Source organism: Nannobrachium achirus (genome assembly GCF_963921795.1).
Source record: "Nannobrachium achirus genome assembly, chromosome: 1".
Lineage (NCBI taxonomy): Eukaryota > Metazoa > Chordata > Actinopteri > Myctophiformes > Myctophidae > Nannobrachium > Nannobrachium achirus.
The window spans coordinates 28,291,034-28,435,212 of NC_137810.1; the positions used below are offsets into that span (position 1 = coordinate 28,291,034).

The following is a 144,179-nucleotide window of genomic DNA, read 5'->3' on the forward strand; positions in this document are numbered from 1 at the left end:
TGTGTGCCTGGCCTGGCCTGGCCTGAAAACAGCGCCCCTCCCTTAACATGTGTGGTCAAAAAAGGTACTACACCACAGGCCTCAGGCTACATACAGACCCACCCACCCACCCACCCACATACAAACATACCTACACACACGGCCACGCTATGGAGACGGTGTGACCACCGCTCAAAAATGTGTCTAAAACAAAACAACTAATGAAAAACTAAAACAGCAAAATCTGTGCATTTATGTGTTCAAAAGCTGTATTCTGTGGATACATCCAATATCCAATTAAAATCTCAGCCTCCGTCTATCTCCTTTGCCAAACAGAAAAATAGAAATAACAATCTTTTTAAATACTCAAATGTATACCCATCATGATTTAAGGTTTAATATTAATTGAAATACTGTATGCTGTTTGATATGTATGAGACTGAAGGCTTCAACATAATTTCACATACTGTATTGGGCAATTGTGTTCATGCTTTAAATCATTAAGGCCTGGTAATGAGGATGTAAACCATATGATAATTTCCATTTCAGTGGTGATGTATTGGGTAATTTGTTGGGAGATAATTTGCATGAGAAGTGGGGTGGCTATTGCGGGCGGTAGAGAGGTCGCTTTAGGAAATAGAGGGTCCCAGGTTCGGGCTCGGCTATGTGACTAGGTGTCCTTGAGCAAGACGCTTAAACCCCAAACTATCTATGATAGTCTTGATCTAAGACTTGTTTGATAATACCACAATTACTTGTGGAATGCATCAGGTCCGGCCCTTACACATACACTATTTTTATTATTAGTGGCCAAGCCCGAAGGCCTGGAGCCACTATTGGAATTGGTATTATTCTTCTGCCACTTTTCGCAACCGTGCAGTCACTTTTTACGAAACTTGGCATTATGGTAGCGGGTAATGCAAACTTTGAACAGGTATAGCTCATGCCCTGTTTGACCTACAGCCATGAAACCTTAATATACATATGCATCTCCGACTGCCGAACAACTTTGCCACTTTGACTTTTGACCTCTGACCTTTAGATCTCCCACCATTTTGAATTATATGAAAAACAGTTCAAATCTATCTCCTCCTGGGATTTTAGCGCAATGTGCATGAAACCTTTTATACATGAACTTTGGACCAATATCTAAAGGTGTATTTCAGCAGATGTTTTAAAAAGATATATCTATATATATTTTTATATAAGCCAATGAATATTGCAGTTTTATATAAATTATTTTTCTGCCCCTAACACATACATGCAAAATCACATTTTCATGACACTTTGCAATAGTGTAGAGGGTTAATCCAAATATCACTGAAAACAATCTTACTCCAATTGGCCACAGGGGGGCACTATAGCAAGCGTTTGGAAATTCAAACTAGGGCATAAGTCATGCCTGGTTTGGCCTGAAGCCATGCAACTTGCTTACACATGCCTTGACTCAAGAGGCATTGTCTGTCAGGCTAAAATGTTTGGGAACCAATGATCTAAAGTTGTGTTCATGTGTCCTTGTGTCATGTGTTATTCATTGTTCGTTCATGTGTCATGTCTTATTTTTGATTTAGGTTAATAACAGCTTCTTTTAACAGTAAAATCAATTTGGCCCGTACTGTGCTTTTGCCCAAGTAATCTTTTAATAGAGTGTCTGGTTTAAAATAAATTGACTTTTGTCATCTTGAGAAGCACTCTCTGGCTGCCCACTTTATTTGCAGATATGAACGTGTGGTGTAATTCAGTGTGGTTATCTTAGACCTTTTAATTAGTTATTTGGGTGAAAATCCCAAATTGGTGTATAGCCAGATTATCTGGTCGGAACACTCTGCCATGGTTAACATGTACTATTTGAAGGAGGTACTCAAACATACCTGACATCCTGACATCCTCCCTGCATAGTAACACTTCAGCTGGATAGTAATCGGCTGCAACAATTAAGGTAATCTTTGCTTTTACATCTGAAACATTTAGTTAAATGTAGCTTTATTTACTTTATTAATCATAAATGTGGTTAAAAATTCTTTATTTAAAAAAAAGCTAATTGGTACTTTTTGGGCACCTTTGATTAAATTAGAATGCATTCATCTCTAAAGGGACACAAGATTCCCATGGCATATTAAGTAAAGCTGAAGTATTTCTTTTTGTATTTTCCAAACCTATTCAATGGCCGGCCGTGTGTGTGTGTGTGTGTGTGTGTGTGTGTGTGTGTGTGTGTGTGTGTGTGTGTGTGTGTGTGTGTGTGTGTGTGTGTGTGTGTGTGTGTGTGTGTGTGTGTGTGTGCTATAGGTGCAGATGGAAATGGTTGTGTAAACCTTTATTATTGTGGCACCTATTTAGATGATTAAAAACAACATTTTATCTGGGGATAGACATTCATACTCCATTTTTAATAGAGATGTAAACAAGCTCTTCTTTCATTGTTAAATTATCTACTATGTAGAGAAACTGTATTGTTTAAGGCACGTGATAACATTTTAGTCTAAAGAGAACAGTTGAGACAGTGAAAACGAAGCATTCAAAGGGGAATGGAAAATCCCTATCCTACCTGCTTTCATGAATGCAAAGCCACATCCTACAATGCCAAAAATCTAAAACTAAGTGCACCATCTTTATGATTTTCAATGCCCTCCCTCACTAAAATGCCTATGGGAACTGGGAGGTAATGTAAAAAAAATCATAAAAATGGTGCACTTGGTAACCAGTTTTATATTTTTGGCATGATGTTAGGTATGGGCAAGAGGTTTTCAAAAACCATCGCAAACAAGTTGGGCTGCATTTTAGATTTGACTCTGCCGACTATTCAGCACAGCAGGCTGATGTAAAAATGTCTCCAGACATCAATCAATCACAGTGGATGAGTTTAGGAGACAATTTATACATGTTAACATCAAAACATTTCAGGGTCCGGACGGCATCAGCTGCAAGGTCCTGAGATCATGTGCTGACTCACTTGCTTCTCCTTTTCAGAATAAAAAACACCTGTCCTTTTTTCTGGTGGTGACGCATGCTGCCCTCCTAATACGTGAGCAGGCAGGTGTTTTTTTCGATAAATGTTATTTTTTCTTTCTTATTTTTTTCTATAATTTTATCCCATGATTTTGCAACCCATTTTTCACCTAGTGCCAATTATCTAATGTAATCCTGGGCGCTACACTCCCTCTTCCAACCTGGGGAGACAACGGACTGACCTCATGCTTCCTTCTATGCATGAGTAGTCCAAGCCACTTCTTTTCACCTGAGAGATTCCCCGGTTGGACAAACACGTTATTCCAGCCAGTTCCTTTCCTTTTTATTTATTTTAATATTTTTTATTGTATTATTATTTTTCCCCCCCAAAAAAATGATTACAAATAAATGAAAAATGTTATTGAAAAAATAGGAAACACGACCTGCTCACATATTAGGAGGGCATCAGGAGTCATCAGAAAAAAGAACAGGTGCATGTTTTCATTGAATCTATGCATGGTTAAAATAAGTGGGTTTGTAAATGAATATGAAATATCTAAATACTGAATCGAGCGACTTAAAATCTGTCCCGGGCGCTCACAAAAGCCTGATTAGACAATAAAATGACCAACATCTTTTTTGAAAGTGAAATATCCCTTTAAATCCCATTCATAGGCATTTTAAGCTCCCGTCATGGACACCATCCTGAAAATTATGCCTTTCCAGAAGTATTTCTTTCCTACATTCTTTGTTATTTAGCATATCCAACAGTAACATAATCCATTGAAAAATCGAGATATCGCTTGTATCAATTATTTGTGGTTTCAACCATATACTGGCCTATCTGATTCATTGCAAACAACCTGCACAACCTTTACCAATTCCTCCCCAGCTATATCAGAAAGTTGTTTGACATCCAAGAATGTATAGCAGTGAGACAGTCCAACAGTGGACTGGGTGGTGTGAGTGAGGTTAGGTCTAATGGGTCAATAGACAGATACATTTGAGTGTCATCAGCATAGAAATGGAAATAAATGTTGAAATTGTCTAGCTAAAACTGCAGAAGAAGAGCGGAAGAAGAGCCCCACAGTCAACAATGTGCAAAACTACGATATCCATGAATTGCGTAGTCAACTCATCCACAGATGAGAGGATGGCTGCTGTGAAGCCTGGTAGGTTCTGCAGAAATTCTGCATGGTCAGTGGTGTAATCATGGGCCGAAAGCATCTGGGGCCTCTCGGAGTAGGTACCTCAGGTGCTAGGGGAAGTTTAAAAAGAATGGCGGGATGGTGAGGCTGAGGCCAATAGACCGTTTGTCAGCCTTCTGATTGGTCCCTGAGACTCCCTGACAGGCCAACCAGAAAAAAACATTCACTTTTCGCTACCGGGGGTGGAGTTATGCAGTGGGAGAATCTCTCTTCAGTCTTCACCGCGGTGCCGTGATGCGGAGCACGGCCAGCGTGCAGTACGGCGCTGCGCGGTCGTAGCGATTTCGATCATTAGAATAAGCTTCAACAGACTAGTTCACATGAACCTTATCAATGCAACTAAGAGTTTCGATTGAGTACATAATTATATTTTAAATGGGCAGAATTACGACAGCCAGCCTATTATGCAGTGGAATTATAGACTGGCTGTCAGATTCCTACCCAAGATGCACTGCGCTTTTTCTCTCTATTTCTGTCCTCTGCCTGTTCCAGAGGATTAAACTAATTAACATATATTTTCGTGGGAAAACTTTTGTTTTGCAATGTAACTACTGTACTTTTTTCTTCCCTTTGTATTAATATCACGTAGATGTGTTTCTTTTGGTACTTTAAATAGCTATAATGAGGCTATGAAAAATCTTTTTCCACTTCCATTATAAAAGAATCTGCCCTGTTTTTTTCGTCCCACCTAGTAACAAGAGCAAAATGGGAAGGGATTTGACATAGGGTCCATTAAGTCTCTTCCTGTCAACAAACACTTTACTGTGTTTTTGTTGTTGATGTTTTGTATTCTGTACCTTGTGTTTACAGGCTGACTGGTTGCTATGGCGAATACAGTAGTTACCCAACAGCCGGTTGCCATTGCAGAACCTGTGGAGACGGCCTGGAACACTAATCTCATGAGCTGCTGTGATGATATGAATTCTTGTCAGTATCAATATCCATGTCAGCATATCATCTTTATTAGCTGTAATTATACTGGGGGCACGCCAGTTTTTTTTTTTTTTTTTTTTTATATATACTTACTGTACCTTGGGGATGTAATGCGGTAGGCAGTTACATCACCCCTGGGACACCATGTAGATTCTCCATAGACCTCAGTTTATCTGTATATTTTCTAGGTAGGAATGTCTAAGACATGTTTGTTTTTCAGGTTGTTATGGGTTCTGGTGCTGTCCTTGCATGGCCTGCGACACCTCAAGAAGATTTGGACAGCCTTATTGTCTCCCCTTACTAGACATATGCAGCCCTCCCATACTCAGCACAGCATTTTTTGGGTTCCCTCTTTTTGCGCATCCTGCTGCATTGTCTCTTCGGGTTGCCATGCGATACAAATACAGAATCAAGGTCTGCTGTTGCTGTATATGTCATATAACATATAAATATAAATATATCAATATCACATAAAACTATTTTTGTTCTAATATCATGATTTTCAATACTGCTAAATGCTAAAAACAGAGTTACAAGTTGACAACAGTAATGGTTTAAAGACTAAAATAAGAACTAATACATGAATGAATCAATACAAGAAATATTAAAACAAGTTAAGAGTTAAGCTAAAATAATCTGTTTTTCCCATAGGGTTCTATCTGCGACGACAATGTGGTCTCCTGCTTCTGCATGTGGTGCGTCTGGTGTCAGATAGACCGCGAGCTAAAACTGCGGAAGAAGAGCCCCACAGTCAACAATGTGCAAACTACGAATACAGTCATCCAAAATGCCCAAACGTCACAGGTCAATGTGGTTAGACAAGCGAGCTATGTCATGATGTTAGCTAGTGAGCCAGCACCAGCTTATACATCCCAAACCCCAGGTTATGTGTCCCAAGCCCCAGGTTATGTCTCCCCACCCCCGGCCCCTTCTGGGTCTATATCTAGAGGTGGAAAGAGTACTGAAAAATCCTACTCAAAGTAAGAGTATTGTTATTTCTTGAAATACACAAAGTAAGAGTAAAAGTACTAGTCCAGGAAATTACTCAAAAGTAAGGGTGCCCTCACACCAAAATACCTATGAGAGTGGAATCTGCATTCCGCCAATGCATTTCAATGAGAGTGAAGCGGTTTCATGCCAGCAGAGGATTTCTGCAAAAAACGCTCCCTTATCATTGAAATGCATTGGCGGAACGCGGATTCCACTCTCATAGGTATTTTGGTGTGAGGGCACCCTAAGAGTAAAAAGTAGCCTACCGTATTTTCCGGACTATAAGGCGCACTTAAAAGCCTTTAATTTTCTCAAAAAACTACAGTGTGCCTTATAGTCCAGTGCGCCTTATATATGGATCATTCATTGACATTGACATTCCCTTTAGCACAGCTCCATCTGTTGGATGCATAACACAATGGTAGCGTCTATTATGTGCGCCTTATAGTCCGGTGCGCCTTATATATGAAAACAGTTCGAAAATAGACCATTCATTGACAGTGCGCCTTATAGTCCGGTGCGCCTTATAGTCCGGAAAATACTGTATTTAAAAAACTACTCTTTGAATAAATTACATCATGAGAACCTGTAAGCAGATATCTCTACCATCTGGGGAAGGCACATCATGCACACATTGTTCACTTCCCTGTGTTTGTCTTTCTCCTTCTTTGTCAGATATGCTAGCTAGCTCCACCTTACTTATTTACTGAATTTAAATTACTCTTACTATTGTCCAAATGAAAAGTAACGAAGTACAAGTATTTACTATTTACATTACTCAAAAAGTAAGAGTAAAAGTAGAGTGTTTAAAATTACTTTAAAAGTACAGATCCTAAAAAAAACTACTTGAGTAATTACTCGAGTACTTTTACTTAAGTATTTTACACATCTATATATATCACAAGTTGTGATGCAGGTCCTCTAATGATAAACAAATACTTATCTTTGTAACGTTAGCTGGGAGCTGTCTTTCGCTTTAAATTTGTAGGGCCTGGTAATGGGTAGTCTGGGATCACTTCACTTTTCGGGCTTGTAACCGGTCTGGAGTGGAAACCACAAAACGTCATGTTGTAGTACTCAAAGGACTACAATTTGGCCGGAATCAGTTTTAACCCAAAATAATTCCCCTGCACTCAAGGACATACTTTTAGGGCCTACCTAATAAAGTCCTTGATGCGGAGTAGTTTTGCTTTTGAAAAATGTGTTTGGTATATGCATCTTTTAGTCCAACTCGTAGCGACTGGAAAGACTACACTAGGCTACTCGAGCATTTTAATAGAGATTGGGGAAACAAACGGAGGGAACCAAATAAAAGAGACGCCGCTTCTTCTTAGCGGCCTGTTGTGAACGAACACCAAAGCCTGGTGGGCGAGGTTAGGTAATGGGGATGAAAACCATGGGTGCGTTCGGAAACCCGCACCGAGTGTGTGCTCGGTGTAATGAGTGCAGTGGGCGTGGCGTTGGAGAGTGCGTTCAGTGTGGCTTATTTACGAACGACCAGTTTTAACAGGCAGCTGTGTGCTTTTTCACTCTGAACTCTGAAGGTACACTTTCTGCTGAGTATGCTAACGTAACGTTGCTATCAGGAGATGTAGGTCTAATTCACAACAATGGCACACCTACTGTTAATTTACATGTTGTTGATGTGTGTGAAACTATCAAGCCAAAACGACCAAATTAAGCTGCAAGGGCTGCATTTTGCGGTTATTTCCTCCATTGTTCACAGCTGAGAAGCATTCGAGACACGGCCATGAAAACCAACCAATCAGAACACCGCACCACACCACCACACCGCCAAACCCCATCTTCTGAGTAGGGTCGCTCAGTGCGTGCACTCAACACACCGGTGCGCCGCGCACTGGATTTCCGAACGACAACGCACCAAGTGCACCGAATAAACGTACGACAACATGGCACACCAGTGCGTTGAGTGCGCATTTCCGAACGCACCTCATATGATAATTTCCATTTCGGTGGTGATATATTTTAGCCTCGTACCCGCCCTCTTCCGGAAACCAACGGAAGTTGGTCGTTTACTAGGCTAGATATATTTGGTCATTTGGGAGATATTTTGCATGAGAAGTGGACACTTCAGCAATGTGTATTCTTTAAATGTTACAGTCATCCAAAATGCCCACAACAACATCAAATGCCATGAGTAATGAGGCCCATTCAAAACTCAAACTGCGTGACGAATGATGAGCCGTATTGTAAAATGGGAGATGCCTTTTTATTTAAATTAGTAAAGCCAGGTAATGAGAATGAATGGACATCTTTAAATATTTTTCCTTGGGCTTACCACACAAACTACTAATTAAATTAAGTAATTACCTTTGACGTGACCATGACCAAAAAGTACCTTACTGATCAAATATTAACAAGCGGTTCAAACAGTGCATTTCATATCACTGTACAATGAGGAAAGGAAAGGAGTGGGGTAAAGCTATAATAAAATCTAACTGTCCATCTAGAAAAGGATCATTGTTCTATATCCTGTTGTTTTTTTCACTTCCAAAATCTGTGCATTTATGTGTTCAAAAGCTGTATTCTGTGGACATAATTATCCAATATATTATTAAAATCTTTGTCGCCACCAACTTATAGTTGCAACAAAGCATGTCTTTCTCTAATTAGCCTCTGTACACATGCAGGCTTTTATTTTCATTCACGTTCGGCTCAGTCTCTAACTCTTCGTCTCCTTTGCCAAACAGAAAAATAGAAATAGCAATCTTTTAAAATACTCAAATGTATAGCCATGATTTAAGACAAAAGGTTAAAATGAATTGAAATATGCTGTGTGATATTTACAAGACTGAAAGCTTCAATACAATTTCACATACTGGGAAGTTGTGTTCATGATGAGCTGGGGTGGCACTCCAGGCAAAGTCACTGACATTTTAGGCCGGGGGGACACATTTAAAGCTTGCCTCTAGCTTTAAAGGCAAGCTAGAGGCAAGCTAGAGGCAGTCTTTTACAGGGAATGAATTGGACGCTGCTGCTCCTCCCCCCTCCTCCCCTAAGGGCAAGCAGGGCAGGTGTTTTAAATGTGTGTCCCTGGCCTAAGGGTTCATTCTCTGGGGAGCATTAATGCACTCTGCAACATTCATAGCAATCTGGCCATTTGTTTGGCCAAAGGATGGCGCTAGAGAAGTCATTAGGGGTCATCCTTTGGAGAGCATGAATGTGCACAGCAAATTCGATGGCAATCCAGTTAGTTGTTTTTGAGAGGTCTTGTTTGGCACTAAACGGCACACTTTCACAGTTATGATTTAATTTCTCTCTACAGATGAGAACCTACATGAAAAAACAAAAGAAAATTGATCAGAGGACTCAGAATATTTAGTCAACAACAAAGAATGAGGATGGAGTCATTGGAGTGAAGGTGCATTCCTCCTTTAGGGAGACATCCAATTCAAACAATGAGTACTGTACTTTTTACAAGTACCTTAGGTATAAAATGAACAACCCCCACGTGACTCAACTGGTAAGAGCACATACCGGTACCACACAAATAAGGCAAGAGTCCTTCTCACATTCGGCTTGATTATAAAATCTACCTATGAAACATTTTGTTCCTTCTTGTACCAAGCCTGTTAGCTCTCATATTCTAATTTCTTTGACTCGATAAAGCAATCTGCAGTTGTGTTTCCATGAAAGCAGGGGTCAACATGTTCATACATGGACAAACCATGGCAAGACTTGTATTTGTCCGTGGCACTCTTTATTCCCCTTCTTTTTTTTTAAGTAAAATATTGCCTATGCCTTTTTCATTATAATGTAAAACAGATTCTAAATATTCACAATCAAGTCTTAAAAAAGTTTTTTTGAATAATCTTGGTGAAAATGTTGGGATGACATGCTCATTATGTTGTAGATTTGTATGTCGTACCCATACACGATTGCATCATGTGATGTGATGCAATGTGGGCAACATGACAACAAGATTCCCTGAAAATGTGTGAATCTTTGTGGGATAGTATTTTTAGTTTTTATGACAATGGATATGAAGTGTGTCAGTCAATGAAACAATTAAAGTCAACAGTATGTGAGTGACCACAGTGAAAAATGGTGCAGGAAAAGAGCAAAAACAGATGGCATGTCATCACCTTTGCATCAAACTATTGTGACACTACATTCCTTTCAATCCTGTAATGCCCTTTATCACTCATCATGTACTGTAATCTATTTTTACTCTCAAGTAATTTCCCATGGTTTCATCGGCATACCCGACTTTCTCGTCAACATAGACTATACATTACCTGTTCACTTTAATCGAAACCAAAACTACAAAAGTTGACAAACAAAAAACTAGTTTAGCTGGTAGAACTTAATATTTTCCTGTCCTCAAGTATGGCCCCTTTTCTCCTGCAATGTAAGCAAGCTCACAACATTTATTTATTAATTTATTTTACATTTGTATCCCACAATTTCGTAACCAATTTTTCACCCAGTGCATGCCAATTGCCTAAACTGTAATCCTGGGTGCTACCTTCCCTTTGCCAACCTGGGGAGGGCCCTAAACTGAGCTCATGTTTGTACAGTGCATGAGGAGTGAGCTGGCCGCTTCTTATCACCTGACAGGGGGGAGTTTCTCCCGTAGGACGTTGCACGCGGAAGGAACACGTTATTCCAACCATTTACTTTCCCCTCCATCTAGCGCCCCGGCTGGCCAGGGGGAGGCCAGGATTACTGCATGTTTTTTTAGGGTATCTACCCTATATGGACACAGAAGAGCCCTTCCACCGACCCCTCCGAGGGTATGGACGCTGACGACGCGGAGGAGAGAACACGCCCCCAGCGCCCACATCATCCCCAGCAGGAATCGAACCCAGGACCTTCTAACTGTGAGGGAACAGCTCTACCAACTGTGCCATGTCCCCCCACACATTTATTTATTTGGCTCGTTATAAAAGGTGTTGAGCAGTACACTATATGGCACACTATATGGCATGTCAGGAGTCTATTATTAGGAGTCTAGTATACAGTATACATTTAGCTAGGATTATGTGATTCTGGTAATATTACTGATCACTTGTTTAGAATGTATGGCAAAAATAAAATATTGATGGAAATGTCCACCACAAGTTTGCATGGTGATGACCCCTGCATTAAAGCAGTAAAGGCACACAGGGTCCGATTATAAAAAAAAAAAAAAAAATATATATATATATATATATATATATATATATATATATATATATATATATATATATAATGAATGAATATATGTAGCTATATTTTTGCCTACCCCTTCCCTAAACTTCTTTGCCTTTTTTTTTTTTTTACTATTTTTAAAAACATTTTAAAATAGTTAAACTAGCCGATCTAAAGTGACATGTTGTGAGCTTGTAGATCAGATATTTGAAGTAGAAATGTTTTGCAAAATAGTAAAAAAAGAAAGAAAAAAAAAGGCAAAGGCAAAGAGGTTTAAGGGTATGGACGAAAGAGCCCATTATGTCTCTATGACCTCATGCACACCGGATCCGAATGTGTCCAGATTCTGACAATATTGTCTGTTTTTACGCGCGGATCGAATCGGACCCTGTGTGCAAAGGCCTTAACAGTGATTCATTTAAACATTAGCAGAAACAATACTTTATTATACGTTCACATTGAGGTCCTTTTTCCTGAACTTGACATTGACAACATAAAAGACAACATTTCGTATTTTCTTGAATTTTCAAGGGGTTAGCATTGATGCCAAATTATTGTGTTGATCAAGTTAATTCCCAAATGGACAGCTCCAAATCATAACCTTGGAACCTCAGACTTCAATGCAATCTGTAAACTTCTGGTTTGCGGTTTGTCACTACAGTATACGCCATAGATGTGTGCATAGAAGACCTGGCCCCATGAAGTGAACGGGTGTGACGCGACTCTCCGTAGGGAGAAGGCTCTGAGTAAAGCCATTCCTATCTAGATTGCAAGTTACTGACATAATATTACTGCATTATTAATTTGTTTGTGACTGCAGGATATGCGCTTATAAATCAATAAATACCATAAACAATCAAATTCATAAATGGCATTTATTTGGTAGTGGGTAGATAGTAGTAATAAAGTTTGTAAGTCATTTTGTATGACATGACATGATAATGTTATTACCACTTACTAACTCAAAATAATGACACTTGTCTTCAATTTTATAAAATGTATCCACCACAACAATTATTTTCATGCATATGAAGCCAGCTTTAGCCTTCAGCGGTGTGGTTAGGGGAATTGAAGGTCTGAAGTACCATTGAGCTGAGGGAACAGTGCCTAATTTGGATGGGGGGGGGGGGGGGGGGGGAGAGAGAGAGAGAATCATTTTGATTTCATATTCTGATCAGGTTTGGCAGCTTGCTTTATTGCTGGTGTCATGTACTAGCCTGGGGTTCGAGACTGCACAACACCACCCCCAACGAAGTGTGTGAAAGAGGCTGGCACCGCCAGGCTAGTCAAGTACAGTACTTAAGGGAACTTACTCTATTCATTGTCTCCCCTTAAACTGGGTGGTAATCTGCTGCAAGGACATCTGGTAAGAGCAACATATTTGGTTTTACAAATCAGACATTCAGCTAACTTTATTCGCTTTCTGGATGAGAAATACTGGTTAATTCAATTTGTATATTTTTTTAGTAAAAAGGAAGCTTCTTTTGCCTTCTCACTTAAAATTACAATGTATTTATCTCTGTTTCAAATGTTTTTATTTTTTTATTTGAGCAAATTAATACCTTCAACCTTCTTTAAAAAAAAAGATTTTTCACACGAAATCAAAAACAAATGAAGATGTATCACATGGAGAATAATTAAATACAATATGAATTTCTGTTAATTCTATCTTTTATAAACGTCTCTGAAAGTCCTTCCCACCCTACCCTACTCCACCGTCAGTGATACCTTACCATCCAATAGCTTATGTTACTGATGCGAGGTATTCTATGAGAGGCGACCATACTTATCAAAATATGAAAGTTTGTCCAATGCATTTATCTACAAAGGTAAACTAGATTTGCATGCCTTGTTAATTTTGTTGACTAAGACTAATATTAAAATGGTGTTATTCAAAAGACTAAGACTAAACTCTTTGCTGTCAAAATTAACACTGACATAAGACTAAAAGACTAAGATTTTGATATTTAGTCAACTAAGACTAGACTAAAAATAAACAATTTCAGAAGACTAAGACTAAAACTAATTGTGTGTTATTCAAAAGACTAAGACTAAATCAGAATTTGCTGTCAAAATGAACACTGTTTACATGGCATAATGATTTAAACCATAATATGAATTGCCATTAAATAAATGCATACTACACCAGACTGGTCTCGGTCTCAAGATCAAAACTAAATTAATCTGTGAAATCCCAAGTTAATTTAGTTCAAGAACATCGAGAGTTTGTCCATAGTTAACAGCTTTAAGAGTCTAGAGATGTATAATGCAAGTTGACATTTTTGTTTAACAAAATAGCCATCTTTTTAAATATTCAAATGTACTGCATAGCCATGATTTAAGACAAAAGGTTTAAGATTAATTGAAATATGCTGTTTGATATTTATGAAACTGAAGGCAATTTCACATACTGTACAGGGAAGCTTCATGATGAGCTGGGGTGGCTCCAGGAAAGGTGACTGAAATTGTAAGAGTTCATTCTCTGGGGAGTGTGCACTCAACATTCCTAGCAATCTGCTCATTTTGTTTGGCCAAAGGATGGCGCTAGAAGAGTCATTAGGGGTCATCCTCTGGGGAGCATGTATGTGCACAGCAAATTTTAATGGCAATCCAGTTAGTTGTTTTTGAGAGGTCTTGTTTGGGACTAAACAAAGTTTCAAAGTTTGTATTTAATTTCTCTCTACAGATGACAAGGAAGTAAAACTACATGAAAAAGAACAAAAAATGTATTAGAGGACTCAGAATACTTAGTCAACAACAAAGAATGAGGGTGGAGTGAAGGCACATTCCTCATGGGGATATCCAATTCAAACAACAGATGGCTCATGAGTACTGTACCAAGCCTGTTTGCTCTCACATCCTTATTTCTTTGACACATTAAAGCAATCTCCAGTTGTTTTTCCATGAAAGCGTGTTTGTATGATTAGGTACCACGTGGAAGCATGCATTGGAAGGTAACTGGTTGTATGAGGGCCAAGGAAGAAATGCCACCCTGCATTTTTCAAATCAGCCTCATGGTGGCACTATAACTCCTGGATGAGTGAGAACTTTCTCAAGCTAAATGTAATGAGGACAAGACAGAGTGAGCGGAGTAATATAATCAATAATAAGTAGACTTGGCAACCTGCATGGCTAAAGAAAGTAACACTTCTGTAAAGAACTTGGGGGTGATCATTGATGCTGAACTGAATTTTAATACACACATTAATCATGTTATGAAGACTGCCTTCTTTCACCTTAGAAATATTGCGCAAATTAGAGATTATTTGTCATTTGATGATGCAAAACATTTGATCCACGCTTTCGTTTTCTCTCGGCTTGACTACTACTGCCAAAGAAAACAACTGACAGACTACAGCTTGTTCAAAATGCGGAAGCCAGAGTTTTAACTAAAACTAAGTTGAGAGAACATATTACTCCAGTTTTAGCGTCGCTACACTGGCTCCCAGTCAGGGATATAGATTAACCCCCGCGAGGGCCCCTGGCCGAAAAATCAATCATTAATCCAGCCCTGCTCCCAGTTGTTTTTAGGATTGATTTAAAATGTATTTTACTTGTTTATAAAGCTCTCAATGGTTTGGCACCTTCGTACCTATGACTGCTTGCCTATATACGTTCCAAACCACCCCCTCAGGTCTTCTAGTGCAGACCTGCTCGATTTGCCTAAAATGGCTTACTGATGTTTTAAATGTTTTTTTTTGTGTTTTAAGTTTTTACTTTTCGTTTTTGCTTTATTGTAATAATGTGTACTTTTTCTGTTAAGCACTTGTGCTTCATTTCTGCTCTGTAAAGTGATTTGAGCTGCATTTCATGTCATGAAAGGTGCTATACAAATACAGTTTTATTATTATTACCCTTATTACCCTTATTATTATTATATTATTACAGGCTGATTCACGTGGCCTATAGCTCTTTCATAGCACCAAAATTCCTTCGATCATTATATTATGGAACTCCACAAATAAGCCACGCACATTTCCACCTGACAAGTTTTTCGCCATGTTGCCTATTCTTTGCTACTTCTCCTACAGATTTTGTCCAAACCTCACCCAAATTGGTAAACAAAATATCTCTTTAGTCATGTCTTGAAGATGTATCTTCATGTCACATTTACATTTTTGGAATTCTATTCTGTTTGACTACGATTGTCTTTGGTGGAGATTTTGATGGAGATTTTGCACAACAGGCTACAAGCACCACTGGAACCAGTGGCGGGCAGACAGATTTTTGCAAAAAATGTTTTTGTTAAAGGTTCTACACCATGCATTTTAAAACAATTTATATATTATTTATGTCCCAAAAATGACATGACATGATAATGTTATTACCACTTACTAACTCAAAATAATGACACTTGTCATCAATTTTATAAAATGTATCCACCACAACTGTAGAAAAGTCACCAATTCTCCCTCTGGCATATCACTGACTTGGCTCCACCCATCTGATCTCTCCTGCACTGATTCCCACACCTGCACCCACTCACAGCCCAATCAGTCCTGCCTATATAACTGCCTCAGTCATTTCTTAGCAGCAGCAGCAACAACACCAACTCCCTCAAGAACTCTGGCCTGGTGGCACCCCAAACTCTGTTATGCGTCACTTGAGTGAGTTGTACCTAAATGCATGTTTGCCTTTATTGTTGGATGTGATGATGTGTAAACCTTACGTGTAAACCTTATTTGCCTAGAAAGAAGCTGTGCATTACCAACTAATGCACAGCAAATGTTTGAGTGCACACCACCCTGCAGTGTGAATTGTTGATTGGTGCCTTAATGTAATTCTTTATCTATAATTGTATAATGTATTGGTAAGAATTGTAATTATGAATTGTATTGTTGAATCGAATGTAATATTGTGTATTTATCTGTTTTCTAGAATAAAAACCATAACACATGGAAATCAGCTCCTCCGCTTGTACTCTCTAACCGGAGTGGTCATGGTGATGCCAACAATCCGCAACCAGTCGGTCCTGGTCTACACCCTACTTTACATGGTCCTTCGACACCGGAAAAGGGCATTGCCATGGCCGAAGAGCAGGAGATCCTGGATTACATGCTGGAGAGCACCTACAGGATACAGCACCTACTGAAGTATGAGGCCTCCAGCTCCTCCCCCAAGTCTCCTCCTCCTAGGGCAGCCAGGCCTCATGCTCCTCCCTCAGTCTCCTCCTGATGCAGCCGGGCTCTCTGTCTCCTCCTCCGCCTTCTGCAGCCAAGTCTCCTCCGCCTTCTGCAGCCAAGTCTCCTCCTCCTTCTGCAGCCAAGTCTCCTCCTCCTTCTGCAGCCAAGTCTTCTCCTCCTTCTGCAGCCAAGTCTCCTCCTCCTTCTGCAGCCAAGTCTCCTCCTCCTTCTGCAGCCAAGTCTCCTCCTCAGTCTGCAGCCAAGTCTCCTCCTCCGTCTGCAGCCAAGTCTCCTCCTCCTTCTGCAGCCAAGTCTCCTCCTCCTTCTGCAGCCAAGTCTCCTCCTCCTTCTGCAGCCAAGTCTCCTCCTCCTTCTGCAGCCAAGTCTCCTCTCCTCCGTCTGCAGCCAAGTCTCCTCCTCCGTCTGCAGCCAAGTCTCCTCCTCCGTCTGCAGCCAAGTCTCCTCCTCCTTCTGCAGCCAAGTCTCCTCCTCCTTCTGCAGCCAAGTCTCCTCCTCCTTCTGCAGCCAAGTCTCCTCCTCCTTCTGCAGCCAAGTCTCCTCCTCCTTCTGCAGCCAAGTCTCCTCCTCCGTCTGCAGCCAAGTCTCCTCCTCCTTCTGCAGCCAAGTCTCCTCCTCCGTCTGCAGCCAAGTCTCCACCTCCGTCTGCAGCCAAGTCCCCAGCCTCCCTACCTGCCGGCCCCCCAGCAGCAGTCCTACCTGCCGGCCCCCCAGCAACAGCCCTCCAGCAGCAGCCCCCACAGCCACCACCTGAGCCTCCCCCAGCACTTGGGCCCCCTTGTCTGCCACCACCTGAGCCCCCCCAGTTCTTCATGGGGCGGCCCTACAGCCAGGGTGACTTTTTGTTAGTTTAAATACTGCCGTATTTGGGGCGGCTGTAGAAAAGTCACCAATTCTCCCTCTGGCATATCACTGACTTGGCTCCACCCATCTGATCTCTCCTGCACTGATTCCCACACCTGCACCCACTCACAGCCCAATCAGTCCTGCCTATATAACTGCCTCAGTCATTTCTTAGCAGCAGCAGCAACAACACCAACTCCCTCAAGAACTCTGGCCTGGTGGCACCCCAAACTCTGTTATGCGTCACTTGAGTGAGTTGTACCTAAATGCATGTTTGCCTTTATTGTTGGATGTGATGATGTGTAAACCTTATGTGTAAACCTTATTTGCCTAGAAAGAAGCTGTGCATTACCAACTAATGCACAGCAAATGTTTGAGTGCACACCACCCTGCAGTGTGAATTGTTGATTGGTGCCTTAATGTAATTCTTTATCTATAATTGTATAATGTATTGGTAAGAATTGTAATTATGAATTGTATTGTTGAATCGAATGTAATATTGTGTATTTATCTGTTTTCTAGAATAAAAACCATAACACATGGAAATCAGCTCCTCCGCTTGTACTCTCTAACCGGAGTGGTCATGGTGATGCCAACAATCCGCAACCAGTCGGTCCTGGTCTACACCCTACTTTACAACAACGATTATTTTCATGCATATGAAGCCAGCTTTAGCCTTCAGCGGTGTGGTTAGGGGGATTGAAGGTCTGAAGTACCATTGAGCTGAGGGAACAGTGCCTAATTTGGATGGGAGGGGGGGGAGAGAGAGAGAGAGAGAGAGAATCATTTTGATTTCATATTCTGATCAGGTTTGGCAGCTTGCTTTATTGCTGGTGTCATGTACTAGCCTGGGGTTTGAGACTGCACAACACCACCCCCAACGAAGTGTGTGAAAGAGGCTGGCACCGCCAGGCTAGTCAAGTACAGTACAGTACCTAAGGGAACTTACTCTATTCATTGTCTCCCCTTAAACTGGGTGGTAATCTGCTGCAAGGGCATCTGGTAAGAGCAACATATTTGGTTTTACAAATCAGACTTTCAGCTAACTTTATTCGCTTTTTGGATGAGAAATACTGGTTTAGTTCAATTTGTATGTTTTTTAGTAAAAAGGAAGCTTCTTTTGCCTTCTCACTTAAAATTACAATGTATTTATCTCTGTTTCAAATGTTTTTTTTTATTTGAGCAAATTACATGAAGTCAAAAATATACAAAAGTATACACAAAAGTATGAATACCTTCAACCTTCTTTAAAAAAAAAGTTTTTTCACACACAATCAAAAACAAATGAAGATGTATCACATGAAGAATAATTAAATACAATATGAATTTCTGTTAATTCTATCTTTTATAAACGTCTCTGAAAGTCCTTCCCACCCTACCCTACTCCACCGTCAGTGATACCTTACCATCCAATAGCTTATGTTACTGATGCGAGGTATTCTATGAGAGGCGACCATACTTATCAAAATATGAAAGTTTGTCCAATGCATTTATCTACAAAGGTAAACTAGATTTGCATGCCTTGTTAATTTTGTTGACTAAGACTAATATTAAAATGGTGTTATTCAAAAGACTAAGACTAAACTCTTTGCTGTCAAAATTAACACTGACATAAGACTAAAAGACTAAGATTTTGATATTTAGTCAACTAAGACTAGACTAAAAATAAACAATTTCAGAAGACTAAGACTAAAACTAATTGTGTGTTATTCAAAAGACTAAGACTAAATCAGAATTTGCTGTCAAAATGAACACTGTTTACATGGCATAATGATTTAAACCATAATATGAATTGCCATTAAATAAATGCATACTACACCAGACTGGTCTCGGTCTCAAGATCAAAACTAAATTAATCTGTGAAATCCCAAGTTAATTTAGTTCAAGAACATCGAGAGTTTGTCCATAGTTAACAGCTTTAAGAGTCTAGAGATGTATAATGCAAGTTGACATTTTTGTTTAACAAAATAGCCATCTTTTTAAATATTCAAATGTACTGCATAGCCATGATTTAAGACAAAAGGTTTAAGATTAATTGAAATATGCTGTTTGATATTTATGAAACTGAAGGCAATTTCACATACTGTACAGGGAAGCTTCATGATGAGCTGGGGTGGCTCCAGGAAAGGTGACTGAAATTGTAAGAGTTCATTCTCTGGGGAGTGTGCACTCAACATTCCTAGCAATCTGCTCATTTTGTTTGGCCAAAGGATGGCGCTAGAAGAGTCATTAGGGGTCATCCTCTGGGGAGCATGTATGTGCACAGCAAATTTTAATGGCAATCCAGTTAGTTGTTTTTGAGAGGTCTTGTTTGGGACTAAACAAAGTTTCAAAGTTTGTATTTAATTTCTCTCTACAGATGACAAGGAAGTAAAACTACATGAAAAAGAACAAAAAATGTATTAGAGGACTCAGAATACTTAGTCAACAACAAAGAATGAGGGTGGAGTGAAGGCACATTCCTCATGGGGATATCCAATTCAAACAACAGATGGCTCATGAGTACTGTACCAAGCCTGTTTGCTCTCACATCCTTATTTCTTTGACACATTAAAGCAATCTCCAGTTGTTTTTCCATGAAAGCGTGTTTGTATGATTAGGTACCACGTGGAAGCATGCATTGGAAGGTAACTGGTTGTATGAGGGCCAAGGAAGAAATGCCACCCTGCATTTTTCAAATCAGCCTCATGGTGGCACTATAACTCCTGGATGAGTGAGAACTTTCTCAAGCTAAATGTAATGAGGACAAGACAGAGTGAGCGGAGTAATATAATCAATAATAAGTAGACTTGGCAACCTGCATGGCTAAAGAAAGTAACACTTCTGTAAAGAACTTGGGGGTGATCATTGATGCTGAACTGAATTTTAATACACACATTAATCATGTTATGAAGACTGCCTTCTTTCACCTTAGAAATATTGCGCAAATTAGAGATTATTTGTCATTTGATGATGCAAAACATTTGATCCACGCTTTCGTTTTCTCTCGGCTTGACTACTACTGCCAAAGAAAACAACTGACAGACTACAGCTTGTTCAAAATGCGGAAGCCAGAGTTTTAACTAAAACTAAGATGAGAGAACATATTACTCCAGTTTTAGCGTCGCTACACTGGCTCCCAGTCAGGGATATAGATTAACCCCCGCGAGGGCCCCTGGCCGAAAAATCAATCATTAATCCAGCCCTGCTCCCAGTTGTTTTTAGGATTGATTTAAAATGTATTTTACTTGTTTATAAAGCTCTCAATGGTTTGGCACCTTCGTACCTATGACTGCTTGCCTATATACGTTCCAAACCACCCCCTCAGGTCTTCTAGTGCAGACCTGCTCGATTTGCCTAAAATGGCTTACTGATGTTTTAAATGGTTTTTTTTGTGTTTTAAGTTTTTACTTTTCGTTTTTGCTTTATTGTAATAATGTGTACTTTTTCTGTTAATCACTTGTGCTTCATTTCTGCTCTGTAAAGTGATTTGAGCTGCATTTCATGTCATGAAAGGTGCTATACAAATACAGTTTTATTATTATTACCCTTATTACCCTTATTATTATTATATTATTACAGGCTGATTCACGTGGCCTATAGCTCTTTCATAGCACCACAATTCCTTCGATCATTATATTATGGAACTCCACAAATAAGCCACGCACATTTCCACCTGACAAGTTTTTCGCCATGTTGCCTATTCTTTGCTACTTCTACAGATTTTGTCCAAACCTCACCCAAATTGGTAAACAAAATATCTCTTTAGTCATGTCTTGAAGATGTATCTTCATGTCACATTTACATTTTTGGAATTCTATTCTGTTTGACTACGATTGTCTTTGGTGGAGATTTTGATGGAGATTTTGCACAACAGGCTACAAGCACCACTGGAACCAGTGGCGGGCAGACAGATTTTTGCAAAAAATGTTTTTGTTAAAGGTTCTACACCATGCATTTTAAAACAATTTATATATTATTTATGTCCCAAAAAGGTTTTTAAAAGGTTTGAGGCTAAATTACCGCTCCTGAATACAGAGCCCCTGTCATTTCTGCCAGGCTTTCAGAGCATTTCCAGCTGCAGTACCACCTTGTCCTGAGTGGGAGGACTGCCCTCCTGCTCAAGCCTGCCCACCCACCTCCCCAACCCTCTCCCAGCTCCTCCGCACCTTCTGCGCAGGCCTGTCCACCCCTACCCAACCCCCACTCAGCACAGCACATCAGCAAGATGTCACGCTAGGGAGAAAATCTGACAGTCTGTTCTGAGACCTGCTTACAGATCCGCCCATAAACTGAATGTTCAGCGAAATAGGACTTTGTGAGGAAGAAAGAAGGTGCTGGTGGTACACAAAAAAAAGAAAAAAGAAAAAAACATAAAAATAGGATTAACATGGTGTAGTGTAGTCACTTAAAGTACTATAGCCCCATATAGAACCTCACCCGTCGCTGCGTCCTGTTGTGCTCCGAGATGAGGTCCTAGAAAGGTGGCCACCGGAATCTTGCGACAGCCTCCACATCACAGTTGGAAAACACACAAAACGAAATTTTGTCCAAAAAGTAACGGCAGTTCCGAGCTCCCAGGTTGTGAAAACCTAACAGCGGTACATAAAACTTGAACCGCGGCATGAAACAACCCCTTAAAATCGCTAGTTTTGTCAGCCGGTAATGTTTACAAGCCTGGAAGTTGCAGCCGGAATGGCAGCATTAGCGCCCTCTCTGGTCGAACGTAGCCCCAACCGTCGCTGCATTCGAACAGACATTCGACCAGAGAGGGCGCTAATGCTGCCATTCCGGCTGCAACTTCCAGGCTTGTAAACATTACCGGCTGACAAAACTAGCGATTTTAAGGGGTTGTTTCATGCCGCGGTTCAAGTTTTATGTACCGCTGTTAGGTTTTCACAACCTGGGAGCTCGGAACTGCCGTTACTTTTTGGACAAAATTTCGTTTTGTGTGTTTTCCAACTGTGATGTGGAGGCTGTCGCAAGATTCCGGTGGTCACCTTTCTAGGACCTCATCTCGGAGCACAACAGGACGCAGCGACGGGTGAGGTTCTATATGGGGCTAAAAGTACTACAGATTTTGCCTAAACCTCACACAAATCGGTATACATTAACTCTGTAGTCAATTTTAAATACATTTTCTATTCAAAGTTTTATTGTCATGAGCAAACATATGTTTACATTCCCAAAGCAAGAGTCAAAATATAATACATACTGTTGAAATGGGGAACGTATATACAGTCATGTGATCAAGAGTCAAGACGTAGGTGATTTGTCACATTTCTGATATTCCATTCAGATTGGCTATAATTGACTCCAAAGTTTGTGGGGGTAGCCGTTTTGCACGACATGCTACACATCATGAATGGAGTGCCCGATTGCTAGGATATTTAGCACGCACATTGCCACTAAGCCAGGGAAGAACCTCCATCCCACATTTTTTCAACAGCCCACTGCACGTTTTGACCTATAACTCTTCAACTGTAGGTCTTACAAACAACATATGTTTTTCCCTGGATTCATGTTGCCTCTTATACGTCCCATTTTTGTGCCAGATTACAGTCAGTTTCTGCCATAGTGTGTTTCTTCAAAACACACTTTTTGCTGCTACTACAGATTTTGTTCAAAACTCACACAAATCGGTTACTCGTTGTCTCTTGGGTCATGTGATCAAGATGTATAAGTTCGATTTTTCAGATCCCAATCCAAGTGGCTATGACTAAAGTTTGCAGGCCCTGGGTCAGCAACCTGGCCTGGTGGAGACCTGTGCTCCAAGGAGTACTATTTTCTAGTTGTATTCTGTACTTTGTTTGCAGGTTGACTGGTTGCTATGGCGTATGCAGAACCTACAGAGACGGGCTGGTACTCTGGTCTCTTTGACTGCTGGAAAGATATGTATTCTTGTCAGTATCAATATACATATGAGCATTTCATATTTATTTTCAGTAATTATATTTTTAAAATATTCTGGGGACAGGCCATTGAAACGTATTGTACATTGTTGTTTTAGATTTTATTTAGAAATTAATTTCAATGAACATAATATATCTACCTCTCTTCATCGTGTGTGTTATATGAATGCCTAACTCTAATGTCTAGGTTTGTGTGTGTTTTTCAGGTTGTACTGGGTTCTGGTGCTGTCCTTGCCATGCCTGCGACACTACAGCAAAATTTGGACAACATCATTGTCTCCCCTTATTAGACATGTGCAGCATAACAGCACTCTGTGGGATTCCTCTGTGTATTCCTCCTGCTGCTTTGTCTCTTCGAGTTGCCATTCGACACAAATACAGAATCAAGGTCTGGTGCATTATATGTAATCTAAAATATATCATTATCTCGTGTAAAAAAATCCCATTTGTGATCTAATATCATGATAGATAGCTAAAAACTGAAACAATTTTGTTATGATTGAATGTTGCGTTCATGATATTTTTAAAGAAATGGCAGACAAATGGCATGGAGTATCAAAACACTGTTTGACTGACAATCATTGTTCCATGACTCACAAGACACAAGTGTGTGTGTGCGCGTGTGTGCGTGCGTGCGTGCGTGCGTGCGTGCGTGCGTGCGTGCGCGCGCGTGCGTGCGTGCGCGTGCGTGTGTGCGCGCGTGCGTGTGTGTGACTGATATGATTCCAGAGAGAGTGTACTGATTTGCGATATTACAACTTGTTTTTTTTACAGCAAGGGTTCATATTTTAGATTATAATTAGTGGATTATAATTAAATTATAATTATTTCAGTGGATGGGGGCATGCGTACAAGTGTCTAAATATGACTTTTTAGACACAATAAGGGCCGATGCATAGCCCTACTCCACTTTTAGAGACAAATTTATTTCGGATCGGGGAGTCACAAAATCTTGACAGCACCGAACAGCCTAATTAATGACGGTACCCGCCCCCCGAACCTCTGAATGACATATGTCATTTTGCAGTTTAGACAGAACCGAACCAAAATAAATAATCTCTAAAAGTGTTGTATGCATCGGCCCAAAGATGGTGTTTTCTTTATTAGTATTTGCAGTATCACTAGCATCCATAAGTCACATCTGCCCATGAAAGACTGCGGTGCATCTTGGGAATGGGCTTATTGTGTATTATTTAACCACTTGTAAGCATGCCCCCACTAGGGATGTCCCGATACCACTTTTTTGCTGACCGAGTACAAGTACGAGTACTTCATTTTGAGTTCTCGCCGATACCGAGTACCGATACGAGTACAATTATTAATACAAAATGTATTTAAATTACGTTTTTTTGTATTATTTTTTGTATTTTTTATCAGATGTTCCTCACTTTCTGGCTGTATATAACACATTAAATTGCATTGCTTTCCCAGAACATGGCACAACTGCCACACATTTCCCTTTTTTTTCAGGTTTAGCCCATGGAAATTCCTGTACTGTGCATGATCTTATTCTAGATCTGCTATGCTCAAACATTTTGTATTTTTACTTTTGATACTTTAAGAGAGAGAGAGAAAAGCGAAGTGACGGAACACACAGGGTACTCGGGCGCTTTGTGAGCAGTATCGGACGAGTACTGATACCGCAAAATAGGCCGGTATCGGGGCGAGTACCGATACCACGAGTACCGATACCGCATCCCTAGCCCCCACCCACTGAAATCAAAATCACTAAAACGATAGAAAGCAGTAAATGAAAGCTTTTTAACACTCATCTTTTATTTTCTCTAATTACAATCTAATATATGAACCCTTGTTGTAAAGAAACAAAGTTGTCCGTTAAGTTTTGACAAAATCTGTAACAGTAGTAGCAAAAAGTGTAAAGAAAACACTAAATGGTGGAAATAACTTGTGGAAAAGGGCGTGGCCTATACCGGGACTAGTTGCACCATGATCTCAGGGATCAGGGAAAGCTTTTTATATTATGATAATATATTATTCAAGAGCTACAGGCAAAAATGTGAAGCGACGCGTTATAGCACCAGCATGAGGCTAATTTGAATATTCTAGGGAGGGGTTCTACCTTGGCCTACTGGGAGCGTGCATGCACATTTCTTTCTTTTGGTTCAGCTGTGCCCAGACACACACACACACAGATGCAAAGGGGCGAAAACATAATCCCCTTCCCTGGTATCATGTTGATTTATATATCTACAATGAAATTACAGATTATTTAAGGACTAAAATATTCTGTTGTTCCCATATAGGGTTCTCTCTGCAACGACATTGTAAGCTCTTACTGCTGCATGTGCTGCTCCTGGTGTCAGATGTACCGTGAGATACAACATCGCAAGAAAAGCCTCACTGTCACCACTGTCACCGACGGCACAAGCAATGTGCAATCTCCAAATATTAATATTAGCATCCAAAATAACCCGACAGTGACCACTTCACAAGTCCATGGGCAAGATAGGCCTAGCTATGGCATTGGGCAAGATAGGCCTAGCTATGGCATTGGGCAAGATAGGCCTAGCTATGGCATTGGTCAAGATAGGCCTAGCTTTGTTATGTCAGCTAGTCAGCCGTCTCAAGCACTAAGTTATGCAGACCTACCCCCAGCCTACGGTACAGACGAGGCACAGCCGCGAACGCGTGTCTCTTTGGCCGACAAGCATCAATATTCAAAATAGGAGATGAGAGATGGGCATAAATGATGAGCTTAAATTATCTATCTATCTATCTATCTATCTATCTATCTATCTATCTATCTACGTATCTATCTATCTACCTACATGAGCATGTAGTCAGATAGATCGGATGAATGCAACATCGGAGTAATGCGTGTCGGAACAATAACACGGTATGGGTGCATCAATAGACAGAGACACCAAAACACAAACCAAACATCTCTTTTACCATAGTAGGCTAATGTAGGCAATGAGCAAACCTAGGTTTCATCAGAAACCTAACCTTCATTAGACCTTGTACCAGTGAACTGTACCGTCATGAAACTATACCTTTTTCTATGCAAACTTCTAATAAAGTCTTCAATCAAACAATCAATCAAAACAAGCCACCCAGGATGGAAAAATAACATTGGTCTCTCCATTTACATAATGGGAGTCGGACGAACGCAACGTCGGGGTAATGCATGTTGGAACAATAACGCGCACCCGTGTCAGGTGTAGCTCGTTGTCTACAATTAGCCTACTAAAAATACGCTCATGTTTTGTTTTGGAAGTTCGATCAGTGAATATTTCCAACTCAAACGCTAATAAAAAGCAGAATGAAACTGGATTGCAACTGGGTCTGAGTAGTAGACGCACACACAATGTTGCATTCATACTCCGTTTGACTCTCCCCAGGTGAAAAGAAGCGGCTTGGACTCCTCATGCATAGAAGGAAGCATGAGGTCAGTCCGTTGTCTCCCCAGGTTGGCAGAGGGAGTGTAGCGCCCAGGATTACATTTGACAATGGACACCGGGTGAAAAAAAGTGGTTACAAAAATCATGGGATAATCTTCCATCATCTTCCATCATCTAAAAATAGCCTATACTCACATTTCAGAAACCATACCTCATTTGATCAGAGTTGATGGGAAAAAAAAGTCTGGGATGAAATTAAGAAAATATGCTTATGCACTCTCTGTATATTTTGTTAAAGAATCAGAGTAGGCTAGAATATTGGCTGCATTGTATGTGTTTGTGTCAATAAACATGTTGAACCTTGAACATTGAAAGGGTGCTGTAGCTTTTTGGATAAACATAAATGGTTTAAGACAAACAGACCTTTACATCAATGATTTGTTTGGCAAAAAAAGGTCAACAAATCATACTGCACATGGACTTGAAAGACCTCAGTAACCGCAGTCAACTTTGCAATTATCATAGTGTACTCATAGGCCTACTGTATAGAAGTAACAATATAGAAATCTTGAATCTTGAATATGTTTTTATGGGTGCAAAATTCTGTCTAAGTATGAACCTATTTAGTCTGCCAATATTATATATCTTTAAAAGTGTTTTATTGTTTGTTTTTTTTACCATACGAGCAACAAGACATGTAAGATGAGCAATAAAATGTATAAACATATTTGAAAAATGGGTCTTGTTTAACAATATATCACACAAGAGTTTTTCCCCCCTTTTAAAACTATCATAATAATAATAATAATGATAATAGTAAGTAGGGGGAGAACATTTAAATACATAAAATAGATGAATAAAATGGGAGAGTGAAGTAAGGGGAAGGGAAGGAGGGGAGATGGGACCCTGCTGTCTTGCCTAGCGCTCCTAGGCCTCCTAATCATGATGGCAAACATTATTTGTTAAAGTGAAAATTGCAGACCAAAGCAGTCCAGGTTTTTGAGATCCCTCTCCTCTATGAACCCCTTCCTTGTGTGGTGAAACATTCCACTCCATCAGCCAATAGAAACTGCTGACTTCATCATGTCATGTGTCAAAGTAATGTCCCTTTCCTGAGGGATCATTGTCCTTCTACAATCCACTGTGCATTCTAGTTCTTATTGATGAAGAACAAAATGCATTTGATTACGCAAAGCTGTCTCCTTTTCATATGGGTGCATCTGCAATTAATGGATGCTGAAGGTAAGACCATTCTCATTTATAGAGCATAATATTATATATATGAAGGGTTCTTTTTTCTTAATAAACATAAAAATGAAGTCAAATTGGCACAAAAGTCTTGTTCAAATTGACACAACTGATCCGGCAGACTCCTATTCGCTTGTAAATCAGTGGGTTGCAAATTACTATGGCTCTGTGAAAGAATATTATGACTAATACAGCTTTATCTGTTGATTGTGTCAAATGGAAAATGTGTCATGTTATTCTTCTGTAGAAATGTTATTGTGATATAAATGCCCACTTGACCATGGTCTTCATTGCTGAAAAATGGGAGAATATGCAGATTCAAGTCATCATGGCAATGTCAATACACTAAAATAATAATTATGTAAGCAATTTACCCCGAGTGAGAGGACATTATGCTCTGATAATGTCCTGTGTTAGGGTGTTATCGGACGAGGCGAAGCCGAGTCCGATAACACCCTAAAGGCCCATTCCCACTGGGCCAGATAAAAGATATCTGGAGATATTTCTCCAGATATTTTTCCATGCAAAGTGGATGGTAGATACAGATAAAAAAAAAGTCTACCACAGATATTTGCCACAGATACTTTTATCTGTGGCAAATATTTTTTTTATCTGTGTCTACCATCCACTTTGCATGGAAAAATATCTGGAGAAATATCTCCAGATATCTGTTATCTGGCCCAGTGGGAATGGGCCTTAACACAGGACATTATCAGAGCATAATGTCCGACCCCGAGTGGTAAATAGCTTTTCTACCACTTTTTCCCTTATACATGAAAGAAAACACATAGTTGTAACTTGCAAGGATCTTAAGTTACAATCATTATTGCCTATAAAACTTCCGCGAGACAGCAGATAGTTCCACCAACAACATCTTCTACTCACCAACAGATGGCGCCAACTCCATACTAATCCATGCGTCTAGCTTACAGCTAAGCTAACGTCAGTTAGAAGTACCGTTCCGGCCGTAAATAGAGGCTGTTCGCTTCCAGAAAGGCATAGGTTCAGAGAAAAGGGGCTTTAAAGTTGGCGGATTGCATTGGATCCAAATAAATCGGCGACTATAGCATGCACGTTAGTGAACATAGGACCGTTGCCACGGTCATTTGTTGGTTGGGGGAAAGGTGTTCCGACTACCTCCTGAAGTCCCCGGATGTACACTGAGGCTCATTGATCTCGGACAAGTCCTCACACAACTTTGCGGCAGTAGTTCTCTCATAACCTCCGGAATTTAGCCAATCAGAATCCAGTATTTGAACACGTGACTCGAAAAAGTGGTAGAAACATTATTACACCTTCTAAGCCAAGGGGAGCCCCTTAATGTTAAAACCGTACTATATCGCACATCCCCCCAGGGACTCTCAGCCACGTCGTACATTCCCGGACTTTGTCTTTAAAACCGGAATAAAAGCTTTTGATCCGAAAATCGGCGATCGTCTAACCTTCCCTAGTCACCACTCGTGCACTGATAGCTCATGCAGACCGTGCATGAAGCAGAGGTGACGTCAGCGCCTCTCCTTCTCCAAGGCACCTTCCACCCATCCGTTTACTGTCTACACACTCGATGTTGTGCCCTGCCCTTTCCCCCTCTCTTTCCCACTGATTGTGAATTGACTGTCTCCTCCCAGGCTACTCAGCTGCCTGCGTTTTGTGATTATTGACTCCTCTATTTAATGCACCTGTGCGAGTTGCACCTCGCTTGTTCATTGCCACTGTTTGGCTGTGTCACGTTAACCTGTTGTTCTATAGTTTTTGATCCCGCTCTTCTTATACGCTCTCCTGGCTCCTTGGGTCTGGCTCCTACCGTTTATGTTTCCTATTCAGCCCTGTGTGGTGTACCTCAGTTGTTAATCCTGCGACCTCTAAAGTGAGTTCCGTGATGTTGTTTTACCCTGTCTATCTACAGTAAAGTTTAAGTTTGTACTCAACCTCACTCTCTCCGCATCATGATTCCACTTTCCTGGTTTTCTGGGCTCCATGCTTAACAGAATGAACAAGCCAGATGAGGATAGTGCGGAGTGCAGTGCGAGGTTGGGCGTCTTTGTGACACACGGAAAGTTTCTCGCGGACGTTTTGGCCAATCTAAGTTTTATTGAAGAACGTTTGGCAGTTTCGCGGTGGGGCCCTACAGAGGACATAGCTGTCCAGACCGGTGAGTCTGGGGCGGCTGATGCTGCAGAGGGGCGTGTCGACCTTCTCCTATCCGAGGAAGACTCGCTTAAAAAGACCTCTCTCCGTGCCTGGGCCTCCGATTCCTCCGTTCACAAGACTGTCATCTCCCGTGACGTTAGAAGCGTCACTCCGCTGGGTCTTGGGGAGTTACAGTTCCACGGCGTCCTTCCCGTTCAGAGAAGATGGTTCCTTCCGGCGTTGAATCCTCCTCCACCACTCCTCCGTCGTCCGAGGATGGACGATCCCCAGCGCGGCGTGTGTGGAGGCGTCAGACCCCGGTTCCATCCCGTTCCAGCCGTTTCCTACCAGATGAATTCCACAGCGAGCCAACATGGGAGCCACGGCCTGGCGAGAGGCGCCAGCCATTTGAAGAGCTTGAGCGCAGAATGAGTGAGTGTGTGTGCGTGTGCGTTGTCTCCGTTTTTGGACTTCTGTACGAGTGTTGTTCCTGTCCTGCCGTTCTTCAGATCCCCCCCCTCCCCACCCCCGGTCAGCTGTGACGAGGTGCGTTAGAGGCCAGGTTGGCGTTCGCCTGGGAGGAGCCCGGGACCCTCTACGTTGGAGGGTCTGCTGTGTTTGCTGTTCCTGCTGCTGCTTCTCTACACTCAAGACTCGCTGTTGTTCCGGTTCGTCTCCCTGGTGGGCCTCGTGTTTTGGTCTCCGGTCCCTCGGGGGCTCTTGTTCCGGTCCCACCCCGCCGTGTGTGGGGGCTGTCCCGTTCTGTCGGAACCCCCGACCCTCCGGTGGTGGTCCACCGGTGCAGTTCCTGTCCCCTTGTTCCTGACTGGTTGACTTGAGTGCTCTCCAGGTTTTCCCTTCTGCCCTCTATGTTCTTCCCTTCTACCCGGAAGACGCCCCTGCCCCCGCCCCCGCCCCCGCCCTGAAGACTTTTTCCCCTTTTCGTTTTGCTGACATCTCCCCTCCCTGTTCCACGCTGGGACGCCTGGTAGTCGTCCCTTGGGAGGGGGGTACTGTTGTGCCCTGCCCTTTCCCCCTCTCTTTCCCACTGATTGTGAATTGACTGTCTCCTCCCAGGCTACTCAGCTGCCTGCGTTTTGTGATTATTGACTCCTCTATTTAATGCACCTGTGCGAGTTGCACCTCGCTTGTTCATTGCCACTGTTTGGCTGTGTCACGTTAACCTGTTGTTCTATAGTTTTTGATCCCGCTCTTCTTATACGCTCTCCTGGCTCCTTGGGTCTGGCTCCTACCGTTTATGTTTCCTATTCAGCCCTGTGTGGTGTACCTCAGTTGTTAATCCTGCGACCTCTAAAGTGAGTTCCGTGATGTTGTTTTACCCTGTCTATCTACAGTAAAGTTTAAGTTTGTACTCAACCTCACTCTCTCCGCATCATGATTCCACTTTCCTGGTTTTCTGGGCTCCATGCTTAACACTCGAGCTCCTCCTGCAGCCATGCTTGGGGCTATGCTAGCGAAACTTTTCAGTTCTGTTCTTCAGTCACACATGGACTATTTGCGGGGACATTTACATGAAAGGATCGCGCACGCGAAACGCACGGGGACATCGACGATCGGCCAAAACCCCCATTCTATCCCAACGGAAATCGAGAAAATCATGGTGAGTTACTGGCCTGGGGGGAAAAAAAAAAGAAAAAACAGCGGCGCTGTTCAAGATGGAGGGGCTGCGGGGTCATGTTTATAAACATAATATTATGTCTCAGATCACAATACAATAATAGAAATGTCACGGCTAATCTACCAACCACCATTCTATTTCGGACGTCAAGGTGTTATTACATAATGATTTATCATAATTGTATTTATTTTTAGGTAAAAATTTACTACGTTTTTAGGCTACTTCAGGTAGAGTAAAATGGGTAACTGAAAAAGTGTTACACCCTGCCCTTAAAGGACCTACACCATGAATTTTCACTTTTTCTATTTTAAAACCTTTTTTTGGGGTCCCACTGGCACCTTCTATCCTCACAAAGTCCTATTTCTGACCGTTGTGTCTTTCTCTGGTTTTGGGCAGACAGAGATGAAAAGCTTTCCACGGGTTCTCAGAACAGTGCTGTTCTGAGAGTTGATCCGTGTGACGTCACACGGATCACTGTCCCCGGCTAGAAAGAGCTTAAACACACCGCCTCTTCTATCACTGTCCCCGGCTAGAAAGAGCTCCACACCCCGCCTCTCCTCTCTCTATCCACGGCTACACGCCGCCTCTTCTATCGCTGTCCCCGGCTATAGAGAGCTGGCCACCCCGCCTCTCCCTTCACTATCTCCGGCTAGAAAGAGCTCCACACCCCGCCTCTCCTCTCTCTATCCACGGCTACACGGGGCCGCTGCTGCCCGCTGCGCTGCAGATGAAAACGCTCCAAGCCTCCAACCAGGAGGAAGAGGATTTGACAGTAGGCTTATATCATACAACATAGGCCTACAGTAGGCTATAATCAGAGCTGGAACATTATCCTATTTTTGTATTGGCCCAATATTACATTATTTGTTGTCGACAACGTTGGAGAGGAGAGGAGGGGAGGGGGAGGGGGAGGGTGGAAAAACCCCACTAGATGCGCCACTGAGCAAACAAAGGCCGTTTTGGTATTGCAGCTGCAGGGCCTAATAATAGCACAGCTATAAGAAACAAGAGGAATGGTCAGGGTGTGTGTTGGGGGTTAAGACCTGTCTAAGACTCAATTTTGAGCATATATTTATACAAAAAATATAGTTTTAAAAGCATGGTGTAGGCCCTTTAACCTTCATTAGTAATGGTAGATAGATGGAATATCTTGTAAAAGACGTTCATGAAGTGATTGGACAATTGAACTGGAAGACAATGGTGAAGCCATCGACAACGGACAGCAGGAAGAAACCGAGACAGAGTGAGTGTATATAGTCGGGGGATATCTTCAGAAATAGTGTCATATCCTGGAATAAATTCCTTACAAAAAAATGTCTTCACCAATGTGTTTGTAAAGGTGTCTAATAACACATCCCACAAAGACTGAAATTCAGTTTCCCTAGGACAATCCTTGACAGCTGCTGAAAGTTGGGGTCCCATTAACTTAACTATACAGGATAAAACACGCCAAAATAAATAAGCTTTAAGTAGTATGTGAGGGGTCAAACTAGGGGTTTTTCATGATTCTGAACAAACCCCTATTTTGACCCCTCACATACTACTTGTCTTAAAGCATATTTATTTTGATGGGTTTTATCCTGTAGTTAAGTTAATGGGACCCCAACTTTCAGCAGCTGTCACGGATTCTCCTAGGGAAACTGAATTTCAGTCTTTGTGAGATGTGTAACTAGAAACCTTTACAAACACATTGGTGAAGAAAGTTTTTGGTAAGGAATTTATTCCAGGACTTTTTAAGATATCCCCCGACTAATACTGGAACAGATGGATACAGGACCAGCAATTGCGACCGAAGGTCGCAGTATACCATGAGAAATGTCGTAGCTTGTCCGTCAGTACAGGAAGTGAGCTGGTCCGTCTTTCAGTCAGTACAGGAAGTGATGTCACGTGACATCACCTCATCAAAAATCTAACCCTGGATATTCATACTGTCACTTTGACATCACAGGTGATATCACAGTGACAGTCCATATATGGGTATCCCTTTTATGCCCATATATGAAGATCCCTGATGTCATATATGGAGATTCCTATATATTATCAATATTAGGGACATATCTGGGAATGCCCATATTTGGTAATGCCCATATATGGGCATGTTTTGACATAATATTGTTGACTATCATGCAGGGGTCTCCATATGAGTTACTGGTCCCATATACATCACTGGCCAGATGGCCAAGAATTGGCGCAGTCGCATGTCACCCTGAGGTGTCTTACTAGCTTATTTTTGTTTACTGGTTAAAAGAAACATGGCCTGAGTTTGTTTTTGTAAGAAACTATTGTGAAAAAGAAAATGGTCATTTCAAGGGGAGGAATATAGTAACACATTAGAAAGAATATGTGGTTGCAAAGTGGCCATTGGTTAAATAGAGTAATGTGATCACTAGTATGACTTTGGAGGGATTACATTCTTGTATTTGCTGAATGCTCTGGATTTATTTGTCTGCACTTTAACCTAAATTATTCCAAAGCACTGCTGGGTCTCTGACCCGAGTTGCACCTGATTTGGCATGCATGTCTGTGGGTGAGACAGCCTCACAGTCATTAGATTATGTGTTGTTCAACCTCTGGGATACACTGGATGAACTCTACTATGGACAGGTACAATCTGGCCATACATCTATTAGGTTGAAATGTATGAGAGTTATTCCTTCTTGATGGAATCTTCCTCTTCCAGAGGAATGCAAAGTAAACGAAGAAGGTTTGTGGATTAAAGCATATTTTTCAACTTATTTCAGCTGATTGAACTGTATTGGAGGTTGACAGATAATGATTAATTACCTTGTGTTTACAACCCCTCCCCCCCACTTTACAGAGTCTGATGTTGTCAGGTTGGTAGGAGGAACCAGCCACTGTATGGGTATAGTGGAGATGAATCACATGGAAGAGTGGATGGAAGAGTGGAAGCCAGTGGCTGGTTGGGACAACTGGAACCTGAAGGCATCGATTGTGGTGTGTAGACAGCTGAACTGTGGCTCTGTTGCTTCAACAAAAATGAGTTCTGGTCCAGATCAACCTGTATGGTGGACAAAATCTTCCTGTGTTGGATCTGAGTCTTCAGTGGGGGAGTGCGTGAAAACTATGCAAGGTGTTGGTTCCCGAAACAGAGTGGAGGTGGTCTGTTCAGGTAACGCAAACAATGACTTAAACAATGGCCGGGATTCCCAAAGCGATTTTAGCCCTTCGTAGCTCACGCATGGTCGTAGAGACCAAGCCCTGACCGTCATGTTTCCGGGTTTACATAGGATCGGGCAGAGCGACTTATTTAGCCCCTACAATCTACACCAACATTCAAATTTAACAAACAAAGTGCTTAATAAAGTCTCACACCTGTCTCAATACGTACAGCATTCTATAATTACCCGTATCCTCTGTGTTCTTTAACTCTTTCTCAGCCACGGGGAGCCACTTAATATTAAAAACGGATTAAACCGTACTTCTTTAGTACTTAAATTAGCCGGACCGGAATTTACCATACTAGGTCATTAAAAACGAAATAAGTGATAATGATCACAAAAAAAATGTAAAAAACGATCAGCAGCTCTTCTCAGTCTCTTCTTCGACTGATCTAAAAGGATCATTCTCTCAACCCTTTGAACCGGAAGTACTTCTGGTAGCTTTTCAGACTCTATAGCCAGAGTCCCGTTCACTTTCATTGTAGGAGGAGGCTGTCCGTGATGTTTTCGATCAGAAAAAAGTTGACATGGGCGCTGCATACGGAGTGGATTACATTCGCTTACTTTGATGTGCACGGATCGTGCACGCGAAGCGCACAAGGGGGAAGATGCCTCCGCCAAAATCCCCACTATATGCCAATGCAGAGCTAAGCCAATTCGCTGGTGAGTAAACAACGGCCGATGATGATGCGGTAAAAAGAATGACGTTACGTTGGATCTCGCTGATGGTCTTATAAAATGAATGCCGTCTCAGATCATAATACAATAATAGAAATTTCCGGCTAGTCCACCGACAGCCATTCTGGGCAGGCTGTGAAAGTGTTAATAAGAAGCCTTTTTATCCGATCGTCCGATCGATCCATAGATCGGTTGGTGCGCATGGGGAACACCAGGAAATACAAGGAAACACAAAACGATGGGATAAAAAGGCTTCTTATTAACACCCATGGAGCCAAACTCGTTCAGTAACGAGATAAAGTTGTCTCGTTGAGAAACAAGACAAGGGGTTAACTGTGCAGTGTGCAGCTGCGCGCATGTTGTGTTCCCTGTGAAAGACCCTGGTCCATACTTCATAACGTGGCTCGCACAGAAACAAAATGGAGTGTCTAGGCTGCATACACTTCCATTCTATGCTGAAACATAAAAAGGGCTTTATCTCTGAATAAGGTGCAAAGAACGCCAGGGAAGCAGAGATCTGATTGTTTTCACGGCGACACTTTGTCTTTTACCTGAGCAGGTGAGTCCAACAGTCTTGTCAGGTGAGCAGGTGTCTCTAGCCTGTGGGGCTCCTTCAGTCCTCCAGGGGGCGCTCTATGGAGAAGCCAAGGCACCGGTAGGGACCAAAGAGTTCCAGTGTGAAGGCAGTGAGTCTGCTCTCCTGGACTGTGGGACCTCAGACTCAATTAGAGACACCTGCTCACCTGACAAGACTGTTGGACTCACCTGCTCAGGTAAAAGACAAACTATACTTTTAGTTTGGATTTGTATCAAATAAGAATGGGAGCAATATTTCTTGTTACTGGTTACTTTCTTTTCTTTAGAGCCTGATAATGTCAGGTTGGTAGGAGGAACCAGTCACTGTGCTGGTACACTGGAGATGAAACACCAGGGAAAGTGGAAGCCAGTGACTTCTCGGGTGGACTGGAGCCTGAAGTCAGCAGCTGCAGTCTGTAGGCAGTTGGACTGTGGCTCTGCTATTTCAACAGAACTGAGCTATGTTTCCAGAAGAAAATCTATATGGTTGCTTAAAACATCCTGTGTTGGGTCTGAGTCTTCACTCAGAGAGTGTGGAACAGAGGAGACGCATTATGGTGAAGGCAGAATTGGGGTGGTATGTTCAGGTAACACAAACAATGACTTCAACAATAACAGTAATCTTCACAGTGTTTTTTAATCTATGTATCTACTAGAGATGTTACCGATCAATCGGCAATGGATCGGATCGGGACGATCAAAGCGTGATCGGCGATAATCGGTGGTTTAGATCAAAAGGTAAATTCACCGATCCGATCGGTGCATCCGATCAACCAGCCGTTCAGTATGCCCACTTGAGCCAAACTCGTTCAGTAACGAGATAAAGTTGTCTCGTTGAGAAACAAGACAAGGGGTTAACTGTGCAGTGTGCAGCTGCGCGCATGTTGTGTTCCCTGTGAAAGACCCTGGTCCATACTTCATAACGTGGCTCGCACAGAAACAAAATGGAGTGTCTAGGCTGCATACACTTCCATTCTATGCTGAAACATAAAAAGGGCTTTATCTCTGAATAAGGTGCAAAGAACGCCAGGGAAGCAGAGATCTGATTGTTTTCACGGCGACACTTTACCGTGATGGTCGGCCCCGGTTTGGATTTTAGTTTCGCGAGCGTTTGTAAACAAATGGATTATCTTCCTCAATCGTCAGCGGACACTCACGTGTACACGCACAAAGCTTCCGAGGCTCTTCAAAATAAAGCGTAAATGAACGGCGGCATCAGCAACAACTAGAAATGTTAGAAACCTTGGCTTCCGTTGTGTTAAAGAAGACGGAGGATATGGGTAATTATAGAATGCCGTACCGTATTTAGACAGGTGTGAGACTTTTGCACTTTGTGAAATCTGAATGTTGTAGTTGTAGACAGGATAACTATACAGTCTCTTATTTCATCCATATATACGTAGCTTTCTAGCTATTCTATCTGTCTGATCTGTGCGATTCTCTGTACAATGGTTACAGTATATATTTTCTGTAGGCTCTGTGTGTGTGTGTGTGTGTGTGTGTGTGTGTGTGTGTGTGTGTGTGTGTGTGTGTGTGTGTGTGTGTGTGTGTGTGTGTGTGATGACTGAGTAAGTGGTGTCTGTTCTTATAGTAAATTGAAATATGAAGAGAACACATTTAAACTCCCCCCCCCCCCCCCCCCCCACACACACACACACACACACAACACACACACACACACACACACACACACACTCCTCTCCCTCTCTGTTCAGAATCTGTGAGGTTGGTGAATGGGGCTAGTTTGTGTTCAGGCAGAGTGGAGATCATGGATCAACTGTCATGGGTCTCAGTGTGTGAAGGTGACTTTGACCAGCAGGATGCAGAGGTAGTCTGTAGGGAGCTTGGCTGTGGGGCTCCTTCAGTCCTCCAGGGGGCGCTCTATGGAGAAGCCAAGGCACCGGTAGGGACCAAAGAGTTCCAGTGTGAAGGCAGTGAGTCTGCTCTCCTGGACTGTGGGACCTCAGACTCAATTAGAGACACCTGCTCACCTGACAAGACTGTTGGACTCACCTGCTCAGGTAAAAGACAAACTATACTTTTAGTTTGGATTTGTATCAAATAAGAATGGGAGCAATATTTCTTGTTACTGGTTACTTTCTTTTCTTTAGAGCCTGATAATGTCAGGTTGGTAGGAGGAACCAGTCACTGTGCTGGTACACTGGAGATGAAACACCAGGGAAAGTGGAAGCCAGTGACTTCTCGGGTGGACTGGAGCCTGAAGTCAGCAGCTGCAGTCTGTAGGCAGTTGGACTGTGGCTCTGCTATTTCAACAGAACTGAGCTATGTTTCCAGAAGAAAATCTATATGGTTGCTTAAAACATCCTGTGTTGGGTCTGAGTCTTCACTCAGAGAGTGTGGAACAGAGGAGACGCATTATGGTGAAGGCAGAATTGGGGTGGTATGTTCAGGTAACACAAACAATGACTTCAACAATAACAGTAATCTTCACAGTGTTTTTTAATCTATGTATCTACTAGAGATGTTACCGATCAATCGGCAATGGATCGGATCGGGACGATCAAAGCGTGATCGGCGATAATCGGTGGTTTAGATCAAAAGGTAAATTCACCGATCCGATCGGTGCATCCGATCAACCAGCCGTTCAGTATGCCCACTTGAGGCCATTTTGGGGTATTGATTTCCACAGTGCTGAAGGAATAATTAGTTACTGCTATGATAATAAATACATAGTAATGCTGGTAAATAACTATAAGGCAAATATATAAATGAATTCATGAGTGAATTAATTAATTAAAGTTAAAACATTAACATTTAGAAAATATAAATAATATATAAATAATAACTTGATCGGATCGGTGATTGATCGGTATCGGATGATCAAACTTTTGTGATCGGTGCTCGGTGATCGGTTCCAAAAAACCTGATCGCACCATCCCTAGTATCTAGTCTTTATGTTTGTCTTACTTTCTTTCTGTATGTTGGATTCAGTCTTTCTGCTCTACAAACAGGATGCGTCTCCCTATATTTTTATATTCTCTGTAGTCTGTCACTGAATTATGTGTATTTCTCTCTCTTCAGAGTCTGTGAGGTTGGTGAATGGGAATAGTTGGTGTTCAGGCAGAGTGGAGGTGAAGTCATCTAATCAGTCATGGGTCTCAGTGTGTGAAGGTGATTTTGACCAGCAGGATGCAGAGGTGGTCTGTAAGGAACTTGGATGTGGGGCTCCTTCAGTCCTCCAGGGGGCACTCTATGGAGCCGTGAAGGCTCCAATGTCGACTAAAGAGTTCCGGTGTGAAGGAAGTGAGACTTCTCTCCGGAACTGTGAATCTTCAGACTCAACTAGAAACAACTGTTCACCTGACAAGACTATTGGACTCACCTGCTCAGGTAAAAGATAGTCTACACTTTTGATTTGGTTTATTGTCTCCACCAGCCGAAGGCTTGGGGGAGAGTATGTTTTCGCCCCTGTCCGTGCGTGCGTGCGTGCGTGCGTGCGTGCGTGCGTCCGTGCGTGCGTCCGTCCGTCCGTCCGTCCGTCCGTCCGTCCGTCCCGTCCGTCCGTCCGTCCGTCCGTGTGTCCGTGAGTCTTGTTACCAGCTAATCTCCGGCGCCGTTGGCCCGGTCGCTGCCAAACTGAGCTCACACTCTCCCTGGATGCCAATTCAGAACCTCTGCCCCACATTTTTCACATGGGCCTGTTCTAGCGCCACCAGGAGGCCAATTTGTGCAAAACTACCTTTTGGCCAGTACTCCTACAGATTTTGTCCAAAAATCACGCACATCTGTCGACAGTATCTCTACAGTCATGAGATCGACATGGATCTGTCTGATTGTCCATATTCCATCCTGATTGGCTGAGATTGGCTTTCAAAGTTTGTAAGATTGGTCAGTTTTGAACAAAATGCCTCAAATCACAAACACAGCGTGCAATTTTTGTGAAATTGTGCACGCACATTCCCACTAGGCAGAGGAAGAAATGCCACTTCAAACTTTTCAAATCAGCCTCATGGTGGCGCTATAACAGGCCGCCTGGCCTGGTGGAGACCTGTGCTCGGAAGAGCACTGCTTCTAGTTATTTTAATGAAGTAATATTATTTGTACTGCTTACTCTCTTGTCTCCCTACAGAGCCTGATGTCAGGTTGGTGGGCGGAAAGTGTGCTGGTAGACTAGAGATAAAACATGAGGGAGAGTGGAGACCAGTGGAGGCTTCATACAGTTGGAACCAGAACTCCTCAGCTGTAGCGTGTAGACAGCTGGGCTGTGGTTCTGCTCTTTCAACAGAAGAGATTAGTGATTCTAAAATTCAAACGTGGAGGACTTCATCTTCCTGTGTTGGATCCGAGTCTTCATTGAGGGATTGTATAACAAAGAGTTCGGATATTTCTGCAGTCAGACTGGACTTGATCTGTTCAGGTAACATCAACAATGAATTCAACAAAGACAGTAATGTTTACTGTTTACTTAATGAGGATGATTTATTTATGCTCTCTCTCTCTCTCTCTCTCTCTCTCTCTCTCTCTCTCTCTCTCTCTCTCTCTCTCTCTCTCTCTCTCTCTCTCTCTCTCTCTCCTCTCTCTCCTCTCTCTCTCTCTCTCTCTCTCTCTCTCTCTCTCTCTCTCTCTCTCTCTCCAGAGTCTGTGAGGTTGGTGAATGGGTCAAGTTTATGTTCAGGTAGAATGGAGGTGAAATCGAATCAGCTGTGGGTCCCGGTGTGTGAAGATGCCTTTGACGAGCAGGATGCAGACGTGGTCTGCAGGGAGCTTGACTGTGGGGCTCGTTCAGTCCTCCAAGGGGTTCACAGTGGAGAAGTGAAGGCTCCAATGTGGACCAAAGAATTACAGTGTGAAGGCAATGAAACCGTTCTCCTGAATTGTGCAACGTCTAGCTCAACCAAAACCACCTGCTCAACAGACAAGACTGTTGGACTCACCTGCAGAGGTAAAAGACAAACTACACTTTTGGATTGGATTATTGTTTTGTAATGAAATTAATATTAATACTTTTGTTTACTACGGTACTTATTATCTTGACTCTGTACAGAGCCTGATGATTTAAGATTGGTGGGAGGAACCAATAACTGTAATGGAACACTGGAGATGAAACACAAGCTGGAGTGGAGACCAGTGCATGCATATGAATGGACCCAGATGCTATCAGCTGTAGTATGCAGACAGCTGGACTGTGGATCCGCTATTTCAGCAGAAAATAATTATGGCGGCACATCTCAAAGTGTAACGAGGCTTAACTCTTACTGCGTCGGTTCTGAGTCTTCATTGAGGGAGTGTGTAAGAAAGGAGGATGTCACTTCCTCTGGAAGAGTGGAGTTGATCTGTTCAGGTAACACAATGATAATAATAATAATAATAATAATAATATCTCAAATTTATATAGCGCTTTTCTAAGTACCCAAAGACGCTTAACTAGTTCACAGCCAAATCGCCAAACGTCGCCATTTTGAGGAGGGTGAGGCAGCCAGATCGCCCAACGTCGCCTTGGGGATCATTTTCTGATCATTTTGGTATTTCTTTGACATTTTTTGAGCTATAAATGACCTTTCTAGCTTAATTTTAGTCTAAAGTTACATATTCGAAGGAAGTGACATCATCGATGACGTAACCCGGAAGTCGTTCGGCCATAACATAGAATGGGCCTTTTTACAGCATTGAATGTTGACGTTTTTCTTATCAAACTTTACCATTTTTAGACCGATTTTCATTCGGAAAAAAATGGCTGGACTGACAGATTGGTCACTCAAGAGCAAAAACGAGTGTAAATGGCGTGCGCACGACGTTCGGATCGTGTTTTATAGCTCCCGTTCGGCGGACCGGGAGACATAATGGCCGCCAATGGGCGCCGCCATTATGGGTCTACTGCTGTCCACTCGCTAGTCCAGACTCTAGGAGATTATCGTTGGGCACACTCTAGTGGATAGTACTAGTACTACATTCAACAACAATATGATCCCTGTTGGGTTAGATTAAAGCTAACTTGGAAATTAATAAAATTCCTGGCAGTATAGGCGCACAATCCTATTGTAAATGGCTGGGAGAGAGTAATACTAACGTAACTGCCATCTTTACAGTCTGATCTACAGTATCTAGTATCTACCATTTATTTCTGTCTAAACTGCTGCCTGTGCGACCCTCTCTGTTTTTCTGCTGTAAACAGGGAAATAGGATGCTTAGAGGACCACAATGGAAATGAGCTCTAAAACTTTATTGTTCGACAGATGTGTATCAATAAATCCAGTTTTGTCAATAAGGATGTAAATCAAACAACAAGCTCTATATTCTCTGTAGTCAGTATCAGTGTATGAATATTATGTACTGAATATTTTCTCTGCATTTATCCATCCTAACCATCAGAGGGGGCTGCCCGTTAGTCCCACGGCCCATTGTTCAGACACCTGTTTCGAATGATTTCAGTGCATTGAATGAGAAATTATCAAGTGTTTTCAAGTGTTTGAATGGTCTGGTATCTCGGATACTCAATTCTGGGTATCCCGGTATCTCACAGTGGATGGTTGATCAAAACAATGAAACAGTGGCTTGATTAGTAGTGAAATGTCGACATCTAGTGGTCAACCTCAGAGGTACACAATAACAAAACCTGAGCTGAATTCCAGCATCGAACTAGAAGCCATGGATTCTCTGTTCCCCGGTGTAACGCTCCACGCCACAGACCCCGACGGAGCGGCGCGATATTGAGCGCCGATGACAGTCCCTCACTATCCACGTCTACCCCACTGCACGTCTCCAGCACTATCCACGTCAAAGATAAATGCACAAAAAAGGAGTCACATCATCCGTTCATTAGCTCAGTCAGTAGAGCACGAATGCAACAAACCCACGGCTTGGGTTCGATTCCCGTGAGCGGAATATAATATTCGAGGCGACAGATATCGGTGCATGCGTACATCAAAGTGCACGGAAACAGGATACCCCGTGGATACTCCGTGGATACCCCGTGGATACCCCGTGCATTCAAACGTCTGATAAATGGTGAAAAAGTCCGATTGAATGCGAAGAGAGCAGTCGAAGCTGGTGGTTCAGAAGCCCCGACAGTTAGTTTAGTCTAGTGTGACGTTAGTATTATGGTCAGAGAGGGTTAGGTTTGGTTATAAAATGCATGCCTACCAGTAAGACTCCCTAATCGGGAGATAAGCAACCGTTGGTCGCTTATCTCCACAAATAGGCCAAAAGTTTGTTTTACCAATTATTACACTCTATGTGAACATTTACATCAACAAATCCCAAGTACTATGCAGAACGACCCATTTCAAGTTTTTAATGTACAACAATATTTAGAAAATAGATCTACAAGCTCACAATGCTACGCATTGTCCTCGTCCCTTATATTCCCATAGGTTATATGGAGATCTCAGTGTTTGTCAGTCCTTGTTCATGTATGCCCATATATGGACATCTCTATATCTACTGTAACAGTCCTTGTCCCTTTATGCCCATAGATGGAGATCTCTTAACTGTAAGTCCTTGTCCCTTTTATGCCCATATATGGATATTCCTGATGTCATCAGTATATGAACATATATGGGCTTTCTGATATGCCCATATATGGAGATCTCTTAACTGTAAGCCCTTGTCCCTTTTATGCCCATATATGCATATCCCTGATGTCATCCGTATATGCCCATATATGGGCTTTCTAATATGCCCATATATGGAGATCTCTGTATCTCCATATATGGGTATAAAAGGATACTTCAGGTCTGACATCAGGTTTGTTTATATTGGGTTGCTAGGTTTGACATCACAAACTCCATGGGCCATCTGACCTAGAAATCTATATTTGGGCATAGATGACTCATCGTGACCTCATCATGATTTCAATCGCTATAAAAGGAATCTCAGTGACATACACTCTCCACAGATAAAGCAGTCAACCAGCCTACCAGTCAACCCATTCTTTGATTACTTTGTACAACTAGATTAACTTTTCAATGGCATCCCCACTGGAATTGACCGAAATGTACGACAGACAATGCCGGTCTTATATAGGGGTCATTTGTGTACGGTGTGATATACTGATGTCAGCAGTGTGATGTCATACTGATGCGGAGAGATGGCCATATATGGAGATACGATGACATCACAGAGTCCACAGCTGATGATGTGGCGTGATGTCATACAATACACAAACAAGCCCTATATAAAGGGGCAATTCTCACCAGGGAAGAGAGCATTCCCCACTAGCTGAGTATCTTAAGATGGTTGGATGTGATAAGCTATAAGCTTAGTTGATCCTGGCGATAAGAGATCTCTGTATCTCCATATATGGGTATAAAAGGATACTTCAGGTCTGACATCAGGTTTGTTTATATTGGGTTGCTAGGTTTGACATCACAAACTCCATGGGCCATCTGACCTAGAAATCTATATTTGGGCATAGATGACTCATCGTGACCTCATCATGATTTCGATCGCTATAAAAGGACTCTCAGTGACATACACTCTCCACAGATAAAGCAGTCAACCAGCCTACCAGTCAACCCATTCTTTGATTACTTTGTACAACTAGATTAACTTTTCAATGGCATCCCCACTGGAATTGACCGAAATGTACGACAGACAATGCCGGTCTTATATAGGGGTCATTTGTGTACGGTGTGATGTCATACTGATGTCAGCAGTGTGATGTCATACTGATGCGGAGATATGAGCAGGGCAAAGGTGTGACGTGTGACGTGTGACGTGTGACTCAGGGACGGACGGCCGGTGGAGGTTTTGATACTAAACTGCGACCTTACGGTCGCAATTAATACAGCGGGCGTTAATGGCCTGCTTGGACAGCCTATCACACATGCACTGGTATTAGCTTAAATCATTAATAGCAAGCTGACCTTTTTCCTGAAAGCTTTAATTATGGGGAAGGGTATGAGTGAAAGTGTGTCTCCTGGTAGCATCAGTAACAGTCAGCATCCAGCCCAGTTTGTACTATAATTAAATCCTAGGCCTAGTGGGTGAATGCTTGTGCTATCTACTGTCTATTGCTCAGTTTATTGCATTTGCCACACTCTAGCCTAGAGCAGTCGTTCCCAAACTTTTTAGCTCAAACACAAAAGAGTAATTACCGGTAGACGTTTTCCCCGTGAAAATAGCAGATCTACAAGCTCTACAATCAGCTCTATGTAATTGAAGTAAAATTACTATTTTGCCACTTTTGTCTCTATAGAGCAAGATGTCAGGTTGGTGGGAGGAACCAGTAAGTGTACTGGTGCATTGGAGATGAAACACAAGGGAGAGTGGAGACCAGTGACTGGTTTGTATGAATGGAGCCTGAAGCCATCAGCTGTAGTGTGTAGACAGCTGAACTGTGGCTCTGCTATTTCAGCATTACTGAGTTATGGTCTAGCCACATCTAAACCTGTATGGAGGGTTACCTCTGTGTGTGCTGGTTCTGAGTCTTCATTGAGGGAATGTGTAAGAAAGGAGGATGATACTTCCTCTGGCAGAGTGGAGTTGATCTGTTCAGGTAACACAATGACTTCAACAATATAACATCATATTTACATATTCATTTATGTCTTATTTCATCTATTCATCATTGCATCTATCAAAACTGATTCTGTCTCTTTTTTTCAGCTCAGTAAAGAAGGAAACATGAGGCCTCTTAAAGGACCACGATCGAAATAAGCTCTCAAGCTTCTCATCCTTTTTGAAAAATACATACAAATATGTACATGCATATTTATCAATAAAGATGTCAATCAGTTCAATCAAGCAATCCTGTCTATTGTCTGAAGTAAGTATAAGTGTACGAGTATGTATGCTATGTGTGCGTAAGTGTCTGCATATATATTGTAGCGGTTTTACACAGCGAGCTGGAATAAAACCGCCGTCTCCAGCTCGGCAGGCCGGCAGACAACCCACTGCACCAGGCCCCTTCCCCTTCCTTTGGCGGAGTAAATTACAGCCAGGTCTTTGTAGGGTCGCTTCATGGCTCACGCCTTCACTTCAGAGGAGTGTGTGTGTGTGTGTGTGTGTGTGTGTGTGTGTGTGTGTGTGTGTGTGTGTGTGTGTGTGTGTGTGTGTGTGTGTGTGTGTGTGAGAATGTAATGCAAATTATAAAGTGCTTTCGTTAAAAGCGTTATATAAGTGCGCCATTTTATGTTTCCATTTGTGTATAATTCATGGGTTGCATTTGTAGTCCTAAATGGCCATGTTGAGGACCAACATAGATGTTTCAATTTGTCTGATTGGCATAGAACTAATGTTCTACGCCAATCAGAACACCTGCGTTGGTCCTCAACATGGCCGGTGTAGGACTACAAATGCAACCCATGAATAACTGGCCAAAATGATAACTATAACTATATACTAACTAAATAAAGGTGATAACTATATTTATTTGCAATGACACTTCCCTGCATGGGGAGAATTGGACTGACAAAATAGAAAATGTCCCCCCCACAGCATAACAGCCTCCAGACACCCTCATTGAAGGGAGTAATGCACAGTGCTTTTTGCAGCATCTTACCTGCTATGGCATTTGCTTATACAGTATATACATATTGCCACATATATGCATAATGGGTCAGTGCAAGTTCAGATGTCTATTGGCTAAGTGGTGCTGTCTCAGAAGCGGGATGTTTTACTCTTAATGCTTCAGTTATCTCCTGCCTGATGGGAGGCATTTGAGTTCAACATAAAGCCAGTCCAACGTTGTGCCAAATGACATTGCAGGAGTCAAATTGGATTTGATTACAGGTTTTACCTCTTGCACAGTTGTGCAATGGCTGGTAGGTGAGGGCTTACAATTAAATTACCTCAGCTACACAAATATAGAATGCAATCGCACAGTTGCACACCAGCACAATAAATTCACTAAGTAATGGAAGAAGCCTAGAATGACTAAAATGCCTCTTGCACAGTTGCGCAACTGGCTAGTAGGCTGAGGGCTAACAGTTAAATTTAGTTTCCGTTTTAAAAGGACTCCTCTCAGCGGGACTGGAGAAACAAGCTCCAAGCACCCCAGGTCCCCCATCCAGCAGGACCTTCCAACTTCCTTCGCTTTAGCAACAAACGTCTTCCTGTACCGCTTTAGTGCTCAGTTTTAGCTTTCTGGCTTGGAGTCTTGGCCGCCCAGAGGGCTCCCATGCCTTAAGAGCTTCAGTGATATGGCGAGACTTTGGCAACTTCCCCTTGGTGGGCTCCCCGGTGTTCCGTAGCCTAGTAAACTGACTCCTCCCATCTTCTGAATGAAGGCAGGAAGAGATTGGTTTACGAGGCTAGGTGTTCCGGGGTTGCCCGCACTGTTCGAGGAGAGGTTGCCCACTGAGGGGGGTCCTCGCACGGCTGATTTGTGAACGCGGCGTCCCGTTTCGGCGGAGCCTTCACCCCGGCCCGGGGACCGTCGGGGAACCTTAGGCCACACTCTTACCCGCAAAGGGAAAATCAGAAATTGTCCTCCGTTGGTTAGAAGTTGATCTTTCAAAATGTGCTTCGTTGACTCATGTTGAAACCCCCCCACGCCAACAACCCAAATAAAGACGAGGTCCAGGACCCGGGTTTACCAAGGCACATGTCTAAAATATGGTGGATGCACATTCTCTCTCTTTCACACACAACTCCAGTCGCAGCCAATAAGAAGAAGAAGAAGAAGAAGCCAGCCAGTCAGCATCCCAAGCACACATCCAGCGAAGGTAAAGGAAATATTAGGGCTTGTCACAATTATATTCTATACGAACGAACGAACGAACGAACGTTGTCCACTACGGAGGCGGCCGCGGGAAGATGCGGGTTGAGAGCCTTGCGAGAATCGTCAATTCAGACGTCATAATTGTGACAGCCCTAAATGGGGGTCCTACCTAGAGCTGTGTTCAGAGGAAACCCCCGGCGGGCACCACGGTCAACGGGCACGAGGCCACCGAAGACCAGACCGTCGGCACGGAGGAATCCTCCCCTCCTCCCACGCAGACCAATCCACGTTGGAGAGAGATCTCCAGATCTCCATCTCTAAGGGCATCCTCGGGTAGTGTAGTGGATACATCTTATTCGCTCTGTAGTGGCACATCCTCCTCGTTCTGGCGGCTCTGTAAAGAGTGGATCTCTGCTTTGTACAGATGTGATTCCAGTCGTACCTTTGAACTTTGACACTTGAGCGGCTGATGGGAGTGTCAACCACGTGCCAGTTCTTCCGGCATTTAGGTCTGTCTCATTGGTTAGTGTCTATCACTGCGTTTAGGTCTGTCCCATTGGTCAGTGTCTATCACTGTGTTTAGGTCTGTCCCATTGGTCAGTGTCTATCACTGTGTTTAGGTCTGTCAAATTGGTCAGTGTCTATCACTGTGTTTAGGTCTGTCCCATTGGTCAGTGTCTATCACTGTGTTTAGGTCTGCCAAATTGGTCAGTGTCTATCACTGTGTTTAGGTCTGTCCCATTGGTCAGTGTCTATCACTGCGTTTAGGTCTGTCCCATTGGTTTGTGCATATCACTGGTGGGTGACAGTTGAGCAGAGCTGAACCCTAAACCTGAACCCTTGTGCACATGGACCCCGCAACGGCACAATGATGCTCCAGTCGTCGTCCTAACGCCACTTCCGGGTTATCTCTACCGCACGCAGCAAGCAGTGACATCTCTGCGGCAGAGTTCAGTTCCTTACAGATTACTTCTTCTTGTCAACTTCATGTTCTGTAGAGACAAAAAAAAAGAAAGAAGAACTAAATGTTTGATTCGTGTTGGCTTTTGTTGTTATCATCATCATCATCATCATCATAACCTGGTGGTCACTGACAGGGCTATGTCACCATTATCACATTTTACCATTAATTGTCCCAAATAATTTTGATTAACGATTTAAATTGTTTGTTTGGCAAGGGATATAGGAAGATTTTGGCTGGCCTTTTAGGCTTCTTAAACAAAAGTTGCACAGTGCAGATTATGATTAATTGAATGCCGTATTACCTAGCTTTTCAAAATTTTGGTGGAAGTGACTGATCTACAAGGGTAGAGTTGATGGTCTCAATTTTATTGTTTGAAAATGCACATTTTTTTCAACATTGATTGACAGTTTTATGCAAAAATAATTGCGATTATCTAAAATAATTGTGATTATCTTATTAGGGGATTATGTAAACTGTGACAGGCCTGGTCACAAAGCCAAACGAACCCAGCTAACTGGAAGAGGTGGGTACCTGGGAAAGGTGGGCACTTTAATGTGTAAGTGGGCATCACTTCAGTGTGTAGGGGGCATCACTTCAAAGTGTAGTGGGCATCACTTCAATGTGTAGTGGGCATTTTCCCCCCCAAAGTAATTACGAAATTTAAAGTATGTACATGATTTAAACATTTAACTACCAGTAAGACTCCCTAATCGGGAGATAAGCGACCGTAGGTCACTTATCTCCACAAATAGAGCAAAAATGTGTTTTTCCAAAATCTTCCTGATCCATGTTGATGACATGAGTGTAGACATAGTGTGTAGTGATTTTCGTGATTTTAGGGCAAAATCTGAATCGGCCTCATGGTGGCGCTAGAGGGCCATGTGAGAAATGAGGGGTGGGGTCTCCGCGCCGCCAAGGCGGACGAATAGTTACCGGCCCCAGCTCTCCCGGTCGCTCCTAGCCCGAGTTACGGCATTTTATGTGAGCTGCAGTGGCAGGGGGTCCTCCACTGGGGGTGCCACCACTTTTGCATCCGTTCTGGAGCACCAGGAGTGGGTGGTCCCCGGGAATGCCCCGTGAGCAGCCCCGTTGGGGTGGTCATTTGGTAATTTTTGCACATGTGCTCATTTTTTACACTTGGGGGTCCCCGAGGGAGCTGGGGGTCCCTGGAGCTCCGGGGGTCCTTGGAGGTTGTAGTTTGGCAGGTAAGGAGTGTGTGTGCAAAATCTGGCATGGATCGGGCAACGGTTGCGGAGATATGAGCAGGGCAAAAGTGTGACGTGTGACGTGTGTGACGGACGGACGGACGGACGGACGGACAGACGGACACCTCGAGCAGCTTTCTGTAGTAAGTGCGACCTACGGTCGCAATTATTTTACACTTTGGCTGTTCAAAAACAGCAGATATACCAGTAAGACACCCTAAGGACGAGAAGCGCACATGGGCGTTTGCGCGCATCCGCCTAGGTGACAGCAGTGGCAGCACTGGCACTTGGCATGGAATCAACTTTAAAAAATGCACAGACCTGGTTGGTTGTTTAAAGGGATATTCCACGTTCAACACCCTGGACAGATTTTAATTTGCTTGATTCAATATTTAGATATTTGATATTCATTTTATCAGACACATCCAGGGCCCATATCTATACAAACCCATTGTAACTTCAAAATATATTTTAACCATGATTTTATCGTTATCGAAAAAGTTATTGAAAAAAAACATGGCCATATCCCTTTAAGTTGGACAAAATGTGGCCATATTTTCCCAAATATGGAGATGACTGAATTCTGACATCATAGATGTTTGACATCATGAAATGACTCAGAGAGGGATCCTACAAAACCTCAAAAACCTTTTTTTCTATTCATTACTCACACCATGGAGACTTGAGTTCAGTAATATATATACAGTATATATATTTTTTTGCAATTTTATTAAGAACATTAGTGAGGACCTATTAAACTCATTGCATGCCAGGCCCGATAGTCCCGAGATTATTTTAATGTCTTTCCCTGCCAGGCCGGATAGTCCCGAGAATTTCCGCCATTTTGAAAAAAAAAAAAAAAAAAAATTCAAAAATTTTTTTTTTTCAAAAATGTTTTTGGACCCCAAAAAATGTAGTAGGCATGATAGAAATCGCGAAATTGCATGTTTAACCCCCATAGCAACCCCATCTATCAAACATGGCAGCCATCTTTGTTTACATTTTAGGAAAACATAATGGCTTGTATCTCATGAATGCCTGAACGGATTTCCATTCGGATTTTTTTGTTTGAAAGCTGTGAGCAATGTGGACACATGTGGTGCATTATCTAGGCATGGGTGTGCATGATCCGTGCACTATGAATTACATGGAAGTCTATGGAGACCAGAGGCACCATAGAGTACGAAGGTATTGTTAAATGGCGGGGAATGTGTTAAATGAAGATTGGAGAAGTAATCCTTGAAGACCATTTTACAACTTCCTAATTTGTTTAGCATTTTGGAGGGAAACAAATAGCCAATTTAACAAAGAGGTGCTCACTATTCCTGTATCAAACACACTATTTTCAGGTTATCTCTACAATGCTTCAGACACACCAGTTCTAGTTTTGCTCCAGTTTCAGAAAAGAAACACATCAACTAAAGACAACGGTTCTCAAACGTTTTCAAATCAAGGACCCCCGAATTAATGCAACTGACCAATTAAGGACCCTCAATCTGAAAATATTGTGGTCCAGGGACCCACATGCAAGATATGTGTTTAAAAGGAAGCTCTCAAACATATTCTAAAATGTTCAAGCTTTGAAAATTGGCAGATCTACAAGCTCACAATATGTCGCATTACGATGCGTTGTGAGCTTGTAGATCTAGGATATTCTCAAATAGCCTATGTACTTCACTGTAGGGTTTAAGGTGGTTAAAGTGATTTGGATACCATGTCAACTCATTTTGCTGGGTACCCCCTGGCCCTGGGGACCCCCTGGAACCACAGTTTGAGAACCACTTTGGCCGTGTTCCACACTGGCAGCACAATGGAGAGAAGCAGCTGCGGACGCAAAGGCCCGGCCGTGGACGCGGCCGCGGCCATGGACGCGAACGCGAAAATCAGCGGCTCTTGCTGGGTTCACTGCCAAACTGTGCACACACACTCCCTGGATGCCAATTCAGAATCTCTGCCCCAATGTTTTCACATGGGCCTGTTCTAGCGCCACCAGGAGGCCAATAACCTTTGGCCAGTACTCCAACAGATTTTGTCAAAAAATCCCACAAATCAGTAGACAGTATCTCTAAAGTCATGTGATCAAAATGGATCTGTCCGATTTTTCATATTCCATCCTGATTGGCTAAAACTGGCTTCCAAAGTTTGCAGGATTGGTCTGTTTTGAATATAATGCCTGAAATCATAAACGCAGTGTCCGATTTTGGTGAAATTGTGCATGCACATTTCCAATAGGCAGAGGAATAAATGCCACTTAAAAAATCAAATCAGCCTCATGGTGGCGCTATAAAAGGCGGATTCGTGTTTTACCCATAACTCCACTGATCAGTGTACAACTTTGTCAGCCTGGTTTCCAGCCTGTTTGTTCTCCGTTCGGCGATTTGTTTTCTCTCCGCACTACAGTCTGGGGGGGATTTATTTGACTCATATTTCAAGAACAAGTTGTGACGTAAGCGTCGTCGTTGCTGATTGGATGTTGTTCCAGCGAATCAGAGTAGGGTAGCTACGTCATCAGCCAGCCAATACAGACTGGTGTATTTGTCCCGCCCCACACCACAGACCAATCGGAAGCCGTGGTGTTGTTCCAACGAATCTGAGCTGCGTCATCATCCAGCCAATACATGGTGTGTTTGACAGACATCACCAAAGACCATTCGGAAGCCACGGCTGTGTGAATTCCGCTTCTATGTCCCACCTCCCCTTGGAGATAGGAGGCTCTCCAGACTGTAGTGCAGAGAGAGAAAACAAATCGCCGAGCGGAGCACAAACAGTCTGGAAACCAGGCTACAACTTTGTATGTGCACTCCTTAGAGGCCAAACACTTTTTTTCCTATATTATTCCTTGAAATTTATCAAAAAATCATGCAAATCAGTACACAGTATCTCTATAGTCATGTGATCAAGACGGATCGGTCCGATATTTCATATTCCTTCCTAATTGGCTAACATTGGCTTCCAAAGTTTGCAGGATTGGTCCATTTTGAACAAAATGACTTAAATCATGAATGCAGCTTGTGATTACAGAGAAATTCTGCATGCCCGTTCCCACTAGGTCAAGGAACAAATGTCACTCTTTTCACATTGGCCTGTTACAGCGCCACCAGCAGGTTGACTTTTGCCAAACAATTTTTTTGAACAAAATGCCTCAAATCATGCATGCAGCGTCACATTGTGTTAAAGGCCAAAGTATACATGGCACCCTTTTCACATTTAGCGCCACCAGGACCTACCTGACCTGGTGGAGACCTGTGCTCAGAAGAGCACTGCTTCTAGTTAATCCTATTTTCCATATTCTTTTACTGTAAGTAGGCTATGTATCCCTTTTTTTCTAACCCCTGGTTTAGAACTCTTGCTCTATCTATAATCAAATGTGTCTTATTGTTCATTAATGGCTCATTAATGGAATCAAGAACGGACTCAAGAACTTCTATAACCTTTTGAAGTGTTTTGAAGTGTATAACCTAAAATTAGTGACTCAACTCCAACAACAAACACTGGAAATTCAATTTGAAAAGATGTTTGATACATTTCAGGAAACCTTCGAAGAAATGGAAAGCGGAATTCTGCATAATGAGTACTTTTGCTTTTGGTACTTGGTACTTTAAGTATATATCGTTTTACTAACGTTTTGAATACAGGACCTTTACTTTGAATATTTTTTACACAATGCAATACAAAAATGTAAAAAGTAAAAGTCCTGATTTCAAAAGTTTTAATGAAAAATGTCATGGTCGTGACCTTTCGTGCCCTTTCTGTTGAATGAATAAAACTAACACCACCCTGGCTCAGGGCATCGTGTGTCATATTATTTTGCACAAGCAAACAAAGTCTATGGCACACAAATCTTCTAATTAATAACTATAAAATATTATTATAGTCATTATTTTCTTGTGTTTGTCATTATGATGTGACATTACACACACACCCTTGGGCTCGGGTTGGGTTGTTTAATAGCCAAGAATAAATTAGGCTAATTGGAAGAAGTATTAAATGTTTATCCTGCTGTGTTTGGCGGGCCCCTGTAGTAACTCTGAGGACCCTCTAGGGGTCCTGGACCCCCCCCGTGGAAGACCCCTTGTATTAGCTACAAAATTATTTTTGTTCTCAGAATCCAGCTACAAAAAGCTTTATGCTTCAATTCTGATTCAATTTGACATTGTTCTGGAGCAAGAGCAGAGCGAGTACTGAGATAGGCACATGGTTCAGTCTGGGGGGTCCCAGGTGAGGAAAGACCACAACCAAAAGTCAGAAAGGTTATTATTTTTTAACTAACTAACTGGCTGGCGTACTGTTCTGGGAGGTCCCAAAATAGATGAACCACCCAGAAAGGGGCTGGGGTCCAGAACATTTGACACCCATCATTTTCTCATAGTTTAGACTCTATAGAACCAACATCGTACCGCACTAATAGACATAACAATTTCAGCAGCCTGCAGGAAGCCTTTTTTTCTTCACATTCAGTGAGTTTGCGCTCATTTCATCTCACCTCTCCATTTTAACCTGTTGATAGACCTGTCATAATTGTTATATACGGAATATCATTGTATGTTTTTATTATGTGAATTTTCAATTGATGGATAACTCTGAAAAATGCACACGGCCTGACCATTTAACATGGCAGTCGATAGGCTACGGTGTTAAGTCTCCAGATGGGTGTTTTTGACAGTTTCAAGTGGGCCCTGATCCAGAAAAGAAAAGTTTGAGAACCACTGTCTTATGAGAATGACATGCAAATGTTCTTCTGTCTAGCAGATCCAATGCCATACAACTACTGACAGACCGTTTTTTTTTCTTCTTCTTCTTTTTTACATTCTCATAGAAAATGAGATGCAGCAGTGCAAAATGCGGAAGCTGCAGATGAGCCAGGTAATTATTTTCACAAGATGTCATTTTATGTATTGTGATATCAAGCCATTTCACGGGGTAGCTCACCTCTGAAATTACTCTTTATCTATCATTTATCATTTACTCACACGCCTTGAATTCATGGAGGTTTTAGTTTTTTCTGTAGTAGTTTTTCTTCACTTAGTCTACTGATCTGATGTACCAATATTTGATGAATTGATGTAAATAGGAGACCAAACTCAACAAGAGGAAAACTATATTTAAAGCGTATGCTTCTGGCCTGGGCCACTTATGTCACCCGCTATTTAACTCCCCATTTCCTGTCAACCAACTGTATCCCCCTGTTTCTGCAGGAATTTACTGTATAATTATGTGTGGGACACATAGGGACACCAGCTGACAAACAAGCTCACGTCGCGTCGCAGATGCAACCGTTGTGAGCTTGACAAGAGTAGAGGATACAGATTTGACCCATGCGCGCAGCACCTTAAAAAGGCAAATCACCAACACTGGTGGTGGACAAAGTACTCAACTCCAGTATTTGAGTCAAAGTGTAGATACAGTACTACCGGTCAAATATTACTAATTTTAAAGTGAAAGTCAGTGAAATGTGTACTTGAGTTAAAGTACTGGAGTACTCAAGTGCAAAGGGCCTTTTTTTCCATTGCATTTCTGTATTTGAAGACACTTAAAAAAAAAAAAAAAAAAAAAAAGAATCAAAGATGTTCCAAGGGTAGTCCAATATACAGTACTAAGAAATGGTAGCCCAAGGGCATTCTAATGATATACAGCAACGATATAGCCTTTATTAATCTACACTGTAAACGTACCCTTCAAATCTCTGCTTCTTCTTCTTATGCTGCTGTAGCTGCTGTAAAAGCAGCAGACCTCCCTGAGGCTGGAGAGGATATGGCAGAGACCCAAGAGCATGAGGGAGAGGATGATATGGCAGAGGCCCAAGGGGATGCGGGAGAGGATCCAGTCTCTTTCAGTTGTTTGATGTCCAAATACGGTTGTGGTAAATAATGGTTTAGGTGAGGACAGAAAGTCAACAAGCCTTATTGTTAGACTGAAACTTATTATTATTATTATTTAGCTCTGTTTCTGTATTAATGTGTTCATGCTCTCCTTCCACAGCTCCAGAGGGAAGTCATTGACTCATCATTGTCATCATTTACTCAAGACAATTTGGTTGATTGAGGCCTATTTGTGACCCTCAAATAAAAGTCATAGCATTCAACTTGTAGCCTGTCTCCTTTTTTGTGCTGAAAATAATAAATAATAGCTAACTTCAATCAGTAGTGTAAAGTACATTTACTTAAGTAATGTACTTAAAGGAGTAGTTCACCACTTTTCAACCTGTCTTCATATAATAGGTCCTCACTAATGTTCATGATAAAATATCACAATTTTTTTCTACTCAGTCCAAGTCTCCTAGGAGAGCTGTGGTAAGTTCAGAATCCATCGTCTTGTGACATCATCATTTTCCAAAAAAAGAAATTAATCAATATTTTTGAAAAAAATATTTCGATTTTTATTATCGCGAGAACAATGGCCTCCACTTTAAAATTGCAACTTTTCAGGAATAGAAAGCCTGCAGTTTCTATAAGCTGGATTGGCAATCGATGATGTCAGAAGACGATGGGTTTCTGACCTGCCCACAGCCCTCCTCTGAGGAAAAAAAAAAGAAAAAAGCTATTTTTGAGTGAGGACCAATTATATAAACATAGGTTGAAAAGTGGAGGAGTGCCCCTTTAAAGTACAATTTTGAGGTATTTGTACTTGAGTATTTCCAATTTCCAATACTTTTACTTCTACTCGACTACATCTCAGATCCAAATATTGTACTTTTAATCCACTACATTTATTTGAAAACTTTAGTTAGTGGATACTTTGCAGATATAAATTATAATATTATAAAACATACATAAACCACTTTAGCCCTATTTTATACCTAGGCTATTTTAAAATAGCCGATCTACAAGCAAAGGGTTTGAAACTAATCGGAGTTATAGGTAAAACCACAAATCGGCCTGTTATAGCGCCACCATGAGGCTGATTTAAAAAAGAAATAAGTGGCATTTCTTCCTCAGCCTAATGGGAATGTGTGTGTGCGATTTCATGATAATTGCACTTTGCGTTTGTGATTTGAGGCATTTTGTTCAAAACGGCTCAATCCTACAAACTTTAGAAGACAATCTTAGCCAATCAGGATGGAATATGCTAAATCAGACAGATCCATGTCGATCACATGACTGTCGAGATACTGCCTACCGATTTGTAGGATTTTTGGACAAAATCTGTAAGAGTAGTGTACAGAAATGCGTTTTGCAAACATCGGCCTCATGGTGGCGCTAGAACAGGCCCATTTAAAGAATGTGGGTCAGATCTGATTTGGCATCCAGGAGTGTGTGCGCTCATTTTGCCAGCGACCGGGCCAACGGCGACTGAGATTAGGCGGTAACAAACTGCGAGGACACACGGACACACCGATGGATGGACGGACGCACTAACGCATGCACGGAGGGGAAAACATACTCTCCCCATGCCTTCGGCTGGTGGAGACAACAATCTGACAAAAGCCAGTCTCAAATATACTATGGCAAGGTGGGAGAAACAGTGAAAGGTTGTAGGCTAGGTTAGGTTGGTTAGTTGTCCTCCTACAATAGATCCCATACTAGCTACATCTGGTTACCCCTCAATACAGATTCATTACATTACACAAAATATAGCAAAATGACTCAAATACAACTAGAAGCAGTGTTTTGTGTTTTGCCTGACACTTTCAGAGAAGTCTTCGTTGATATAAAAGTTTGTGCCCTTCAGTTTTTTTGCACGTTTGAAGATTTCTTATTTGTCCTTGAATCTGAGTAGTTTTGCCAATATTGATCTTGGCCGCCTTGTAGGATCATATTTACCGAAGCGATGAGCTCTCTCAATTTCGATGAGTTTGGGGTCAATTTTAAGATGATCGGTGAACAGTTTTTGAACTTTGGTCTCTGCGTCAGACCAAGATTCTGCTTTCACATCAGGAATGCCATCAATAATCACATTGCTTCTCCTAGATTGGTTTTTGAGGACACATCATTTGTGGAGGTTTGAGAAGCTGACAGCCTTTCAGATATGGTTTTCCCAACCTCCAAGCATTTTGCATTACTGATTTTCAAGCCATCCAGCTCAGCCTGAGAAAACTGGAGGCTGGCCTTTAAATTATCAACATTCCTGGACATGTTGGCAACATCCCTCACCAAATTATCAACACAAGAGATTGTGGAGTCCACAAAAACTTGTAGACATGTCCTAAAACTCCTTTCTTGCTGCTCATTAAGTCTTTATTATTAAGTAGGATGTTGTTCGAGTAATTCATAAACCATTGATTTGGTAATGACATTTCACAGACACTGACCTAGTGGTATTTGCAGCTACTCCTGGGGTCCAGGTGGTGCTAGCTGTTACTGCTGCTGGTGGCTCAGCCTGGTGGAGCTAGCTGCTGCTGGTGGTGGCTCAGCCTGGTGGAGCTAGCTACTGCTGGTGGTGGCTCAGCCATGGTGGAGCTAGCTGCTACTGCTGCTGGTGGCTCAGCCTGGTGGAGCTAGCTGCTGCTGGTGGTGGCTCAGCCTGGTGGAGCTAGCTACTGCTGGTGGTGGCTCGGCCATGGTGGAGCTAGCTGCTGCTGGTGGTGGTGGCTCAGCCTGGTGGAGCTAGCTGCTGCTGGTGGTGGCTCAGCCTGGTGGAGCTAGCTACTGCTGGTGGTGGCTCAGCCATGGTGGAGCTAGCTGCTGCTGGTGGTGGTGGCTCAGCCTGGTGGAGCTATAGCTACTGCTGGTGGTGACCCAGCCTGGTTGGGCTAGGTGCTGCAGCTGGTGCTAGCTGCTGTTCCTCTCCAAACACAGCAGAGACGTTGTAGGCCGAGGAAGCACAGATTCACCAAATATCATGAACAGTTAAAACCATCCAGAACTTTTGGTTGCATTCCAGCTTAGATTATCACAGGATTGATAAGTAGCACTTTGATTTAAAATCGTATAATTTTATAAAATAGAATTATAGATAAAAATCGAACCTCTGTTCGAAGTGGAGCTGTGTGTGTGTGTGTGTGTGTGTGTGTGTGTGTGTGTGTGTGTGTGTGTGTGTGCAACAGCGCCCCTCCCTTAACATGTGTGGTCAGAAAAGGTTACTGCAGGCTACAGACAGACACGCAGACACGGAGACAGACAGACAGACCCACACACACGGCCACGTATAGGGAGCTTGTGTTCCACACAGCTCCAAAAAAGGTGTTCAGGTCAGGAGACCAAACACATGCTGCTGCCAAACAAGAAACAGGAGGTCCTCAGACTGAAGTATTGTGATTCAGACTGAAGTGTTGTGAAGACCTTTACTCAAATACTCAAACTTACGGTACATACAATGTATCATTGAAGGAGTTACAGGTAATGAACAATAAGATAAATATATACAAAACGTTAAAACCTTTAGTCAGGAAAAAAGGTGAAGGTCGGGCGCGTCCCGTAATGCAAAAGCATGTTAAGGCAAAGTACCTATAAGGCAAAATGTACTAAACCTCCTTTTGTTATGGTGAAATGTGAGCTCACCTGCATCGTGTTTCATGATCCCATTCATGCGTTTATCGTGCGCTTGCCCAGCATTCACCACGGCTTCGTAACTCGCATGGCGCTCCGCTTCGCGCCGCTTGCAATGTCGTGGACAATAACTGTGACATATAACCATTGTATTGCTCAAAATTCTTTATTCATTTCACCATAACAAAAGGAGGCTACTCTGTTGCATTTTTCCTTAACGGGACGGCAGAAGGAGATTTGCATGTTGCCCTATCACTACGGTAGGAGACCCAGGCAGTACATTTGCCCAGTTTGCCTTATCGGCGTTTGCCTTATCGGCGTTTGCCTTAGCGGGATTTCCCCGTTTGGTCCCGGATAGAGATTATCTCTCAGTTCTTACAGTACGTTGTTCCTTGGGGTCATATTAGCCAAAAACAGATATATTATATATATATTCTCTCCTTAATGAAGTGCAAACATATCAGGTCCTAGACTATCTGACAATACTTTTCAATGGGAATGGAGTGTACAATGGATCTACAAGCTCACAGTTTCTTTACCCTTAGCCTACAGTAAATGTCCCAAAGCTATTAAGAAATAGCGACACACAGCCCACATGGGGAAGATCTTGATGTCGGACTTTTTTGTTTGACAGGATTTATGTTGGTTGAAATCAGGTGATATTCTAGGCCAGATAATTATCATAACTAGTTAGATATGTCCCAGAATATAACCTTATATGCTCATATTTCAATTAACATTACAAACAATAACAATAATCCTGTCAAACAAAATGTGGCACTGATTGGTCCAGGTCCTGACGTGCTTGCTGGGATACCACAGGATTAGGCCTATTGGTCTAATTATGCACCAAACTGGGATTAATCTCACAACAAGCACTGACAGGGTCCTGGGTCGCATTCTAAAGACTTGCGCAGTTTTAAGAGTTTTTTTTTTTTTTTCAGGCATTTTCAACCTCTCCCTCTCCCAGTGGTGGTTCCCGCAGGCTTCAAAATGTCCACCATTGTGCCCCTTCCCAAGGATTCCAAGGTAGCATTCCTGAACTAGAAAATATTGTTCCTTCGAAACAATTGTGGGCTCGCTTTAAGTCAAAAAACAATGGTATAATATAGCTGCAAGCAGCAATAAAGTGGACAAGCCAGGAAAAAGTAGGAAAGGAAAAAAGCAGCGGAAAAAGCTGCGGAAATAGCAGGAAAAGCGAGAAAAGAAATCAAAGAAAAACTAGAAGCAGTGTTCTTCCGAGAACAGGTCTCCAGCAGGTCAGGTAGGTTTTTTTGGCCTCCTTGTGGCGCTATAATAGGCCAATGTATATAATATATATATATATTTTTTTTGCACTTCATAGGCAGGCATGTTAGATAAAGGTCCTTAAATTGTGTGTAGAATCCCAGGATAAAAACGGGTTTAAGCTTTCACAAACTGCTCAAAATAATATAGCGCCCCCCTTTGGACAATTGGTGTAAGATTGGTTTCAGTGATATTTAGATTAACCCTCTACAGTATTTCATCATGAAAATGTGACTTTGCATGTATGTTTTAGAGGCAGAAGAATAATTTGCATAAAACTGCAATATTCATTGAATTAGTAAAAAAAGAATGTTTCAATTTAAAAAAGAAATCCGTTCAGACAGATCTTTAGAAATCAACTATGGTCAATTTTCAGGAAATGAAAAAACAAACTTGTTTTTAAAACAACACAATACATCAAAATTGGAATATTGTGACATATATTGTCAGATACTTGCACGTGTCACTATATTAACAGAAAGAAAGAAAGAAAGAAAGAAAGAAAGAAAGAAAGAAAGAAAGAAAGAAAGAAAAAGGCTGCTCTGTGTACCATGCAGAGGTGAGAGGTGGAGTTTGAACAGCTTGAGGATCAAATGGAGTTCAGTTGGGAGGTTTAGTCAGAAAGTAGGGCTATCACGATTATGACATTTTACATGACGATTAATTGTCACTCAAATAATTGCGATTAACGATTTAATTGTGTTTTTGACACATGGTAGATATGACACATAACCTAAATATACAAAGAAATGATGACATATTTGACAACTTCATAAAGAACATAGTGGAAATAGCCGATCTACAATGCGATGTTATGCGTTGTGAGCTTGTAGATCTGCTATTTCGACTATTTTTTAACATGGAAACGATTGACAAATAATCGTGATTATGTCAAATAATTGCGATTAAATGATTATGTAATAATTGTGACAGCCTTAGTCAGAAGCACTTCTTAATATTTTTCATTGGTTCAATATTTGTAAACCCCACACACAGACATACAGTACTATGGCGCTTACTTGTTATCTGTGATGCTTATGGTGCTTAGTCATTTTGCTGTATTTTGTTATTATTTTTTTAAGCCACCGCAAAATCAAGTATTTTGGATTGCAACAATCACAATACAGTGTGAAATACTGGCGGGACGGCTGAGAGTCATGCTATTCTGCATCAGATGACACCTCGCCAATCAACTTGCATTAATCTCTCACCACATTGATTGGCAGCCTATCTAAGAGGCTTCACACTCACATTTACTGTATGTGTAATGTTATAGAGGGTATGCCCATGCTTAAGGGGATATTTCACTTAAAAAAAAAAAACGTTTGGTAATTTGATCGTCTAATGAGGCTTTTATGAACACCCTGAACAGTTTTTAATTTGCTTGATTCTATATATTTAGATATTTGATGTAAATGTTACCAAGCCCTCCAGGCCCAGGGCCTCTCCCCACACACACCCATTGTAACTTCAAACTTCATTTTAACCATGATAGATTCATTAAAAACACCATTATTTTTTCTGGTGACTCATAATACCCTACTAATACGTGAGCAGTCCGTGTTTTTTCGATAACTTCTTTCATTTATTTTTAATAATTATTTTTTGTATTTCATTTTTTCCATTTTCCCAAATAATTATTAAAAATAAATGAAAAAATGTATGGATAAAACACTGCCTGCTCACGTATTAGGAGGGCATATGAAAAAATAATGGGTGTTTTTAATGAATCTATCATGGTTAAAATGGAGTTTGAAGTTACAATGGGTGTGTGGGGAGAAAAGCCCATAAGGTGTTTCCCTGTTGAAAGTGGAATATCCCTTTAAAGTAAATGACATATCGAGTGGCAAATTGAGTGGCAAAGTGAGTTTAACATCGTTTAACATTTTTTAATGCAATCAGATTCTGTTTGGATGTATGGGCTGTCAAGGCCAGAAAGTATTTTTTTGTCGCTCAGTAGGCGTTCCCGCATAACTTCCAGGTATGATGATGATGTCATGGGCATAGCCTGTAACAGTATCTGCAAAACCTCCTGGGCTGGTTTCACTCTATCACGATTATGAATGGTCGGCTCAGTTAGTCCCTGTGGGCAATTAGGCTATGCAATGATCCCTGCAGTTTTTACCATGTGCTGGGTGTAGATCTCGTCCTCTGGCAATTCTTCACTTTGTTCTCTCTATGTTTAAAAACAACTTACTTTGACCAAAGTGAGTATTGGAGGATTAGAGGTACAGTAGAAGGCCTGTGTGATCTAAGTCAACCGAACTTGTTGTAGCCTTTCTGTAGTTATTTACTCTCTTTGGAGGTACATGCTTGGTAAACAACAGTACATATAACTCACATTCAAAAGACAAAGGGATGTCACGTGCTTGGCTATATACACTCAATACGCTTCTTGGAATAGTCTTATAAAGGCCAGTCCACGCCAATGCAACTTCTTGCTACAAAACCGGTTTAAGGCCAATCCACACCAATGCATCTCTTTACAACTGCCATTTGGGATAAGGGTTGCAAGGAGGTGCATCGTGAATCATTGCTGTGGACTGGCCTTTTAACACTCAATGAACATTGAGGTTCAGGTTTGGCAGCATATTTCTGACAAGTAGTCTACTGTAGAACAACACACATTCTCAGAGGTCTACTCACTTCATTTTCTCCCTCCTGTTGGATGAGACTGCTGCAAGGTAATCAACATAATATATTGTAATAATTTTAGTTTAAAAAAGGGGAAAAAGAAAGAATGAAAGAAATTCTAAAAGCTTCAGCTTGTAACTTTAGGTACATATAAACACTATTCATCCTTTAAGGGAAACTGCATTTCCATGGCATGGCTATAGAATTATTGTATAGTACATGTATACTATAAGTCACCATTAAATATTCTCTTTCAGCGTGATACATCATTTGTTTTCCTTGCTGTTTGACCTGTGCTTTATTTCTTATTTGCATGAGTTATAATTCATTTGAAATGGAGATTTGTCTTGTGTACACACATATGTGATTTAGCTTTCCAAAAATATATATCAATACGTCATGGTCAGGTTCTGGAAAGATTTTGTTGATATCTATCTGCTGAAATCTGCATCTGTATCATAAGTTTGCAACATTATGAAAATGGCCATAAGATGTTACAGACAGAAAGTGAGGCTCAAAGGGGTTCTACAGCGCGCCTCAGCCTACACGGCTAGTCTGGTGCATCACAGGAGCAGGGACAGATATATGCAGTAGAGAGAGAGACACTGGAGCAGCTCAGACGATTTTGGCCTTTTTATTATTCAGGTGCCAGTACAACAGGATTGACTAACGTTTCGATGCTAGTGCATCTTCGTCAGAGTCATGAATTGCAGCAAACAAAGAGGAGCATTTAAAGAGACAGGAGAGGGTGGCTCTCTCAATGGCTATTGGTTCTCAGGTATCAGGTGCTGCATGTCAGTCTCAGGCAATACTGATTAGATAAACAAATACATAAGAGTAAAAATAAGAAAACAGTGCATGTACAGTCAACAATAGGGGCCAACAGTGTTGGGCCAATAAAAACATTTACAATATATGAATGCATAGCACAAACAGAGTATAGGGAAGAGAGCCTCAGGGACCGTCTATAAGAAGCAGGATAAGTTCAGTTCTTCGTTTAGGCCATTGGGCTCTAATGTGTCAAGGTTATTAATCCACATTGCTTCTCTGCATAGAAGTTTTTTTTATTACATCACCTCCTCGTTGTGGGGCTGCAATTTTCTCAATGCCCCAGAACTTGAGGGAGGCTGGGGAGCCATGGTTGGCTTGTATATAGTGCCTAGCTATTGCATAATCCAAATTCTTTGTGCGAATGGCCGTTTTATGTTCACCGATTCTTATTTTAAGTGGTCTCTTTGTTTGGCCAATGTAGGCAAGGCCACAGGGGCATTTGAGCATATAGACCACATGGGTGGAATTACAGTTAATGAAAGAAGATATTTTGAATTTTTTTACCAGTACGTGGATGAGTAAAGAATTTAGTATTGGTCGAATTGGAACACTGGGCACAATTGCCACATTTGTGGAAACCTAAAGGCGGTTTGGGGAGCCAGGACGGGGGGGAAGGTGCATTCATGTCCGAGTGGACAAGACGGTCCCTGAGGCTTCTGGAGCGTCTGAAAGAGAAGAGAGGAGGGTCAGCACATATATTTGCCAGTTTGGGATCACTCTTCAAAATATGCCAGTGTTTGAGAAATACATTTTTTATAAGCCCTGCTGCTGGTGTGTACTGTGTAGAAAAACAGAGTCTATTGGGGGCCTGTTTAGGCTTTTTTGTGAGTAAAGACATCCTGTCTGTGTCAAGAGCTCTATTGTAAGCTGCAGAAAGTGAGGCTCTTAAGCCTCTTCCTGTTCATAAACTTGCCACAAAAAGTTTGGAAATCTAACTTTGGTCCATTATATCTCCTCTTTAATATCGTTGATTTCTCACCTTTACAACGAAGTACAGCTTGTAAGCATCGGGCATTCGAGGCATGAGCTACACAGCCAAACGTGTGGGTTGCGCTGACCCAAAATTTGCCAACATTCGGTCCATTATATCCCCCCTTTAATTGTGCCAAATGGTATTGTGTTTGATATCATTGTTATCGTTGATTCGTCACCTTTACAATGAGGTACAGTTTGTAAGGATCTGGCATTCGTGGAATGAGAAACACAGCCAAACGTGTGGGTAGCGCTCCTCCAAAAATTGTCAAAATGGCCTGGCAGGCCTGCAATACTGTTCTTTTGGTCTTCACCTTTGTTACTTGGGGCATTGAATGATTGCACTCTCTCACAGTAATAAGGAAAAGAAAAAACAACACATATTGGCAATTTTTACACTTTATTAATGTTAAGCTCAGTGTCAGGGAAGCCCAAAACGAGAGTAAATGGCAGCAGAACAGTATATTGCAAGCCATTTTGGCAAAATTCTGGTCGGCGCTACCCACACGTTTGGCTGTATAGCTCATGCCTCGAATGCCCGATGCTTACAAGCTGTACTTCGTTGTAAAGGTGACAAATCAACGATAAAAATGATATAAAACACAATACCATTTGGGTTTATTAAAGGTGAGATATAATCGACCAAAGTTAGATTTCCGAACTTTTTGTGGCAAGTTTATATTCAAGCATTTGGCCTACATTAGACAACGCTTCACTGTTTTTCTGCTGTATTCTGTCATTAATCAATTTTGTTTGCAGGTTGACTATTTGCAAAATGGCAGAACATACAGGGAACTGGAACACTACTCTCTTCGACTGCTGTTCTGATATGAAGGCTTGTCAGTAATAATTCTAATATCACTATCAGCACTTTATATTTATTAGAAGTAATTCTTGTATTTCTTTCAAATATTCTGACACAGGCCTGTCAAACAGTATATAAGAATGTCTAAAGAGATCTTTGTGTGTTTTTCAGGTTGTTATGGATATTGGTGCTGTCCTTGCATGGCCTGCGACACCACAGGACAATTCGGACAAGGTTCTCGTTGTCTCCCCTTACTAGACATATGCAGCCCTGCTGCAATGTCAAGCATTGGGATTCCTCTTTTTGTGCCTCCAGCTGCATTGTCTCTTCGGGTTGCCATTCGACAAAAATATGGAATCAAGGTCTGGTGTTATGTAACCCTGTTACTCTGTTGTATTGATAATAATAATAATAATGATAATAATAATAACCATATGGAACTGAGTTTGAGGCGTTATGTATTGAATTGATTATATCAACAACACAATACATTATAGAATAATCAAACAAACAGCTAAAATAACCTGTTGTTCCCATAGGGTTCTTTCTGCAAAGACATCGTGGCTTCCTGCTTCTGTGTGGTGTGCTCTTGGTGTCAGATGAACCGGGAACTAAAAATCCGCAAGAAGAACCCCACAGTCATCCAGACTGCCCCAATGAGGTCAATGTAACAGTGGTGCTTTATGGATACCTGACTAGACTGTATATGGGATACATACATCGCTTCATCGGCTTACTTACTTATCTGATTGATTTACAACTCATACAACATTAAATGACAGACAAAGCACAGTACTATGCCAAAAATATCATAAGACAGTCGGAAAACACAATACTATAAATATTACACCTGCATGACATGCTTTTTGTGGGTGATGGTGGTGGGGAGGGGATATGTGCTTATAAATGTTTAAAAAAGTGAATAATTAAAGCTGCCCCGGAAATGGTTTACATTTTAAGCTTTGGAAATGCATTACAATGAAAACATAATGTATGCAAGTACATGTGTGAATACCCTTTTTTGAGAAGGGCACAGTAGGGAGTGTGATTGTTGATTTAAGCAGTGACGCCTGTCCTTGAATGACACTGTGCACTGGGTGTGACTAAACATAAGTATAACTACTGTTAACTACTGTTAACATAACTACTGTTCTCTGCACCCTGTTATTTGTGTGATTTTAACTACTCTGAATATGCATGGCATGGAGTGCCAGGGAAATAAAGTGAATGGGAAAATCCTGCTCATCTGTTCCTTCCCTGCTACATACCAATACACTATCTTAATTTGAGCTATATTCCATGGGTAGGGCTTTCTGAGAAACTAAAGTAACATTTCCAAATTAACAGCTAAATCAAGGTCTCAAACATGCCTCAACACTAATTCATGAAATGAATGGGTAAATCGAGCGGGATCTTTATACTAAATCATGTAAGCCCTAGAAATATTTGATATTTTAAAACCATTTTAAACTACGTAAGATTGATAAAATAACTGGCAAAGATGTTCAATAATAATGAACCTTGTTATACACAATTAACACATTTATGCAACATTCAGCAACAGATTCAAATGCACATTTATTTTTATGAGGATTTGGCTTAGTTGGAAATTGGACAGATTGGTCATGAAAAGAAAGGACATAGGAGCAGTATGCACAAATCTACTGCTAGGGTCTAAAAACACATAGGATAATATGACTTATTTCAAACACCCTATGAGCCACAATGCTATCGAAGATCCTCAGGTAGGATTACGAAGTCGACTTTAAAGAACAGCCTTTGATGCCCAGCCATACATGACTGAAGGTACTTGCTGCATGGACAAAAGTGTAATCTTTGTGTTCACTAACCGTGTTATCTATGTCAGTGTTATCTTTAAAACCCTTCAGGAAACACATTTTCCAATCAAGTATGTACATTGTACAGTATACAATGTTTTGCTAACCACTTTATTCTAATTATATGTATCCATTATTTTGCGTCCATGTTATTAATTCATGTCTTGGGCTTTATTGCTCATTTTAAAGGCTTTAATTAATCAAATTATTATTACAACTAGAAAGTGTGGTTGCACTGACGCGAATCGCAAGTAATCCTCTGGGAAATAAATGTGTACTGTTTCTGTTGAATTCCGTCGTACTATTTATATTACATGTTGTGATTGTAATTCATGGGTTTATACCAGAAAGTTCTGTTCTTGATGAATTCTGTCTTGCCATTAAATTCCATAGTGTGATGTCAGGTGTTAAGCTTTTTTTTATATTGTGATCTCAAGCGAAGCATGACCAATCGTGTCTGACTGGACATTACTGTATATTGTCCAAGATATCCAGCCTTACAACCTGGATAACATCATCAGTCAGAAATGTACAAAACACAGGTTCACTTTGCTGGCAAAAAAAATAATAATCTCGGACAGAAAAAAGAAAAAGAAAAAAGAAAGTGTGTTGCCTATAGAAACCACACTAAACTAGTGATGGGTTGTTCGTGAGTGATTCTTTCAAAGAACTATTTCATTGCTGTAAACGAAATCGCTCACTGAAATTAACAGTTTTGCGAACAAACTATTTTGTGCAATACAAATAAAGGTTTTGCCTATATTCATTAGAATTGTGACATTACTTACCATGCATGATGAATACTGTACGTTTGCAATTATACATTTTACTTTATTTTGAGACAATTCAGTTGGAAAGGTCATTGAAATAAAATAATTTAAAGGATATGTGCAGACTGTAACACAATGAGTAATCCCAGGATGACACCAAACAAGTTTTTCCTCTTGTCTGAGGAATGCAATGTAGTTACAATCTCTTTACGGTCTGTCCTGTTAAAAACTGTTTGCAGAATGATGACCCTTTCACCAGTACAATGAAGCTGGGCGTGCCCGCCTTGACAAAACACCTGTCAGAAGACAGAAAGGAGAAGTCATAACTTTGAGTTTAGTTTTGATGTCAGCCCACTCCATGTAGCAGGACAGCTGACATGTATTCACACATCTAAGTTCAGTCTGGTTTTACTTCATAGCCACATGACCAAGATCGGGGGATTGTACCCAGCATAGCATGTAAGATGACTGAGGCGGCATTCACACAGGCACGTTTTATTGCGATTAAAACTAATCCTGTAGCATATTGTCGGAAAATACACATCGTTTGGGCATGTGTGAAGACGTATCCGTATTCTTTTGCGAATCAAAGAAACAAATGCAAATCCCCCAAGAAACGGTGGTTTCGATTCAGCAAACGCTTCACTGTTGGTGTTAATCCATCCGTCTCAAATACAGGCAATGAAACATTGTGGTATATAGAGCCATGTGCAGGTTAAATCCATAGTTATATATGACTATATATGACTGACCATTAGCCTAAGGCCCATGCTGGCCGCCCCCTCCTCTCATTGATTTAATTTCTGAACACCGCTCCCTCGATCGCGCATAGTGTATTATTTGTGAGGAGTTGCTCACAGTCAGATAAAAGGAAAGTGCCACTGGAGTCACTATTATCCTATATAGGCTATAGGCCTAATATAATATAGGCCGATTTGTGGGTCTCTTGCCCTTGCTCGCTCTCTCTCTCTCCCTCTCCGTGCCAAATCATGTCAAAATGGAGACGCTTTACGCGTGGAGCGCAGAGAGAGAGGGAGCCAGGGAGGCAAGACGAGGGGCAGAGAGAGAGAGAGAGAGACGTTGACGTTCTCTTCGTAGATATTCATATCTTGCTCAAGTATTTGCTTTCTTTTTTTGATCGCCCGTTTCTGACCGCAGATAATTTGGCGGGGGTCCTACGGTTACATTGTGAGTTGAACTTGAAGAATTAATAAACACAGGGAGATGGAGGAGGCATTATTATGCAGCTTGGATACATACATGTCCCGTGGACAGACGTGGACTAAGCGATTCCTTGTTTTGGATGACAAAGTGCAGTGTGAGCGCAAACGTATCAATTAAATATGCAAGAATGTGGCAACTTCACCCCTCCCATTCGCACGACTAAACCGAATTATATTATGAGAATCTGGCCTCGATGACAAAGTCAAACAGCACATCAGCAACACATACCTTTTGTGCTGCAGTGCACTCAAAAGTGACATCTCTGGGTCAACTTGGTACAACGTCTGCTTCTCAAAGTCTTCAAAGAAAAGCTAAGGAGTGGCAAGAAATAAAACACTTAACTGGGAACCAAAACCTACTGTTGTTTTTTAAGATAGCCTTTGCATTTCAAATTACATCTTATACATTATTCTTTATCAATAACTTACAATTAAAGCCAGCTAATTTGCAGAACAGACTGGAAGACTAGAAATGTTCAGCTTGGGTTTCATGTTTAAATTATTATGGATCCTAAATAGTGGACTACTAGACAATTAAATTAGTACCTTTTTACAGTACGCACAATTGTGTGTTAATTAGTATGTAACAATGTTGTTCATAAAAATAAATGCCCAAAAGACTTGGAACCTGCTCTCTGCTGTATCTGTAATGTAGTTGACCAATTACAGTTTTGATATGTACATCTCAATTGAAAGATTCAAACCTCTAGGCTTTGTGGGAGATATTTCTGGTCTGTGTCCCAAGGCGGAAGTTCCTCTCCAAACATAACTGACAGGTGATCTAAGAAACTAATAGAAGAGCAGATTATTAGATTCTGAGGTACTTAAGCATTCATTTTCATAGATCATTGCAATTCAATTTGCCTGGAAAGCAAAATCATAATCAATTCATCCGTTGAGTTATTTTGTCAACTCCACAGCTGCACCACAAATAAATACATAAATAACTGTCTGCCTTGCAATTATTTACAGTAAACTGCGACAAAAGCCTATTGTATTCCAATGACCACTAAACACTAGACAGTCAGCTAAATCCTGGCGGAAGCAAAAGAAGCATACCAAGAGCTTTCACAGAAGGCAGAGACGAAGTCACTCTGTTGGTGTTCTGGGTAGAGGAAAAGCACAGGCCAGTGCAGGACGCCCTGCTCATCTAGGAACACCTTTACGCCTGTGGCCTCCTGGGAGCTGAGGCCATCCAGGGTCAGCTCTGCAATGGCCCCAGAGGCGCCCCTGTCCTCATCGTCATGATGTTGATGCTTGGCAGCCAGGAGCAGCTTGATACCCCGCTTCTACATAAATAAATAAAAAGTCCCATAATGACAGTAAAAGGTGCTGTGAAGATTTTATTTCAAGGTACATTAAAACAGATCTGAGAAAGTACCAGGGTCAAAGTCTCACTCAGCAGCATTATTCAGACTTCGGTGGGGGTATGCTTTCTCAGTGTGTGATACAAAATGTGCTGTCTCCTCTGTCTTTTCAACAAGACAGGTTTACATTCCGAGCCAAGAGTGTGTTTAAGCCTCAGTGTGCCCAAACTAAATAAATTAATCTTGTTCCAATTAGGGCAAAGGACTCCACCGATCAACAAAAGAAAATTTAAAGGGCATTAATGATTTGCATTTCTTCTATTAACATTGGTTAATAACAGAGATTCTCAGGTTCTCACCTTTATAGCATTCAGTAGATCCTCTTTCTTACTCTGATCCTTCTTTTCTTTCAATTTGGCCTTCCTGGCGTCTCTCTCTACCGCTCTCTGAAAAACAAAGTTGGCTTCAGTTCATTGATTTAAATACCCCAATAAGATTTACGAACTGGGTTCTCCATTGTGATCTTTATAGTACCATGGTAAACCGAAATCAGGCACATAACTTGTGATAAGCTGCGACCAGCTCTTCGTTTGAACTTAAGAGTTTTGGATGGACAGACCGCTTATACTAGCATGGGCACAAAAAATTAATTAAATGAAAAACTAGAGACCATCTTGTGATGGGATCACATGACACCAATAGTGATCTACAGGGTCACAACGTATAGCGATGTAACACGTGAACTTGTCTAGGGGCTATTCTATTTTTGCTATGTTTGAGCATCACTGCTGTACGACAAACTATAAAATAGTAATTTTGCATTGATTCAATGATTATATTTAAATTGTTCGATACTGAGTACCGATCTGTGTACCACCGTGTAAAAATAGAAGGAAAAAAAAAGATCTAGGACAGTGGTTCTCAACATAGGGTCCATCAAACCTTCTAGATATCTAGAAACGCTCGGGTAGGCATCGCTGAGCACTAGAATCGTGGTCGGATCTTCTCGCAGTACTTTTCACCCACAGCAAGTGAAATCTCGATGAGCTAAGCCCGATCTTGCGTCAGATCGGGGGATTAGTCGGCAAATGCCAAAAAAGGTCGGCGACTGCATAATCGGGCCAAATATCGTGCTGTGTGTGTAGTTGCCTTTACGGGCCTGTAACACTGGGACAACCATTCGTGCACTGTCAAGAATTATGGGGGTCCTTGAAATGTAAACGTTTGAGAGCCTAGGAATAAATACAAATTTAAAAAAGATTATGTAGTATGGGAATGACAAAGACTGGCATACTCACCAATACCAGCAGTTTAAGCAGTATCGGCGGCTTTTCCGATACCGATATCGGTATGGGAATAACTCTACTGTAAACCTATGGGGTGATGCATTACCGCCGGCAATACCTTCTGTTTGTCCGCCGCTGTTCTTATCTCCTGCAGCATCTTGTCAGTGGGATGGGCCTCCAGTCCAGCATCACACCACTGGATGGCCACTGCAAAGTTCCGTAGAGCCATGCAACACTGGGCACCTGTGAGCAGAATATGATCAATACTTATGGGAGCGCTTCACCCACTTTCAACCTTATCTGCATATAATTGGTCCTCGCTAATGCTCATTATAAGACTGCACCATTCTGTCTACTGGGTCTCAGATGAGTGCTGTTACGTGGAGTTTATGTACAATTCAGTAAACGGACTACCAACTGCCTTTCTCTTCCTGGAAAGCATGCTGAAATAGAAGCCATTTTCTTTTTTAAGTCTGAAATCTTGTTACCCATACTACCTACAGATTATGTGACTGGGAAACAGCAGGTTTCTGATCTGTCCACAGCCCGCCCCTCCTCTGAGACACAGAGCAAGAAGACAGAGCATTAGTTAGAACCAATTAAGATTGAAACTGGGCGAACTGTTCCTTTAACGAGAACACTTTTTACAATTAATAACTAAGAATTATGTTTTCTTGTCATATCTATACTATAATTTTGCGAATGTCTGAGTGAGTGTCTGTCTGTCTGTCTGTCTGTCTGTCTGTCTGTCTGTCTGAAACAGCGTTTCTCCTCAGTGGCTGGAGCAATTGATCTGAAATCGCATCACCATTAGCATATGAACACACCTGACATAACTGTGAAGCCTGTTTGTCACTTTCACAAATCGTATGCTGTATATTAGCATTTTTATGGTGTATCTACTATCTATTCTGCATCTAGCATGAGGCACATCTATTCTGCATCTAGCATGAGGCAAAATGTTTAACCAGCTCTCTGTGTGTGTGTGTGTGTGTGTGTGTGTGTGTGTGTGTGTGTGTGTGTGTGTGTGTGTGTGTGTGTGTGTGTGTGTGTGTGTGCAGGCAGGCGGGTGTGGTGTGGTGTGCAGGCGGGTGGGCGGGCGGGCTGGGGGGGGGACAGTATCTCTGTAGCCATTAAACGAAACGGGTTTCTTACATTGATGCTCCTACATCATGCAAGCACCAGTTAAAGTTACTTTCCATCCCTCATATACTGTGTGCACAGTGCACATCCCATAACCCACACACTGCACATAATTTTGGAGCTCATATCTTTGAACGGGTAAGGGCTAGTAGATACAAATGGGTAATGAGCATTTCGTAATTAATTATTCCACTCTGAACAATGCTTTCACAAACCTCTGATTAACGCTTTGAGGTGATTTGGTTTGATCCTCTTTGCACAGGTTGCATCATTCAGAGAAGAGCGCATATTACCTGTAGGGCAAAATATGAATGGCAAATAGGTAAGATAGATTATCACAAATACATGTATTACATTTTTAGATACCTGATGTAGAGTGATGCACATAATGCCTTGTAGCTTTATAACAGTGTTTTTCAACCTTTTTCATAACAAGGTCCATTATTTATTCAGCATTTGAGCCATGGGGCACCATTTGATGAGATTCAGCCTCTCAGACCCCAAACTTATAATATTTTGTTTTCGTTGGATAAGATTTTGTCCACAGTTCCATGGACTATTGATGTGGTACCATAGGGGAGATATCATAACAGGCAAATGTTGATCAAAATAACAATTCTTTGACATTCTCTAATTGTGTAGACGTCTTGTGAATTTAGTCATGCAGATTTTAAACAACAATTTTAACTCTTGAAAGCAGTTTCATTTTAAACTCTCAAAAGTTAAAGATCTGTAAGGGTCCACTTGTTTACCAACTCTCCATCATTTAGCTAGGGACCACCTGGGACCCCGAACTACTGCTTTATATGGAGAGATTCAAGTAGGATAAATGCCCTACCTATATGAAAGTGTGCTGCAGCCCTGTTGGTGAGAAGGACAGTGTTGATGTCTTGGTCGGCACAGTTCTTCTTCAAACCTGCTGTGTATGCCACTATTGCCTTTTGGTAGTTCTTCTCTTTGAAATATGTATTCCCTTCATCCTTGAGACTTGCTGCATGCTCTGAGGAAATGTGTAACGCAAAAAGAACATTTGAAGAAATAGTAAAATGTAAAATATGACTATAAATCACTTACACAAGCATTCAAGTTTTCCATTTTGTCCATGCATGTAGCTTTGTTCACATTACAAGTGTTTAAAGGTTTAAATGCTTTTGGAGATCCATCATCCATCATACCTTCTGGAGATCTATCCTCATCATGGATGAGAGACTGAAGACAGGCCAGGTCGGGGTTTGTTAGGGGATCAATCTCTCCAGGGGCTGTTTTCATGAACATGGGCACTTTATCAAACTCCTGGAAAAATACGAAGTTGCAGTTGAAGTGCCTTAAACATTCAACTTAAGACAAGCAATAGGCGGCAGTATAATGTTGAGTTAGATTCTGGGTTTTTAAAACGTTACCTCTTCCCAGTTGCTTTCACTGAAAGCATTTTTATATTTTTCCTTCTGGAATTTCTCCATGAATTCGTCCATGTCATCATCGCTGCTTTCGCCATGCAGTGCCGACGATGCCATTTTCGACCAATACCAGTTGTTGACTTGTCTTTATAATCAAAATATTTTCTTTCAGATAAAGTTGTCTTACGCCGCTTAGCAACAATAATATAGCACTGAAATCTAGCTTATGGAACAACCCTGCGAACTCCTTGTTTACATCACGATTTACATCATACAGTTAGGTTATTGCATGTGAATCTAACTGTACTGCGTTGAAATGCAGCCGTGTGGAAACAGAGTGCGGATACAATAGTTCCCCCTCAGCATGACCGGGATCTAGTAGCTAGAGCATTGGTTCTCAGAGTTGGGTCCGGGGAGGCCCCAGGGGTCCTTGAGGGAGTTCCAGGGTGTCCCCAGCCAAATGATAGTTGTAGGTAAATTAACAGTGATTTAATATACTGTAAATTGGGGTCCCACCGTCTCAGAGATAATGCATGTCAAACTGGGGGTCCTTGAAATTAAAATGGTTGAGAATCACTGCTAGAGCTTTAAATCATCTTCTCCTATATGGGGGGTCCCTGAGTCCCTGGCATATCTCTTCAAATGGGGGTCTGCGGGCTAATAGTGTCAATTTGGGGGTCCTTGACACAACAAAGTTAGAGAACCACTGATCTAGAACTTATAAAATAGAACCTCGGTTTGTTTACGTACATCCTTTCCTGACCATCACACGTATTATTAAAAAATAACTGTTGTGCATTGTAGAGTACAACTGGTGACATGTTGACATATGGCACACACGCACGCGCGCGCGCGCACACACACACACACACACACACACACACACACACACACACACACACACACACACACACACACACACACACACACACACACACACACACACACACACACACACACACACACACACACACACACACACACACACACACACACACACACACACACACACACACACACACACACACACACACACACACACACACACACACACACACACACACACGCACACACACACACACACAAAAGAAGCTCACTGAGGTAATTTATTATTTGCAATTTTGCAAAGGTTCACAAACACTCAGACCTGGGAGTCAATGAGGATCGACCTGTAGTGAACAGAAGTTCAGTCAGCCACAGCTTTGTGTCATTGACACATAAGGAGGATGAGTCTCATCTTGGTTGGCTGGTAATAGTCATGTCAAACTTTCATCATAAATAACATTTCTTTATATACTGTACCAGTCCCTAAAATGTAGGCAGGCCAGTGGTACAACTGGTAGTTTGTTGAACTACAAGTAGAGGGAGCCAAAGTCAGACACATTTCAGTCATGTGTGGCAAGCCTGAAGCTCCAATGAGAAAACTAAATCTAGATTAGAACAGCCAAATTAGCTAAATGTTAATGAAAACCGTTTCACAAATGAAGAAAGAAAGAAGATGGGTCATAACAGAGAAACGTCACGTAACATGGTCCTACCATGCATCGTACTATTCCAACACATTCGAATCGTCAGGCACACTGATTCAACTCAATTAAATACAAGTCAATGAGAGCCGGCTGTAGGCCTACTAAATAAACAATAGTTTTTAATGATTGCAACCTGTCATAAAACTGGGAAAGAATAATATGAATAGAAATAGAATAGATAGAATAATAGAATAGAAAATATCTCAAACATGTCCCGATGCATTGTTTGCTCTCAAATAATGGTAAATGTCTTACATTTACTGTATGTAAGGATGTACTCATTCCCAGCCAAATATGATTTTATCATCTTTTTTAGGTAGTCCCAGTCAGCCAGATCATATTTCATCATATTTTATCACATTCTGTTAACACCTGTGCAGAGGGATTAATTCAACAGGTACAGATATTTGACTGCATAGGTGTTAACAGAATGTGATGGAATATGGTCAAAAAGATGATGAAAGATGATCTGGCTGTCTGGGAGTACCAGGAAATTAGAATTGGCTGGGAATGAGTTAACTGGTTGACCACACGTCAAATTGAACAAACATTGATCAGATGCAGCCAAGAAGGAACAAAATTAAATAGAACACTAGTTCTCAACGTTGGTTCCGGGGACCACCAGGGGTTCCAAATTGCTCATTTGGTTCCACTTGAAGACCCAGAGTTAAATGAACACTCACCTAGTATATGACAATAACCATGATATTCCTACTCTGGTCCCATCAAAAAAAAAGTCAGTAGGAATTGTTATGAATAAAGCATATTGAACATGGTGAATGTGGTTCTATGACATGAAAACGTTTTTCCAACCTTCCTGTCTCTCCTCAATGTCTCAATACAACTTTACCTACAGTACATGGCTTTGGTCTTTTCCCAGTTCCCACCACCACCACTCACTAAATAATTAAACCCTTGGGACAAACACACAACACAAAAATAAAGCATTTATTCACTTGTGTCCCCACTTTTATTTATATAGTTTCCACTCTACCTAGAAGGTCTAGCAGTCCATCTATGCTCAGAAACATTGTTTCACCAGTTTGCTGACAAATCACCTCAAACCTGGGCATTTCCTCCAGGGCGCTCTGCCCCACCACAATGACATATGGGTAGCCCAGCCGCTTGGCATCCTTCAGCCTCTTACCAATTGTTATCTGGGTGCGGTCGTCAAAAACCACCTCACCCCTTAAACTGGGCAGAGTTCCTCCCAAAGTGTGCACCAGATCTTCTGCTAAACTCGTTGCCTGATCCGCCTTACTGCCCTTCTTGGGGGGCATAACACAAACCTGGTAAGGGGCTAAAAGTCCTGGCCAGCGGAGTTCCTCTTCTGTTGACATCACCTCGATGGCTGCAGCGAGAATGCGGGTAACTCCAAGACCAAAGCATCCCATTTCAGTGATGGCAGGCTTGCTTTGGGAACTGTTAAAGTAGGCATTGAATATATGAGAGTATTTTGTGCCCAAGTAAAAGGTGTGGCCCACCTCTATACCCTTGGACTCCACCAATGTGCCAGTCTGGCACTGTGGGCAGTCAGTCCTGCCTGGTGACAACGTTTCTACATTGGCAGAAAAGGAGCATGTCCCACAGACTAACAGTCTGTCCTCGCCGATGTCTGCTGGCAACTGGAACTCATGGGAAAGTGTACCCCCGATATTCCCCGTATCTGCCTGCACCTGGACACAGCGTAGCCCCAGGCGTGAGAAGAGCTGGGTGTAGGCCTGGCACACTGACTCATAGGTCTGGTAGGCAGCTCCTTCACTGACGTCAAATGAATACATGTCCTTCATGTAAAACTCTCTCCCTCGAAGCAGACCAAACCTCGGCTTTGGCTCGTCTCTAAATTTGCGGGTGATCTGCATTAAAAAAGAGAAAAGAAAAGAAAAACAAGTTAAATCATTAACCTATAATAAACATATGCCTCTGTATTATTATACAGTATACAATATATATCTTTATTTTTATTTACTTTATCTTGGCATTGTAAAGCACTTTGTAACATGTAAAGCACTTTGTAACATTGTTTTCAAAAAGCGCTTTATACATAACGTTTATTATAACAGCAGCGAATCCTCAATACGCATTATATTGCCAACTAGAACATTTTCAAATTGTGAAATTGCAAGTGTGCTTGCCCTGTGTTTCAAATCATATTTGAGTTTTGGGAAGTGAATTTCCATTAGGGGCTATGTTTGTTTACCAGTAAGTAAATGCATCTTGTGAATTGTAATCCCCATATATGAGTATAAGGGGGTACCCTAGCAGGGCATCTATAAACTCTAACAGGGCCTGACAGGGCATCATCTGGGAATGTTCATACTGTATATGGACATTTTATTTATTGTATCCTTTAATATATATATATACATATACATATATGGACTTAACACTTATGTTGCAATGATTTTTTCTCTTCAATGTCTCGCGTTGCCATGGTTACCATAGACTTTCCATGTAATTGTGCAATTGTGTAAAAAGTGCACGCCCATGCCTAGATGATGCACCACGTGTGTAGATGCTGTTCACAGCTTTCAAACAAAAAAATCCGCTTGGAAATCCGTTCAGGCATTCATGATTTATCAGCCATTATGTTTTCTTCAGATGTAAACAAACATGGCTGCCATGTTTGAAAGAATGAGTTGGTATGGGGGTTAAACATGCAATTTCGCGATCGCGATCATGCCTAATACATTTCTGGAGGTCCAAAAAAAAAATTTGAAAAAAAAACTTTTTGAAAAAAAGTTTTTTTTTTTTTTTCAAAAACGGCATTAACTCGGGAAACTCGGGGTTGGCACAGCGGTAGTACCAATACAAACACGGGAAACTCGGGGTTGGCACCATATGTGTTAATATTAACCTTTTCAGGGGGAATGCCCATATATGGACATATATGGTCTCATGTGGTCTATGATGTCACTCATCTCCATATTTGGGAAAAGTTAATATTAACCACTGACTTTAATTAAAGTCAGTGGGGAAAATTAATTCACAAATAAATTAATATCAAATAAACAATACAACTTTTCTCTTAGACAAATGCAAATTGCAAATTCCTGATGAAGCTGGTCGATTTGACATATGGCGCGAGTGTGTGGCGCGAAAAATGTGGGAGGAGTAGGCAACCACACTAATTACCAGTAAGACTCCCTAATCGGGAGATAAGCGACCGTAGGTCACTTATCTCCACAAATAGGGCAAAAATGTGTTTTGCCAAAATCTTCCTGATCCATGTTGATGACATGAGTGTAGACATACTGTGTATTGATTTTCGTGATTTTAGGGCAAAATCTGTAGGAGCAGTGTCCAAAAATGTGTTTTTAAAAATCGGCCTCATGGTGGCGCTAGAAGAGGGCCATGTGAGAAATGAGGGGTGGGGTCTCCGCGCCGGCAAGGCGGACGAATAGGTACCGGCCCCGGCTGTCCCGGTCGCTCCTAGCCGGAGTTACGGCATTTTATGTGAGCTGCAGTGTAGGGGGTCCTCCACTGGGGGCGCCACCACTTTTGCATGCGTTCTGGAGCACCAGGAGTGGGTGGTCCCCGGGAATTCCCCGTGAGCAGCCCCGTTGGGGTGGTCATTTGGTCAGTTTAGCACATTTGGTCATTTTTTACATCTGGGGGTCCCCCAGGGACCTGGGGGTCCCTGGAGCTCCGGGGGTCCTTGGAGGTTGTAGTTTGGCAGGTAAGGAACGTGTGTGCAAAATTTGGCATGGATCGGGGCAACGGTTGCGGAGATATGAGCAGGGCAAGAGTGTGACGTGTGAGGTGTGACAGACAGACTGACAGACAGACTGACTTACACTTTGTGCAGGGTTTGATAGTAAATGCGACCTACGGTCGCAAAATAAAAGCATAAGGTAAAACATTCAATCTAGCTGCAGATCTCTGAAATGTTTAACACAGATTTATCTGTAAAGAAATATTTGACCCTTTCACTTAATCTCCCCCATAACCCATCCCTGATGAAAAGGTTTCAGCATACCTGGTAGAGTAGCAGTGGGAGCTGCTTGTAAGACAGAGTGCTCTGGTGAGCTATCAGCGTTGTCACTGCCTCCTCATGTGTGGGGCCAAGGCAGTAGTCAGCTTCATGGCGATCTTTCAGGCGGAACAGCTCCTTCCCCATCAGGTCCCAGCGTTCACTGGCTTTCCACAACTTGGCCGAACACAGGCTGGGCATGTCTATCTTCTGGCCACCGATGCCTTGCATCTCCTGGTCGATAAGCCTCACCTGTGGTTTGAAGACATTGTAAAAGTAAGTATAAAACATAGGGATGCTCCGATCGATTGGTGGCCGATTTAAATTAGCCGATTTATTCAATTAATGACGCGATCGGCAATCGGCAGACATCCAACTGCAGGCATCCTTTTGTTAGGTATATTAGTTTAAATATGTTTGAATTCATGTTTCTATAATTTGAAATAATTCAACTGTATGGCATGCTAATGTTTTGTATTTGACATTGTATTTTATTACTACATAATAGTTAATAATTCTGCACAATAAAAATATGTTTAACTAACATAATAACTGATCTCAATACGTAATTAATCAATAATCATCTATAAGAGGTTAAATATTTTCCTTTGAAAATAAATCGGTATCAGTATCGGCAGATCATGAAAAAATAAATCGGTGATCGGAAATGGCCTCCAAAAACGTAATCGGAGCATCCATAATAAAACAGTATTTAAAAGTATTTCTATCAAACTACGTTGATTTAGTGGCACACACACAATCTTGGACACTGAAATCTTGCAGTCACTGAAATACTGCAATTTCTTTTAAGGGGGCTCCAGTCCAAGTACTACAAACCAAAAAGTATACACAGGTTGTACACAGGGTTAAGTGTTTAACAGCTTTACACAGACAGGCATACGTACCAATTTCTCCATGGAGCGGACAGTGGCTGGGAGATAATAGTAGCACCCTGGGCTGGAGGGGTGGATGAGCCCAGCCTGCTGCATCAGCCTCTGGCTCTTACAGGTCATCTCTGTAGGAGAACGGCCGTCCTGCACCATGTCCTTCAGGTTGGAGGGCTGGTAGAGCCGGGAAACCAGGAGTGGGGGGGTATTTGGTTTGGACTGAGTGAGGGTACTAGGCTTTGTGGCATCATGTCCAGAACAGCTGGAATGAGTTCTGAACAGGACTCTGGGCAGGAACCGTGGGAGTTTATGAAAAGCCTGATTTATTAGGACCTCCATGGTAGATTCAGATAATTCCTATAAAGACAGAAGGGGAACAAAACATAGGGGAAAAAGTCAACATTTGCAAAAATGCAGTGCACCACCTGCTAAAGAGGACCTAAAGTTGTTTTGGCAAATGGTCCAGAACCGAACATCAACAAATCTTTATATCTGTCTGTCCGTTTTAAGCCAATATGGAGATCCTTGGTGACATCAATATGATGTGTTAGTACTAACGTCACAGACAGCCTTAAAATACTATGGATAGTGCCTTTTATGCCATATGGTCATATATATCATCAATATGACATAATTATGACATATGATGTCAGAAGTACTGATGTCATAGACTGGCTTCAAAGTATGGATAGTGACATGTATGCCATATGGTCATATATCGATATCATCACAGGGTTTCCTGCAGGAAAAAGTCTTGACCAGGGGGGGATCTTATCGCGCGTGCGCCGAAATTTTTTGATAATTAATTAATTAATTTGAGTAATTAATTTCACTTAATTTTTTATATTAATTCTTATTTTTGCCCTATAAAAACACATGAATGTGCCCATGATGACGGAAAACACAACTACATGCTATCATTCACATTTATTCAACATTGAATAACTACATTTTTCACAGGACAGTGTAACTTGTTTTTTTCCCCCAGGTTAATCAACCAGCACTCGTGCCATATACATAGAAGTCTACAGCACAGTAAAAAAAAAAGAAACATTGGTGTAAAGTAACTAAGTAGATTTACTTAAGTACTGTACTTATACTGTACAAAGGAGATTTTCAGGTATTTGCACTTTACTTGAGTATTTCCTGCATTCAGGAGATACCAGCCCTTATGTTTTCTTCAAATGTAAACAAACATGGCTGCCATGTTTGAAAGATAGGGTTGGTATGGGGGTTAAACATGCAATTTCGCGATCGCGATCATGCCTAGTACATTGTTGGAGGTCCAAAAAGTTTTTTTGAGAAAAAAAAAAAAAATTGAAAAAAAAAAAAGTTTTTTTTTTTTTTTTTTTTTTTTTTTTAATACCCTTGGGGGGGCGGGGGGGTTTTCAGGCCGGGCGGGGCGCCTGGCCTGTAAAGTGCTGCAGGAAACCCTGCATCAATATATTATATGATGTCAGAAGTACTGACGGCATAGACTGGTCTCCAAGTAGTTATAAGAGGAACAGAAGCAGCCGAGGAACATGCGTTCAGTTGCAATTGTTATTGTTGACTTCAAGGTCAGCATAGTTCTGTCAGACAAAACAGTGGGGTTTCATAATGCATACCATGCTTTTGATTGATTGAAGACTATTAGAAGTTTGTATAGGAAAAGATGCCGTTTCATGACAGTACAGTTCACTGGTACAAGGTCAACTAAAAGGAGATCCCAGTAAGCTTTTCGGCTTATTTACACAGGAAACCTTTATCTCATATAACATTGAATGACAGACGGATAGAACACAGTACTATGCAAGTTACTATTATAGCCCCGTTTGGAACCTCGCCCTCAGCTAACATGTTACCCATATAACTGCATGTTACATGCATGCAGCACTGAAACATGACTGTCAAGTGTCATTTGAACCCAACCCTTTCATAATGCTCGATTGTCACCGTCACCACGTTTGTTTGGGATAGAAATTAAGCAAAACTCACCTTTTACCCCGCCAAAAAGATGTTCAATTCATTAGAGCAGTACAGAATAAAGTATCAATAAAGTGTACATTCATACTTTCTTTGCTGTGTACAAAATTGATCTGCCATGTTGTCATTTTCCTTCGTTACTCACATCCTCACAGAGAGCTCTCTATTGGACTCTACACCGCCATCTATAGGCCCGGAGTTTCGTTGCATGAAGGATTAAGAGATGCCAAAAATGTTCAAGACGCTCAAAATGTTTCCTCCTGCTGCTGCAGAATGAAACCAGGCACATGTGCCAATCGTATATCAAAGCAGTTTAAGTAATTTAAGTAAAAGTAGTAAAGTAAAAGTCCTGTAATCAAAATGTACTTGAGGAAAATTACAAAAGTATTTGTATCAAAACTTAAAAGCTGCAAAGTAAAATTACTCAATTAGGCTACTTAATTATGCACAAATATGTCCCATTTCAAGACAAGTTTACACATCTTTTGAAAATAGCAGATCAACAATTACGCTTGCCACGTGCATTGTGAGCTTGTAGATATAGCTGCTATTTTCAAAAAGTCCCAAAATGTTTGTAATATTTTAGGGTTGAAGTGGTTAATGTATCATAATCAAAATCTACAAAGTTTTCAAATACATTTAGTGGAGTAAAGGTATATAGCCTAGCTAATGTTTGGATCCGAGATATAGTGAAGTACAAGTATTCGAAATTGGAAATACTCAAGTAAAGTACAAATACCTCAACATTTTACTTAATTTTACAGTACTTGAGTAAAAGTACTTAGTTAGGACGGAGGGAGAGGGGGGGAACCGAACCTGTTCCGTTCGGTTCCTAGTTCCACCCAAGGAAGATCAAAGAAGGAACGGACACCAACGTCATTTTCGTCATTTCAGGCTCCATGGGACGCCGCCATGACACTTTGGCCACCCAAAATTAACATTAGCGTCTATGAGCACTTCGTCACTTCCGCCACCCAAAAGTGGCCACCCGGCGTGCCAACTTCCGGGTGTTGTCTGTTCCTTGTAGATATTCCTTGGTTCCACCAACAGGGGCGCTGACGCTCCACCCATGTGGTGTGTTGCTATGGCAACCAACCACCACATAATAAACTAATGTCAAATAACTACAGACGTGTTTTCTGCACCACAGCAAGACCATAATTATGTCTGTCACTTCATCAAAACTGAAGAAACCTACCTTGAAGGCTATGCCGTAAGTTCACTTTGTGACTATTTAAAGAAGCCAATTGAGTGACAGACATACTGTGGGGTTGCTAGTTCTTATGCACATTTCTTGTATTTTTCTCACACTGTGTAGGTCTTCCAGGATAATGAATGGCTCAATATCTGGGATGCGCAGAGTCAACCGCAGTACTGCCCACAAAAGCTTCAGTTTGGCTGTTGACAGCAAAGTTATGGATAAAATGCAAATACCCAGGCAAAAAATCCAGGTATTATAATTAAAACAAATTATAACTTTATTATTATTGTTTTTATTATTACTATTATTATTACCCTTAGTTATTAGTAGTAGTAGTAGTAGTAGTAGTAGTAGTAGTAGTAGTAGGCTAATAGTAGTAGTAGTAGTAGTAGTAGTAGTAGTAGTAGTAGTTAGTAGTAGTAGTAGTAGTAGTAGTAGTAGTGGTGGTGGAATGTGTCTGACATTAACACACTATTGACACATCCTATAGTATTGGTATTTTAAACCAGCTCAGTGATCTTGCAGGTCTTGGATGAACAGGGCAAAGACGTCACTCCCCAGTCCCTCTTCCATCCGGAGCCGGGGGTCCCGCAGGCCAAACTCAGCAGGGTCTTTGCCAACGACACTTCTGCTGGCACTGCATCAGACTTTCTCTACCAGACCATAACCAATGCAAGCTTCTCTGGGCCTACCAGGTATTAGCCACGTAAACCCTATTATTCTCTGTAAAACGGACCGAAGTTACTTCGACCACCCTTTTTCTGTCTACATGAAATCTTCACCAAAAACAGCTTAAGCTTGTATAGATCTGCTATTTTTGGTGAATGTTGGTGAATGTTCCCCCCCAAAATAAGAATGCTGGGGCTCAAGTGGTTAGATGGTGGTGGTGTGGTGGCGGTGGTGTGTGTGTGTGTGTGTGTGTGTGTGTGTGTGTGTGTGTGTGTGTGTGTGTGTGTGTGTGTGTGTGTGTGTGTGTGTGTGTGTGTGTGTGTGTGTGTGTGTTATCCCAAAAATAGCCAATATAAGCTATTTTCTGAAAATGTTGGGTTATGTAGTTTGCAACTTTGCAATGTTTTCCAGGTCCATTTTTGGTAGCAGTGTAGTGTCCAGATCGAGCCTATCTACGATGGAGTCAATGACTGAGGAGATTGAAGACCCATCTTATAAAAGAGACACATCCATAAGCCTCACAGGTTCATGTACTTCCTGTTTTGTTTATAATGTTGCCTTCTGTTTTGCCTTAGGATCTGTCTATCTATCCTACCTTTTCCTCAGCTGCTTTCCCACCTGATCATGACCAAATAATACATTTTGAACAGATTGATACATTTATAAAGTATTCTGTACTGTATTATAGCATATCATTCTGCAAGATAGGGGTCATCGCCATGCTGGTTTGTGGTGGACATTTTGGTAAAGATTATATTTTTGCCACGGACATACAAAATGAGTTGGCAATAATATTACTAGAAAAACAAATAACTAGTCTTAAATAACCTAACTGGTCTGTAACTCTGAGAGCGTTCAAATGGAATCAAAAGGACCCTTAGGGGTCCATTTGGTTCCATTTGTACACTCTCAGTGTTAAGGGGATCCTTGAAAATAAAACATTTGAGAACCATAATAGTGCTCTAGTACGAGTGGACTCCCAATATGCCATAGTGCAAATAAGTGTCATACAAATTGTGAAGAAAAGCTGGAGACTTGACATTCGGTAATTGGGTCTTGTGATCAAAATAAGAACATTATAATGGTGTGTAAAAAAAAACGTGTCTTGTTTGATTGTGAAGTGTTTGATGTGAAGTGAGCACCACTCACTTTGCACAGGTGCTATTTTTACTCTATGAGCAACTGAAAGCCTACCGAATCTTGCCAATAACATTCAAGAGGGTTTAACTACATGTATAGCATTTTGTTCTGCCTCACGCTAAGGAAACGGGCTCCTGCCCTATGGGCCTCATGGCATTGGCTAGGCTTACTTAGTATAACATTTTGTTAGGTGAACAAATACAGAGTAGTTTCTACAACGTAGAAATTAACTGACAGACACTGTGGTTACTTAAGATCCATTGCTATGACAACTGTTTTGGACAGATGTACAGGTGAGAAGAGAGGAGGTGAAGGAGCATTTGAGAGAAGAAATGCTGGATGTGGTTGTTGATTGCTACATCTCGGAGACAGACACCATTTCACACCTGGACATGTCTGATGTCATCGTGTCAGAGGATGCTGATGATGCAGAAGCGATAAAGTGTGTAAACTCTCGGTTTTCTGAACTATAGTTAGAACTACTGATGTAACATAATGTAACATAACTTTCTATTGTTGTTGTTACTTCTAACAAGCTGTTCTCCCACTGTCTTAAGAGAGAGAAGCAAACTCTATGTTGAGCTTTGCAAGAACAGGATAGGCAACGATACATACGTTGAACGTGGAATGCAAACATTCAACGGGGCACCTAAAAGCAAAGAGGTCCAGACTGACAACGTTTCTAAGGCGGATGCAGGTTTGTCCAGATCATTCTCCTCTCTGCACACTTTGTCATGACTGAATTTCACATTTTCAGGGGTAAACAGACAAAGGGGATATGGGTTTAAAGGTCACTGTGCAATCACGGATGAGGACAGTTCAATGTTAATCATTTTTAATAAAACCCCAGTGGTTATTAAAAAAAATTACCCAAATGCATATTCACCCTCTCAGACTTAAACTAACAGTGAGGGCTTTATTGTATAACAGTACAATTCTGTATAGTCTCGCGTGGCCAGCCTCATCCCCACTTCCGTTTCGTCTTCGTCGCACAAATGTATCCTAATATAAATTAAAATGAATAGGAATACAAAAATAAAATGTAAATTTTAAAATATATTTTTGTGAATGGAAATGCCAGCTTCCATTACTTGGATTTTGGGAGGTGTAGTTCCAGACTCTATATAGCATTCACAGATTGTGGAATAGTTATCTGGCTACGCAAGACTAAATTCTGTACAACATTTACTGTATGTTGGGTCATCGAGAATAGAAACCATTAGCCAAAGCAATTCTGTATGTAAACCATTTATTGTAATTCTTTTGTCACACCATGTCCACAGCCACCAGCGCTACTCTTTGGGAAATGTATGACACTTTCTGTGGGGATGAGCAGGGTGAAGCAGGCCTGACCTCTGACCCAGACAAGGCTGTTCCACAGGCCATCATGGATGCCAGCAGAGGCCCAGAAAAGACCATGTCAGTTGTCAGCACTGCCAGTTTAGGTAACAGTATAATACAAGTTTATACATTTTCCCATGTAATGATTCAGCATCATTAACTTAGATAACACAGGCTTGTTGAAAAGTAATTCAATGCATTGACATAATTAAACATCTACAGTATAGTGGTGATTTCTGCCTTCTGTTCGACTAAATGTCGAATTAATTGCATGGGGGGGGGGAAATACCTCCACTCTAAGAACCTTAATGCTTCTGTTTGTGTTCTACAACCAGGGTAGAATAACACTTTACACTGGAAAACAATACCAATATTAAAGTTCAAATCAGTTTTCTTCAATCTTCTAGTATGGCCAAGTTTGCATTGATGTACATATCTCTCCAGCCACTGGTTCTAGTTCCCGGACAGAGATGGAGACTTCTGTGGCACATGCGGCCGATGAGTCAAACCCAGAACTGATATTGCAGTCAGAGAGGTTCCAGCAGAGCTTGTTAGTAATGGAGAGGACCATCCTAGAAAATATTTTCCAGTCCAAGCTGGCTGCCTACAGACAGCTACCCATACTGGAAGGTACAGAAAGATAATGCATCGCCAGATTCGCCACATGCAATGTTTTATTTTTTCCCATCCCAATACCTATTCTCAAGAATGTTGGAAAACCAAAAATGTCTGACTCTTTCAATGTAACTAATGTTGATACTGATATTGAGTATTGATTACATTATTGATTGTTGTTATAGACCCTGACAGTGTGGTGAAGGCCAAGGGAGCAGGGCAGATAGAGGAGGATGGGGAGAGCCCTCTGACTCCAGCCCTGGAGCGTCTCTGGACCTTCAGCTGTGAACTCACCGTGGGACGAAATGTGAGCAGTATGGCTTGGAACAAGAAAAACCCGGTAATCACGTCGCCTGTTACCCAGAGGATTAATTGGGAGTTGTCCTTACAAACGTCCTTGAGACATCCTGCATGTCTTTCCAGTGTGTTGCATGTTGAGAGCTCACGCTGGATTCTGTGGTTGTCTACCGTGATAGCAGTAAGCTGTAACGTCTCCCTATGTTTTTGTGCTTACTGTCTAAGGATCTTCTGGCAGTGGGCTACGGTCAGTTTGACTTCAAAGAACAGAAATCAGGCCTAGTCTGCTGTTGGTCTCTCAAAAATCCCACGGTAGGTTATGGGCCCTTTGTTTCTATTACCTATGTTTCTCCATCTTATGTTTCAATGTGTCATAATGACAGTTGAAAAACTAAAATAGGAAATCAGCCGATAGGGTACAGATTAAAAAGGAGCGATCACACCACATCCAAGAGCCAGTCAATTGTGCTGTGGTTCATGTTGACCTTAGAACAGCTTAAAAATACCAGCCAAAGATTCCATCTACAGTATGGCCAGTATGCATCCCTCCCACTAGATGTTATTAATTTATTGTAGACAAACAACAAATGTCCCATTGGATAGTTCATATTGTGTCTGTGTTGCAGTGGCCTGAGCGTATCTTTCACTGTGAAAGTGGTGTGACAGCTCTGGACTTCTCAGCTAGTAATGCCAGCCAGCTAGCTGTGGGGATGCATGATGGCAGCATAGCTTCCTACAATGTCCAGAGTCAAGAGAAGACACCTATCATTGACAGCAGGTGAGGTTGTTGCTTCTAGATATTGACATTTGTAACACAGTGTTGAAAAAATGTATCACTTGTTGACAGCAGGTGGGGCTATTGTTTCATTTATTGTCAGCAGGTGGCAATATACCTTCACAATCAGGCAAGATTAACTAATGTGCCAAATCAATAGGTCTGATTGTTGAAACCTAAAACATGTTAGAACAATGTTACCCACAGATTTGCTATTTTTTGTATTGTTTTTGTATTATTAATTTGATTTCCCTCCTCTTAAATGTATTGACTTAATGTTTCATACTGTACAAGCCCTAGGTAGCATTTACTATGAAAACCTGCAGCTCATGTGCGTCAGTCAGTCACGCCTCATGTCACGCTCCATTTTATGCCCATATATGGAGATCCCTGATGTCGTCAATATGAAGCCCATATCTGGGAATGCACATACTGTATATGGACATAAAAGGGCAGACCACACGAGACTGACACAATATATGGTTGCTGTGATGCGAGTCACACTTGAAAATTAATTCTGTCCTTGTCCCTTTTATGCCCATACTGTATATGGAGATCCCTGATGTCATCAATATTAAGCCCATATCTGGGAATGCCCATATATGGACATATTGTGTCAGACTCATGATAACCAGTGTTGTTGTCATGACACAAGTCACAATTGCAAATTAATTCCGTCCTTGTCCCTTTAATGCCCATAATATGGAGATTCCTGATGTCATCAATATTAAGCCCATATCTGGGAATGCCCATATGGACCTATTGTGTTAGTCTCTGTTGTTTCAGCGTAACCTCGCCCTTTAGGGCGAAGTCGCTTCTTGCCCTTTAGGGCAAAGTCGCTTCTCACCCTTAGGGCGTCTTACTGGTATAATATAAGTATAATGTATATAATAAGTACTGCTGATGCTTGCCAGCACAGAACTAAAACACCTTTGCACTTTGATTTATGATATGTAATGCATATTGAGAAAAGCATATTTCCCCATCTACAAGTCAAACACTTCAAAATGCATTACACAGAATATAACATGTATATGGCCAAGCACATTCTGGGTTGTGTCTTTGACATACTGAAAACAGGATGCTTATTGTGTGGAAGGGGAAAAAGGAAAATGTATTATGCCGGAAATAAGTGAATGGCCAGCAAACACATTTAATGACCCTGTGGGAAACGTTTTGTTTTTCCACCTCACCCCACAGATTTGTTGTTTCTGGTTAATTAGGTGGAATCAAAAAGGAATAACGCACGTCCACTGCAAAAAAAAAGAAAAAAAAACATTTCCATCCAATGCTCTAGCTTTTCCAGGGTGATGAACTGTTTTCTGTCCTTCACTGACTGCCGTTTAGGTTTCCCTCTTCAGGGGATATATATAGTGCAATATGCAGACATTGTTAGCTTAAAATCATAATGACAAAACACTCCAAAAAACTGAAATGGGGGATTATGAATCCTCCGCTTCTCTTGTTTTGCATACTACAGTGGAGGAAAAAGTGAAAATAATAACAAAAACCACACATTTTCATTCTGAAGAAATGTCACGTAGACTCAACATTGACATGATTAAATAAATACCTACTCTTTTGGTGTGTGTGTATGCGTGTAGTGAGTGTGCTGATAAGCACAGCAGTCCAGTGTGGCAGGTCAAGTGGATTGAACAGGAGACAGGCTTATCAGGGGATGAAAAGGGAGAAGCTCTCATCTCTGTGTCTGCTGATGGCAGGATCAGCACCTGGTTCATGCACAAAGGTCTCAGCTGCATAGGTATTGTATGAACGAAAATAAAGCGTTTTTCAGAAAGATTATGGTTGCACGGCAGTGATTCGGTTGTAGGCACGAGTGCCGAGGATACTGTATTTCACAGATCACAGCCATGCTAAAATACAGTATAACGTTGTACACTAAGGGCCCTATCTTGCGTTACCCCTTATGCCTAAACCTTTTGGGATTCTAATTTACTATTTTGAAAAACATTTTAAAATAGTGAAAATAGCTGATCTACATGGACACATTCTGAGCTTGTAGATCGGCTATTCGAACAATTTCAAAATGTTTAGCAAAATAGTAAAAAATTCCAAAAAGGTTTAGGCATAAGGGGTAAGGGAGCGCACAAGATTGGGCCCGTAGTGAACAATCCTGAGTGATGATGATTATTGTTGATGATTTTGACGCTTATTCCACCATATACTGTTGTTCCGTGAGGATTCCACCAACCAGAATGCAACACAATAATAAGCAACATATTATGAGATAACACATAACATAAGCAACATGTCAGCCCTGAATGAGTGCCAATGCCGTTTGTCCAATCAGGTTATGTAACCAGAACTCACCATGTACTGTATGTAAATCAGCGATGCCCAACCTGTTAGTCAGGGCCCACTAGTGGGATATTCAATAATTGGCTAAATAACTACGATTTTAATGATAATATGATTAATATTTAACATTTACATCTTGGCATTTGTTTTTTAAAACCTAGAAAATCGGGTTTTCACTGTGATACCGATAAATAGGAACTTAAATGATCAAGCCGCAACACAATCGATTGATTGATCATTAAAATAAACATGCTCTGAAAATGCACTCAGGGTTGGCCAAGAACAGTGACCAGATTTTGAAGTGGGCCCTGATCCAGAAAAGGTTGGGAACCGCTGATCTAACTGTATCCTTTTAGTATCATGTACGGTATCACCTCTAACAGTTACTTGTGTTCTCCTCTGCTATAGACCTGATGAAGCTGAAGAGAACACATGATGACAAGTCTAAGAAACAGCCCAAAGACAAGGACAAAAAAACATTGATTTCAAGACTCACCCCAGGCCTCTGTTTCGATTTCCATCCAGCGGTACATTTTCTACTGAAAAATAAAAAGATATAGTCTACTTATCAAACATGGATATTTTCACATTCCACTTTCATGGATACAGTGTCCTCAGAAATAGTTTACATTAATGATACATTAATCGATTGAAGCCAATTGTGTGATTCCTGACCTGCATAAATCCTCATCAATTTGCTGTACAAGCATCACACAACTTGCACTGTTCCTCCAGGAATCCAACATCTACCTGGCTGGTACAGAGGACGGCCAGATCCACAAGTGTTCATGTTCCTACCATGAGCAGGTTCTGGAGACCTACAGAGGACACAAGGTACAATATAATCCATTGTTGTCCTTACAGTAGAACAGTGTTGATTTAACTCTGAATGTACAGTAAAATTGAGATTTACACATTCAGAGTTAAATCAACGCTATAGTAGGTACATGAATACTGAGAGTACTAATTAAGTTCTCTGTGTTCACTTATTCCAGGTTTTTGATTAGACCATATTCAGTAAATGCTAATACTTTGTGTTTAAAAAAAGCCATTTATGTTTCTCTGCATCAATGAACCACATCAAATCTGAGTTTTGAAATATCTTAAATCATTTGTGATGCAGCTCATAAAATAAGGGACAAGTGAAACTCATTTTCAATTCCCTTGATATCACAATTTACAAACCCAGTCTTTGTCTGCAGTATATAGCCCCCAGTAACAGCCAATCTTGCATGGAACATAGTTTTTATTATTATTTTATCTACCTTTATATACAGTATCTTGGCTGCCAGAACCATTACCCCCTGTGGTATCAATAAAGTGCAGGCTAATCGAATCCGATAGACCAAGTACGCTGTACATGTATACATGTAGGTCGATGGGTTTTAGGAACAATAAAACAATAAAATAGCTTGTAATACAATCCCAATCCCTCCACTGTAGGCTACGTGTGTGTAAAAAAAAAACAATAGGACGTTGCAGGACACATTCTGACAGCAGACTATGCTAGAAAGCAGACATACAACTTAATTGACTGAGTACTACATCAAAATGTAAAAAGGCAATTTGTGACTTTCCCAGCAACCACTTTGCTGACATTTTGATTAATAATGGAACCTTTAATACAAAACAGTTTCCAATAAATGTGGTATAACTTATTATACAATCCTTGCCTTTCCCTTATTACTGGCAGTTTTAGGCAGCTTCTGTAGAGATTTATCACCATTAATTGTCAGTGCTGTGGGTTTTGCATGCTGACTAAGTTTAATTTGTTTTAAGATCGCATGCACCCTTATGGAAGTTTATTTATTTTTTAAATAGAATAATTGTGATGTTATCATGCAAGGCAAAGGTGTTTGCAAAGAAAAGGAAAGATTTATATAACTTTTTCTTGAGGGGTTTCTGTCTTGAATAGTACTTGTGAATAGTAATTTGCATCTTACTCACCCCAAGGGGCCTCTATATCGGATTACATGGTCTCCATTCTGCCCGGATATCTTCCTGAGCTGCTCCTCTGACTGGACCATCCAGCTGTGGAGGCAGGACCTGCTCACACCCGTGTTAATATTCACCTCGGCCCAGAGGGCTGTCTATGACGTCATGTGGTCTCCAACATGGGCCACGGTGTTTGGTGCTGTCAATGAGGGAGGCATAGAGATCTGGGACCTGGGATCCAGCATGTGAGCCCCTCATCGTTTTGGCATGTACCGTATAAAAGGCACCGCTCACTTCACACTGGGACTGGGTGTGATTTTTTTGCTCTGTTTGACTTTGTGTCTCTTTACTCAACTCCACACTGCTATACTCTCTCTCTCTCTCTCTATCTCTCTCTCTCTCTCTCTCTCTCTCTCTCTCTCTCTCTCTCTCTCTCTCTCTCTCTCTCATATTTATTCACTTGGCCATAAACCCTAGGCCGATTCTGTAGCATGTTCGCCTTGTTTGGGTTAAAAATGACAGACTGCATAAGACTTACTTACCTTATAGTAGGCCTACATCGTGACGTAATTAACACAGCTGTAGCTAATCAAATGAATAATGGGTGTGTAGATGTAGGTGTATTATGTCCGTTGACAGTACTGTTGCCTACTGGCTATGCTTGCATATTGTCTCTTTGGTACACCTAAATCAAACACACCCATTATTAATTGTATTAGCTGCGGCTGCATTGCTTGCCTATTATGTTTTTAACCTGCTGTCTATGGTTTCATGCCCCTTTGACCACTTAACCACAGAATGTTCTAAATCATTTTATTGTAGCTGGCTTAGTTTCGGCAAAGAGATTTGGTAGAGGGAAAAAGAGTGCACCAAGTATGATCAGAGGTGTTCAAAACCTTTCATGCGTGTCAATTAAGGACCCCCAAAAGCAAAGATTTTAGTTGAAAATGTTTGCTTAAAATTGTTATATTCTAAAATTTGCACAAAATTGCAAGATCTTTCAAAAATCACAGGTATACAAGCTCGCTTTACTATTCTGATAGCTAGCGCTAAAGTGTAAAACGGTTTTAATGGTTTAAAATATTCAGGTTGACCACCATGTATTCTGCTGGTCTCCTCTAGCCTGGACCCGACCATTGTGTGCTTGGCTGGCCCTGGGGTTACGTTGACCTCACTACTGTTTGCAACCCAGACAGACTGCATCCTAGTAGGAGACAGCAACGGACAGGTTGGCGTCTACAAGCTCAAGGACCTCATGGTGGGAGAAGGAAACCAGGTAAAATATAACAGACGTGCCTCTCACATTCCAGGAGTGCATGTCATATCAGATCAGATCACCAGCCCATCCCTCAGTCAAACAGAATTCATTAGGTTTACAGGCTTTCAATTTCAGTGCATACATTATTGTGCCAGTTGAATCACGTCAACATGGTGTACCTATTTTGGTTGTCATTATGTTCATAACTGTTAAAACATTTTGAAAATGTTTGAAAGTAGCAAAACACGTTTTGAGCAGACACGTTGTTAGCTTGTCGCCTATATTTGCTCTTTTCTTCTTTCTTTTGGCATGGAAACCTTTGGGAACCCCAACTTTAGGTTCATGCATAAGATGTAAAGATTTAAGATGTAAGATGTCAAAGTCCATGGATGCACATACAAATGTTACACAGATATCCAGTTGTATAAAGTAACTAAGTATACATACTAAGAAGGCTACAATTTTGACATATTTTCAATCCCTTTTTTTAGTAGTAGGAGTAGCCAATTATTTTTACCCCCTTTTTCTCCCCAATTTAGTTGTTATGCCAATTGATTCCTCCCCTCACACATTTCTGTGTTGTCAGTGCTGTTGTATCCTACTGACTCACCTGCCAGTGAGGAGCCCCTAACAGGAGGACGTAGACTCGTAGAGCCCAACACTCCCCGCTGACGGGTGACGCCCCAGCACCTAGGATTATGTGCAATGACCAATATCTCCCTCCCCTCCTGGCTTCCCTCCCCCGAACACAGGCCAATTGTGTTCGTATCGACGCCCTTTCTCAGAGGAAAATATTGTACTTTTTACTCCACTAGTACAATTATTTGAAAACCTTTGTTACTTTGAAGATTTTTTATATTATAACATCACCGTTGGCCCTATCAATGCCAAACTTTGCACGCACACTCCTTGGATGGCAAATCACAACCTCCACCCCTCATTTTGGACACTGGTCCTACAGATTTTGTCCTAAAATCACACAAAGCGGTACACAGTATCTCTAAAGTCATGTCAGCAACCTGGATCTGTCCCATTTCCCATATTCCCTCCTGATTGGCTACCATTGCCTTCTAAAGTCTGTGTATGCGACCTGACAGTGGCTTATCTCCCGATTAGGGAGTCTTACTGGTATGACAAACCTGTGAAATGGGACATACTGCATAATGAGTACTTTTACTTGTGGTACTTACTTATATTTGTATGCCAATACGTATATTTTGATACTTTTGTACTACTCTTACTCAAGTACATTTTCAACACTAAACTTTTACTTGTAACAGAGTATTTCTACATTGTGGTATTATATTGATACTTTTACTTACGTAAAAAATTTCAGTACTTCTTCCACCCCTGCTGATAACAGGGTGTGGGTCTAGTAGAGCATATTGAATGGAGTCCCATCACCACATTGCAATCTTTCCCTTTATTGACTGCACACTATATTGTTCTCTGTGTAAATGCACTTTTACCAGCCATATAGCCTTTTATGCTGGCAATTTAAACCATTACATCCTCAGTGAGTAAGTCTGTCATTGGAAGTTCTGCTGTCATTGTCAACAGTGATGAAAAGACTCTCTTTTGCTTTTGTCTTTCAGGTGGATACTTTGGAAAATATCATTGGCTCCACCCTTGCCAGCCTACTTTAAAACACGCACACATGCATAGTCTCAGGAACGCGCACGCACGCGTGCCCTTGTAATACTTAGCCACAAGGGAAATGGACGACTGAGTGTCTCCATGTTAAGTGTCTCCTGATCAACAAAACCATTACCAGATTACCAGATTTTATCTGATGACGTCATGTTCACCCGGTTTTATTTGATACTGAATATTAAATTATTTTTTAACATGTGCTCCCTACATTTATAATATCCTCAAAGTATTGAGGGAACGTAGAACCTAAAAAGCATAATGGCAAGTTGTGGGCTTGATTACCAACACATACCGACCCAGATGAGGACCTGTGCATCAGTATAGCATGCATTATGGCCAAGTGCTATTAAAACAAATATTGTAAACTTAATTTATTTTTATTTCTATACTGTATGCCACATGTCAGTTTTTGGACTTGCACTTCCAATTTTAGAGACACTGAAGGTTCTTTGTTTCTGTGGTCATAAGGTTTGAGAAGCCTTTAAAAGTATGAACAATTTGAAAGGGTATGAAAAGCCTAGGACTGCTATGAATTGGTGAAATGTATTTTTGCTGGACTTGTTTCAGTCCTGATGATATTTAAATGCAGATACAAAGTCAGTCTTAGATCTAAGGGATACATCACCCTTATGAAGCAGTTTATATGATAATTTCAGCTTAGAAAACAAAATAATACAATGCAAAGAAATATGCTGTACAATGCATTATTAGGCTTGGCAGAGGCAGAGAGGTTTCAGTGGAGATGTGTTCAGTGGAGATATATATATGTCATAGTATATTAGAGAAACAGCACATTCGAGACGCGGAGCACTCGAGGTGCGGCACGGGGCGGAGCAAGCGGTCGCCACAACAACGTATTCCAGGCGGTGCGCCGCTCTATTGTCCACGACACTGCGAGCGGCTACCGAAGCCCCCCTGTATCCACGAAGCCCAAACGAGTTACGAGGCCCCCCTGGGTCCACGAAGCCCCAAGCGGCGCGAAGGCCAGCGGACCTTGGTCCTGCTCTTCGCCCCCGAGCGCCGCAGGCGCGAGTGGCCGCGAAGAGCGGGCCAGGGCCGCGCGGCCGGCGGAGCGCCGCGCGAGTTACGAAGCCGTGGTGAATGCAATCGTTATATTTATGCCCAGGCCGTAAGGCCTGGGCAAGCGCACGTTAAACGCCCTGTCCAAGTGACTACAATGGAGCTAATGGCTAGGCTAGGCTAGGCTAGGCTAGGCTAGTAAATAAAGAGTAAACACTTCCGGTCTGCGGCGAGTTCAAAGCGTGACGTAACTCTCTTATCCAGTGGCTGACGTCGCCATCTGGTGGTGATTAGTGTGTGGTGAACGTCAAAACGAGTGCTCCTTGACAACTTTTACTGGTTTCTTGAACATACTGTAACATATATATATATATATATATTATATATATATATATATATATATATATATACGCACACACACAATCAAACATTGTCAGATAAATGATGTTAAGCCGTGGTGTCAGAGGTCCCATTCAAGATTGTATTTAGGAAAACAAAATAGCTCATTGTTATTAATATAACTAGGCTATAGTAATTAATGACTGGGGTTATTAATATATGAACTAGAAAGATGCAATTGGAAATTGCAAGTGTGGTTGCCGTGACGCTCACGTTGTGAGCTTGTAGATCGGCTATTTTCAAAAAGCCTAGGTATGAATTAGGACGGCCGAATGAGACACACGATCTAATTAGCTGCTACAGCTCTCAGCTGCGAGTGCGCACTGCCTGTGCAAGTGTGTATGCTTCTACTTGTCGGGTGTCACGCAGCCAATATCAAAGGATGCGCGCTGCCCGGTGCCTGGCTGTCTGACCTGAGAACGAACTGGGATGATGGGTCAGTCCACTTAATGAGCTTGAGTGTTTGACACGGGGGGAGACTGGTGATACCCCCGTTACCTTGGAATAGTCCAAAATTTAGCTGAAATCTGATTGGCTCGAGGGGTTCCACCCAATCATATTACAGGTTTTGCAGCTGATCTACAAGCTCATAACGTGTCAAATCAGTGATCCGATATGGGCTTGTAGATCAGCTTTTTCGGCACATACACAGCGCTACATTTGAGATAGTAACGTTACCCTCAAGGAAGAAAGTGATGTATGATAACTTGGGGATCAGGTGCACCATGTGGGTGAGCAAGCAACAGAACATCTTCTTCCTGGCTTTCTTCTTTCTTATCCAACATCATTATTAAAGCATAGGTAACTTTTCAAGCACACACTAGTGACACATGATAGCACTTTATGAATGTCATGTGTGGGCTCCCAAATCAATATGAAGAATGGTTTGGTGTGTTGCAACAATGTGTCTAGTTATCTAAAGTATGGAAATTAGTCATATGATTATGTCATGCAAAAATAATCTAAAAGCTAGCAAGTCAAAAAGTCTAGATTTACTTCCATTATAGCAATGATGCTCCCCTCAAATCCCCCAAACCAGGACACCAGAGTTAAAGTGGTTAAGTGTTATGCATCTTGCCTGGTGCTCATTGGGGCTTAAAGGACATGTATAACAATATGTAGGCATCACAATATTATTGTTTCAGAAATTCAGTCCTAGTTCTCAAAATGTTCACAGGATCATAGATGTAGTTAAAAACTCTGAATTGCTGTTGAAACAAGAATTTCCTGTAATGCCAATCTCATATAGCCTATAGATCTAGCCTGTTTGTACAGTAGATATTATCAGACAGAACGCTTAATTGTTTTCAATACTTTAGCTAACTAAACAAAGTTCTGATTGCATGCACTCATTTTTGTATGTAATCATGTTCATTCTTCACCCATTCATAATAGCCCTACTGCTTCTTTTTTCATTTCTATTTCCTATTCCATTTCTATGTACACATGCTTGACTCTTATTGCACATTTGCTTGAGCACTGCTGCTATTGATTAGTGATTGTATATTCTGCACAACATCTCCACATATTTAAGCTGCTATTTTTAAGGTAGTGTTTGATTGTTACTGTTTTGGCTCAAGTCAGAGTAGACTATGTTGTCTCATTCACTTGCTGGTGATGATGGTGGTCTGCATGTTTTATTTGCTCATTTATCCATAGGACTGTTGTGGATTATACTGTACTAGCCCTTACCCGTTCAAAGATATGAGCTCCGAAATGATGTGCAGTGTGTGGGTTATGGGATGTGTGCACATGAGGGATGGAAAGTAACTTTAACTGGTGCTGGCATGATAATATGTAGGAGCATCAATGTAAGAAATACCCGTTTAATGGCTACAGAGATACTGTGTACCGACCTGCATGATTTTTGGACAACATCTGTAAACCCCCCCCGCCCACACACACACACACACACACACACACACACACACACACACACACACACACACACACACACACACACACACACAAACACAAACACACACAGAGAGAGCTGGTTAAACATGTTGCCTCAAGCTAGATGCAGAATAGATATGTCTCATGCTAGATGCAGAATAGATAGATACACCATAAAAATGCTAATATACAGCATATGATTTGTGAAAGTGACAAATGGGCTTCACAGTTATGTCAGGTGTGTTCATATGCTAATGGTGATGCGATTTCAGATCAATTGCTCCAGCCATTGAGGAGAAACGCTGTGACAGACGCGTATTTGGAATTGACACCAGGCCTCCAGGGAAACCCCGCCCACCGAAGCTTTTGATTGGCTGAAGCGGAGCTAGGGAGCGCTCAATTGTAGTCGCTTGGACAGGGCGTTTATCGTGGGCTTGCCCAGGCCTTACGGCCTGGGCATAAATATAACGATTGCATTCACCACGGCTTCGTAACTCGCGCGGCGCTCCGCCGGCCGCGCGGCCCTGGCCCGCTCTTCGCGGCCACTCGCGCCTGCGGCGCTCGGGGGCGAAGAGCAGGACCAAGGTCCGCTGGCCTGCGCGCCGCTTGCAGTGTCGTGGACAATCGAGCGGCTCCGTCTGGAGGCCTGGTGTCAATTCCAAATACGCGTGACAGACACTCACTCAGACATTCGGAAAATTATAGTATAGATTGAAAGTGCATATCTGTGCATGTATGTGATTATGTAGTGATCTTGGTTAGATCAAGCTAGAATTCATCTAAACACTACAGTGTAGTGTATAGTAAGTACTATTGCAATTTGTTTTAGGTTTTTTCATATAATGACTGGACTATTAGCTGTGTACAGCAGATGCTCCGCAAGCTTCGTAGCCGACATTAAAGAGTACACTGTAAACACTTTCTTTTGTAATAGACTTTCTTTTACACTGTAAAAACTTTTTCTTTTGTAATACACTATTTTAGTGAAAAATAAAAACTACAAAAAGGAGAAAATGACAGGATGAGCATATAAGGAGGGGAGGAGGTAGAAAAGACCACTGGCCACTATTTCTGACATGGCTGCAAGCACTATAGCACAATATATTACCACAGGTCTACTACTAAATTCAGTTTTAAATAATTGTAGTTCACCACACCATTCCACCAGATTTTATATTGACTGTGTCAATTCTTGTTTAATTTACAGTTACATTTTTAATTAAAGTCAATGGATATAGCCTATAAATATTCAATCAACATATTTTTATTACGTTTTCTCAGGGGGAATGTCAGGGTATTTTTTCCCCCTGATTCATCTGCTTCATTAGAACCACACTATAAGAAACTAGAAGTGCTGTTCCTACGAAACAGTGTGGGCTCGCTCGTAAAGAAATAATAATAATAAAAAAAACTAAAATAAAAACTCTTAATCAAATAAATTGTTGTTCTCGCCTTTCAGGTGAGCCCACAATAATAAGATGTAAATAAATTGTGGTAATGAGCTCTCTCACTGGTTCAGGAAGTATCCATGGTCTGCACTGTCTCCTCCACAACCTCCAGGTCCAATGGGACCACGGCCTTCTTCAACACCTCGGTCGTTCCGCGTTTGTACTTGTAGTCTCCAGCTTTGACACCCTTCTGGTTGGCCACGTTGTAGGGCCTCAGGTAGTCCACGCCGTCCTTGGTAATGACACACAGGTCAATGTTGCTGCCCGACCCCAAGTCATTAAAGATCCCTGCCGCGATGGCATCGCACACCAACTGCTTAGCCGCTTCCTTCTCCATGTCGGGCTTGTAGCGATCCTCAAACACCGCCATGGCGGCCAGCGAGCCAGAGCCCATGGAGAGGTAGGGCAGCTTGTCGGTGGAGCCGTGAGGGTGGATGCTGTAAAGGTGCGCACCCATGCAGTCCACCCCGCCCAGCACCAGAGCCGCTGAGATGTAGCCCTGGTACCTGAAGAGCCTCTGCTTGAGCATGCGGCAGGCGGTGGCCACGCGGGGCAGCCGGCCCGTCGAGAGAGCGTGCAGCTCCAAGTTGGACGAGATGAGCTCGGTCGTCATCTCCGTGTCCGCGGCCGTGCCCGCTCCGCAGCAGTAAATGTTGGGGGAGATGTAGTGGATCTTGGAGCAGTTCTTGTCGGCCACTATCATGCCCTCGGTAGCCCTGGTGTCGGCGCCGAGGACTATTCCGTCCTTAAAAACAAGCCCACAGATGGTGGTGCCAGTTTTGCGAGCAGTGGGCAACTTGGATCCCAATTTGGTAACATCGGCTGCCAATGCTGCATTTCTCCGGCAGTTCTCAAAGTTAAAGCCTCCAACTTGCGGCTTGTATACAGAGAAGGTGGTTGCCATTATTTCCACTGCCAAAACCTTATATATGCGATTATAGACTATAGAGGTTGTGCCGGCGTAGAGCTTCTGCTAGTATCTCGTATAGTGCCACTCTTATATAGTGCTCAGCTGTGCATCAGTAAGACTTGTGTGTCAGTGTGATGTCAAACGCATGTGTGCCCATATATGGAGATCTCTGTATCTCTCAGTCCTTGTCCCCTTTTATGGGCATATTAGTTGGATCGGCGGTTCTACTGATTTCATGCTTTGTACAACTGTACATCATTAACTGTACATCATGCAAGAACAGTAACGGCAGGGGAAGTAGCTAAGAACGTAGGTAAAAATCAGAGCTATCCATGTGCGAAAGTTGGAGTCTGTAGAACCAACCATGTGCTCTGAGACCCTAGTAATGCAACTTGGGGCCCCATGGGTCTCGGCTTCATCAATTAGTAATTGATGAGATGGGATGGGATGATACAGCAGATAATTTGGAACCTTAATATATTTCGACATGAATGCCACTGTCCGACAAATTATAAATTAGGCTTTAGTTATCCTTCTACAAATAGTTGTAATGAAAACAGAAAGATGCCGTTATAGCTGCTTCCTTAGAATATATCATATGTCACCCAGCAATTAAGCTAGTCTAACAATACATTTTGAGTGAGGAAGTGCAAATGCATTAATTGGAGCCTTAAAGTATCAGGTCATTCAGTGTCATGTGACGTCATGTATAGCTGGTAGGCTGAGGATTGGAATAGAGTAAAATGTGACCCTGGAAATGAAGAGGGTCCACTCTAAGATATATTTACACTATCAATAGAGACACGGCGCCTGACAATTACTTTCTATTTAAAGAACCAGATTAGACGTACTGTATCAATAATGACTGCACTTGTTACCCTGAGTAACAGAGGGAGAGGATAGGTATTGCTCCATTAGACCCTTAACCATTTAACCACAAAACAATTCTACATTTTGAAAATAGCCTACCACCATCCACACTACAAACCATCATGGACTTAAGGGATTGTGCATAGGCCTTTGTCTTAGAACCAGGACACCAGCACTCACTTTAGAACAAATTCTTCATGTTTATTGAAGGGTTTCACCCCAGCAGCAGCAAACAAATGGGCGTTTTGGCCCACAAAGGCTTCCTCAGCTTGTAACTGAAGTTCACAGCATTGTGTCACTTACAGTATACTTTGTCTTAATTGACCACAGAGCCTTTGACGTAGTTTTTGCCTATTTTCTACACATGATCACAGCAAAAGAAGCATGTCCTAATAAACACAACGTTTCTCATAATGTGTAAAAGGGGGACCTCCTCCCATAATGGATGTAACAGTGAATGTGACATCAACACCATCATCACCTTAATGACCTGCATGATGGATTGAAAACATTGACCGTTTCCCTCCAATATGGCACAAACTGCTGTTATGGGACTATGATGGCCAGGCTGTCAGCCTATTGTAAACAGATGAATCATCTGTTTGTCTGTAGAGGGAATCACCACACATGACATAATTATCCATGCATTACATGAAAGGTCAGTGTAATCATGCTGTTAAACCGTGTACTCATGAGGAGGATGAGGAGACTACCCTTCGCTTCACCTGACGTATAATGTGATTGTCCGCTGAGGTTGTAAAAGCCTGATGGCATAGTCACTCTAAAAAAGAAAAAGAAAATGGAGATAGCAGTGATGGCCGGAAACATAAAATTATTTGCCTGTAAGTGCAGGTCTCTGTGTGTGTGTGTGTGTGTGTGTGTGTGTGTGTGTGTGTGTGTGTGTGCGTGCGTGCGTGCGTGCGTGCGTGCGTGCGTGCGTGCGTGCGTGCGTGCGTTTGCGTGCGTTTGTGTGTGTGTGTGTGTGTGTAGGGGGGGTGGCACGGATGGGCCAAGTGTTATTGAGGAGGAGGTATTGTGTGTGGAAAGAGTCTCGGACGCTGATGAGCAGAGAAGAGGATGGTATATATATTGCAGGACATGCAGGCAGTGGATCAAAGACCAGTGCACTGTGGCAAAACCTGAAGACAGAACAGCAAGCAACTGAGAAGAATATCTAGAGAACAAGAACAGACAGAGACACAGTTGAAGATCTTGTTCTGATCAGCCCAGCGAGCGTGCCGAACCAACAAAAAGACTGACAGTCTGACAGATCTTCACTTACAGTCCTAGCCAGAGAAGTCCAGCATGCGTTCATTAGTGGTGCTGCCCCTGGTGTTGTGTGTGGTGCTGGGTGTGAACCAGGTCACAGCAGATCCGGTCACGGCAGTCAAGTTGTGTGGACGAGAGTTCCTGAGGGCGGTGGTCTATACCTGTGGAGGCTCCCGCTGGAGAAGAGTGCTCAGTGAAACAGACATGGACGGTGAGTCAGCTATTTAGTTAGACCAAAAATATACTCATACTGTGTATATCCTATAAGAACTCAACTTATGTTGGGGTAAAATAATATTTGATTTGTGGATGCCTTACATTTTATAGAATGCAATACATATTTAGTCATGCATCATCTCTAATATTATAGGAAGTACATTTCATATACCATTACCAAGTTCTTGTTTTAACATTCTAAGCTAACCACACTGCAAAATTGTACAAGCCACATTGTAAAAGTTTTTACACTAGGATTTTATAATGCCTCCATGTATATCATTTTTTATTTTTTTTAAGCTTAGAATGGCCTGATGCCAGTGACGTGTTTTTGAGTCAATGATCTGTGGTTTGTCAGTGCTGTGACTCAGTACTTTCCCACAGCACGGCTAAAGGCAGACCATTTAATGAAGGAGCGCTGACTGGTAATGTAGTAGAAATGGGACCACTGTCTGCACTGGGTACCATGTCTCTGCACTACCATGTCTCTGCACTCGGTGCAGAGACATGGTATGCTGCACTCTAGTTAGGGCAAAAAGACAGGAGTTCCCAACCTTGTTTGGATCAGGGCCCGTTTGAAAATCTCAAAGGACTACTTTAATTTCCTATTAATCTGTATCACAATGAAAATTCATTTTTCAGGATTTTAAAGAAAACAAATACCATTTGTTTTACTTACGATAGACTGGGAATCACTGTCATAAGGAGAAACCCTCATACTGTATCAGATCATTAGCTATGAATATGACCACATCACACAAACTCAGTTAGTCTATCAGCCATGCTGATTAGAAACAGTTAGCTGACAGTGCAGAAGACAAATGTCTGTGGATTCATCTGTTCCGTCATTTGGGGTTTCCTTAATTAACGGAAAGATGGGCCTCTGGCTCGATTAGGCATGGCAGACATAATAGATAAGATGAATGCAAATGCAGAACAGAAATAGTGAAGACAATTTAGGTTACCTATGCATAATTTTGCACATTATGTTTTGATAAAAAGTCATTTCCAAAAGCAAAAAAACATGTATTGCATCCAATTCCGAGACCAAATCTTTTCTCTTTTGACTCGGTAAAACGGAAAAGCTGGACATTTGCTGTAGGAAAAGTGTGTAATAATGAGTTTTCCTGTGTGGTGTCAGGTGGTATAACTACAGGAGAGCAGAGCAGTCTAGAGAGCCCCAGCAGGAGCTTGGGGTCTGAGCTGACCAGACGAGACATGAACCACGTACTGACGACTCTGTGCTGCCAGGTGGGCTGTCGGAAGAGTGACCTTGCCTTCCTCTGCTGAGAGCCGCTCTCCATCCCTCTCATCCCGACTGTTAATTTAACTCTGAGAGTGTACAAATGTAACCAAATGGACCCGTAAGGGGTCGCTCCATTTGACAAACAATTACCATAATGAAAATCAAACATTGTTTTGTTTTCTTGTTTTCCCTCTCCTGTCTCCTCCTCCTCCTTAGCATACTAATCACAATTCCAATTCTGAATGACAATGCTGGTACAATGTAAAAAGTAAAGTCTTTGTGTCCAACTCCACCATTAATTAATTTTATTGCCTTCAGGGGAGGCCTTAGCTATGTTTCACCAGTTTCAATTGAAACGGGCCTCAGCCACCAGGGGGCCTCCAAGAGCAAGCCAGCAAGCCTTGTTCAACTTGCAACACACGTATAACACTTTTTAATAATCATATAACCTTGTTAATATAACGCCATTTAGGTCAATGCTATAACATTATGTAGTGATATAATAATAATACATAAATAGCAGGCAGTCACTGACTATAAGTCAACTTCTGTGTGCGATTGTTGCGTGGCTACTGTGGCCTGGGTGTGCTGGCAGTGGCGTGGGGGGGCCTCATCAATAGCTCTTGAAACGGGCCTCCAGATTACTAAGGCCGCCCCTGATTGCCTTTAACAGAGTTTTTATCTTGACTTGTGAGTGGGGGTTTTGCAGCAATAGGGTGTGTGCAACCTCCCTTAAATGAGCTGTCTATAGTTATAAATGTGTTAACAGTTTAGAACCACAGCTAGATTCAGAAAATCATCATCAAAGGATGATGTGAAACTATCTCCATACTATTTTCAGCAAACACAAACACCAATCAAATTTCTGGCTAGAGGAGGGTTTTGAAAGAACTCTCCAGTAGCCATAGTCAAATAACTGAAAATGTTTCCATTTCTTTTTTGATCTATTCATAAGAAAGCTGAATTATATTGTATTATTTAGCAAGTTTTGTTTAATAAACGGCCTTGCATATAGCCTGTGTGACATTTTTGTACTAAGAAATCTACAATATATATTTACACACATTTCACATACGTAATAATTTCAATAAGCCTGGGGCACATTTAGATTATTTTTTAGATATAAATCAGTGTCTCGAAAGAAGAGAACTCCGTACACCTGGCCCAGTTATAACTTTTATTGGTTTTGGAAAGAAGCAAACTAAGTTTCTCAATTCATCTTAGCATTGTTACTGTACAAACAGCTTGCACGTGTTTGAGATTTAACGGTACAGAACCAAAAGCTTTTCTGGCAGATAGCACACACACAAACACACTCCTGCTCTTGTCAACATTAACACAGGTCACTCAGACAGGCGGCACCAGTCGTAGAGGTCCTCCCTTTACAGCATGGGACAGTCAATCAATAATACACACCTGCTCTACCACATGTAGGGAAGTGCTTTAAATACTTGAGCCCTATAGTATACTTCCTTGCATGATGGTGATGTGAGGCAAAAATATAGCAGATCTACAAGCTCACAACGTGTCGCATCGTGGCATGTTGTGAGCTTCTAGATTGGCTTATTGTTTTGTTTTTTTTACTTTTGGAAATCTTTTTCCAAAAGTTTTTTTTTTAAATGTTCATCTATGAATCCTCCAAATAGGGATGCCGGCTTACAAATGCGAAATTTGTTTTCTTAAAAGCAATCTCGAGAACTCTAAACCTAATGAAGACGTAACAATTTGGCCATTTTGAGAGGGACACTTTGAGAGAGACAGTTGTAGCTGTTATGCGAGATAGATGCATGGCGGAGGACCTGTATGACAGGAGTAAGACATGATGAACCAAGATTCGGCTAAAATAGGCAACTCTCTTTCAGAGCGGCCAGTCGACTCATTTCCAACACATCATCATCCAGTCAACTAGTCGAGTGGAAAATGTGTGGTGGGCTAAATGGCACTGCTGCTCGCCTTGATATCTGCATTGACTAGAGCCTGACCGATATAGTTTGGCCGATATATAGGTAATTATGAAACTTTTTGATGACATCAGTATTGACATTTATGCATCCGATGTGTCCCAAAGCAACACAACACATTGTGAGGATGTAGGGTTTAAGTTGTTAAATAAAATGACTTTTGTTTTACATAATATCGGTCAAAACGTCAGTAATCAGTGGTCTACGACTCTCTAAATTGGGATCGGTCTCTGACCCTAAAACTCTTTCAGCGGTCAGGATCTAGTATGGACAGAGAGCTGTCTGAGGAGAGGTCTACACAGGAAACACAGTCAATCTAATTAAAAGGAGAACATTTGATTTCAGCTCCACGTGCCCTAGATGTGATCTTTTCATTGCAGGCCAAAAAAAAAAGAAAAGAAAAAAGAAATCTATAGTACATTTCAACTATGTTGAGGTCAATTTCTTTCTTTTTTCCCCCCCTAAAATGCATTTCATTAAATGTCAGCTGAGAAGACCATGCTTTTCTTTTTCAGTTTGTAAGTTATTTGGTTCCTGTGTAAATCTAGCCTGAGACACTCTAGCCAGGCGAACAGCAGCTCTGAGAGGACTGCAGATGGTTACATGTAACAGACATACAATGCTGACACATACAGTATGGATGAGACCTACAGTACAGTACGTTCAGTATAGAGACCATAGGCTGACCTTCACACACACACACATCTTGTTCATGTTGAATATCAGAGCTTTCAGGAAGTTTAAACATCAGCACAGTGTTCTTCACATGAAAACAGTTCTTTTTTTCTTCTTTTAGTTTTGTCCATTTTAAAAATATTCACCTTATTCTCTTTTATAGAGGACTGTCTGGGTTTACACACATAAAATACAAAAACAAAAACAAACATTTTGGTCATCTTAACTTCCCTCCAGAAACATACACGTCATCTCACAGAGACCATTTATCATTATGCAAAATAAAGCCATGGATTCAAGGGGCGGGGCTTGCTCATGCTGTCAATGCAGACTAATAGGTATACAGTATATCATCAACACACTGATGCAGTGGTTCTCAAAGTGTGGTCCAGGGACTGTCAACTCTGTGTACAAATGGTCCATTTGGTTCCATTTCTACACTCGGAAGTCTGTATACTCCAAGTCTGAGAACCACTGCACTGAAGTGAATGGAAACAGGGCATCAAATGGTCAGAAGTTGACTGATGATATAATGGTCTAGGTTGAAGTTACAAGGTTAAGTCCAATTTTGCAGACGTGAACAACTCGTTGGGCTAAAATATGGGACCAGAATGTGTGTGCGCCGTTTGTTTTCTTTCTGTTCTAATGCTATGATGTTTGAATAAAAACTGTTTAGCTGGTACCAGTAAAACAAAATAATCCTGGTCCCAGCGGTACCATTGTCACTAAACCTCCACACTGCTGTCAATGAGACTTGATTGTTTTTCACCATTGTCATAGACACTATTTAAATGAATCCTTGCCCATGGTATAACTAGCTCTACATAACACTGCTTTCACAAAGCATGACACATCATCCAGGAAGATATTTGTCTTTTTCGTTAACCCCCACCCTCCCACCCACACCCATATATAGCTCAAATCTTCTGTTGCACTTGAGTTAAAAAATTATATCTGAAATAAATTCAAAAAATTATACCTTATTATACTGTACACAGGTTACCCAACTACACAGATAACAAAAAGAATTCAAATATTTATACCTTTCAGGATTTCTGAACTGTGATACCATTCAAATTCTATTCATATACAGGATCACATACTTTTTACAACAAATCATTGTCATCAATAAATAAAAATAGAATGCTGTCATGTACTCTGAAGTCTACCACTGCTGTCCTGGGGACAACAGAAAGGCTATTTGACAACACAAGGAAAACACCAAACGCCTTTTAAGATATATTTTTATATATACTGTCTGTGTGTATGTGCGTGTGTTGTGTGAGAGCATATGTGTGTGTGCACGCATATTATATATATATATATATATATATATATATATATATATATTACATACACACACTGTATGCGCATATATTTTAATTTAAAATGACACTTTATACATTTTTTTTTCTTTAGGGAAAACACCTCTCTTATATTGCAACCAGAAACTGACTTACCATTGCAGCTGCCTAACTGCTAAAATCCATTCACTGACATTTCAGAGAAATAAAATCAGAATGAATTGTTTGTTCAGTGCATTCACAGTAAAAAAGAAAAGAAAGGGAAGGAAAAATGTCATATGCAATCTTCAAAACAAAGCCACCTGACCCTGTACTACCAGTGGGTGGTGCAGGATGGAAACCCTTACATTGAAATACCAACTCCCACCGTGCAATCAGTGCTGCACTGACCTTAAGAACTGCCATCTTCCAGTGACACACTGTGGAAAGCTGACACCATTAACATGCTGGCAACACATCACCCCGGGGCGGGGCAGCACCAGGGATAGACATCTGAACAGCTATCCAGGGCTGGGAGACAGCCTAGACATTTACCACGTTTCCACCTTGTAATAAAAGGCCCGTAACACAATAAGTTTTGCCCTGGGCATAGCAGCAGTTCTAGCTTAATCTCTAAGTTACTAATGTGTCTAGTGGTTTATGTACACGTGTATGTGCGTGTACAGTATGTGTGTGCGTGTGTCAACTAGATGATTAGAGCCACTGATAGATCGTTTGGCCAGCTATTCGCACTCCCCGAACATGCACAGCCGTTTATGACTGCCATCTGTTTGTATGGAATGATAGGCCATCATGATGGTGCAATGGATTAACATATATCACCATAACCATTTAAGATCCATTTCAAATATGGCAAACATAGCCGAACTACAAGCTCACAACATCACATTGCCATGCATTGTGAGCTTGTAGTCTATGTTCGCTATTTCAACAGTCTGGCCAAGCTTTCTGTCCAGGGCTCTGGTCAGGCAGCTGCAGTGAAACACTAGAACGCCACACACCAATATGGAGGGGGGATTACGCCTAAATGCTACTCAAAAACAACCGATTTTCAAGCTAACAATGAGTTGTTAGCTTGAATATCAGTTATTTTCAACGAGCGACACCGTCATGTGACGGAGCATAATTTAGGCTTCAGAGACAAGAGGCACAGGCACCCAGAGGGGGAAGAGTGGGGGGGATCAGGCATCTAACTGCAGCAATACAGATCTTTGTGAAATGAATACATTGTACAAATACAGTAATTACATGACCTAAAACAGTTCCACAACGCTATATGCTGTTATATGTGTACAATACTGCTGGGTAGGCTGCGTGACCCGGATTTCAGAAAAGGTGCCCTCGGCGTTGGTGTGTCCTCTGTCCATCCAGGTGGTCTTCAGTGTTAGTTTTGTTTGTTCAGCAGTGCCCTTTGTCAGTAGTGTAGGTTAGTTGTCTGCCAAATATTTTCCTGAAAATCATAAATAACGTGTTATGTCGGGTTCCCCATGGCTCGTTAAAGGTCATCAACGCAGAACACGATTCTTTGAGGCATAAATATGCGGGAAGGCCGAGTTCTTCTCGCGGCCCTATCCCCGTCCCTCGGCACCCGTGGTGGACCAGGGCCAGAGCCGATATCTTCTCGCAGCCCCGTCCTGTCCTGCAGCACCCGCGGCGGACCGGAGCATCGCGGAGGGTTAGATTTTCACCCGCGGCGGACCGGAGCATCGCGGAGGGCTAGATATTCACCTGCGGTGGGATGGAGCATCGCCGAGGGTTCGCGGCCCCCCTCCATGGGGACGCGGGTTGGGACGGGGCCACAAAAAGAACTCGCCCTCCCTCTAAATATGGGTGTTTGGGCCCGGGGCCGTGGCAGAGCCTGCCATTGTCTTGGAGGAGCAAACAACCCAGGTATCAGCATTCAGTTTGTGAGAGTATTTCCCAAACACGGCGTGGAACACACATTTTTGGGCCAAGGCCCCTTTAGGGCGAGGTGGCTTTTTTCCCTTAGGCGTCTTACTGGTATTCATTATATTTTAATTATGGACACATGAATTTAAATGTTATAGTCATCCATTTATTTGATAAGAATTGATTTGTATTAGTGTCTCATTTTATATTTCCTTTAGTATTTAATCTGTTCCTACCGTTTAAAATAAAATAAAAACAAAGTAAAGTCCAAAATTAAATTCTAATCAGGCATGAGCTCTTAAACTTTTCGTCATTATCTTTGATTTTTTGATCTTTGAGTGCATCAACAGATCAGATTGGTTTCCAACATTACTGCGTTGTGTGGACATACTTGTGTTACATAGTAACAGTCCATTTGTAACACTGAGAGTGTACAAATGTAAGCAAATGGACCCGCAAGGGAGGTAACGGGGAATACCACTCATTTTCAACATTGAACTATGTCATTAATATACCATAGAGTTGTTGTGTGGAAATAAGAAAACCCCCCCCCCTTCTGTGATGCCTAGAACAAGAGGATTGATTGTGGGGTCATGTGATCAGTGACATCATGAAGATGTACTCTTTGGCATGCAGACTACACTCTAAGGTATATTAATGACATAGTTTAAAGTTGAAAATGGGTGGTATTCCCCTTTAAATGAACACCCAGGATTTGACCGGCTAAAATCATGGTGTCAAATGTGTGAACTGACCTGCGGCAAACCTCTTCTTGACGAGAGAGAATCGATATCCTGGGCCGGCCAGCTCAATGTCACAGCCTGACAGAATGCTGCCCTCGCTGGTGAACTGCACCGCCAGAGGAGACGGCTTACTGGGGCCGTCGTTGAGCTGGAAGCGCGCTAACAACGATCCCACACCTGATGACCAAACACAGTGTACACTTAGGAACTGAGGGGGAGTCTTCGCCCAGCCCAAGGCTAGTACATTACAACTCATTCACTGCCAGAGTAAATACGAAAATAATCCAGCCCCTGCCAGTGAAATCAGCTCGAGTCTAATGGAGCCCTGGACCATTGGAAAACACAGAGGTCTCTCTGTGGTTTCCGTGGAAAAAAACAAACTTGAGACATTCTGTGTGTAATGCAGTGTATCAGCAGTCTAAGTATTTAATAACCAGACTTAAGATGTTTTTCTACTTTGACAGAAAAAGAACAAGATGATAAACAATGAGCTTGCCTCTAATGAGGCGAGCTGTCCCCCTCGCTATGTGACAATTATGCAGAAATAAGAATGGAGTGCTAATCTAGCTTGTTTGATGAAAATTAAGAGATGTGTATGGACGCGCAAGCACGCGCACACGCACACGCACGCGCACACGCACACGCACACGCACACACGCACACACACACACACTACGGTAATTATTCCTATTGTGAGAAATGTACAAAGTACATTGAAGTAAGTGGATTACACAAGCCATTGCACAGTAAAACCAATATTGCATCAGATCCCTCCAGCAGAGAAGTGGAGGATATCTGGTAGGGCCAAACTCAAATGTAAATGTAAGTTTGCTTTTGTTTAAAATAGTGTGTAAAATGGAATATGCAATGCAACATGTACGGTAATTCTGTATTTTATGTACATTGAGGGAAATTATCGTAAGATTACATCTAAACATAAATCAAAGATTATTCTTTTTGCTGATATCCCTGATCTTGGACCAAACAGACTCTGCTGTTAATGCATTAATGTAATGTTAATGCATTGATAATTATACACTTGATAATGCACTTCAAATGAATTGGTTAATTAGATTAAATGAGAGAGCCACTGTCAGATGTAGGACTATAAATTCATCTCCAACTCTAACAGCATGGCTCCTACACATAACACACTTAAATTCTCCCCAAGTGGATGTCATTATAGTCTTGAAGAAAAATGCACTCTCTTAGAGTAAAGGAATGCCCTTTAAACCAGTCCCTGCCTCATACGCAGATCAGAAACTCAGCCAAAGTGGGGTGGGGGGAGTGTGGTCTACCAGGGGGCGTATGAAGTGTACTTCAGAGATCAGAGCTATCGTTGCTGTCGGGCAGAAACCTTGTACCTCCACATTTCAAATTCTTATGTTTTTCCCCCTGTAAATTAATGCCCTATTTCGTCATACAACTGTGTGAGCTTGCAGATCTGCTATCTCCACTAGTTTAGAAAATGTTTGAAAGTAGTGGTCTGTGGGTTTTATAAATATTTCACCAATGAAAAGTATACAAGAACTTCTGACTAAATACAGGGTTCCCACACATCTTTACCAATTCATTTCCAAAACTTTTCCAAAACAATAATTCAGCTCAATAACGAGTCGCTTACTCTTATGTGCAATGCCCAAAGACATGTAGTGTATGCCAGTGGTTCTCAACCTTTTCAGGCCGTGACCCCCGAAATAATCATATTTGAAGAGAGTTGAGGAATTTTGTATAACACGGTTTTATTGTGAAAATAGACGATCTACATGCTCACAACAGATCTGCTATTTTCACAATTTCTGCCTCTAATATTTGACAATTTGGCCAATGTTTAATTTGTCATTTCAGTATTAACAAAATCAATAACGAAAGACAATGCATAGTTATTTTTTCCAGGACCTTCCAAGACCCTTGATCAATTCCAAAACTTTTCCAGTACTGAAAAAATATTTTTCTAATTTCAAAATATTTCCAGGAATTTCATGACCGTGGGAACCCAATAAATAATAACTACATTGGATCCATCGAGAATTTCCTGAAAAGTAACAGTGCTTCCTCCCGACAGCGATTGGATGAACTTCACTCCTGGGCACTGAGTTTCACACTGGATTTAGCGGAATCCGTTCTAAACCACAGTTAAATCAGTCAAATGACCAAGCAACAGTCCCATCATTATCTGAAGTGGTTTGTCTTGCCAATGCCACTCGATTATTGCATCATACTCCACCAACGTCATGTGAACAGGTGGGTTCACCCAAATCAGTGTACCCACGGTCGCTGTCACCATCACAGTGTGATGTATTTTAAGTTTTAAAGGGGTGGTGACATCCAAAAATAAATTTTGAGTTTTTTATGCTTTTTTTAATGTTTCCTGGCCTCAATTACACCAAAAAAACACCAACTTTTAACTTGCAGTCGTTCCCCTGTTATCTGTGGTTTTTTGACGATTTCTGCATAATGAGGCTCTGATGCTCTGATCATTGGCTCTCGGACAGTGTCGTCACTAGCAGTTAGTGCACCCCCCCCCCCCCCCCCTCCTCCTCCTCCTGGGCTCTACTCTCTCCCTGTCTGTATTTCTCCACAAGTTTTGAGGAAGTAATCTCTACATTATATTGTCCTTTAATTGTAAATATGGGCATATAAAATACATGTGTCCATTCAAATATCTTATTTACATCAATATCCTTCATATCAAGTAGTCAGTTTATGCTTTTGTGAAATAGTGAAAATCGCTATGTATCGCTATGTATTTTCCGCCCTGGCTGTGTCCTTGGACAGCGCCTCCCTCCTCATTACCGAGGCCGAGGACAGAGCTCTGCTCCTGGGGCAGCAGAGCTCCGTGGAGCAGCCGACTATAACTCCACGCTGCCCTGTCCTCCCTCCACACACACGGGCACGGCGACTCGGAGAGCAGACAGTAAAACGCTATGATAACACAAGCAATAGGTGGTTCTCTAAACGGAGGCATTTAGACAAAATATGTTACTATAATAACTACAGAAGGACCGTGAAGTGTTTCTGCAGCGCAGAGCAGAGCTATTGAAACGTTACCGCGTACGTTCTAAATTGAACTCCGCGGGGGTACAGATGTAACCACAGAGATCCGGTAACGTCGGTCCCGGGGAAGAAAAAAACACTCGCGACGAGTCTCTATGCTGTTTGTGTGTGCCTCGTCAGGGCTCAGCTCAGCCTCTGTGTGTCAGTGTGTGTGTGTGTGTGTGTGTGTCACTGAGTGTGTCTTGTAGTCTACCAAAGCAAAGCAGCGAAACACATGCATCGCGTCTGAGAGCATGCATCTCTCGGTCATTGTGTTGGAGCTGGGCGGACCTCTGTGTGTGTGTGTGTGTGTGTGTGTGTGTGTGTGTGTGTGTGTGAGAGCGTGCGTGCGTGTGCGTGTGCGTGGCCAGTGGCCACTTTGGGTACCAGTTTGAGAACTGCTGGCCTAGGCTATAAGGGCTGAAGTGAGTGATTTGTATTAATAATCAAAATCAAAATGATTGTAGTGGAGAGATAAAGTGCATTTGCCTCTGAGATGTAGTGGAATAGAAGTATAAGAATTGAAAATTGGAAATACTCAAGTAAAGTACAAATATTCAAAATTGTACTCAAGCTATACTAATATCTGTTAGAATGAGTGGGAGAGAGAGGCTCCCCTGGTGGTGATTATAGAGTATTTCAGGTGACAGACCGTTTTTCATGACACCTAAACAGAGAGAGAGACCATGGCTCCATGAAGTGGATTTTCAAGTTTAAACATTTTAAAACATGTTTTTAGGACCAGGGCAAATACTTTTATGATTGGTAAAAACAGAATGTCATTTGACCTTTAAGATATATTTTGGAAATGTTGAAACCATAGCTCGGATTAACATGTTTTAAGGCATAACAATATCAGCTCAGATCAACACATACCTCCATTGTCTGATTTCTGTGAGATTTCTGTGATCTTCCAAAGGATTCTTTGCTGCTCTGCATTCCTGTCAAGATCATATAAATAAAGTGTCAAGAGCACAATCAAAACCTCTTAAAGGACCCTGCAGTACCATTGTTACCAAATATCATTGTCCACAGTTATCAGCCACTAAACCTCGAGACCATTTTTCCCCAAATTTCATAATTATTTTGATACCATGTTTGTTGTTTTTCCCATATTCTGTAAATGTTACAGAATGTATTGAACCTGATCATTGTTGTCAACGTTAGCCAAAACTCACTGTACCATTAAAAGCCCTCTTCAAGTCAAAATCTGAGTTTGAAATGTTTGTGAAGAACTACTTTTCCAGGTGTATTTAAATTTGTCACAGCTATTTTAGAATAATAAAGTAATAAAATAAACAGCATAGTGATTTTCAAAGCGGTGAATTACCTATACCTAGCAAACGGTACACCGCATACAAAAAGCTGAACACATTTCAAGTCATGGTGGACGCGGGCTTGAGACAAGCACGGACGTGACAGTTTCAGGGGAGTGCAAGCCTGCTTGTCGCTCCCCCTGTCAGATTACCCGCGCCCCCCTACAGGCTCACTCGCCTCTCATTTAAAAATTAAATATAAGGCATGTCAACCCTGTGTAAAAAGCCTATTATGCATTATGATGGAACTATTCATATATTTTTTTATTTCCACACAGCTGTCAGTTTTAACGGTGATAAATGCCTACCATGCAGCAGGAGGCAATACAGCCTGCAGTTTGGCCACACCTCCATCGACAGGGATGAGGAACTGGACATTGTTGAGAGCCATGGGTGTTGTCATGGCCTCTCCGTTGTATTTATAGTCTATTCTCAGGTCTGTGCTGGTGGGCTCACACCTCCAGCTCACCGCCAAATTAAGAGGAGTTGATTGAAGACCCTGTGCCGATACCTGGACAAACGCATTCATGCACGAGCACGTGCGACCGACATACACATGCCACACACACACACACACACACACACACACACACACACACACACACACACACACACACACACACAGAGAGAGAGAGAGAGATACATGACCTTCATGGATTTGCCTGTGACAGATGTTAACAGTGCTTATCAACTCATTTAGCAGTTGTGGTCTAGAGAGAATCAGCACCTGATACAGGTATGGTCTGTACTCACAAAAAGAATTCCCTTCTGAAACCAGGGGCGTCATAGCGGTAGGGACTACCCAGAAAGCTGTGAAATCTTATGAATATGGGAACAACATTGCGGCGGCCAACCAGATACAGATATTATCTGTCTTTCCGCCATGTTACGCAAGGTTAATCCCTGCTGAGAGAAGTCCCTTAGAGCGGCAGGTGCTAAATTGCTAGACCATGCTAATCTACACATATAGAAAAGGATGAGGCTGAGGGCTTTAATTAGGGACAAAAAAACATATTTTGTGCTACGGTGCTACGGCCAAAAACATTTTGGCCGTAGCACAGCTGGCTGCATTCTATCCCTTTGCTCAGTTAAACTGTACTACTGCACATCAAAGCTTACCTGATACTTGAGCATGTCTACATTGTAGTATGTTGCCTGAGGCTTCTGTTCTGCCACCTTCTTTAGATGAGATATCAGGTTTGGCATGTTCACCCAAAAGTCCTTGGCATTGGCCTTGGGTTGTGTAGTGGTGTCGCTGGGGAGAGAACACACAATATGGGACTTAGAAAGTGCACATTATCACTGTCTAGCAGAAAACCTGTGTGTCAATATTTCTATTTTCTTTTCATGCTTGGTCATAAATGAATGCTCTCAGTGTTACGCAAAAGTAGTGAAAATAGGCAATTTATGTGGCATATCACGTGTTAAGTTTGTTGATTACTGTCTGTGGGTTTTATAATATTGAACCAAAATATTAACAACAGCTTGCGACTGCATAGGATCCACTGGAACACTGATTGTTCTTTATTTTTTCATTTCCTGTAACGATAACGGTTTTGGACGTAGAAGGTTTCCACCCGACACCGATGATATGGTCTTGGTGATTCATCTACTACTGTACAGTATGCTGATAGATGTGATGTGTTTTATAACAGCATAACAGAGTATAAGAGTCAGTCCCAGGAAGACATCAGTCTTGTCAAAATAATATTCAAGGCCGTCAGATTTCACCAAATGAACATATATATTTATTTTTACATATTTGAGTGAAATACAATAAAAAAGAAAAACATCAAAGCTGGGTTTTCACTCAATAGAAACATTATGAGAAAATCATTCCAGACTCATAACTTCTGTCAAAGGCAGTTAGTCTGACAACTTATGATGACTTAGTAGCCATGTGTTCCATATGTGATGTTCTACTGGAGTTTATAATTTGGCATTTGTTCTGGAAAATTCCATCTATAAATCATGTAATCGCCGCATTTATTTGACTCTTATGCCAGATTTTTACTTGGTTGTGCACCGTGAAACGATCGGCTATTTACAGTGCGCAACAAAGTCTAAATCTTGCACTACTCTGAATATTTACATTATTACACATACTATGCTATCCAGATGACATTAAGTGGAAACATTTGGGGAATATTTACTTCATTAATTATTAGGGATGGAACAATGCTATTATAGCGATGTGAAAAACATGAACATAAAACATTATAAACATGGGAGGAAGTAATGCACTAGGAAACATAAACTTCACTCTGATTTAACTGGGTTAATGTACTAAAGCATGATTTATACTTAGATGCTCGCCAGTGTCGTGCAACAAAAATACAACGCAAGGCATTCCATTGTGAGATTGTAGATCTGCCATCTTTGGCACAGCACTGGCGCTCAACCAAGGATGAATCAGACATACCATGGCTGGTGCATTATCAGGGTGAAATAAGGTATCATATCGTCGTTGTCGGGTGGAAACCTCGTATCTCCAAGTTTCAAATGTGTACGTTCTTTCGCTAAGTAAAGCCCTGCTTCGTCATACAAGGCCGTCGCACCAAAGTAGTGAAAACAGCAGATCTACAAGCACACAACGCCTCGCGGTGCGAGGCGTTGTGTGCTTGTAGATCGGCTGTTTTCACTAGTTTAGTTCATTTTTTTTAATTATATAAAAAACGAATGGTTTTGGACATACAAGGTTTTCACCCGACAACGACGATATGCATTTCATTGTTTTGCACGTTTTCTTTTCTTGAAAGAGAGAGTGAGTGTGGTGGTGAGGTTACGGTGGTGTGTTTACCAGCAGAGGAGCTGGGGGTTAGGTAGCACATGCTCCAGCCGGCTGTAGTTGGTTATGCTGAAGGTTAGCACGGCAGGGGACGGGTTATTGGCAAAGTGCCGCGTGATGCCCGCTGGAAACGACAGCACCATCTCGCCTATGATCTTCACCACACACCTTCAGAACAAGAGGAGGTCGCAGGTTAGAACACGCCAAGGGAGGGCGGGAGAGAGAGAGAGAGGTGAGCCGGAGGGAGAGAACATAGACGTACAGGCAGGAAGAAGAGAGACACACACAGAGACCAAACAACTGTGCAAGCATATTCACGGTTTCTTATACGCCTGCAGAACGCTTACGCCATGTATTGTCTGTGTTCACTTTCTGTCTGTGTTCGCTTTATTTGTCATTGGCTGTGGAAAAAGTGGATCTAAATTACTAGCATTCCCTCCCTCCTTCTATCTCCTAATTCTCACCTACTGTAATTAAGGAGTGGTGTGCGATCTAACCCAGAATCATGACGTTTGTGCATTCCGTGCTCCATGAATTGTGATTTGTACCATGGCTAACGCCTTAATTATGACAATTTACAAGCTCACAACGAGCTTGTATATCAGCTTCTTTGTGCACGACGCCGATGCACAACTAAGTTTAAGGCGTGATTTATATTTATTTGAAAGTCAGCTTCTTGCACCGAAAATAGACAATCTACAAACTCACAATGCATCACGCATTATGAGCTTGTTGATCTGCTATTTTCAATGCACAACTGTGTATAACCCAGGCTTAAATCAGGCATTGTCCCTGCTGCTGTGTGTGAATGGATCTGTACGTCCACCTACTTGTTGGGATCAGCTCCTTTGAAGAAGGCGTTGACTGTCTCTGTGAATGCAGCCGCCACAGGGAGGGTGTCCTGGGCCCCCATGGTGAGAGGACTGGGTCCTCTGGAGCAACCTGGTGAAAGCACATACATGCACACCCACACACGCGCGCACACATAGAGATGCAAAGATTCACACAGAAAATTACACCATGTTGAGCTTCGCCGAGAGGAGCGCTGACAGTGAAGAGACTGTTCGACCAAAGCCCATAATGCTAACAAACAACACTGCTGATGTACTGCTGTTTTGTCCTTTTTCCTCCTCATTTGTGGAAATCAACACAAAGCTAACAAACACTGCCCTATACTGTATGTTACTTTGACAACCACTCCAATACCAGCCCTAACTGGCATTATTGTGTTATCCTGACTTTTTGTTTTGTTTTAAATATTATTGTTCTCAGCAGAGCTACTGTATATGCTTTTAAAGTTAGAAAGCAAGCAATCACCCAACCAGTGTCATCTTCCTAACCATCTGGCAAGTGGATGTCAATGAGAAACAAAACATGGTTGGTATGTAGGGGGCACCCCTGGTATGGCTGCTCAGCCAGTTAATGCCACATAAGACCACAGGAGTTCAAATGTGACTCCTGTTATGTCTCTCCATGTTTCCCTTCTCTCTGACCTCGGTTTCCTGTATCTCTACACTATCGAATAATGACAAAATTGCCAAAAAGTAATTTTAAAATAAAATAAAAAATAATGGTAAAAAAAAAAAAAAACATGGTATGCAAATAAATCAGTGTCAACTTGATTACAACTTGAACTGAACACCAAACTGTGTGATTAAATGGGATGAAAATAATAAGACAGTCAACAACAAATTTTAATTAATCGCTGTGGATTTCAAAACTCGATCTCTAACCCAAAGTAGCTGCTGTGACTCTACGAAACTGTGCAGTTAACATAAGACTTGTCTTAGGATACAGAAATAAGGAGGATTAAAAAAGAGACAGAAAGCAAGAGAGCATGAGAGAGAAGAAGTGCATGCTTGTTCCAGGCATGCTGTTAAAGCCAAGTTGCTCTGACAAGATCAGATACCAAAAGCCTAATAGAAAAGAATAAAAAACTAAACAATAGGACTGAAAAGGGAAGACAGATTAATAAAGTACGTCAAGAACGATGATCTCTCAAGGAACGCTTTTCATCGCAGATGAAATGACAGCGGATAAATCCGGGAGATGGTGGGAGAGGGGGAAACAGACAGATAGAACGGAGATAATTTTACGACGAAAGCGGGCCAACATTGCGCTGTTGTCTCCATATGAAGTGGGCTCAGCCAGGAGTTAGAGCAGAGTGGGCAGGGGTGATTGAGGGAAGCAAGGTTGGAGGAGAGGGAAGGAGAGAGGGAGACACAGAGATAGACAGAGAGAAAATTTGGGAAGTAGAGGTAAAAGCTTGCACAGATGAGGCTCGCGTGTGCGCACGCTACAGTTTAGCCCTGGTGCCGAGAAAACTTACCTTCGAAGGTTAAATAAAACTTGCCTCTGTCAAACCATACCAGGGATGGCTGGTCATTCTCTGTGTGAGGGGTGAGTGGGTTGGGGTCAAAGGAGGCAGGAGAGGGACGAGAGGAGTGGAGGAGTGGAGAGGAGAGTGGGTGAGGAGGAGGGGTTGAGAGGGGGAGGAGAGAAGGAGAGTAGCGTGAGTCTCACATGGCAGGTGTATCACACACACACGTCACAGTGAGGTGAAGAGTTATGTGTGGTGGACGTGGGGTGGACGGATGAGCGAGAGGGGCAACAGCAAGCTAAAACACTGCCAGAAGAGAACATGGGATAAGTGTGTGCATGTGTGCATTGTTTGGGGGCCGGGCAGGACTAGGTGACTAGTTGGTGGTGCGGTGCGATCACGATGGCCAGATTAGCCACAGATAGGCATGGCTGGCGTATGTTTCTTCCGTAAGACAATGTATCCAAGTACTGCTAGCAGATGATTTGATGCTAGTTGCTCATGACAACCCATCATGGCAATGTTATGAAGAGAGCACTGTCAGAGAGCGAGATGATGCTTATGGCCAAACTCTGTCTCTATCCGTAGCTTGTCTGGATGTTGGCAGATTGATCATCCTGCACGTACCTTACTCATCTACACGCGGGTCAAAATGTGGCGGACCTCACTGCTCCCATTTCCCAACCCACTACTTTGTGTTATGAAACAGACTGAGCCAAGCTGTTGTGCCAAACAACACCCTGCAGGGGGCAGTCATGACAGCATGGGTCTGTGGAATAAAGAAGGACTACAGGGCTAGCATGTCTAGAACAAGCATTCCTATAATGCAGCTAGAGTTTACACTTGCCAGGTTTGCACACAATTAAGATTCAACGAAAAGTGAGTGGATGCAAAGAGACGCAATCATCAGGCAATACTGACCCCCCCCCCTCGATGAATGATGAATGAATGAAAGGGCAACAAGTGAGTAGACCAAAACATTCTGGGTGATGGTGAGATGAACACAGAGACTGAACCATGAGGCGAACAAAGAGGCAGGTGTTCAGAGGGGTGGGTGCAGGGGCTGGAGAGGGTGTATTGTCCCTGGATGGAGTGTAGATGGGTTAAGGGGAGTGAGAGGTGGTTGTCAGGGGTTGAGTGAGGGCTAAACTAAAGGTCGGGGGCTGGGGTTAGAGGAATGAGAGGCTTGGCAGAACTTGACGGTGCACGGCTCTACTCAAGAGGAGAGCCAAAGCGCGACATGAATACCAAAACGCTCGAGTCGCTCAACAGCCTGGTTCGCCTGGCAGACATCAAAGGTCTCTCTAAGGAGGGGCCTGATGATCTGACGGAATGCATTTGTGAGTGAATGAAAGATAGAAAGACGGAGCAACAGAAGGAGTTTGTCAGCAAGGGAGCGGGAGAGTGTGTATGTGAACCCACAGATGAAGCGCTCTTCAGAAATGCTCCAAGTGCGCAGGCGTACACCCACACACACACACACACACACACACACACACACACACACAGACCCATCCACACACTCCTCCGGAGAATGCATTAGGCATTCTCCTTCAAGTTCACATTTGTACTGATATGACATTTTGAAATTCTCTTGTAAGTGAAAACAATCAAACAAACACACACAAACATGCAAAAACACACACACAAACTCATGAGGTGCAGGTTCAGAATAAACGTATCTAGACGTCACTTCACAATGCATTCTGTACACACAAAATGACTGTCAACAGACAAGAGATTGCCATGGTAACGTGGGAGAGTCTTGCCAAAGACGCAGTCATTAAAACACAAAGAGAAAGTCTCATGTGGGAAGATAAATAAAGCGATGAATGACATTTTTGCTTTTCTACATTTTTAATTTTGCCATGTAATCGTTTGAGCATGTTTCTACTGTATGAGTAACTAGGGAGAGAGAGAGAGAGAGAGAGAGATGAAGAGAGAGAGAAGTGGAGATAAAGGTGAAAGAAAATCTCTCATCTATGATAATAATGATGATGCTGAATGGCATTGGCATGAGTGAGCAAAAAGAAAATAATAAATAAAACTAGCTTGCTAGCCATCAGTGCTGCTTCATGTTGGAGGAAGAAACATGAGATATTGTTCCTGCATCTTTAAAAAATACCTAAATCTATGAGTTATGAAAATACAGCTTTTCATAACAATGACCGGCGTTTGTGGCTTGCGAATTAAAGATGATTATGAAGCAGTCAACTTTTCATTAATAAGCATCCATGTTAAACTATGTTAAAACACTAATAAAGATATTGTTACTGTCGGGAAGAAACCTTGTATCTCCATATTTCAACCTATGTTTGTATATTAATGCCCTATTTCATCATCAAGGAGTGTTGCACAAAAGTAGTGAAAATACTATTACTATTAATAAATAATAGTAATAATAAAGGAATGGTTTTGGACATTTTGGTCAGGTTTCCATCCGACAGCGAGACAGCGATGACTTAAAGGACCAGGTCACCTCTGGGACAACCAGATCTTATTTTATTGTTGTATGGGACACGATCAACACAATCCTGAATAATTTTTTGTGTTCAATCTGTGTTTTTAGATATGTTAGTATTTCAGCATGCTACAACTGGTCATATGATGCATTTTGCATCATATGACCAGTTGTAGCATGCTGAAATCGGCTGAAATACTAAAATATCTAAAAACTAAAAATAACTCAGGATTGTGTTGATCGTGTCCCACACAACAATAAAATAAGATCTGGTTGTCCCAGAGGTGACCTGGTCCTTTAATACCTCACTGTATCAATACTTTTGACTGTTCATTGGCTAGCCCCAACAACAGCAATCGCAAAAAAACTAAAACAAACTCAAACTCAAGTCATGGCCCTTTACCCATTTACTGTATGCCTTATGCCCGAGTTATACTTGGTTGCGCATCATCGAAACTTACAATCTCCAAACTCACATTCTGCAACGCGTTTTGAGCTTGTAGATTGAGTATTTTCGGTGCGTGACACAGGCATGCAACTAAAGTATAAATCAGTCTTTGCATCCTGCATCCTGGGTAATGGGCTTCGGTCAGGTTCAAAAGTCACACAGGAACGGAACACTCCACCCCAAATCCACCCCACCCTCTGATGGGGTTGTTACTATACCTGCAAACGAATCAAAGTGTCTCTCAAACGTGGGCAGTTTGTCTACATAAGCATCATCTTCTGACAAGCCAAAGGACAAAACGAAAAGACAAACAAGGGGGCAACAGAAAGAAAAGATGGCAGACCAAACAAAGGAAAACAGAAACAAAAAAAACGTAATTAAAACATGCAACAAAAAATACAACAAAAAAAAGGAATAAAAAATAAAGGTGCTGAAAACATAAAAGTGAAGAACCGATAGTGGGAGCTGGTAATTAAACCACAGCAATTAAAAACAGAGTGCTTTGAAGTAAGGTATGGCATTGTGTAACTAACAAAGGCTCAGCGAATTAATCATGTGTAATTCTAGGGCAATGATAGTGAAGCTGTGACACTTTAGTTTAGTGAATGCACTACACAGAAGTGATGAGTAGTACAATGTTCCTGCCTGGTTTCACTGTACAGTACTGTAAATTTCAACCTATTGTCACTTCCTGCCCCGTTTTGAAAAAAACACCCTTCAACCAGGGACTATGCGGTGTTTATTTTATGCATCAACCTGCAGTCTGTCTGTATTTATGTAATCTACCATGACTGAGTTACGCTAGAGCAGGGGTTTTCAAAGTGGGTGACGGGGCACCCTGGGGTGCCGTGACGGCAGTCCAGGGTTGCCGCGAGATAATTTGATAATATTTGGAATTTATTTGGACACTTCAAAAAATATTTAGTATCATTTTAAACTTGATGTACAAAGTTATTTTCAGTCAGTTCTAACAAAAATGACTATTATCTCAACCTTTTCCTCGCAACATAATCACTAAAATATGCTATAAATATAAGGTGCTGGGAGTGAAAATGATGAATATCGTCACTGTCAGGCAAAAACCTTGTATCTCCAAGTTTCAAATGTGTATGTTTTTTGGTAAAATAAAAGCCCTACTTCATCATACAAAAGTGTCACACAAGTAGTGAAAATAGCAGATCTACAAGCACACAACGCCTTGCGAAAATATTCATGGGTTACCCTGAAACAAAAAAGTTTGGGAACCCCTGTGCTAGAGATATTGCAGTAGACTTGCAACACCATACTAAACTCTCTAAAGATAGATCATTAAGACTCTGTGTGCCTCTGACCTTTATTTATCCAGGAAAATTTGCTGAACACAAGCTGCAAATGCACACTCAAGTTACTAATATAGTTAAACATTCACACCTAGGGGCTGCCCAGTGTGGAGAAGCAGGTGGTCAGTGACTATAGTGGCATGTAAGCATTAATAATATATCAAGGACAGTTAGGCCTGATTACTTTTTTTTTTGTACAAATGGAGTCGTCATTCTTGATTGGACTTACAAGTGAAAGCCATAAGTATTGTTTTTAAAAGTATAGACATATTTAATCAAGCAAATTGTTTTACCACATAGCTAAAGGCATATGGGAGTGAGATGTCGTGTGTAACCCATAATGTACTCTTCTAATAGAAGTAAAGTATATAAGCGTAATACACACACAGTACGTGAGCACGTCGCACACACAGCAATATTCAGCTACCATTGCAACAATAATCAACTGGGAACTTGTAGTACACATACCTGACACGGACACGCAGAGCTCTTTACCGACGGGGGTGGAGGCCGCACTCTGGGAGTTGTTGGAAGAGATGGAAGAAGTGCTCTCTGCCCTCGCTAGCGGGGCGATGGGAGGGGGACTGGCCGAGTGGGCCGGGGGGCTGAACGGACGATTCTGGATGGACAGGAGGAGGAGGGCGGGGTAGGATATTCAGAGGTTCACTTCGAGGCCTTTGCCCATACCAGGGGTCATTGCCATGTTGGCTTGTGGTGGACATTTTTGCAAAAAGAATTGCCACGGTCATACGAAATGAACGGACAATAATATTACCACAAAGAGATAGACCGGAATGACCATAACTGGTCTGTAACTCTGAGAGTTACAGGGTTAAATTGAACCAAATGGAGTTATAGGGGTCCTTCAGAAATTGGGTATTATGATCAAAATAAGAACATTATAATGGTGTGCAAAACTATTTTGCCACGGACACATTTGTCCGTGTACAGACATATTGATGACTCCTGGCTCATACTCATACAATGTGTCTTATACAATGTGTCATCATTACTTTCATAAGCAGAAGAAAACTACAGCACTTACAGTGTCCCCTGCGGTGGGCTTCCCAGGGGGGAGCTTGGGCCGCGATGGAGGACGGGGCGGAGGTGGAGGAGGGGTGGGGTTGACAGATGATGGGGTGGCGGGTCGCACCGGAGAGGAGGAGCCTGCAGAGCAGAGCAGAACATTAGCATGGACACCTTTCCCAGGTGAAAGACACAATTCTACAATCTCATATTGCCTTAGTTTATCATATGCTGCTTTCCAATGCATAGTTCCTAACCAGCTTGCCATACAATGGCTATCCTACTTTTTTTCCTTTCTGTATATAGTCCGTTACTTGGAATTGTTTATTATTGTGGCCGTGTTCACTGTTCAACCTGACATTAACACTTCTGCTGCCTCTTACTTTGAAGGGATTTTTTCTTGCTGCCGCGCCGCTTCCTCCTTAGGCTTCAACGTTTACTTCATCTAGTCGCGAGGAGCTCATTCGGCTGATGATTCTTGCAGGGGGCGTGTCCGGCCCCGCCCCCTAGGCCTATGTCACGGCTACCCACCCCTTCCAACGACATACAATGACATACACCATTTGTCTTCGGCTTTTTGCACAGATAGCATACCTGCCAACAGTGTTGTTAAAATTTTTGCACATGCCTTCCTTGCATCTGCCAACAGTGTTAATGTTAATATTTGCACATGTCCTTGCATTATTTGTACATTAAACATTTTTACTGAACCTGTACTCTGAGCCATTGTATAATTTCTGTAAATAAATGTTATTTTGCCAAAGTGCCGTAATTTAAATCCCTTAACTCAATAGTTTAGTGCTGTAATTTAAATCCCTTAACTCAATAGTAGGCTATAGTGCTGTAATTTCAATCCCTCAATAGTAGGCTATTAGTGCTGTAATTTCAATCCCTTAACTCAATAGTATAGTGCTGTAATTTAAATCCCTTAACTCAATAGTATAGTGCTGTAATTTAAATCCCTTAACTCAATAGTATTGTAATTAAATGTACCCATAATAGTATAGCTAGCCTATGGTAAATCACTGACAGATTTTATATAAAGTGATATTCATCTATTTGTTGAGTAGGTGTGTGTAAGGGCACTCAAGGTGGCCAATATCTATTAGTGATTGTCTGGTATAGTAGTCCCACAGACAAATAAAACGCAGGGAAAATATACCAAAGACCAAAGAAGTGTTTATTTTTTGAGCGGTGGTCACACCGTCTCCATAGCGTGGCCGTGTGTGTATCCGTGTGTGTGTGTCTGTCTGTCTGTCTGTCTGTCTGTCTGTCTGTAGCCTGAGGTGTATGTAGCCTCAGTACCTCTGGGTGACCAGAGAGGTGCTGTTGAGTCTAGCTTACCCTGAGCATCAACTGCAACCAGTTGGGGCCTGAGTGATCAAGTATGGCTCACACTCTCTCTCTCTCTCACGCACACGCACACCCCCCCCCCCCCCCCCCCCCCCCACACACACACACACACACACACTCCAGCTGGGTGAGCAACGCACACACGCACGCACACACACGCACGCACGCACGCACACACACCCCCACCCCCACACACGTGCAGGTACCACCGCTCACTTCAAACTTGGGTTTGATTTTTGGAGCTGTGGAACACAAGCTCCCAATAAACAGGTATGTCCGTGGGTATGTGGGTGGGTGGCTGGGTGGCTGGCTGGCTGGCCGTGTCCGTAGTCTGGCAATACCTTGAGTGGCCACACACAACACACTAGTTAAAGGAGGGGCGCTGTTTTGTGCAGGCCAGGCACACTCACCACTCACTCATAGGAACAGTTTACAGTTCACACACACACACACACACACACACACACACACACACACACACACACACACACACACACACACACACACACACACACACACACACACACACACACACACACACACACACACACACACACACACACACACACAATTTATAGATCTAGAACACATAGAATTTATATATAGAACACTTAGAATTCATAGATCTAAAACACATAGAATCAAAAGCATAGATCTGGAACTGCTCAAATTCACAGCTCCACTTCGAACGAGGTTTGATTTTTTTATTTACACGTCGCACGCTACCACTATGCTTTCAGTGGAGACACGCTTGGCACAAGCCCAGGTCTCCCACTCTCCAACCCCTCTGCCTAGCCGTGACGTAAGCCTAGGGGGCGGGGCCGGACACGCCCCCTGCAAGAATCACCAGCCGAATGAGCTCCTCGCCATCTAGTCACATGACAGTGTGTGCCCATGAAGGTGTCATGGCCGCCCCCATCAGAGTGCAGTTTGTGCTGTAAACATGCCAGCCTTTGGAGCAAAATGTATTTTTTTGAGTAAATGAAGTCTCTTTATGGATCTCTCAATGGATTTGCTATGGAGGACCTTAACTTCGCGTGCAGTAATAATACTTTTACTGTATATACAGTAAGAGTGACGAGCTGACCCATCAACGGCGTCATGATATTAACCCTTTCATTGACGAGCTGACATGTCAACGGCAGCTATAAAGTTAAGCTTCACTATTCGGGTAAATATAAATGTCACTGTGTGTAGCAATACATTTTACTTTTTCTTACTTATGCTCTTTTAGACCCATAGAAAGGCGTGTTCTATTGAATGAAACAGTGTTGAGCAAACGCATTGCCTATTTCTTGCCTTAATGTTACCAGAAACAGTTTTCTGATCTGCTGTATAGATGAAAATGGAGATTGTGTCAAGACAACATTTCCGTTGTTTTTTAGACGAACGGTAGTTTTTATGTCCCCACCTTCGGGGAGGCGACTATTGGCGAGGGAGGATCCAGTCCAGTGGAAAACCAATGTAAACTGAGTGAAACAAAGTAGAGGCATGGTGAGCCAGGAATATGTATGAAAAGCAGCATTACACCCTAAAGTCTAGTTGACATAACATTTTAAAGGAAAAAATGGTTTGGAAGTAAGCAAGGCAGTAATAGAAAAAAAACATGACTTGAATCAAATTCTGGCAAACAAAATCAACATCACTCTATCAATATTTACCACCAATAGCATAATTTAGCCTTAACAAAATTAGGAGTTGTACAGTATACATAGTGGCAGAAAATGTGCTAGTTATAGTTCATCACAAAAAGGCACAATGGTTGCACAGGATTTAAGATTGCATATTTGTTTAAGTTTGAATGGAAATAATGGAGATGATAAGTTGTAAATTATTGAAGCCATTCCCACTATTCAGTCATTGTTCTTCTAATTGGCTTGTATTCGTATGAGAGCTTATTTAAAATCACTGAGCATTAACAAAACGTAGCCCTCGCTGTTTATCTAAGAATACGACTTTCCCATAGCTGAACTAGGCATTCCGAGCAGGAACGCCCACTCTTATCCCAGCTCTGATGTGCTGTGTCAGCAGTGAGTGGAGCTCCTCTTCCCTGTGTTGTCATTATGAGGTGACCTTTGGGAAAGCCAGTTTAGTCAAACATAATGAATCTTGTCCTATTGTAGTGGGCCTTCACCAATTCCAGCGTAAAGCTGAAATAGTTGGGTGAACTAAAAGTAGATTCTATCACATTCTGGATTGAATATTTGCTTTAACTTCATGACATTTTGGGGATTTTCCGTGTTTTTCGGAGGCACAGGGATGAGCAATAATCACACACCATTTTAAAGTTAAACTTTACATGGATGTATAGTATGCATGTGGCTTATGTTCTTTCTAAACATCCCTAATATCATCCCCTCCTTCTAACCACATTTGAATGGATACTATATAGATGTTGCTATTCATCTGACTAATATAATAACCAAGAAAGTGTCCCGGTGCATTCACAGTTCTGTGTCTGAAGGGCTCCAGATCCAGAAAAAGACTAATAAAACGTCATCACTCTCCACTTAACATTGGCATTATTCTCTAATAGAGTGATTCAGCAGGTTTCTATGGTTTCTACCCAGACAGCTACAATACAATAATAGCCTTATTTCTACAGCTCTGCAGGAGACAATATTGCTCTCTGGGAATTTGGATGAAGACTCCAATTCTAATGCAGAAGTAATATGTCTGCTGAGAGAGAATTGGTTCCTCTTACAAGAGCCACACAATTGCCAGCCAGGCCTATCTAAATGTCCCAAATTTCTTTTTTCAGAAGTTGTTTTGTACATGTAGTTGTCAACAAACAAACTGAGCGCAGTCTAGACTATCATTAGAGAACAGCCATTATGTCTGAGTCCATGCAAAAAGCAATTTGAGATGGTGCTTGCTCTTTTCTAAAGTTTTCTAAAGATCGTGCTTTAGAAACTACTGATGAGTTTTAACCTCTTGGTGGGGGTGTGGAGTGAAGAGAGACTCACCACTGCCAGGGGCACCGCCTCCGGAGGTCGGGCCTGGTGAGGACACCACTGCCCGGTACGTAGGGGGAGGGGGTGGGGGTGGCGTGCTGCGGCTCGCCTGGCTGGCATCTTTAGGTGAACTGACCGTTTCACTGTGCTCCTCTTTCGGTGGGGAGGCTTCTGGAGTCCTGGGGGGCTCCTCCTGCGCTAGGACAAGGGCCGCCGGAACTGGGCGAGCCGCAATCTCCTCGACGGGAGAAGTGGGGGCAGGGGGTGTGGGTGCTTTGGGAGCGGGCTCCGGGGCAACACTGGAGGCCGAGTCGAGAGGAGAGACTGAGACTGGAGGAGGGGAAGGGGACGTGGGAGGAGGCAGAGCAGGAGGAGCAGGCTCCTCTGGTCCGGGAGGTGCAGATGCAGGCAATGGAGGTACAGGGTCTGGAGGTGGGGAGGGGACAGAGGGGACAGGAGGTGCTGCAGACTCTGGTTCCTCTGACGGCAGCGGGGAGGTGGGCACGGGGGGCACAGGCTCCTCTTGTGGGGGTGGAGAGGTAGGGAGAGGAGGTGCAGGGTCCTCTGGGGGTGGTGGCAATGTGGGTAAGGGTGGAGCCGGCTCTTCAGGAGGAGGCAGGGCGGTCGGCAAGGGAGGCGCCGGCTCTTCTGGAGGAGGTGGGGATGAGGGGAGTGGAGGTGCAGTGTCTTTTGATACAGGCGGTCTATCAGGGGTCTCTTCACTGAAGCAGACCCACTGGTCCCCTGTGTCTTCTATAGCAGCCGAGTCATCTTCTGGGCCGAAGATGTTGTCCACGTCAGCTATCGACGGCTTCTTCTCAGAACCTTCTGCCTCTGCTGAGATGGGAGCCAATGACTAATCAAAAGCTTTATTCTTTAAGTTCTTTCAGAAGATCCTATTTGCACCTCATTGGCATTACAACAAAAAAACTTGAATATCTACAACTTCTCTAATGCAATATTTAGATGTGACTAAAGAGTACAGACTGCTCAAATATCAGTATGACTGGAGGCCACCTACAGTAGTTGCACTGTTCTTTTTGTACGACATGAATGAATACATCTTAAATATAAATTAAGGAATCGACTAGACATATGCACTGTAATATACAGTATGTAGGTACCATAGAATAAGAGAACGATAACACAATGAGTTAGAGAGAGAAACAACAGCTGAGAGACAAAGGTACAGTCCTCAGGCGGTGGTAAGATGCAGCGAGGGAGGCAGGGTGACCCGGGTCTCTTACCAGTGGCATCTGCAGAGGGGGGGCCAGCCGCAGGGGGGGAGGTCGGGACATTCTTAGGTGGAAGCGGAGGCGGTGCTGCAATGACATCATCAGTATGGCCATAAGCAGCCCTGTCAGTCTAAAGAGGCATTCCTTAAAGGCGCTGAAGGTTCGTGCCAAGCTAGTACCAGTGTTTATCAAACTGTGGTGTTAAGGACCCAAAGTGAGGTAACAGAGAGGTCTAAACGTGCTCTATAACTGTTTAATTAGAATGGCGGCATTAAACGCAGATGATGACGTATTTGAAAAGGAGAATTTCATATTGTATGGCTGGCTATGTAAATATTCCATAGCCTTATTAGTCGCTACAACTTACCGTGAGGTGAATAAAATACAAGGACAACTTTGTTTTTTTACAACACAATACAAATATTTTAGATTGTAATTAGAGAAAAGAAAAGATGAGTCTTAAAATCTTTTCATTTACTGCTTTCTGTCGTTTTAGTGATTTTGAAGATTTTGATTTCAGTGGGTGGGGGCATGCGTACAAATGGCTAATTATGTCTTTTTAGACACAGTAAGCCCACTCCCAAGATGCACCACAATCTTTCATGGGCAGATGTGACTTATGGGGGCTAGTAGGCAAGTAAGAAATTGCCGGCTTATTATTTCTAAAAAGACATATTTAGACACTTGTATTGTAACAGTTTTGTGGGGTAACTAGCTAACAGGGTGCCAGTCAGAGTCCCAGTCTGACATATAGGGTAAGCAGTAAAGACATATAGAAAGCAGTAAATGAAAACATTTTAACACTCATCTTTTCTTTTCTCTAATTACAATCTAAAATATGAACCCTCGTTGTAATAAACCAAAGTTGTCCATTAATGATCACGTTCCCAGCATTATATTTGCCCTGGGTGAGGTGGTGATAAAAGCACAGAGAGGGTGATAATTGATATCAGACTGAAACAGCAGCAGCTGACCAATCAGCATAAGTGCCACTACATGCTGAACTGTCACCTCACTGTGGAATTAACTCAGCAGGAGTTAATGGCTGCCGTGTGTGCCGTGTTGATCAAGTCTCATTTCCCCTTCTTCTTTGTGAATAAATAAGGCTCATGTGTACGTGATAAAACAAATTATCGCCTGACGTTCATTGTCGTCCTCGGTTAACAAACCTCAAGCCCAGCAGCACCGGTTCTCTTGGGTAATAAATAGTCTACTGCTGTATATCGTCACTGTCAGGCAGAAACCTTTTATCTCCAAGTTTCAAAATATGTTCTACTTCATCATACAAAATAGTGAAAAAAGCAGATCTATAAGCACAGAACGGATCGCAATGCGAGGCGTTGTGTGCGTGTAGATCGGCTATTTTCACTACTTTAACTAGTTTTTTAAATTATAATAAAAAAGGAACGGTTTTCGACAGAACAAGGTTTCCACCCGGCAACAACGATATGCATGGAATTATCCTATGTTAGTTAGATGGTTCTTAGTAGATTAGTCTACATACTGTAACAGCACTAGGGCTGTTACGATTATGAAACTTCACACAGCGATCAATTGTCAAATAAATAATTGTGATCATTGAACACAAAATATATTTCTATTTGGCTTTTAGGATTTGAAGTTGCATAGGGCAGATATGATATTTTATAAATGTACTTAAAAAAACATGAATAGTGGAAATAGCCGATCGATGCAACGTGTTGAGAGCTTGTAGATTTGATATTTCCACCATTTTTGAAAATGTTTGAAAATATACATTTTCAAAGTGGAAATGATTATGGCGATTAAGCAAAATAAATGCGATTATCTATTATTATTATGTAATAACTGTGACAGGCCTAAACAGCACACACACAACCATGTTGCGCCCCAACAGTAAAACTGACAAGTTTGGGTTCGCATAAAAACAGTTTGAAAACCACTGGTCTAACGTCAAACCATAATCATATCAACTCCAGGGAGGGAGCATATCCATACAACCAACCAGCCAACCATGCCACATGATACAGTACATTCAACACCATGCCACATGTCAGGCCCAGGTAGGGGAGATGGTGATGAAGGAGCTATGAGCCTGAATATTGAACCTCTCAAATTAAATGACCTACTGTAGGGGGTCAGGGACCCCTAGGGGGTCCTCAGCGTTACTAGAGGGGGGCTGCCAAATCTTTGTGTGATAGGATAATTGTTTTAAATTAACAAATTGAACCCTCATATCCCTATTCTGAGGAGAACTTTAGACAAAAATAGCAGATCTACAAGCTCTCAACACCTCGCACTGTGAGGCGTTGAGAGCTTGTAGATTGGCTATTTTCTGCAAATATGTTTGGTGTAGAGGTAAAAAAGAGCAGACCAAGTAAGGAGTGAAAAGTCAAGTTTACTTAGTATCGACAATTTAAGTAGTTAAATGTCTGGGGGAAAAAAACACAAGACGAATCCAACATGGACAGACGACAGTAATGTCAAACAAGTCTATGAATCCATCTGTGAAATCGATGAAAATCGGCAACACCATTTTATAGAATATGTAGTGGGGGTCCCTGCTGTATCTCCCTCTCAGCTAAGGGCTCTTTGGCCTATAAACGTTGAAGACCCCTGACCTACAGTACATCCACAACAGTGAATAATCTGTCAGCATAATGGCTTATGAGATGAAGGAGGTTAGTGAGTGAAAGACAGGGGTGAGCACCAGTCTTTTAACTCAACCTCTGCCAAAAAAATACCCCTTTGTACCCCTTCCCTGCCATGCCCGAGGAACCCGAAGATTTAATAAGCTTTAATTAAAAAGAAATAATTTATCGAAGCGGAACCAAAATAGGCCGGAACTAATGCTCCGTGATCGGTTTCTACACGGACACATTATTGAGCGGACCAGTTAACATTGAGGAAGTGAACCGGAAGCGGATGGTCCGTCGTCTATTTTGGCCTGTTAGCTTTCTGTGTAAACTCCGCGGCTTACAGACAGAGAACTTATTGATCAATTGGAAAAATTTAAAAGGATTTGAGAAGCTGATGGAATACGCGAACACACGATGCATAGCAGTGTCCGATCACGCACGATGGGAACTGGATGAGCGCCCGCGTTAACAGGTAGGAGAAGCCAGCAGTGAAAGACATAGAAAAATCTTCGGGCTCCTCGGCCGTAAACTACGAATGAGTTAACAGACACCCCTAACCCCACCCCACCCCACCTAACTCAGTTTCTCTGCTCCACTTGTTAGTGGGTTGATGATGATGATGATGATGATGGGGATTCATGGGGAGGGCCCGTGCACTCATTCCAGGAAGCGCATCACAACTAGCAGGGTTAGGATACAGAATCAAACTTACTTCCTGTGGGGAAGGGTCTTGTCAAAGAGGATTCTGGTGGGGACAGAGGGGCCCCCCAGACATCTGACTCAGAGAGAACCACTAAGGTTCAGAGGGGGACAGAACATAACGGGGGGTGCATGTCAGTGACATTGTCAATCGTGAAGTGGCTAAAACGGCTTAATTATTCATTCGCTGTTTATCATTTATTGTACTCGCAGTTAGCGGTTTGAGCCAACAGGTTTAGGAAGGGGCAGGTGTAGAGGAGAATGTTGTTGGTTATCTCTTGAAACATGAACAGCATCTTGCCCCGACTCGATTACGTCACCAGATATCTCAACTTGAAAGCACCTCAGGCTACATATTATTCAAATCCATTAGCTAAAGACCTAGCTTTTTGTAACTTTAAAAATCATACTGTTACTATTAGCCTAATCATGACAATATTGAACACTACTGTGTTCAATATTGAGACGGAAATTTGATGTCCACAATATAATGAAGGAGATTCCATATGCTGACTGTACCTCATACATGATCTATGAAAAGAGGCAGACTAATTATTTAATTATATAATCATCAGTGGCCAATAATAGCATCAAAGCTGTTTCCACTGAATGTTGATACTAAAAAGGGAATCTCTGCTACAGTATGTTGGCGTTAGGCACAGGCAGCACACATCAACTGACAGTTGCATAAGAGGTAAAAGCACTCCCCCCAGCCTACACGGATTTACACAGTGAAATGTGGTCTGACTGAACACGACGGTGAGAGTGGGCGAGGGGAGAATCTGCATGTAAACAAACACCGATCAGTGCACTAATGTGACCTCCTGGTGAGAATGTGCCTCTTGACCTCAGTAAAGAGGGTTAGGCTGACCTCACAAGTGCACTGCTGTCAAAGCCTCAAGGAAATAACAGTAATGTTAGTGAAGGAGGAGAGGGGGGGGGGGGAAGAGAGAGACAGAGAGAGAGAGAGAGAGAGACAGAGACAGAGAGAGAGACAGAGAGTGAGTGAAAGAAGTTGTTGTGACAGCCGAGCTGGCAGCTTTAGAGAGACACTTGGTGGCACGGCATTAAACCAGCCAGTTTCATTACATTGTTCACACATCCTGAAGCAAAACAACATGTCGACTTCAGACTGGAAGACTTAAATGTGACAGACAATAGTGTCCCCAATAATGATTAACTGTCAACACAGGCATGTCATTCTACTGTCAAAAGAGACAAAGACAAAGAGGTGGGTATAAAGAAAGACAGACTTACAAAACATGTTATATTTGTTGAAAGCTTACACACAAATGTACTGCAAGCTCTGGCTCTCTTTATCACACACTCTCTCACAAACACGTACACAAATACACACAGTAGGTGTACATATACATTTTAAGTGATGATACCTTCGATTTTCTGTTCTCCAAAGGCTGATTCCAGAGAAGGCCCAAATAAGGCTGTGGTGTCCTCAGGGATCGGTGCTTGCTGACTACAGGAACAAAAATGAAAAGATGTGTACTGTAGTGAACCGTGTCATTTTCTGTTCAATATCAAAAGGTGTTCCTTTTAGCAATGGCCCAGCACTGATGCTACAATCCTTAATTACAAACAGTTCTTCTTTCCTAGTTGGGTGTTTTGGTCTAATATCAGTGGTTCTCAACCTGTGGGTCGGGACCCCCAGGGGGGTCCCCAAATAATTTTGTGCAACATTGTTTTCTCACTCAACAGTAAACAAAGTATCTGCACATTTCTAAAGTGACACTTTGAGGAGTTTTTAATACCTCTAAAATGACTAATAAAACATTTGCCAAATTGTCAAATAATAGAGGCAGAAATTATAGAACCGTGTTATACAAATTGTAACGCCTTAACTCTTAGTGCTCGTCAGAGTGGGGGGTGCCCAGTTAAAACATGATTATTTGGGGGGTCCCGGCCTGAAAAGGTTGAGAACCACTGACTTACACCACATGAACCCTGGCGTCCTGATCTACAAGCTCACAATGCATCGCGCATCGCAACTGACACTGCATATTCAAAACTGAAAAGCATTCACCCCTTCTCAGTGGTCTCATTAACCACATGAACCCCAGCATCCCGATTCTGGGCATCTCAAAATATGAAAACATCCTAGATGTGGTGCAGACTAGGGAAAAACTTAAGGGGCCAAATACAGACCCCTGGGGGACCCCAGGCACTGAAGTATAAGGTTTTAGCGGTTAAATGACCAACAATTGCTAATAGTCATGCATACATTGAACAGGATCTCCTACTGCAGGGATGTACCCAACTAACATGGATTATGTAAATGATGTTCTGCATTCTGGCTAAAATGAGCTTAGTACATGTGAATTCATTAACAACGAGCACAGGTCTCCACCAGGCCGTGTGTCCCGGTGGTGCTACTGTATAATAGGCCAATGTAAAAAGGGTGGCATGTGATCTTCACCATACTGTAGATCTTTCATGGAAATCGGACGCTGCATGCATGATTTGAAGCATTGTGTTCCAAAAATGTGTTTTGCTAAACTCTACCTGCTGGTGGCGCTATAACAGGCCAATGTGAAAAAAGGTAGCATTTGTTCCTTGACGTAGTGGGAATATGTGTGGCAAATTTCACGGTAATCGCAAGCTGCGTTGATGATTTGAAGCATTTTGTTCAAAAACGGAGCAATCCTGCAAACTTTGGAAGCTAATATTAGCTAATATTAACCTTGATCACATGACTATAGAGATACTGTGTACCGATTTGCGTGATTTTTGGATAAAATCTCAAGGAGTAATATCCAAAAATGTGTTTTACATAAGTCTGCCCAAAGGTGGCGCTATAAAAGGCTGATGTGAAAAATGCAGGGCAAAGGTTTATCCTTAGCCTCTAGGGAGTGCGCTTACAAAGTTTGAAACTGATCGATGGAGTTATAGGTAAAACCACAAATCGGCCTGTTATAGCGCCACCATGAGGCTGATTTTTTTTTTTTAATTAAGTGGCATTTCTTCCTCGGCCTAGTGGGAACGTGTGTGCGCGATTTCATGATAATTGCACTTTGCGTTTGGGATTTGAGGCATTTTGTTCAAAACGGCTCAATCCTACAAACTTTGGAAGGCAATTTTAGCCAATCAGGAAGGAATATGCAAAATCGGACAGATCTGTGTCGATCACATGACTGTCGAGATACTGCCTACCGATTTGTAGGATTTTTGGACAAAATCTGTAAGAGTAGTGCACAGAAATGTGTTTTGCGAACATCGGCCACTAGGTGGCGCTAGAAAAGGCCCATTTGAAAAATTTAGGGCAGAGGTTCTAGATTGGCATCCAGGGAATGTGTGTGCTCACTTTGGCAGCGACCGGGCCAACGGCGACTGAGATTAGCTGCACACAAACTGCGAGGACACACGGACGGACGCACGGACGCACGCACGCACACACGGACGGACGAAGGGGAAAACATACTCTCCCCCAAGCCTTCGGCTGGTGGAGACAATGACTCGATGACCTTGTGTTCATCAGTGTCCTTGACGCAGGGCATGGGTGCTCATACCTGGGTGGTTTGAGCACTGGGGCTGGTGTGGAGGCCACAGGGGGCACAATGGGTACAGTGCGTCTTGGTCTAGCGATCTCTTCCCCTGGAAACAACAATATATAATATATGAATATACTGTATGTTATTTAGAAGTGCCTTTTTTTGGGGTACTTTCATGCAACTTCCACCTTAAAATACTTACTGGAGCTATTCCTTTTCACCAAACCCTGTAATGAGAAAGCATATGGAAATGTATAACAGTAATGTGTACATGTACACGGAATGCTGCAGTCTGTTCAGTAGTGAAGGTCAGGAGATGAGCTTTAGCCTCGGGATGACTTAATCAAATGAGACCAGTCTAACTTCCTGCTTAGCAACCAGCTCTACAGGCGACGGCGTAGGGATTGCTAAAGCCCGATTTATTGTTTTTCGCACGTCAGTGTTGCACAGCGAAAATAGCTACAACCTCACAGTGCATTGTAGTGTGATACGCCGTGAGCTTGTAGGTCTGCCAATTTTAGCGTGTAACACTGACGTACAAAGTATAAATCAAACTTAACACACAGACACCCACACCCAGGCATCAATAACAGTGATTTGTTACAATTCATCATCCTCATTCTATGGAGTGCCTGTATGTATAATGGGTGACTGTGCTGCATAGCTGTAAGCATTGTGTGTGTCCAAGGAAGGCATTTTAGACAGCAGCCATCAACACAAACACTCTGTGTTGGACTGAGACAGAGGAGGAGTGTGGGTAAACGAGGGAGTTAAGAGAATGTGTGGGAAAGGTGAAAGACAGAGGAAGTTTGTCGTTAGGGAGACGTTAGGGAGCATTACACTTGTTCTCCTGTGACCTTAATTATCCAATGTATGCAGGTTTGTGAGTACACATTCAAACAGGACAACATGCACAAGAGGAAGGTGATGAATGTAAAGGCAAGGAGGGGTAAAGAGAGAGACCAGATGGAGGTGGCTGAGGACAGGCATCATCTGAACTTGCCATCACTGAAATCTACTGACCATGCAGCAGCCATGTTGCTCTCACTTCATACTCTGGGAGAGGGAACCCCCACCGTCCCGCAGAGTATGAAGTTAGAGCATAAAGTCTGCTTTGTGAATTATGGTCCGTTTAAAACTGAAATTGAAACTTTTTTCCCACAAAAGATATTTTGATGAATTGTTTATTATTCAGTTATCAATGTCCAAGTCTAAATCTTTTGATATCAATGAGAGAGGACAGCTCATTAGCTGTTACTCTTTGTAGCCACTCCAGACTACCCTCGGTATCCTCTCTCATTACCTCCTTTGCACCACAAACTAGGGATGGGACGATATGAACATTTCATATCACGATTGTTGTGACAAATGAAATCGCAGTTTACGATATTACCGCTATAATCAAAATCCATTATCCTAGGGCAGAACATTTGCCAAAAAATAGCAGATCTACAACCTCACAACGCGTCGTGAGCTTGTAGATCGGCTATTTTTTGGCAAAAACATTTGATAGAGTGGAAAAAAGACGTATCAAGTACGTATATATTATAAGTACCTTTTACCAATTATAGAGGGTTTAAGTGGTACCGGAAATGCAGCTCGGGAAAATAAAAGGTGAATTGATTCCAGTGCATGACGGAGGATGATATCACAATAAATGTAATCTCCACGATACGATTATCGTGAGTGTTTTTTATCACGATAAACGATAATATCGCTTATCGTCCCATCCCTACCACAAACAACAAGAGGGGAGCAGAGAGGGACAAAAAGCATGTTACTTATCTACCCTGGCCCCCAGAGGACACAGAGGGAAATGTCACTTACCGGGCTACGTCTCTGTGACCAGCAAAAAGGAAGAGAGAAGAGACCCCTGGTCAGAGAGTGACAAATCAGTAAAAGAGACATCACATGATACGAATCTGGAGGCTCAAAAAACGACGAGCAAGGAGTGAACATACATTTTCTCGAGGTGAGACATAGTTGGCGATGCGAAACGACCCCTTTTAATGACACTGTACCTTCTTTCTTAGTGGGCTTTGTACAATTTGAGAGCTTTCACATGTACAGTACTGTAGGCTATGGATAATATTTATTTAGCCCAGGGGTCTTCAACAGGGGGTCCGGGACCCCTAGGGGGTCCTCAGAGTTACTACAGGGGGTCCTCCAAATCTTCCAATCCTTTTTATATAACAACTTGAACCCTAGTGTCCATATTCTGAGAATTGTAGCCAAAAATAGCCGATCTACAAGCTAACAACGCCTCGCGCTGCGAGGCGTTGTGAGCTTGTAGATCGGCTATTTTTGGCAAAGAGGTTTGGTGTAGAGGGGAAAAAGAGCAGACTAATTACAGAGTAAAAGGTCAAGTTTATTAGGTAATGACAGCTCAAGTGGTTAAATATCTGAAAACACAAACTGACATGAATCCAAAATACACTGATGATTGTGCTGTCAAACAGTGAAACTATAAGGAATCTATGAAAAGGTTGTGGGGGTCCCTGCTTCATCTCTTTCTCAACTAAGGGGTCCTTGGCCTGAAAATGTTGAAGACCTCTGCTTTAGCCTAAACTGGGACATTTCAACAGCCTTGAGCATTAGCATTAGCTCTACAATACACCATGTATATGTTTTCGGGTTGACAAAGCTTGTGGTGTAAAAGGCAGCAAAGCGGAGCTGAGGATGACTCATTCACAAACACAAGCGTGTGAATGTGTATGTGAGTTTATGCACAACGCATACTGTAGGTGTTAGGTTAGATACGTGTGTGATGAGCTGAGAAATCACAGCCATTTGCAGTCGTCAGTTTTTTAACCACATAACCCTATTCTGGGCGGAACATTCAGTGAAAATAGCAGATCTACAAGCTGGGGAATCCCAGTCAACAAAACATATACAGGGTTTAAGTGGTTTAAATTGGCACAATGCTGCATGCTCGTGACTGCATGTACATCCTTCACAGTATCAAAGCCCTTTCATCTCCTGCACATATCTCATTCACAAACACAAGCGTGTGAATGTGTATGTGAGTTTATGCACAACGCATACTGTAGGTGTTAGGTTAGATACGTGTGTGATGAGCTGAGAAATCACAGCCATTTGCAGTCGTCAGTTTTTTAACCACATAACCCTATTCTGGGGGGAACATTCAGTGAAAATAGCAGATCTACAAGCTGGGGAATCCCAGTCAACAAAACATATACAGGGTTTAAGTGGTTTAAATTGGCACAATGCTGCATGCTCGTGACTGCATGTACATCCTTCACGGTATCAAAGCCCTTTCATCTCCTGCACATATCTTCATTATAATCGTTTTAATACCTTATCCTTTCATTTTGTCTCATCTTATTAATAACATCTTCTTTTCTATCATTCAAAGCAAATTCCCTTTAATTTCCTCCTCCGTGTACCCACTAACACCGTTGTTGCTTTTCATTTCTGCAGGGAATCTCTCCATCATCAACCTACTTCCCGTTGCCATTGCGTCATTGCTCTGTTCCTCGCCCCATGCATCCCTCATTCTTGTGTTGGTTCCAGCCATGCAGTGAGCCATGAATGATCATAGTGATGTAACAGGGTGGCTGGCTGCATTAGTGAGAGGATTAATCCGATTGGATACGCTGGCGTAGGAGACGATGTGCTCTTGTGTGTCAGTGCCAATCACAATGTTCCTGCCGTATGTACTGTAGTACTGAGGATGAACGATAGGAAGTGGCGTTGCCGAGGCCTTTTGGTCTCTGCATCTACAAACTGGACACATGCTGTGTCCTACTGAAAGATTCTTTGGGTTAATGAAATCATTCAGATAACATTTGACTTCCAAAAATAAAGAAAAACATGTGATTAACCCTAGAATTATTGAATGCTTTAGCTATTGCTGCGAGCTTGTAGATCTGCTATTTTTGAAAAAGTCGTGAAAATGTGTGCAAATCTTTGAATATATGTATTTTTAAAGCGAACGTTTGTAACTCAAATTTTGCTTCTGGTTGGTCCCTGGAACTAAATATTTTGAGATGCGGGTCCGTGGCCAAATAAATATCAGTTTGGGGGTCCTTCACATGAAAAGGTCTGAGAACCACTGACATAGTAGTCTCTCAAGAATAGACTAACTGAGCTCCAGTTAAGTGAAAAGGACCTTTTCTTTGACGATGGATAGCCAGATAGCTGACATATAGAAACATAGGTTTTTCAAAAAGTCTTAGAAGGATTCAAAAGACACTTATTTGTCTGTCATTCAATGTTATATGAGATACTTCAATGGTTTCCAGTGGAAATAAGCTTAGTCTTTTCATGGATCTCCTTTTAGTAGACCTTGTACCAGTGAACTGTACCGTCATGAAACTGTACCTTTTCCTATGCAAACTTCTAATAAAGTCTTCAATCAATCAATCAATCAATCAATCAATCAATAACTTATAGAATCGGGTCAAAATTCTAATTTTCACGATTTTTCAAAAATAGCAGATCTACAAGCTCGCAGCGCGGCACTCGGTGCCGCGCTGTGAGCTTGTATATCTGCTATTTTTCAATAGTTAAAGCATAAAATAATGATACACAATAATGTGTACCCGTTCTAAATGGGTTAATCATAAAATATGTTTCATGTCCATTGATGGTGTTGTAAGCCAATATAGAGTCTAGAGATAGAGAATTCCCCAGATTCACAACATGTAAAAAAAAATGCTTGGTAGCAAAGGAAATTGCAAAGGCATCTGACCTTTCCCTGGTCTCTACTACTGTGGTGGTAATAAGTAGTAATGGGTCTGAAGCGCTGGAATCTCAAGACTCCAGCGCTAATTAAAACCAGATTTAGGAGGCCTTACTCAGTGGAAACAACTTAAAATGCAGTACACGTGTACTGTGATAGACTATAGAACACACACTACGCACACACATTTACACCTCACTCACTTACACATTCCTAATGATTAATACATTCCTAATGATTAATACACAAAGAAAAACACAGAAGGGGTAGGCCATGGCCACAAAAGGGCGATTAGATTAGCACATGCACTCTACAATGATACCCCATAATACAAGAACTGAAAATGCACGTTATAATTCCAGTTCATCGCATGTTCAGCGAGCGCTG

General features: G+C 41.9%; 7 protein-coding genes across 14 annotated transcripts in view; 3 read left to right on the forward strand and 4 right to left on the reverse strand.

Moving 5' to 3' along the window:
* The first annotated feature begins 27,165 nt into the window (after positions 1-27,165).
* Positions 27,166-55,771, forward strand: LOC308291774 (scavenger receptor cysteine-rich type 1 protein M130-like). Of its 6 annotated transcripts, XM_080733903.1 has the most exons (15): positions 27,168-27,689; positions 34,283-34,594; positions 36,185-36,484; positions 37,613-37,918; positions 38,009-38,308; positions 38,940-39,248; positions 39,988-40,275; positions 40,495-40,800; positions 40,903-41,199; positions 45,055-45,354; positions 45,465-45,624; positions 47,456-47,524; positions 54,506-54,552; positions 55,400-55,565; positions 55,669-55,771. In XM_080733903.1, exons 1-11 carry the CDS (start codon positions 27,611-27,613, stop codon positions 45,470-45,472), a joined length of 2,805 nt encoding a protein of 934 aa, XP_080590029.1. In that variant the 5' UTR covers positions 27,168-27,610; the 3' UTR covers positions 45,473-45,624; positions 47,456-47,524; positions 54,506-54,552; positions 55,400-55,565; positions 55,669-55,771. The 6 variants fall into 6 exon arrangements, with proteins under 6 accessions (XP_080590028.1, XP_080590029.1, XP_080590030.1 ...); XM_080733904.1 differs by lacking the exon at positions 47,456-47,524; XM_080733902.1 differs by lacking the exons at positions 45,465-45,624; positions 47,456-47,524; positions 54,506-54,552; positions 55,400-55,565; positions 55,669-55,771 and having other exon boundaries at positions 27,166-27,689; positions 45,055-45,458.
* Positions 55,772-67,253: 11,482 nt separating this feature from the next.
* On the reverse strand, positions 67,254-74,870 carry ttc4 (tetratricopeptide repeat domain 4). Its single transcript, XM_080722681.1, has 10 exons — positions 74,611-74,870; positions 74,386-74,503; positions 74,049-74,210; positions 73,426-73,503; positions 72,186-72,310; positions 71,141-71,227; positions 70,534-70,763; positions 70,179-70,263; positions 69,704-69,786; positions 67,254-68,547 (listed from the first exon to the last, which is right to left on the reverse strand). Exons 1-10 carry the CDS (start codon positions 74,722-74,724, stop codon positions 68,448-68,450), a joined length of 1,182 nt encoding a protein of 393 aa, XP_080578807.1. The 5' UTR covers positions 74,725-74,870; the 3' UTR covers positions 67,254-68,447.
* A 2,233-nt stretch (positions 74,871-77,103) lies between these two features.
* Positions 77,104-83,094, reverse strand: pars2 (prolyl-tRNA synthetase 2, mitochondrial). The gene is made up of 4 exons (XM_080722912.1): positions 82,974-83,094; positions 81,015-81,353; positions 80,116-80,361; positions 77,104-77,992 (listed from the first exon to the last, which is right to left on the reverse strand). The coding sequence occupies exons 2-4, from the start codon at positions 81,333-81,335 to the stop codon at positions 77,111-77,113; spliced, it is 1,449 nt and encodes a 482-aa protein (XP_080579038.1). The 5' UTR covers positions 81,336-81,353; positions 82,974-83,094; the 3' UTR covers positions 77,104-77,110.
* A 1,075-nt stretch (positions 83,095-84,169) lies between these two features.
* On the forward strand, positions 84,170-96,157 carry dnai4 (dynein axonemal intermediate chain 4; the record flags this gene model as incomplete). The annotated part of the gene is made up of 16 exons (XM_080727928.1): positions 84,170-84,174; positions 84,672-84,857; positions 85,243-85,355; positions 86,257-86,413; positions 86,529-86,668; positions 87,255-87,416; positions 87,757-87,942; positions 88,113-88,267; positions 88,450-88,536; positions 88,851-89,002; positions 90,604-90,761; positions 91,727-91,845; positions 92,054-92,152; positions 93,272-93,498; positions 94,376-94,529; positions 96,107-96,157. The coding sequence occupies 16 exons, from the start codon at positions 84,170-84,172 to the stop codon at positions 96,155-96,157; spliced, it is 2,151 nt and encodes a 716-aa protein (XP_080584054.1).
* A 4,837-nt stretch (positions 96,158-100,994) lies between these two features.
* On the reverse strand, positions 100,995-101,831 carry LOC308286814 (proteasome subunit beta type-7-like; the record flags this gene model as incomplete). The annotated part of the gene is made up of 1 exon (XM_080727937.1): positions 100,995-101,831. One exon carries the CDS (start codon positions 101,829-101,831, stop codon positions 100,995-100,997), a length of 837 nt encoding a protein of 278 aa, XP_080584063.1.
* Positions 101,832-104,012: 2,181 nt separating this feature from the next.
* Positions 104,013-105,482, forward strand: insl5a (insulin-like 5a; the record flags this gene model as incomplete). Its single annotated transcript, XM_080724487.1, has 2 exons — positions 104,013-104,187; positions 105,334-105,482. 2 exons carry the CDS (start codon positions 104,013-104,015, stop codon positions 105,480-105,482), a joined length of 324 nt encoding a protein of 107 aa, XP_080580613.1.
* A 3,981-nt stretch (positions 105,483-109,463) lies between these two features.
* Positions 109,464-144,179, reverse strand: part of sgip1a (SH3GL interacting endocytic adaptor 1a) — a 111,943-nt gene continuing 77,227 nt past the window's right edge. Inside the window, exons 9-24 of one of the 3 annotated variants that reach the window (XM_080726287.1) lie at positions 140,915-140,926; positions 139,290-139,314; positions 139,106-139,190; positions 136,976-137,058; positions 132,280-132,354; positions 131,045-131,866; positions 126,745-126,866; positions 126,168-126,318; positions 121,481-121,540; positions 119,982-120,093; positions 119,164-119,319; positions 117,483-117,618; positions 116,672-116,874; positions 115,924-115,988; positions 112,024-112,188; positions 109,464-110,828 (exon numbers count right to left, since the gene is read on the reverse strand). In XM_080726287.1, coding sequence (XP_080582413.1) covers positions 110,806-110,828; positions 112,024-112,188; positions 115,924-115,988; positions 116,672-116,874; positions 117,483-117,618; positions 119,164-119,319; positions 119,982-120,093; positions 121,481-121,540; positions 126,168-126,318; positions 126,745-126,866; positions 131,045-131,866; positions 132,280-132,354; positions 136,976-137,058; positions 139,106-139,190; positions 139,290-139,314; positions 140,915-140,926 — 2,295 coding nt within the window. In that variant the 3' untranslated portion in view covers positions 109,464-110,805. Of the gene's footprint in view, positions 110,829-112,023; positions 112,189-115,923; positions 115,989-116,671; positions 116,875-117,482; positions 117,619-119,163; positions 119,320-119,981; positions 120,094-121,480; positions 121,541-126,167; positions 126,319-126,744; positions 126,867-131,044; positions 131,870-132,279; positions 132,355-136,975; positions 137,059-139,105; positions 139,191-139,289; positions 139,315-140,914; positions 140,927-144,179 lie in introns of all 3 variants that reach the window. The other 2 variants (XM_080726286.1, XM_080726288.1) reach the window with 2 other exon arrangements.

Excerpts from the sequence above, each read along its gene's own strand:
- LOC308291774 (XM_080733902.1), top strand. The coding sequence starts at position 27,611 with ATGAAGAACAAAATGCATTTGATTACGCAAAGCTGTCTCCTTTTCATA. Across the intron at positions 34,595-36,184 it reads AGTGGAGGTGGTCTGTTCAG|AGCCTGATAATGTCAGGTTG; the intron begins GTAACGCAAACA and ends TCTTTTCTTTAG. Across the intron at positions 40,801-40,902 it reads TGTTGGACTCACCTGCAGAG|AGCCTGATGATTTAAGATTG; the intron begins GTAAAAGACAAA and ends GACTCTGTACAG.
- ttc4 (XM_080722681.1), bottom strand. The coding sequence starts at position 74,724 with ATGGCATCGTCGGCACTGCATGGCGAAAGCAGCGATGATGACATGGAC. Across the intron at positions 71,228-72,185 it reads CAGCGGCGGACAAACAGAAG|AGAGCGGTAGAGAGAGACGC; the intron begins GTATTGCCGGCG and ends TTTGTTTTTCAG. Across the intron at positions 70,264-70,533 it reads GCCTTCTGTGAAAGCTCTTG|TTTCTTAGATCACCTGTCAG; the intron begins GTATGCTTCTTT and ends CTCTTCTATTAG.
- pars2 (XM_080722912.1), bottom strand. The coding sequence starts at position 81,335 with ATGGAGGTCCTAATAAATCAGGCTTTTCATAAACTCCCACGGTTCCTG. Across the intron at positions 80,362-81,014 it reads TCCGCTCCATGGAGAAATTG|GTGAGGCTTATCGACCAGGA; the intron begins GTACGTATGCCT and ends TTCAAACCACAG. Across the intron at positions 77,993-80,115 it reads TCCCACTGCTACTCTACCAG|ATCACCCGCAAATTTAGAGA; the intron begins GTATGCTGAAAC and ends TTTTTAATGCAG.